Genomic DNA, 144,179 nt, shown 5'->3' on the forward strand with positions numbered 1-144,179 from the left:
CATTTTTAAACGAACCAAGACTCTTCTGAGTGTGGCGGGAAATAAAGTCTTATTAGAAGATGCCATCAGGCAAACAGAGAATTCCTGGTGGGAATTCTCCTGGCCGCGAGTGTCGAGACAGTGTTTAAAGTGCTAAATCACAAAATACAAAATAACTACACAGGGCAGCTAACTGGCCTCTTAGAACTGTAGACCGTCAGCGCTCGGCCTGCTTTCACCTGATAGTATGATCTCTTTCTGTCATCATGTGCTGTTAGACGAGAGGAAGAGACGTTTAGAGAACGAGCGAATAAGAAGAAGAAAAGTCTGGAAGCGAAAAGTTGTGAAATATCAGAAATCTTCATGGTAAACTCTCGACTCTTTAACGCGAACAAACTGACCTGATTCCACGTTTCACTTCTCTCTCGTTCGTTCATTTGTTCTCACAGACGAGTCGCTGTGTTGTTCACTGTTTAGTTATCAGAGAGGTGAAGAGGACTGAGGGCCAGCCAATCGGGTGCTGAGTCTAGGACACTGTTGTCGAATTTTAGCCAATGAGAAACAGGAAAGCATAGCAACCGTTTCCATGAAAAAAACCCATTTAATTTCGTTCATTGCTCATCGTTCTCGTTCAGTCAGTCAGTCAGTCAGTCAGTCACCTTTGGCTTACCTTCAATACATGTCAATTTAATGTCAAGGTGAATATACACATGATCCACTGTTGTGTTGTCTAAAAGTACACAAAATCATGAAGTTGCAGCTATTGAACTACAGTGTTACGTTGACCGTTAGCACGATTGCTTGAGAACGAGGAGCTGAGAGCTGTGCGTTACATGATGCATCGCTGAACCTCGTTGTACCGGAGACGTGACTGAACGAATGAACGATTCTTCCTGCTGAACTGACCGACAGGAGCTGAATCTCGACATCGAACGATGAAATCCACCTCTGTGTCGTGAGCAGGGAGGAAAAAAAGTCATGGGGGGGGACCGTCCTCAGCATTTCATATTGGCTGAGATGGTTGTGAAACAAACTTAATCGAAAGATATGTCACTGGCATAAACAGAAATATTGTGATAATGTAACAAAAAGGATTCCTGGCTGGATTTATTATCCGAGTCGGCTCCTGGATGGCTGAAGACGACTGAAGACGCACGTGAACTTCTGTACCTCAGTTTTAAATGTCTTCTGTAATGAGGCTCTTTGGGTGAAATGCTTTTCGCTGCAGCTGATTGATTTATTGAAGTGATGAAGCTGACAACCTTGAGATGTTGGCACACGGCTGATTGGGTTGTCACGTCCAGCCCTTTTAATACATTATATCCAGCAGCGGATCTGAGAGGGGGACGATGGAGACGCCGTCCTGCTTGTTAACCTGTCGTCCCCTCTCTCTCCTCGTCCTGCAGCGGCAGTAAGAGTGCAGGGAAAAGCTTTCGCCTTGTTGATTATGTTCATCTAGCCCTCCTGACTCATTGATCCTCCCTCTGACTGACGTTTGTACAAAGAAGAATCGACCACGGCTCTGAAACCCAAAGGCTCGCTGCAGTCAGTTTGCCCCTCACATGTATATCCAGTGAACCTGGTTCTGTTCTCCCTGAGGATGTCAGATACAGAGAACACACCGCCGCAGGTGAGGCTGGTGAACACAAGCTAGAATCAATCAATCAATCAATCAATCAAACTTTATTTATAGAGCACTTTTCATACATCGTAATGTAGCATAAAGCCCATACATACACACACACACTCCCACATACACACACATGTATCCAGCTACTTAAACACAGTAAGTGAAATAAAAGAGTGAGTAATAATAAATAAATAAATGGTAATAAATAAAACAGTGCACTAACAACTAGGGCTGGGTATCACCAGGTACCTCGCGATACGATACTATCCCGATATTTTGCCCACGATAACGATAATATCACGATACAGTGATTCTGCGATAATCGATATATTGCAAGAAATTTCATCCACGATACATCACGATATCTGTATCAATGAAGAAATTCAGAATTTATTGACTGCACTGAATCCATTTCACAGGAATTACAAAACATTGTCAATCAGTTTCACATGAATGACGGCCGAGTAAACAGAGAGTATATTGCACAGTGTCTCTTCTTAACACACACACTGACTACAACTATCATTAAATATCGATATGTGTGGGTTTCAAAACTACTTAAACCATTTTTTTTATTTTATTTGGTTGTATACCTATGTTTGAATAAAGATAAAGCTGTCCTCCGAAGAGATATTTTGGCACACCCCTACTAACAACAGGTATTGCGGAAACGGAGGAAACGCTATCATTGATGTATTTCACTGAGGAGACACTAGAGGCAGTAAAACAAAATAAGATGAAATAATAAAACACTAAAACTAAGACTGATAAAATACTAAAGGAGGTTAAAAAGTCTAAAACTGCTGTGAAATCAGTAAAATAAATAAGTAAATTGTGAATAAAGTAAAACAAGATGAAACAAAATAATTAAAGTAAATAGACGAGTGGTGAGTGAACAGATGAATAGAATAAAACCAGGTTTAAGCAGAATAAGAACCAATAAATAAATAGAAAGGTCTTAAGGTGGCTCTTAAAAGTATTAATACGCCTTTAAAAATGAAAGTCTTTTATTTCTTTTAGCATTGCAATGTGACATCTGTGCATCAAAAGAAAAACAGTCATTTGAATAAAGTTGCGCGCCGACGTACAGCTCGTGAACTCACACTTGTCTCCGTCTTTACTTGCAGTGTGTGTATTTATCTCCAGAGAGATTCTGTAATTATTCCACATGACTGACAAACACATAAAAACACAAGCAGCAGGTCGCAGCTCCGTCTCGCTGCCTCTCTGACTTTTACAGTCTGTATTTCATGTCATGCTGTTAAACCATCTGTCTGCTCGCTGCCTGCAACAGTCGACTCGGGTTCAACACAAACTACCTCCCCCCTCTCCGTCTCCCCCTCTCCGTCTCCCCCCTCTCTTCACTGTTCCCTCTTTCACCCCTTTTTCTTCCACATCTTCCTCCTCTATCCGTCTCTGTTCTCCAGCCTACATGTAACAATTCACCAACGACACATACAAACACATAAACAACCCCACCTCTACCTCCACCTCTCACTGAGGCTGCACATTACTGCCCCCTGTGGCCGGTACAGGAGAACACCAGCAGGCTCTGTGCACGTCCTTCCTCCTCTTCATCTTCTTCCTCCCAACCCACCAAGACTACCACAGCCGGTAGAGTGTTGCTGCATGAATCCAACACCAGCTTTTATAGCGTACACGTGCATTTTTAAAGTGTGCACTTAAAACCTTCCTCCCGTTTTCAAAGGTCCTGTCAAGCACTCAGCGTGCCGGCGCTTTGAAAAGTGCTCCACAAATAAAGACTATCATTATATTCTTACGGCTCCAAAGTTGAAGATTTTTTTTCACAGCGTTAACACGAGCATACAAAATCTATTCAGTCATTTCTGCGAATAAGTAAATGTCATCTGTATAAAGTCTGTCGCTCTCTCGAAGAAGAAGTTGCCGGAAAAAATAAAAACTCCTGAAACGGAAATGTAGACGACTCTGTAACTGAAGCTTCGCAGACGTTGCTGGAAATTGTCTGAAGGTCTCATATAAAACAAACACAGCTGGAGATTTCCAAACTTCCCATCAAAAATATTCTTTTTCTGTCGCTTCAAATGCAGTCTTGGCTTACGACTGGTCCTTCAAGTCCACGTCAGATCTCCATCAGGTTTTTTTATCAGCTCAGACAAACTCAGCAGGGTTGTGTTTGCCACCAATGTACTAATATGACCATCATCTACAGCCACTGTTCCATACTTAAGAGTCCAGGTTCTGTCAAGCACTCAGCGTGCCGGCGCTTTGAAAAGCGCTCCACAAATAAAGACTATCATTATATTCTTACGGCTCCAAAGTTGAAGATTTTCTATGGCAGCGTTAACACGAGCAAACGAAATCCATTCAGTCATTTCCGCGAATAAGTAAACGTCTGTCGCTCTCTCAGGAAACTTGCCAGAAAACAAACTCCTGACGACTCCGTCGCTAAAGCCTCACAGGCTGGAGCTAAAGTTCAGCTGAAGCCTTCAGAAACCAACAGATTGTCGTGATAAACGCAGAGCGGAGGCTGAACACGACGCCTGCTCGTGGTGCGAGGGTGCTTAAGGTGCCTAAGAAATGTTTTATCGCGGCTTCATCAAATGAGAGCTGATGCATGAGACTCCTCGAGGGCACGAAAACAAATATCGCTGGCAAACACAAGGGTTATTGCACCATTTCTTTTATTTAAAATTCTGAGCAACGCATAAATCTTTAATGCAATCCAAATACATCAAAATAAACAAAGCGAGATAATATCAGCGTGGTGTTATTGTAAATTGCAATTTCGGCTTAAATGTGATTTGTTTTATTCAGAGGATGAAGCGGAGGTCCTGAGGGGGAACACAGGGCAAACACAACAGCACGAACGACACTTTGTATAGATGTCACTTATTCTGGTATGACAAATTAAAAAAAAAAGATTCTTACCCTTTACATGGAGCCCCGTCAGGTCCCTCGTTGGTAAAGTTGTGTTCTCGCACTTTGGGGTCAAATTGGCGGGTTGTTTTGCAGATATTTTGGAGAGACGTTCTACCAAGAATTACATCCATCCAACTGAGAATCTTTGTTTTTATGTATTTATAAAACGTACAGGGCACAGAGGACTGAATGATTCATCGTGTCGAGTCGAACTCACAATCTGAAAGTGTTATAAAAATTGCATAACAAACTCACCGAGCGGTAGCAAGCGAACTTTTAAGCAGGTCTTTTTTTTTTGACGTCACCGGCTGTAATCGCAGCTGTGGTCGGCAGGTTAACTCAGCTGGTGTTGATCAGCGTTAATGCTGCGAGCTGAAACAGATTCATCTTGGCTGTTGCCTGGTTCGAGCGTGTTTTCCCCCTCCAGGCCTGCACCTGTGCAAAGACGGCTTCTGTAAAGCTTTATGTTCGGACCACAAATACAGGACTGCACTTTTAATTCCGAATTCAAATCACAAAACCGGTCGGATTCCCTGATGATCAATGTTCTGCCTTGGCGGGCGACCAGGACCACTTCCCCCCCCAAAATCCTGACGTAACGTATTCCCGCTCCAGCCAATAGACTGTAATGAATACATTATTCATACTGACGACGACACGGAGGAGACTCTCGGGGGAGACGCTGGGATGAGGTTTGAGCTCAGGTCAGCAGAGGTCCATCTGCTACAGAGCGAGTGTGTTTAATGAGTCCTCTGTGGTCTCCAGGTTCCTCCAGCCGTCGGAGCCTTTAGACAGCATCAATAAATAAACGACACCGCAGAGCGCGAAAACAGTTCCCACCGGCGTTACCGCTACTTCTGTATCTTCTTTAACCGGGGATGGTTCACTGAGTCTATATGCTCTTTTCCTTTTCCAGACACTTACTTCCTAATCATAGAGAAGCAGTCGCTCTTCTCTCCTCTGCAGCAGCAGTTGGGAGTGGAGAGATTTCGCTCAAGGCCGGCTGATTTTTTTGCCGAATGATCACATGTCAGCCACAGATCAGAAGAGTGATTACGGGCAGTAATTTACAACAGAACTGTAACATCAAGGTTTTATTATATTGGACAAAAACATAGTGGAAAAAGCTTCTGCAGTGTTTTGGTTCGTACCTTTTGCTTTAATGTGCTGCTTTGGATTTTACAGCCCCATGCCGACGTTCCCTCAGCATGGGGCTGAGTGGATAATGACTGATTATCATTTGTGGGTGAACTTGTTCTTTAATTCTTACCTGTTAAAGATTCTATTCAACCTCCTTCTTGCTGCCACCATCTCATATGAATGTGACTATGTTCCGGTGGCAGATTATCATTTTTTTGGATGTCCGTTTCTCCTCCAGGTCAGTCGAACACAACATGGACTCACTGGGTGGATCCCTGCAGAGAGAACTTTGCGTCCACCTTTGAATGTCTATAATCTGCAGGCCAGCAGTTGAAACGTTGTCATGATTACCTGTGATTACACATCATATCCCACCTGTTGTCACGTGATCCGCGGAGCTGCTCCTGCAGAGTTTCAGCGATCATTAGACAGAGAAAAATGTTTGATCGCAGATTCTTGGCAGTCTGCAGTTGCAACCAAAAACACCAAATTAAATTATGGCAATGAACGTTTCTGCAACCACTGATATGTTGAAAAATTGGGTTTCTTTAGGTTCAACTTTCAGTTTGATCTTGTGACAATGCTGCACTTTTGATCTGGTTATACTGGGACCAAAAACCAATCGTTTAGTTTGGGGAGAAGATCATTATTTTGGTCAACACAAACATGGCTGGAAATTGTCTGAAGGTCTCATTTTAATGGAGTTATTATAACTAAGATTCAGGAACTGGACCACGCCAATCCTCTCGTTGACTTGCCGCCCAGGTCCAGCCAATCAAAGCTCCTGCATCTCATCAACTCAACCACCTCCACCGCCCTGATCCTATCACCTGTGCAGCCTACATAGGTGAGCCAAACCATCTCTCTCCCTTTCGTCTCAAGTTCTTACAACCCTCCCCGTCCAGAACCTCTCTTTCTCCACCATCCTTTCTCACAGGACCTTCGACATCACCATCCTACGGCAAGAAGATGCCACAGAGCAGGTACCCGGGCCATCCAGCTCAGGAACCACGGGGGTGGAGATGAAGCCACGCCTCTTAGGATGCGCGCCCATCAAGACGTACCCCCAGTCTGAGTCTCGACCATCCCTCCTGATTTCTTCCAAACCCGCAGCCCCTCTAAAAGCCCCCTCTTCATCCACCGACCTCGACCCCTCTTTTCTATCCTCTACAAATTTTCCCAACATTTAAATAAACTACTTCAAACAGTAAAACTTGGCGTGGTCTTGTTAGTGAAACCACAAATACAGATGGAAATTTCCCAACTTTCCATCACAAATCTCCTTTTTTTTTTGTCCCTTCAGATTCTTTCTTGAACTGCGGTCACTGACTTGTCTTGTGACCGGTTCTTAAAGTCCACATCAGAACTCAATCAGCTCTTTCACCATCTCAGACAAACTCAGCAGGGCTGTGTTTTGCCACCAAACAGATTAACATGACCTTCATCTCACACTCAAGAGTCCAGGTACCTACAGTCGTAATGTGTGTCTCAACGTGGTTGTTTTCGTGAGAGGCAGCGCTCAAAGAAATGAATCTGATGCCAGCAAGTGAGTGAACCTTGCGGAAACACCCGAGGAGGCCAGACGTTGCTGCTCGACCGGGAATCAAACTGACACGGTTACAGCCAGACGATCACTAATCACTAAGACTCAGCCGGCACACATGAGAGTTCATTACCAGCAATTTGGCTGACTGGATCAGCTGATGTCACAAAAAACAACATGTCATGGGTTCACTCTCTTACGCCCACAGTGGCGTTTTATATAGAAATGTTTCAGCCAATAATTCTATTTGTGTACGTGCGCGCCATGACAACTGAAAAAGATCTCAGGTTTTCTCATGCTGTCGAGTTCCTGCAGTCAAATTCTGATTCACTTTGTGCAGGTCTTGTCCTTGTCGTGTTTGTTACATCAGCAGAAACCCTCGAGGTGAATCGTCTTGTTTTCAAGAGTGCAGAAGGTCGAGCTCGGCTCACATCGGCGCGCTATGCTATTTCCATCATGTCAGAGATGCGGACGTGTCCAGACAGATCTGTCTGTATTATGGGAAATGTCAAACAATCTGGAATATGAAGAGGTTAGAGAGGCCAACATATGTAACTGTATACGCTACCTGATGCCATTTTGCAGCCAGTAACAGTCCTCCTTTCCTCGCCATGTTACAGCTTTTATCAGAAGTTTGGGAATGTTGCTCACCGTGATCTGTAACAGGTTAAGTTTGTGCTTTTTGATCCAGTTTTTTATACGTTTCCTTGTGGAGTTTGTAGTCATGGTAACCAGATCTCCAGAATACATTTTTGCAAACCACAGATATGTTGAACGCTTCACTGATGGTCTTGTTAGGATAAGGCGCAGAAAACACTTGTTGAGGAGAGGAAAATATCTTGTTTTTGGCTAAAACACCTGGTTATGTCGCCACAAACAACACGTCTCCTCAGAAATAGTCATTTTGCAAATGTTGATGTGCTGTGGTCATTTCTCAAAAACTACTCAGAGGTGTCACAGTTACAAATGTTGAAACCGTACTGCTCAGTGCAGCGGCTGAAACCCTCACTTTTAGCTCCTGTCTCTTTAAGGCCCCTCCTCCTGAATACCCAGGCTGCTCTCATTGGTCAGCTAAAACACGCCTGAGCTAGCGCTGCTCACAACAACAGAGCAGCTGTGCTAAATCAATTATCATGCGCCAAACTCGCCTCCAGGAGTAAATTATGCAAACGTTTGACACAGTGATGTAATGTGATGTCACACTGACGAGGCGTTCAGGAGCAGTGTTTTCTGTGGGAGAGAGGAGCGTCCATTGATATGGATTTGACAACAATTAAATTCTGTATTTTTTTTATTTAAAAACACCTGCAGACAAAGTACCTGATATTTACACAGGAAATTAAAGATGCAGTATGATTTTTAATTTTTTCTCCAAAACGACATAGCGTGCCTTTAAATTAAGAGCCAAAGTAACAACATTTTAGCTCCTGCTCACTTTTAACACTGTTTATTCGATAGTTTAATTCCTGTTACAGTGACGTTGATTTGGCTCTGATGCAGCGTCCTCTCACCCCTTAAGTCCTCCAGGTCCGTGTCCAGTCCGTCTCCGATCCCCCACCAGTGGAGCTGAAGCCTAGCTGTGTACTTCACTGGCTCCGCCTGTGTGGTGTGTCTACTCCGTTGCAGCTCCAGCTTCTGTAGCCGATACACAGGGCTTCTATGTCTGGTGGATGCCGAAACACAGCTCAATAATTCAGCTGTATTAAGCACAGAGCAGACAGGAAGCCGCGTACCGAACGCTCTGTGTTGATGGAAGCACACAAATCTAAAAAGAAATTGACAAATCCAAGTATTTCTTCCAGTCCTTCAGTTGGGAACGCTAACCTTTTGTCTGTTTGTTGTTGTGTTTATAATAAATACGTGTAACTGAGGTGACTCTGTAATTATCGTGGGAGCTCCTCGGTCTCTCAACTCCAGCCGCTACGCCGTGTTGCACTCAAAACGAGGCCGGTGGGGGTGGACGGATGACGGATGACGGAGCAAAACTGTTGAGGAGCCGTTCCGCAACGTACATGCAACCAGTGGAATTCCAGGGTCACACGGTGTCTCTCCTACAACACTACCTGATTAATTAATTAACTGATTAAACGTGGCAGAAAAAAGGAAATACTCAAGTAAAGCAGTTAAGTTTATTTCACTGCTGGTTGTGGGAGATTTTTGATAAAAATCGTTAAATTTGAACTATAATAAACATCAGCTTTCAGTCTCGTTGATCTCTGAGAGTCGTGGTCTGTATCGGCCCTGCAAAAGCCACATGGGTCGACCCGTAACTGGAACCCTGAGCCGGTTTCCATCAGAATCCGAGTTATAACAAGAAGTAAAGAAGTCGTTCTTCCACTTACGCGAGGCGACACGATCAGACAGCAGCGTCGCTTCGTTTACAAGCTGCCTGTTTATTCACCTGATCGATGACATCACCTTTCTGTGGCCCGAGTGCTCCACCGGACAGAAATCTAATCTGAGCTGCACCTCACTGAGGGGGGGAAAGGTAATCAGATTACAGTAACGTAATGCATGAGCTCCACTTCAGATGTTTAGCTGCAGGGTTTTGTTTTTTTTTGTTTTTTTGCTCCATCATCTCTCAGGAGCAACCAGGCAAAACACAGATGACACACAGTTTAAACACACACACACACACACACACACACACACACATACTGTATATGGAAGTGCTGCACACACACACACACACACACACACACACACACACACATACAGAGTAGTTCGCCTTCCCGATCCAAATGCGCATACAAGATGGGTTACTAGCGTGGAGGAGGGGGGGGGGTGTTGAGCAAGCCCTCATCGATCTGTCCAGAGAGAGAGAGGAGGGAGAGACAGAGGGAGGAGGGAGAGAGAGAGAGAGAGAGAGGAGGGAGAGAGAGAGAGAGAGAGGAGGGAGGGAGAGAGAGAGAGAGAGAGAGGAGGGAGAGAGAGAATTGTAGAAAGCTGAGCGCCTCCTGCATCTTTATCCCAGCAGACCCCTCCTCTCTCTCTCTCTCTTCTCTCTCTCCTATCTCTCTTCCCCCTCCTCTCTCTCTCTCTCTCTCTCTCTCTCTTCTCTCTCTCCTATCTCTCTTCCCCCTCCTCTCTCTCTCTCTCTCTCTCTTTTCTCTCTCTCTCTCCCTCCCTCTCCTCTCCTCCCCCCCTCTCTCTGTCTGCCTGCCAGCTGATGCTGACTGGAGGTGAAGCGGTTTTTTCCTCTCCCCCTCGCCATCCCGGTGAAACCTGGACGGACGGACGGGACGAGCTTGTTGGATTTGGACACAGCTCCTCGGCGATGACAGCGGGAGGAAACTGCTGACAACAACAACAACAACAACAACAACAACACGGAGACAGAAAGCGGACAGAGAAGGAAAGAAGGTGCTCAGTAACGCGGGAGAGAGGAGGGGACGACAACAACTTCCAGCGGTTGAGTCCTGCGGGGAGGTCTGGAGCTGTCGCCACCGCACAGGTAGGATGTTGCTTCCCGCAGCCCGCAGCAACAGTGCGGGAACATTCCCGCAGTGTGTTTACATGAACGTATGTGTGGATGTAAATGTGGAGACGCGTCCCGGACCACCGCGGTGCGCACTGGCTGCGAAAACGCGCCCGCGTCCGTCTGCAGTGTGTCACAGTGTTGATGTCGGGCTGCTCCAGCTGATCTGCGGTCAGTACGCGCCGTATAGACACCGAGGGCGCGTGGCCCGGCGCGTGCGTGACGTACTTCTTAATAACAAAGTGTACCTTAGTGCGCGTGGTGCGTTCAGGTGTGTGAGTGCGTTTCTTAGTCGTTGCTAATGTTGTGCTTCATGTTGTGGTGCGTTTGTGTGACATGTTGCACAGCAAAGTTTGGTGCATTGAGGTGTGTGTGTGTTTTGTTTATGTGCTCTCATGCAACACTTTCTCCTGCTGTCTGTGTTGTAACAGTGTGTCTGTGTGTGTGTGTGTGTGTGACTGGTTGTTACTACTGTGATACTTTTCTTGCCCAGTTGTGTCATTTACTCACCGATCTGCAGCAACCACACCAGATTCTGCTCACATGAATCAGTGAAGTCTCACTTTTTTTTTTGACACATTCTAAAAATATCAGTCTGCGTTTGGTCACAAATTTAGATTCATGTTTTGACCAGACGTGCTCTTATCTTTGTCATCAGTTTGTTAAACAGTACGCATGAATGATGTGAACAGCGTTGCGATGGTTATCGTTCAGGATAAACACGGCGGGCTTTTCGCTGTCAGGTGAGCTTCGAACATGTGAGAGGTGATAAATGCAGAGCGGCAGATTTGGAGGTTTGGAGGAAGAAGCTGCTCGCAAATATTTATGAAACAATTCCTCTTCTGTCCTCCAAACATCTGCTGTGTTCAGGATCAAGTCCTGACTCTTTCTCTTGGTTTAGAGCTTTTTTCCACAGTTTTTTCATCAACGTTCACTCTCAAAGATCTGGAACATCTTTATTTTACTGATACCAAACTCTTCATGACAGAAATCTATTAGGTCTGCCTCATTACAGCCGACTTAAAGTCACTTCTCATCACTAAGTTTCTTCAACTTATGTCTCTAATGTAGATGAACATCTGGACTCTAAGTTTACCATCATCAGGAGGGAAGTTTGCACAGTTGTCATGACTCTGGATATTCAAACTTTCCTTCATTATGAGCATCTCGCAAAATATCTACAATGAAACACGCACTATGATTAATTTGTTTGTGCAGAATCTGGACATTTTTATTAACTTATTGATTTGTCAAACATTGGATTGTATCATTTCTTTCTGAGGGTATTTTGCATCATGAGTCGATTGTCCCGCAGTGTATCGATTATCACATCACCGCTGTATCGTGATACTATCGTTATCGCGTGCAACGTATCGTGATTCATACTGTATCGTGAGAATAGATACTCAACTATTCTCCTGTGATGTTTTCCCACTGCAGCTGATTGAAGTTATGCAGAAATAACTCTTAACTATTAATCACAAATAACTAAACTCAGATAAACACTGAGCCTGGAAGCAGTGAACAGATATGATGCAGAACATACGGTTATATGTATTTAATAAACCGGTTTCCAATGAGGATCATTTTTAAATCATTGAACATGCAGTGACCTCATCGCCGCGAGGAGGACGACTTGGCTCACGTTTGGAGGTTTGTTGTCGTGACTCATGGAACAGACCTGTCGGGAGGCCGGTGGATCCATCATGTCCTCGTTAAACTGTATTTGAACGAAAGTCCATAAAAAGCACGGCGCACGTTCTACTGTCCACTTTACGAGTGGTTAGTCATGTTTCTGTGTTTTTTGTGTTTTCCTTTTCTTTCTCTACTTTTTCCAGACTTGTATTGAAGTTCGTACATGTGTCAGGCCGGTATGTTGCTGTGTTGAGGAAGCTAACCAGTGTGTTGATATGCTAATCCATATGTCACGCTGAGCTGGCATCGGTGCACAACAGGTTCGATTTGCACCAGTACTCACAGAGGCCAGTCCAACAACAGGCGAAACACAAGCCAGGATTGAACTCTGACTGTTGGACAACTGTGTGCAAAGCTTGAAGTGTTGACAATAAGCAGAGGCTCCATCTCCTCCCACAGTTTACCTGAACTGTATGGACTTATTAACAACTGTTTGTATAATGTGTTTCCTCTGCGGAGGCCATTTTTTCGAGCTTGCACGAACAGAACAGAGGAATGTTCTGATCTCCAGGCCACTCCTCACAGTCGGTCCCTCTCTTTTCACAGGATCCCGTCATCTTTCTGCTCATTATTGTAGGAATTCGTTACTCGTTTGAATTAGAGGCCTTTGAGGAAAAATGTGACATCGTCCGACAAGGTGAATACATGTCGCCTTTTACCCCAAACATGGGAAATAATTGAAAACTTCCAACTGTTACGACATGTTTGAATGCAAAGTTTAGAGTCTATAGGAGCAGACAGAGCAGCTGGTGGAAGAAGTTTTGCAAAATTGTTCAATTTTGTTTTGTTTAAGCAGCATAAATGACTAAATCTCACTATAATAAAAACACAAAACTGAACTAAAGCCATTTGAAATCTGTTAAACTACATTTATACTTGAGGTAAAACTCATTTACTCACATTCACTGAGGATAAAGCTTTCCTGCTGTGTGTCATGACTCAGCAGAAAGAGCCCAAAATGACAGATTATGAAACAACTGCATATCAGCGCCAGGTGACATCAGCGTAGCAGTTGAGGGAAACACTGCATGATGTGTATGAATCAGACACCACTAATTAATTTACTAAAATAACTCAAATGCCATCTGAGGGTGGGAACAGTAATGAATTAATGAGTTACTGCTGCTTGATTAATCGTCATCTTTAAGTAAGATCACATGACTGTAATGATCACGCAGTTTATTCTGAAGACTTTTTAGGAAATCAGAAAATTTAAAGCAACTTATTAACCAGCACAGTCAGAGAATAAACTGTTGGCATTTTACATGTATACGTTCAAATCTGTATTTACACCATAATGTTAGTGTTGTACCTGAAGGTGCTCAGCCAGTGGCCGCTGTAGGAAGACCGCATTTCAATCACTAGCCCTTTTTAGATAGAAAAGGCGGCACATTTGCTCCAAGGTAAGGGCGGAAATGTGCCGGCCTGTCTTTCTAAAACGGAGACGTTATAATTTCTCCTTTGCCAAAAGCCGCCTCTGAGGTAGGCGTAAACATGTGACGTGACGTGAAGCTCGAAGTTGGGCTGTGAACGGTGACAAAGAATTTGTCTTCAAAATAAGAGCTTTACATTGCACCCCATTGGAGTTTAGAACTGGGTTCTTAGCGGGAGGCTTTTAATTTGAAAGTAGCGACAGGTCTTAGCTTTCCGACACAACAACAAGCTAACACAACCGAACAGCTACAGAGACCGAGGAGATGTTAGCATCTCCTGGATCTCAGCAGCTGTCCAGTTGCTCATCTTGACGTCCGTGAATGAAGTGATGGACTGACTGCTGTGATCAGCTGTTTCTTGGTTTTAACAACAGTGCAGGTCATCGACACCTCCGCCCATCTCACGCAGAGGCCGGCACATTTCCGCCTTGTTTTTAGATAGCAGGCGAGGCGGAAATAAGTGTACCCTCCGAGGCGGAAAATTGGGCACAAAACAGACCCCTAATTTGCCGGCATCTATCTAAAATTGCGGGCCAAGCTGCCAAAAGGACGGGCAAATTGGCAGCTTGGTGCCCTGTCTAAAAATGGCTACAGTCATCATCAAACCACTGGATGTCAGGACATTTTCCAGCTGTGCTTACAAATACATTGGCTCTTGTCATGATGCCAGGAGGACATTTATGTTGACGGGACTTCTGGACATCTCCAGCCGTGTTTGTGGCGACAAAAGAGGGTATTGGAAACCAGAATGTGCTCTTTTTCCAACCCTAACCAAGTGGTTTTTATCCCTAAACCTAACCAAACCCAACTCAGAGTGTTGTCAAAATATATGTGAGCATTTCGTCTAGTTTTCATAACCTGAACACACTGAGCAAACAGCATTCAGTGTGTAAAAAGCAGCTGCTGAAGCCTTACTTACCTACTTACTTGCAAGCATCAGGCTCTGTTGCATGCAGCAACAGTATTAAAATATCTCTCATTAGTGCTTCCTCGTCCTTTCGCACATTGTAGAAGTGGCACAGCGGCCCACCCAGAGTGGCACTGCAGCCTTACATGGACACACACTTCAGCCTCCAAGTTTAACTGCTTATTCATCAGAGCTCAGGCAGCCAAAGTACACACAGCGACACACACACACACACACACACACACACACACACTCACTGCTGCTGCAGCAGAGATCGAACCTGGAAAAAACCAAACAGTGTGTTTGGACGAGGACGGCGGATGTGAGGAGAGAAAGGGAGAAAATGTAAAAAGAGATGTCAACAGAGCGGCAGGGAGGGAAGGAAGGAAGAAAGAGGCAGATATCAGAAGATGTATCACCCATGTGTATTGAGCCTGGCAGTAACCACGGGGAAATTCAGCAGCACAGCAGAGTTACTTCACTGTTTTGATTTGATGAATATTCATGATCAGGCGGAGAGGGAGGGAGGGAGCCTGCTTCATGGCAGCAGTTTGACGTGTTGCTGCCGCAGCTCACATGAAGGAGTGTTGCAGAGAAAACAGAGATTTGCCTTTGTAGCCGACGCCAGATACAGATGTGTATATATCAGCGCCATGGACCTCCGCTGTTGTCATAAACTGGTACAAACACATTTAATATGCACATGCTTTGATTATGTAGAACAGCAGAACTGTAGTTTGTTTGGAGTCAGTCTCACAGCAACCTCCATACATTTCCAGATGCATATTCAGCTCTGGTTCAGTGGAAACAGACTAAGCAAGGTCGCCTTGGACTCCATCTACATCTTCCAACTCTACGCTAAGGGATCTTGAGGTGTACCCTGCGAGATATGACATAACCCCCTACATCTTTATTGAGGTCTCCTCCCAACTGGATGGTCCTGAAACACCTCTAAAGGAAGGTGTGTGTAGGATGAGCCCATGATGGTAGATAAGGGATGGGAAGTAGATTGATCAATCCCAACCTTGATTGAGCAACCCTCCATTTTTTGTTAGCTTGACCATCAGTTGTGTTGGAAAGTCTCCTCATCTCAGGAGTCTTTGTAAGGACGAGGAATAATTTGATGAAGATGGGCAGTGCTTGAAGTGGAAAAACAACAAGTTCACATGTTGGCGTTGCTCACAGTGATACGGACGGCCACAGAGCTTCCGGTCGGGACTATCGGAAGGGCAATGATTGATGACTGCCAAGAGAAATCCAACCCAGTTGCAGAAAACACCTCAACTGGCTCCGTTTCAACGTGAAGGAGCAGTAGTACAAAGTCTGTTAGGCTGAGCCCAGACACCCTGCGAAGCAAACTAGACAAGATAAGTGAAGGGAAGTAGACCGATCAGGCCAATTCAAGTTCAGCTCCCCCTTTCACTATGACTGCCCTCAACACCAATCTAGACGTTGATCTTATGTTCCATCTTATCCCCACTTGGTAAGAAGATCCCAAGAAGCTTCAGCTCCTTCATGTGAGGCCGAGACTCGTTCCAGCAACCCTTCCATTTTCGACAATACCGTGGTCTTGACGTGGAGGTGCCAAGTCCAGTGCCTGCCTCTTCACACCTGGATGAAAACTGCCTAAGTGCTAGATGGATGTTTCCCCAGTCGACCAATCACAGCTCGACGGGGCAGCACGTGCGAAGTTGCAATGTGCTTATGTCATATTGCAGGAAGTGCAACGGCGGCAAATGGTTTCTAACACGTCTTGGAACAGCTTTTTTGCTGCCTGATACAAAACGAAAAAAGGAAAATGTGCTGTTCTCATTTCCCATGACAAGATCTGACTAATGTGATAATATTTCAGAAAAATGCTGAATACAAGCACAACACAAAATGTAGAATAAAAAAACAAGTATATGACCAACATCCATTAGTATTCATATTGATTTATTTCTCACGTGACGGAGCATTAATAGTAATTTGAGTCTGTTTGTTCCTCTCCTCATTTCACTTGCTTCAGTTTCTTCCTTTCAGTGCTCTCAATCCCTCAACTTCTCTTCTTCCTCCCCATCTTCTCAGCTTTCTCTCCTCCTTTCTCCCATTTCCCTGCTCCTCAAGCATCTTCCTCCTTCCTCGCTCCCTGTCTTCTTTTAGATCCTCCTCTTTCTGTACTTCCTCACCCTCCCCTGTTTATTCCTTTGCGTCACCCTCCCTTCTTAACCCCCTCCCTTTTCCCATCTGTCCTTTCTGCTTTATTTATCAACCCTAGCACTGCTTAAAGCAAGCTTTGTTTGCGTTCAGCATAGCAGGAAGCAAAGTGACAGTCGTGTATATATTACTGCCATGAAAAGGTGTTGGTGCAGGGTCCTCGAGGTTGGATTGGGTATAGAAAGAGTGACTTTTGCGCTGAAAATCAAGAGTATGCATCACGATTAGCTGTAAGCTTTACCTATATCAAAACCTTCCAACGTTCCAAAGGAAGTCAAGAGGTGGTTGAAATACTTTTTGACCTATACTTTATGTAAACGAGACAAAACAACAAAACATTACAAACATTGTTGGGACATGGGAAGGTTGTTGAAAGCTCAAAAACACCTTTGGTCACGATGGGACAAGGTTCCGTCTCCTCTACAGTGGTAAATGGATGCAGAAACGACAAAGAAAAGTGGCCGCCATAGTCATGATCATACACTCAACAGCGTTTTGAATTAAAATAGGTTGACTACCTTGTCTAACAAGACTTCTATCTTCTTTCAGGTGGGCGTAAACCCCCTCCCACTACCCCCACCTTAACCCCCACTCCCAGTCAAAGATGGAGTACACGGACGACTTCCTGCTGGCTGAGATCGACCACCTGCAGCTCTACGATAGGAGCAACTTCAGCGGCGACTACAACGAGACCGACGCCTTGCTGCCAACGGGAGTGAAGGCCACCATCGTGGTCGTCTACATGATCGTCTGCGTCATCGGCCTGGTGGGAAACTTCCTGGTTATGTACGTCATCATAAGGTAAGCTGGATCCTGCACACATATTATTTTGTTTCAAGACATTTCTAGGACAAAGGCAACCTGCCGCACTAGATTAAAAAACTTGTTTTTAGAAAACAATCACTCAAGGGGATCTTTGGCAGCACGCAAAACACTCGGCACGTGTCTACACATGTTTGGAAACGTGTGTCACCCTACACATGTATGATTGTGTAGATGTTATATGCGATTTCTGTCTTTTCAGTATCTGTATCTGTTGTTTACCACATGGTTTAGATTGAGACATGCGTAGGTGAACACATGGTGCAGTCATGGTTGGCCCCCAAGTTTTATACGATTGTCGGAGCCACTGTGGGTTCAACATTAGGTGCATCTTTTATTTTGTACTTCTCATGAGATATACGTACTTCAGATATTTCATGCAGATTCCCCGTCCGGTACAACAGACTGAGCAGCCAACAAGTGACTGTGAAATTACACCTTTTACTCGTAACTCCCTTTCCTGCTCACCCTTTCGCCTCAGTAAAGATGGCCGCCCGTGACTACTCGCCCTCATCAGTAGTGTCAGAGAGCAGTAGCCTCCATCCTTGAACTGCATCGGGTCGGATGAAAGGGCGGCTGATTAGACGAGACGGCCAACCACAATGCCTGCCGTCACCAAACGAGGCAGAGCGGGGCACCGGTGTTTGCTCTCATTAGCCTCTAATCTTCTGCAAAGATCCAGTGGTGAATTTTCTCTGATTGTATCAGGTACTTTTTACTCACACGGCTCCAGCTCCATGGATACTATCACGACACTGATTTATTCTACACGACACTTGATCCTGTCTCCATGCACCTGGTACATAAAAGCTGTGCTACACTGCATACATGTGTGGTGAGATGTTTTGTATATGTAGGTGAAGAAAATAAGAGGTATAAATAAGATTTATTTTTTCATTCGTTGTCTTGTGGACTCAGAGTTGCAGTCTGTGAGCTGTGTGCAGTGTGTGAACCTGATTTACCAGCAAGTAAAAAAAAAAAGGTTTTAACCGCGGTGTCACAATTTTTCCAAATCCACAGATCGATTTGACTTTTGATTGTACGATTGTGGTTCGACTTGATTTTCCATTCTTTCTCAACGTTCTTCTTCAGCCATTGTGCAGGAGATTATTGGTTTTACACCCTGAGGACTTTCATTTATATGTGTAATGTTGTAGATACAACTTGGAAAACTCCTTATTATCTCCAGTTCTCCTCTTGTGCTATTGGAATACTGAATTTTCTGCCTTAGCTTGTAACTTGTGTTGTTTCACATGTTTGATATTGTTGAATTTGTCTAGTAAGATACTACGGGGAACATGAAAGATCCAAAGTACCTCAGCCCAGTAATAAACCATGCAGTAGATATGGCACGATATCGAAATAGAGCTCTCTATCAAAAACTCTGAAATCTGAGATGATATGTATATTATCACTCTATGACTAAATTATTCTGGTTGTCAGAGACACCTAAAGAGTTTGAAAGCATGAAAGAATAATCTCAGAGTCGATGCAGGTCAGAGAACCCGCAGATCGCTTTGAATTTAAAACTGTCCAATTATCTAAAGAATGTCTGAGTCTGTTAGGCTCAATATAAAGATGATGGATTGTGGGTAATTACCTGGAATGGACCCGTATCTAATCCAGGAGCAGGTTCAGGAGCACTAGTGTCATCACAGTGGAGCCGGCTGACCAACTGACTGCCGAGAGAGAGAGAGAGAGAAAAAAAAAGGAAAATCAGAAAGAAAAATGCAGTTTGTTTCTTGTCACACCAGATGTGACATTTTTCATGCAGTTTTTAAGAAATACTCACGGCTAATAAAAAAAAGTCTGAGTCATTCTTTTGAAGCAGATGGGAAGCGGTGACATTTAACCTACACAAACACAAACCCACACACAGCGGCACACACATTTCACTACGGCGTGTTTTCTGAATTGAACAATGATTTTTTTATCCTTGAACCCTCTTTTTTAAGGGGCTTATAAAGCCAGCCGGTTCTACACATCAAGTCTTGTCGGGGAGTGTTACGACATATAAAGGAAATAAATGTCTAAAGCTGTTTGTGGCTCCTGAGGGAGCTGCACAAAGTCTGATGAATTGCCCTGGGTCATTCCATTTGAGGCAGTCTTGGTTGGGATATTGTATGAAAATGTGAAAAATGGCTCGATATTCATTTCATCTTAAGGCAAGAGAGAAGTCTTTGGTACTGTGTTTGAGTCCGGAACAGTTGCCAGAATAAAATGTTGGTAGATAATGTCGATGCGAACGATGGATACGTACAGACTTGTATGTTACACAACATAATATATTGACATTTGTACAGGGTTCTATATGTGTATGAGCTCAGTTTGAGACTGTGTTCCAACAAAGAAAATGAAAATTGACCCTAAAAAAACGTCAAGTAGAAGCATAAAGAAATGTGAAGTTTCAACAGTTTGATCCGGCTGATGTTATTCACTGCCGGAGAGCTGATGTAGCTCTGAACGCTCTTTTAACTCAGTAAAGAAGCAGCTTTGGAAATGCGGCCAATCAATGCACTTTCCTACAGTCGTATCAAAGTTGTATTGTAATAATATAATTTACAGACGTCACTCGGCCCTTCACACTGCGCTGCTTCTGCAGCTCTCTCTACAGTTACAGCCAAGAAGATTTAGTCACTTTTTTAAGCCAGATGGAAAGATGTGACATTCAACCAACAAACACACACTTCAATTACTAATTAATCAAAAAGTGTTTTCCCACATGGTGAAGCGACATGTGATGGAGGACTCAGGCTTGTGTTGCTCACGTGTAAGATGTGATGGACGGAGGCGGGAACAGTGGGAGGCTGGCATCGGGAGAAAACAACAGACAAGACTGACAAAGACACAGAGGAATTCTTGGATTATCAGATGAGAGGTTGACTCGGCTGTGAAACCCCAAATGGAGATGAGGTCGAAATGAACACAAGGATTATGTCAAATGGACTCGACCCTGTTAAAGACAAAGGGAACCAAAAATTCAAAAGGGGGGAAACGAGAGCAGGAGGGAAACATCAGACACAGAACAGTTACAGTGTTTCCCCTAGAATTCTTTTCAGGCCCGGTGGTACCCACCGAAAAAACCCTAAACAGACGAGACGCGAAAAAATGATTAAAAATCATTGTAGGCCTATATTGCTGAATGATATCACTTAAATGAAATCATTAGGCTTTAATCAAAGTTGCATGGGCCTGAAAGGCTGCAGCGTGGTGGTCTGAACCCATCTGAGCATCAAGCACATCTTTTCAATGAAAACCCTCTGGGATGGTCCTCTTTTAACGGGCGACAAAACATCCCGACACATAATTGAGATTCTATCAGTTATACATATTTTTTTTAACAAACACACAAGTTTTTTATTCATTTTATTATAACAGAGTTACATTCTTTTGACAGTGCCTGGGAAAACTAGCCTGTTGTCTGTGTTATTTTCATCATTATTGCTTACCAAAAAAAAAGAAGCTCCTCAATCAGAACAAAAGTATAAGCTAAACAACAAATTGTAAACTCACCATGGGGAGTGTGGTACAACCAAGGGCTGTATGGTTATTAAGCCATTCGGGATCCCAGCCAGATGTTCTGTGTTTAGCTGTTTTTTTTTTTTTTTGCTGGGTCAACGTTACCAGTCGGTCCGGGCCCGCGGTCACCCTTCAGACAGGGGTCAGCAGTCGGCCCGGTGTCAGGGGCAGTAACGGTCCTCGAGCAGCCCCCCTCTCCACTGCAGTCTGCCCCCCTTTCTTCCGTCTCACCTGCACCTGTCATTTTTTCTGGAGTTGCCTCTGTTACTCTCCCTTCATCTATTTTCCTCGGCTCCGGAGTCTGGCAGAAGAATTTCTTTATATTAAGTTGTCTGTCACCTGCGATATTTGTTCTTTTCTTCTGCGGCGCCATAGCTGGGTTGCTGCACAGAGGCGCTCCTAATGGAAATGATTCTTGATTTATGAATGAATTGATAGGTGGCTTATTTTTGGCTTATTGATTTTTTTTTTGGCCTGGCGGCAGGTCTCCTTGGCCTGGCGCCAGGCCAGGCCTGTACAATGGTAGGGGGAAACACTGAGTTAGAATCGAGAACTGACAGTGAACCTTCATACGAATACCAGGACAGAGATCCATCTGATGTGTCAGAGCGACTGCTAAAGCCTCGATTCAAATGAACATCTATATGTTCTGTTTCTCCTCAAGGACCCAAGGAGTCAAAGTAGCAGTAGCAGTATCTATTAAACATTTATTGCTGTTGTGTCGAGGGGTTCTAGCTCATGTGTACAGTAGAGCATCGTCAGCATCTGTTTGACATCTCGGTTTCTCTCTCCACCTTCTCTTAGTGAAAATGATATGTTGTCCTCCGTGACTCCAGAAGTTTACTGTAGAATGAGCTGAACGCTTTAGGACGCTAGAGAGAAGAAGATCTGGTACCAAGTGTACGAACGCGGTCACCAAGTCAACATTTTGGTACGATGAAAATCAGGAAGGTAACAAAAACAATAAGAAACATAAATGTACATTTTAAACTATCGATTTGTTTTGTTTTGTCCACAACAAAACTTTTTAAAAGTTGACTTTTTGAGGGAAGGAGAAGTATTGTTCTTGACTTCACCCATAAAATCATCATTTTAAATGACTTAACAGCAGATGGAAGGCACACAGCAGCTGTCCAACACACCTCTTTCTTGCAAACAAAAACAATACAAGTCAGAGGAAAAAGCCATCAAGCAGCGTTAATTGAGGTTTTTGCGCGTCTGCTGGGAAAAATCTTTTCTTTTTGCTCCCTGTTTTGCCAGACATGTTTTAGCACTTTGTCCTGACAGCGCTGCAAGCTTAGCGTGTTTTCACTCTCAGTGCTGTCAGAGAACGGTAGAGAAAATAAAAAGAGTGTAGCTTGTTGCTGGCTCATAGCGTAGACAAGAGCCACGAGCAGAGATTCCTACGAGCATCTGTTTAGTGCTACAGGCCTAAAAAAAAAAAACACACACACACAAAAAGAGAGAAGAAGAAGAAGAAGATGAAGAAGAAGGTGGACCACAGGGAGGAACATCATACTGACAGCCTGGAGACACAGAGGCAGAGGATGGCACAGTGAAGCTGTGTTCACAGGGAGCAGGTTTTATTTTTTTTGGGAGGGAGAAAGTGCTGCCTGGAGAGATTTTTGTAAAGAAAAGGGGATCTGTTTCCATAACAACGGACCAATCCACATCGTGCATTTTAGGACTTAATCAGCCCTTAGCATTTGTTCAAAGACATCAAGATGCCATCATGCCTTGGAGCAAAAAAAACACTGAAAGAAAAGGAAAAAAAAAACCCCACACGTTGTCAAATCAAGGTGTCATACGACTACGAGAGGCACCAGGAGGGTTCAGGTGAATCTCACATCTCTCCAGGTGAAGCTGTAGTGCGTCCAGGTGCAGGAAATAAAAAAAATATGATTAATGTTTGTGCAGATCCAAGGCCTGGGTGAGGATGACACACTCACTCAGCCTCTGGATGTATAAGCACTGGACTACAGCGTGGTGTGAAAGTATTCTGTTTACAGCTCTGATCTATTCTGCTTCTCCTCCACAGCGGCGGCTGCTTCAGACCTGACGTCAGTACATTAATATATAGTGCTGCTAAATGATTGAGCAGATTCAGGTGTTCTCCTCCTAGTGTAGCGTAATTGCATCAATATTAGACAACTCTGCATCTGATGATTTTAATCTCACAGCAACATCCAGTGCAGATGCAGATAGTTTGCAAAGCACAAAATAAGGATGTTGATGAAATTACACTCATCAAATATATATACTGCTGTATCTATTTCTGTATATAGATATGCATTTATGAATATTATAACACTTCTTGTTTGAGCCATGGACTAACTTTTATATTTTAAACATTATTTTCCCTGTGATTGATGTTTCGTGCCTGCGGTGTTGACTTTCACACACGTCCCTGTTTAATATTGTTTAATCTTCTTGTGTTTAAATGTCAGCGTGCCTCTTCAGCGCCGCTCCGGAGGAGTGTTTTGACACGTATCTTGTGCTTTTACAAATAAGAATGACATGTACAGTGTCTTAACTATGACAGCGCGCCGACTGGTTTTATTTTTCGTGTGCAAAGTGACATGTCGAAGCATTCTTTCAAGAGTTTTTATCAGTGGGTTGTGAAGACAAAATAAAATTGAAGGAGACACAAGGGAGATGTTTAACACCATGTGAATGAATAAAAAGCCCGTGAAAAGTAAAGAAACGGAAGATTTAAGACAGAATAAAACAATTCAAGGCAGAGGGTGAGAGCTGATACAGCTCAGTTGCGCAATTGCAGTTCATGCTGCTTCTTGACCGACTGACCGTTTTTTTTTTTTTGTGTTTCGTGAAGGAGGATTGGAGGGAAAATCCTCAGAGAGACGGAAGGGCAACATGCACAAAAGAGGATGTCAAGTAAATCTTTCCCCGTCCCTGAGGAGTGGTGTAGAACACACCTGAGCAATTAGGAGCTGTGTACTGCTCGGCTCAGTAGTCAAAACAAAACTGGATGTAGCTGTTTCTCCTGTGAATCCCCAGGTGGAAAAATGTAGAACAAAGTGGAATCTGCTGTGGAGGACGGGGTTTGTTTTCTGTTATCCTCTGTACCGGGGGAATAGTGGAGGAAGAGGAGAAGGAAAGGGAAATGATCTTCTGTTAGTGTCCACCTGGTGTTTCTCCTTCGTCTTCCTTCCATTATCTTCATTTCACTTTCCGTAGTTTTTTTTTAGAAAATACCTGTTAATTCCTGTTGTGTTGTGTGAGTGAGGTGTTTTTAGCGTGCGCTCTTCATACATGCATCTGCTGCTCTACGGTGCGTTTGAAGACCCAGCCGGTAAACATTTTATCTCAGCACGAGAACACTTGCAACACGAAAATGACCTAAATTTCATTAACAAAGCAGCGGGTCAGTTTGTGTCCATCTGCTGTGGAGCAAATCTGGCATTTGAACTGAGTTTTTTTTGGTACCACAGAGTCTAATTAGGTTGTGTGTGAGCCCTCAGCTGCACTGGCCGCTCACTTATCTGAATCTCTGATGGTAAACAAGGCTGCTGGTGAGTGAGCTGGTGAACTGTGTCCGTGGTTCATTTTTATTGTGAGGGGAAAAATACACTCTGGAAGCATTACAACAGTTCTGACCACTTTTCCTCAAATGTTAGATAGATAGAGACAAACCATAATGTATGAAATAATCATTTCACCTTGGAGGAATTGGTAACCACACGATGTAAACATCTTGGCCAAATGGTTTGAAAGAATCCATCTACGTCAAGCTGGAACGAGCGTCTTCCAACAGAGGAGGTGGTCTTTGCATTAACTATCACCCACCTACAGCGCTGTACTGTGTTCTCTCCCCAGACAGCTTAACAACCACTCTCACCTGGGCTCACCTAGCCCTAGCAACCCACATGTTCACACGTCTCCTTAACGACACTGTAAGGACACTCCCACACAGGGTTAAAAAGCCTGCAACCCCCCCCCGAGTTAGTTAGAACTGAAGAAGCCTCTTGGACGAGAGGTGAAACGTCTTTGAGAAACTGAAACAAGTCCAGTTGTCTACGATACAGTACTTGAGCCATCCACACGCCGCCCAGACTCAAACCAACAGCCAACTCTCTGTATCCGACCACTCCGTTGCCTCTCGTCTGACCCGTTTGGCAGAAAAGTTGCATTGAAACAAACCGCCTCGACTACTGCCAACTACACAACAGCGTGTACGTTCTGCAATAAGTCTCCTTAACATCGGTTGGCGCTAGTCTCGTGCCAGTAATCCAAAACATGAAAACAGGGGAAGACGGAACGGAGTGCAGACCATCGTCACTTCTGCCCCTCTCACACATCGCACTGATTCGCTAACACACCGCCAATCAGAATGTTCAATGAACAGCTAGCACACAAACAATCAGAGTATCCAATGGCGCCCAATCCTCAGACCGCCGACACTCTCAGACTTTGCAAGTTGAATCTTACCAGACACTGTCAGATTTGTTCCCGAACTCGTCCGAGTCTCCCCAAACGTTTTAGACGTCCAACGTTTGGGCCGATGCGTTCCTGCCTTTAGAGTTACTATGACCTGGATGACGGAGAACCTTCATCAACATCAACCGATCTAGCCAGCGGTTGGCCCAACAACTGAGTTTCCGGGGTTGAAATTCCTGTATTTGTCTGTAAAGTACACAATTGGAACAGCAAACGACATGAAACTGTCACCAGGGATTTGATTTCTGTCTAATCACACACGGGAAATGTCATGGTGTGTTGTTTTGACGCTCCGGGCCACCGTACTAGGACACGGTGCTCGACAGTATGTGATTTATTTGCACACTCTGTTTGGATGTTTAGATGAAACCAGAAGCTGAGCATCATCGCTAAGCATTCCGGCTTATAGTTGCAATGATAGACGTTGACGCAGTGTCTTGCTCAGCAGACGTGGCAGCTGGTGGTCATTACATTGTGCAAATCAAACCCTACCGTGTGATGGTCCACATGATAACAATCTGTCAGTCCGTTCTGTTGTTATTGTGGTGACGTCACCCAACGTAGTGAGCCAAGACTGTCCTCCTGAATAGACAGAAACATTAAACATTCATGCTTTGGCTGGGTGACATGACGCTGGCTCAATAGATAATCATGCACAGATGGTCTGTGAGAGTGGAGTCACAAAAAACCAAAACCACACACACACGCAGATTTGATTTTGACCTCTCATTAGTCAGCTCTTCAGAGGACTTCAGACTCATTACATTTATTGTGTGCATGTCCCCGTCATTCACAGGCGTCACAGAGGTCAAAACCCGCTTTGTTTCTGTTTTCATTCACAACTGTAACCTCGGGAAAGATGTCAGTCGGGCCAATAAGGTTGGAGTGTGTTGTGTGGAGGTGTGTGTTGAGCTCGGAGGTGTTACTCTGAGTTTTTTTTTTTGGTGGAAATAGATTGAAGCAGAGATGGGAACAAAAGCGAAAATAGAAAGAGGTCAGTAAGCAGGGAGAGCGATACAGCGCGAGGCAAATAGAGGGCAAAGTGAAAGAGATATGAAATGAAAGAAAATGAGGGCAAAAGAGAAGCGGCGTCCGATGTCACATTATCTGATATCCTCCCATTTGTTATCTCCATGTTATCATACCCTGCATTATCGTCTGTTTTACTCAAAGTGGGATCATAACTGGCAGAATAAACATCGAAGAAGACTTGAAACTAGAGATTGAGACCCTAAACTCACGAGGAAACTGTTTCCTGAGGTCATAAATCAAGAGATAAGTTGGGTCATTTTCACATAAGCTTACTTGCAATCTGATTTCTTTTTGAAACCAGTGGAGTGGCCCCCCTGCTGGCCAAGTAGAAAGATTGCAAGACACTCTTACCCAATCCCAAGACCAAGACCAATCAGAGTATCCAATGGCGTCCAATCCTCAGACCGCCAACAAACTCCGACTTTGCAAGTTGAATCTGACCAGAAACCGTCCGTGCGGTTCCAAAAGCCTCAAACACAGCTAAACACACCAAACAGATTTGTTCCCGAGCTCGTCCACTGACATATGGACGTGACTTGAGGCGGTTCGTCAGATTTCACACAGCTCCCTCTGGAGCCAAAAAAGCCTTTTTTACAAAAATTCTTTACACCTCCCGGAAAGTTCCTCCAAAGAAAATCCCCCGTAATGTCGAGTCTGTGATACTTCTCCCTGATAGCAGCAGTCGCAAGAGGATGAGTGAAATATTAAAAAGCACTGAGACTCTCCAGATATCGGGGACAGTACGCAGAGTATTTATCACACACCAACATCAGAGTGATCACAGCCAGCCCGGCATTTTTTGGACCGTTGCGGACAGAAGAACGCGTCCCGTCAAGGCTTTTAGAAGCCTATCCAACGACTAAGGCTCTTATAAACTGAGCCTAGAGCCAAGTAGCAGACGGACAACATCTACCGGCTTCACTTCTCCTTTCTGCTTCTAGTGTTTCTGCTGCTGAGTGGCTGAAAGACGTCGGTAGAGGACTGCCGGTCGTGTGTCTGTGTGTTAAAGAGACGTATGAAAATGAGACCAAGAGACGCCGTCATGCAGCCGAGGGCGAGAGGGCTGTCATGTCATATCTACCAGTCCTTGACCCTGTGACCTGAATACTCTACAGATGGATTGATGTGTGTGTATGTGTGTGTGTGTGTGTTTATGAACTAAAAGTATTTGTCGAGTAAAAACACATTGACCACATTTTCATGACTCTTGATACAGATCGTATCAAAACCAAACCCGTGAAAGGACTCTTACCTCTCTCTGCAAGTGGTTCGGTCTGTACCTGCTGTGTGTGTGTGTGTGTGTGTGTGTGTGTGTGTGTGTGTGTGTGTGTGCGTGTGTGTGCCGCAGACTAATGACTGTGCCTTCCTCCTTCCTAATGACCACGGTGAAATATGAGGCCATTGACTCTGTGCTGCAAATGAATCCCACGCACTGAGAGCAGCGTGTGTGTGTGTGTGTGTGCGCGCAACAGACACCAAATATAGCTGGTGGTCACATGACTTCTCTCTCTATGACACAGACACACTGATTTGCATATTTTCAGGATGTGCTCTCTACATGTCCTTGCTGTCGCTCCTCTTTCTGTCGTGCTCCCTTTCAAGTCCAATTTTTACACCTACCTCTTTTTTTCGAGTCGCCCAGCAGGACAGAGTTACACGGGGGGGGGAAGTGGTTGTGAGCTCCCCCTATGAAATGGGGAAAAACCTTTAAGACCCTCACACGTCAACACTGATCGTCAACGGCGTTTGTGTCGGCAGGCGCAACCAGACATTTCCATGACTTGTGCTATTTGACATCTGTCTGATGGAGGTAGAAAAGAACAGACACTCAGAATTTGTTCTCAACTTCAAGCTATCAATCAAGTCATCGAAAAGAACGTACACTGTGTCATTACCTGGCCACCAGCGAGCGGTGCTTTATGGGCTAACATTAGCAACCCGCGCTCCAACCCTGCCAGTCTGCACTGATATTAGAGGAGCGGTACCAGGTGCAGGACGAGCGACTGATAGGCTATTACTTGAAACAGAATGCATCAGAGCCAAAGTACCACGTTTTATTTTATTTGAGATTTTATTGGAAATCAGGCACAAAAGACACAGATTGCAATAATCGTAAAAAATGCTGAATACAACCCCGATAACCGATCAGACTGATAATTGTTCTACTCCTACTTTAGGCGTCATATATCACCAGAAGTGGTAAAGCTGCACTGACGGCTGTGCACGCACTGAATGTGGGAACAAAACTTTTTTTGAACCACAAAGTGAAATCACAGCCTCTCGTCTGGTCCAACTGCTCCCGAAACTCAAAAGAACAACATCTTCTGTTCCGAACAATGGATGTTGAGGCAGCTGTCATACCTGCGAGGTTGTGTTGTGACGAGCGGCAGCAGTCTGAGCTGATGTGAAACCCTCTCACTGTCGAAAGAGCCTTGAAAAGTTGAATAGGGTTTGACGGTTTTGAAAGGGACAATGTCTCTGTCTGTTTTCTGCAGGCTCGTTCTGACTGCCAGCACGAATTGTTCTTTTGGCAGTCCAGATTTTTGCTCAGATTGATTTGAGGAAGTTCGGACGTGGTTTTGAAATGCAGCACCAATTCGGATTTCTACAGATGCGTCTCCGGCTTCAATCGTATCGTATTTCAGGGTCTGCTTCCTTCGGAGGAAAATTTGAAGGCCAGTTATGTCACAACGGCGTGCAAAGGCTGTCCCAGTCTGAAGGCTCCTCCAGATGCTCCTTCTTTTCCCTGTTTTTGGAGGATGCACCGCTACTATCCTTCGTGGCCTCACATATCCCAAGAGTCTTTGCGTGCCCGAAAAAGAAGAAAGAAAGAGAGAAAATGGCGACATTGCGTGGAGTAGATCCTCACTGTCGCGGGTCTGGGCGGCAGAAATCGTGACGTAAGGGTAAAACATCTGGTGACGCAACCAGGAAATGCTCCAAAGGCTAGACCGTCCCATTTAACAACGGCTGACGAGGTTAACAAGGTCTCTCTGAAGGACAGACCACAAAGGCCGAGTCCTTCAGAGGACCCTGACCCTGAATTGAGACACAGCAACTGTCCAGTCACAGTGCAGAACTCCTCCGTTGGACCAGGCACACAAAGCGACGGAGGGTTTCTGCCTCTGACTCGACAGGGATGTTGTTTGTAAGGTGAGATGATGGAGAACTGAAAGCTGCTTCACCACCGTACGTAGTTCAGTTCACAGCTGATGCCTACATTGTTACCACAGCAACCCATAAAGATAGGATGGTGGTTTCTTAAGGAGCTGTTGTGAGAAACGAAAATGATTGGACTGCAGTCTGGACGAAGCCCGGCTGTCTCTCTCTTGTTTCACAGGTGCTTTGGACGCTGCTGCAGGATGACTAAGCACCCGGAGAGACAGTTAACTGTGTAGCTGTCCCGGCATGTAGAGCAGTTCTTGGTATCGTTCTAATTTGGGCTGAATTGTAAAATCCCTCCGGACTGACTGCGGTGGATTCAGATCACCTGTTGCAGGTGTGCAGACTGGCTCCTAATTAATGAGTGAGAGCAGCTCGGGGCATTCATCTCCCAGCCAATCAGGGTGCGATGACACCCTTAAGAGAGTTGGCACCGGGGTCCGTCTGATCCTCATTCTCTACAGACCTCATCCACACAGTTCATCAGTCAGACGCTCTGCTGAGGTTTCTCCCCGCTAGTTGTTTTTTTTCTAGCACTGCAGATTTGTGAGCATTTTGTAACCATCAAAACTCACCGTGCGAGTGTTGCTTTCCTTTAATATCCCGATGCAGGTTTCTTTTGCTGTTTGTCTTAACTGAACCTCTTGATACCCGATCACCTTTCTACACCTTCAGTTTTGTCCTATTCATTTCATTGGGGAGGTAAGAGGTGCTGTAAGAAGTATATTTCAGTTTCATGATCCCCTGAAGAGCCATTTTTTTACGAGCAAGGTGGTGACTGTCGGCATTTTCCCTAAATTTATGTTTTGCAACATTTTCCAACTGCACTCAGTTTGGCTCGATATCTTTGCAGACAAGTACTAACAGATTTAGCTTCTTCCACTTCATAATGAAATGCCTTGTTCTTAATTATCTGGCTTTGTTGGTGAGGGTTTTACTGCATTTCATGCATATTTTATGTCGAAGGTTATGTTCATTTTGTGTTGCACGTGGCTGTTGGTCAACATTCGGAGGGTTGAACGGCTAATTTAAAATCATGGAGGTTTTCCATTTCTCACTCTCTTTTGCCTCCTCGGTCTGATTACTCCAAATGCTCCGTCTTTCAAAAACTAATTTGGACGTCGTTTATAATGTAAATGTAGAATATTTGTATTTGAATTCTCATCAACATGATTTGATTCGCAGCTCATGCATCAGTGCTTGCACTTGATATCTTACGAGTATTATTTCGCATATTTTGATAATAATAACTAAAGAATGGACACATCCAATGGTATGAATTTGGTCTCAGAATGTCATGATTAGTTTCCTTAATTAAAGACGTGATACTTAAAGGGATATTCCGGTGTAAGTTTAATCCATGGTCTAAATCACCGTGAAACTGTGTTGGACTCCCTCTCGAGAGATCAAGTTAGCAGACCGCTAATTTACGGAGTTTTATCAACCTCAGAAACGACCGCACGACAACAATACACTGCAGTAAATGGATCCAAATATAAACCGCCACCAAAAAGCCACAAATAATGCTCAGAACAGCACCAAACTTCAGCAACAGTACAAATAGGGTCTCAGCACATAGTCCGGGGCATCTAACCTCCGCTAGCTTAGCTGGATTTCTACTGAAAAGCTGACTAAATTTACCACTCTTCTGCAGCAGCTTCCTGTTGACGGGAAGTCCCGACGAGTCGATTACCGAGTGCAGTAGAGTTCCGTGGCTCAAGGATGAAAATGTATGATTATGACTCCATGGAAAAGCAATCAAAGTTCATATGTGTCTTACTTGCCAGTTTATAACAGTTATTATCGAGAGCGGACAGGGAAAAGAACGGAATTGAGCATTTCTAACCGCACTCGGTAATCGTCGCGTCGGGACTTCCCCGACCCGGAAGCTGATGGAGGAGAGTTGAACTCTGTTTTTAGCTTCACAGTAGAAATCCAGCTAAGCTAGCGGAGGTTAGATGCCCCGGACTATGTGCTGAGACCCTATTTGTACTGTTGCTGAAGTTTGGTGCTGTTCTGAGCATTATTTGTGGCTTTTTGGTGGCGGTTTATATTTGGATCCATTTACTGCAGTGTATTGTTGTCGTGCGGCCGTTTCTGAGGATGCTAATGCTACGTGAGCTAGCGCTCTGCAAACTTTATCTCTCCTACTCGGTGTCACAGTGTGTTAGAACATGGACTAAACTTACACCGGAATATCCCTTTAAATTGAGTTACTATTTGATAGATACCGTTGTTTCTTATTTTCTGTAAATAAAAACAAGGAAAAACCTTGTTAGCCAAAACATATGGAAATTTTAAGCTTGATAGAGACCGGGTTTCTCCTCTAAGGATCAACCTGAAGGCACTTCCTGAATGTTTCAGTCCCTCAATCTGAAATCTGCCGTTCTCCAGGGACAGTCGGGAGATATTTCCTCAGAACGTTTCTGTCGGCCGGTGATGTGATTAAACCAGCCACGTAGACACGTGACTGAACTTCGCGTCCGCCTCTCGCTCGTCCTCCATCCTCGTCCGTCACTCATGTTTCACTTGCTCTGCCTGATGCACAATCTCTTTGCATTTACAGAGAAACCTCATGCATATCTGCCCAAAGCAAGACAGTTCCAGATCAAAGGACGGAGTCAGCTTCTGTGTCCATACGGCATCTGAGCTCTCCTGATAACGTTTATCCTCACCTGCCACGTGAGGATTAACGCCTCTGAAATGAGATTGACTTTGACACCCAGTTGCTGGAAGAAAAAAAAAACAAAAAACACCTAATAAGCAACGAAAATGACAATCTGTCACCGTCTGCTCATCAAAACCAGCAGGATCGATGACACCTGTGTCATGGAGTGAACCTTCCTCCAGCTCACCTGCCAAAAGCACCATTTTAAAGCGACGCTCCGCCGAAATTGTCTATAAACCGCTGACGCGAGCAGAGAGAGAGCTGCAGGTCGAGCTTTCCCTTCGCCACTTTACGATGAGATAAGACACTTTGTTTGTCACTGAAGGCGTACGACGAGAAATAATGTTTGGCAAACTCAGACGCCTGCAGCAATAGACGACAAGATAACAGCGAGATAAAGCAACAAGATAGATATAATAAGGAAGCGTCTATCTCTGTGATAAATAAAAGGCACTTGGACGAGGCAGGTAAACAGTGACGGTGCAAACACTCGCACGATAAACTCACCGTGTCGTTCAAACGCTTCAAACTTCTCCTGGTGTAAAATCCTGAAGCTCTGCCTGCTGGAACCTGTTTTTTTAAAGGTCATTTTACTCCCTCTGTTCCTGTATGGAGACGTGATAACACCTCCACTAAGCGAGACATTTGGGTGCAGTTAATGAGAATTAAAGCACCACTCTGATGCTAATGAGGAGCCGTATGTGACAAGAAGTTCAGGCAGGGGCTTTATCTTATTTCGCTCTTCTCCTCAGTTAAAGTTTGAGTTTTATAACGGACATATGGACTGAAATCAAGTCATTTAACTGAATTCAAAGTGAAACCATTTGCTTCAGCCAACACCTTCCTTTCTCTTTCATTGCCTGTTGCTTTCATCCGTCTCCTCGCTCTCCCTCTCCGACGTGTCTTCAGCGAGGAGTAGTTAGCGGCAGTAATTTGCCAAAATTGGCTCGATCTCATTTGCTTTTTTTTTTTTTTTTTGCTTTTTCTTTGCTTCATTCTTTGATTCTATTCCCGATCCTCTCTCTCTCTCTCTCTGCGACTCTCTCACCATATGTTTATCTCTGGCAGGTTTTAACTGTGTAGTAAAATGAGATTGGGTTCATTATCTTTTTTAAACTGAGTTGAAGTGAATTTTGACTGACTGAAGTGGTTTAGTGGTTGTAAGAGGTCTCGTTTTATTCCAGGATCAGTTTTCTCTCGTTTATTCGAAGTGTGTGCTGAATCTGGACCTGTCCAAGCTGCAAGATGTATATTTAGAACATATTTAAAATGACAAATAACTTTCAGGTTCTCCGAGCAGGGTAAGCTAGCAGAGCTTCACTCGTAGTTACGATATCAAGGAAACTCCTTTTTTAAATCACAGTATTGAGTCAAAGCAGCCAATTAAACACCATCCAGATCTACTGAAATCACTGATCGATGCTGCGTCCTGTTATTTTAAGGTGAGATCGTTACATGTCTGCTTTAATCTCTCCGTTCTACTCGACCGTCAGCGTGTTTTTCTACAAAGGTTTGAGAGCGAGAGAGAAAAACTAACAGCGTCACGTACGCGCCGCTTTGATGACTGAAACATATCGCGGGTGAATTCAGCCGTCCAGCTGTGTGAACAGTTAAAACATTATCAAAAATTCGTAATAATATATAATTAAAGAGAGTGTGCGCCGCTCTGGTTTAAATCTAAAAGCATTTATTAAAGACCAGCCGGCACTAATTCTCCTCATGAGGAGAGATCTCCTTTTGTAAAGTTACATTTCAGAGTAAAAGGCGTATTTTTTTCTATTTTGAAAAAAATCAATTCAGACTTGACATGAAGTATGTATTTATTTTTTAGGGAACATTGCCCGTCTCTAACTTTTAATTCAGTCAGAATAAAACAGAATCAGGCTTCAGAACAAAATAACAAAGAACAATTGCCTCGATTTCCAACAGAACAGCACAAACGGATACTCTCACGACAAAAAGTTGAGGTTATTTCTGGACTCCTGCACTCAGTTCATACTGCGTGAACATCTCCTTCACTCTTTAACATCTTGCGAGTGCGGACTTGACATCTGGAGCGTGTGCTCTGCATCCTCGTGTATTTCCTTCTCTGTCAAATCAATGTGAAGCTGATTGGCTGTTAAAACTGGACCGGAGGAGCCGTGACACATCGGATTGCTGAGGAGGAAAAGAAAAAGAGGGTAAAAGAGAAGCTAGTCTTGTTCATTATCCATTTTTTTACGCTTTGATCTTCATTGTCATCTTCATTTTCCATCGCCGCTCCCCGACTCCTCTCTTTGGTTTTTTCTGTCCTCTCTCTTCTTCGCTGCGGGTGTTACGTTAATGAGAACTGTGGACTTCATGAGCCCACAAAGGACGAAAGGAGGGCGCTCTTCTTATTTATGTTCATGTTCGTCCTCCGTTACACAGTTTGTGTACATGTGTAACACATAACAGCGTGAATGTGAGTCCAGAACACTCAGTCTGTGTCACTGTGAGGACACTTCTCTGGCGTAAGTGAGACATTAGTCACAAGACACAGTTTTAAACTTGCTTTTCCTATATAACTGCTCCTGTTGTTCAACTGTCTGACATCCAGACTGTTGGTTTCCTGGAGAACTGAACGTCTTCATGATGTGTTATTGGTTTCCAGGCCGCGTCTAAAGTAAATATGATTCCACGTTCCACTTCTCTGTCGTTCGTTCTTTCGTTCATTCGTTCTCACAGACGAGTCGCTGTGTTGTTCACTGTTCAGTTGTCAGAGTGGTGAAGAGGACTTAGAGCCAGCCAATCAGATGCTGAGTCTAGGACACTGTCATCGAATTTTAGCCAATGAGAAACAGGAAAGCATGGCAACCGTTTCCATGAAAAAGAAACAAAAACATTTCATTTCGTTCGTAGCTCATTGTTCTCATTCAGTCAGTCAGTCACGCTTGGCTTACCTTCAATACATACAATTTAATGTCAAGGTGAATATACACATGATCTGTTATATTATACACGTTGTACCAGAAACGCGACTGAACCAACGAACGATATGAACAATTCTTGTTGCCGAACTGACTGACAGGAACTGAATCTCGACATCCAACAATGAAATCCACCTCTGGTCTTAAGAATCTTTGGAGATTGGAGTAATTTGTAATTGCTGTGTTTTGTCTGATATTTATTTTATACGTATGGTTACCATGTCTCAACACTGTGCTCGGTCTGCTTAAGTTAAGGCACAAAAATCTCTTCCTTAGGATCAGGGAAAGATGGTGTTTTGCTTTCAGATATTTGGAGATGTCCCCAGATATCTCACAGTCAACAGTCACTGGTTTTGACGGCTTCCTCACCTAAAAACCAGCTGTAGCTCCCCCACAACCCCCTGATAAAATAGCTTGGCTGCTAACCCTTAAAACAAACCTAAATGTAAATGCATCCGAACAGTCTTACAGAATCATTCAAGCAGATGTTGAAGATCATCATCAATGAAGTGTGGCGTCTAACATCTGCACGGCTGAAGTCACCTCGAATAGTGGGTTAACTGTTTGCGTCAAACTGTATTACATAAGATCATAGTTTCTTTTTCACGATCTGCTCTGATGCACGAGGTGAGCAGGCGTCAGCAGTCGGCCAAAGAACAAGTGTTTCACCTGCTGAATATGGCGGAGCAACATGTGGTTTGGCAGAGATGCATCATTACTTCTCACCAGCAACAGATTGGATTCGCCTGGGAGGCAGATTCTTCACACACACACACACACACACACACACACACACACTGACGCAGAGTCTTGGTGGGGTTAACGGCGTGTGCAATCATCCCCGCCCTGGGCCTCCGCGAGCCATTTCCCTTAATGAGGGCCTCAGATGGTGAAACAGAGCCAGACCATTTACCATCAGCACGGCTAATTTCTGCTCCGCGCGGCTCGAACATGGCGCCGTTTCTTCCCCCCCGATCGCGCCTTTTACCAGCAGGCTTCTGGACTTTCTCTTGATTTTTTTTACAATGGAAAGCCGGCTGATTTGTGACATGGGAGTGCTTGATTTGCATTACAGTACGGGCCGGTGATTGAATGGAATGTATTGAATGTAGAAATACGGTTGTGATTTATGCTGGTTTATGTTTTATGAGCAGGGCTGACGTCAGCGTGTAAATGTGTGACGTCAGCAACGTCAAATCATGTGTTCGTTAAAGGAAATGTGACCAAATCATTTAGATAACGGCGAAAAACAGTTGAGCGAGAACGAAAGACTCGCGTATCTGACTCATACATCTGCCGGCTGCTGTGTGGCGCCTCTTGGCGAACCACCGACCAGCCTGATGCCTGCAGACAGCTGGCCGGCCTGCATTAGTCACCCAGCAGGTAGAGACAAACTGAGCCGAGCCGGATCCACACGCTGTTCTGTTCGACTCCGGTGGCTTCACCTCTCGGAACCGGAGATGACAGCATGTCAACAAAAACACAAACCGAGCCAAGATCAGTTTGCGGATTCGAAACTGACGCCTAAACTTTTTAAGGTCAGATGATGATGTTGGCATTTTTGAAATTAATCTGGCAATAAACAACTTTTTTGCTCGAGCGTAACATTCTGAAGAAAACTATGGTTGTAGGAAAATGAAGCTCAAATTACGGCAGAAAGGAACTAACAGGAGGAAAACTGTACACTGCAAAACAAAAAGAAACCCAGCTGACGGAAGAGGGAAAGAAGTAAAGGAGGGAGAGTGAAACGGAGGTAAAACAAGAGTGAACAGACGATGGAGAGCGCTTCAAAACCATTATTCTACGGATCAGTGAGTAACAACCAGGTGTTTTACTCTACTACAGCCCTGAGGTGACGGTCTCCAGCTCAAATTGGGATTCTGATGGTTGTTTTTTTCCAATCAAAAACACGACTACAAAACCTCTTATGGAGCCAAATCGGTGGACGTTGTCCGATGGCGCCAGAGAACGACCGTCGCGTCCTGTCGTCGACCAACAGTCAACCTAGTTTCCTGGTTTTAGTTTCCTGAACATCGCCGACCAACACACCAAATCCTCAGTAGGAGCTCTGCAGTCATGTTTTTTCCACTGAGACGTCGTGTTGGAGCAGCGGCTCGGTGTGGGGGTGTATTTTCAGCGGCACAGATGCCACCGAATGATCATTGTAAGGTTGTATGAATACCACCGGCAGCAGCGCGTCTGTTATTCTCTCGCTCTCTCTCGACTACACGGTGCAACTTGTCATTTTTTCGATCATGAAGGTGACACTACGCCAGAGTGCTACGGAGAGAATATAGAACACAATATAGCATGCAAGCATCACCCGGTTATTAAAACAGGAACTGACGGACAATTTCTGCCAGCAAGAAAATGCTCCTCATGAATACGTGTTGTTGTTGTTGTGTGTCTATGAAAACGCGGCGGTAAGTCTCAGTTTACATAAAGGATGTTGTTATGTCACCCTAAGCCTCTCGGTGACGTCGCTCTAACACCCACCCGAGAGTCTAATTTTGAAAAAAAATATTGGAATTCATTAAAATCCAATCAGTGGTGTTTGTGTGGCTGCGCGTCATTAGCGGGCGGACAAACAAACGAATAGATGAAACCGCAAACGGCCTGCAGCTTCATCCCGGAGGACACAAAGAGGGGACGGAAAATGAAAAGACGAGCGAGGGGACGGAGAGAGACGGCGAAGTTAATGAGAGAAAAAGGTCTGGACTTGTAGAAGACGGAGAGGAGGGAGGAGAGAGAGAGACGGACGAGTGGGTTCGCGGTCGTGCTAATTGGGTACTTGTCGGTGTAAGCAGGTGAGCTTAAGAGCCGGCTGACACGCAACAGCGCCTTCTTTACTGTTGACAGTGAGAAAGAAAGCGGCCGAGAGAGAGAGAACGAGGTCTCCTGCGGAGACGAGAGGCAGAATTAAACAGAAGATAATTAAAAAGACGGCGCGGGTGTGAGTGGAACGAGGAGGTTAATGAGACGAGAGGTGCTTAAACAAGAGAGGAACGCAGGAGAGAGGAGACGCGGGCTAACTAAGAAAGTTCATGATTGTGACCTGTAGAAATGTGAGATGAAACGTGTTTGCAGACGTCTGCGGCTGGAATTATGTCGCCTGTGTTTTGCCCACGCGGCTGCAAATAGCACCGCTGAAGAGACGTGATGTAAAGAGCGAGCGCGTGGAACCGTGACGCTGTTGTCAACGAGATGAAATGCGTCTCATTACATAAACAAGTTGCTTTTATCCTGTGAATTCCTGAGACGTAGGCGGGGAAATGTCTCCGGTGTGGGGATGGCGGACTCCGCCACCACCCGTGTAAATAACCACGCGGAGGGATAATCACTCTGTGTTCGTGGGAAATCTTTAAGAGTTGCGACGTTAAAGGGATATTCCGGTGTAAGTTTATTCCATGGTCTAAATCACCGTGAAACTGTGTTAGACTCCCTCTCGAGAGATCAAGTTAGCAGACCGCTAATTTACGGAGTTTTATCAACCTCAGAAACGACCGCACGACAACAATACACTGCAGTAAATGGATCCAAATATAAACCGCCACCAAAAAGCCACAAATAATGCTCAGAACAGCACCAAACTTCAGCAACAGTACAAATAGGGTCTCAGCACATAGTCCGGGGCATCTAACCTCCGCTAGCTTAGCTGGATTTCTATTGTGAAGCTAAAAACAGACTTCAACTCTCCTCTATCAGCTTCCGGGTCGGGGAAGTCCAGACGCGACGATTACCGAGTGCGGTTAGAAATGCTCAATTCCGCTCTTTTCCCTGTCCGCTCTCGATAATAACTGTTATAAACTGGCAGGTAAGACACATATGAACTTTGATTGCTTTTCCATGGAGTCATAATCATACATTTTCATCCATGAGCCGCGGAACTCTACTGCACTCGGTAATCGACTCGTCGGGACTTCCCGTCAACAGGAAGCTGCTGCAGAAGAGTGGTAAATTTAGTCAGCTTTTCAGCGAGAAAACAGTGGTCTTTGTAGAGATTGGGAATCAGGTTCAAAGGACTTTATTACAGGACAGAGTTCTTGAGGAAGCAGTGAGCGAGACGGGCAGGCTAGGTTGTCCGGCGGCAGCGTGGAGGTGGAGGGAGCTCAGGTGAGTTCAGAACTGAGAGGCACTGGATGTTCTGAACATGAGCATAGCGAGACGTGAGAGAGCTAAACACAACAGCAAGCGGCGCTGATATGATCGCCATACGTGACGGAACAATCTGGCACCGGAGTGGAGATGATACCAGGGTTTGACAGCAGAGGTAGATGGGAAGAGAACAGGTGAGGGAGGAGGGAAAAAGACAAGACAACAAAAAACACAAAACCCGTCTGCCACAGAGGAACCGTGACAAGTCCATCATATATTTAGTAAGCTGCAGGGAAAGTCAACAAGAAAAGTGATTCTTGGTGACCATAATCATGAACGAGCTCGATATCTGAACATCCTCGTGCTCCATCGCCGCTCGCGTGTCTTTATTAGACCGAATTTAATTCTCCCCGTCTGAGATCAGTCATCTTTCTTTTTTGAATTTCTTTTTAGACTATGTATAAAATCTCATATTTCAAAATCTGGTTATCATTCCACTTGTAATAGACACTTTTCTCTAAGGTGGAGCTGAATTTTTCATCAGTGCTTCTGCACCTTCACTACATCATTTATTATCGGATACGCGATGAGCTCCGTCTCTCCCAGAATGCATCTGTGAGACGCTGGATGGAAGACAAGCTGCACATCAGGTGGCTCTGATATCTGGACACTCTTTTAAGAATCAACACCTCTCCGCGTGTTAACGACGACAAATTAGATCAGAAGACAAAAAAACATCGTGGAGGGGAGGAGAAGAGAGGGCAGAGACGAGGGAGAGGACTGTAACCGTGCTGCATGTTGGGTAATTGAATTGCAGATATTGGAAGGCTGGAGGAGGAGGAGGAGGAGGAGGAGGAGGAGAGGGAAACCAGCGAGGGAGGAAACAAAAAGACGAGATGGAGTGAGAGCAGGAGAGGGGCTGATGGGTAAAGGGTCGAGGCCTTTAACTGGGTAATTGTTGGTGTGGAGTGGTGGCGGTCGGCAGAGAGAGAAGAGGAGAGGAGGAAGGAGGGCAGGATAATGGAAATATTGAGATGAGGAGGCAGGACAGAGCATCAGGAGAGCAGAGGTGACGGAGGGAAACCAAAACATTAAAGGTTAACATGATGATTTGTCTGTGGATGGACAAAGAGACGGAGGGAGGGGAAGAAAACAATCAGCGAGGAAGGCGGTTTTTAAGAAGAGAAGAAGAACTGAGGCGGGAAGTTGAGCGTGCAGACACAGAGAGAGGGATCAGATGTGAGGAGACAGGAGGCAGAGGAGGGGAAACAAAACGAGGAAGGAAAAAGATGTGAGAGGACGCCGAGGTGATAAATGGAGGCGAGCGAGGCTTCTCCTCCTGCGTGATCCCCTCAGGACGGCGGAGAGATGATTCACGGCCTCGCAGGGAAACTCTGCCGCAGGACTTTGTGGAAGACGAGGAGAGATGAGGTGGGAACAGGCGGACTTCTGTTAATGGAGCTGCGACGGAGACAAATGTCCACACTGTGTGTCCAGATGCTTAAATGAACGGATGATGACGAAGAGAAGCTGAAGCTAATCTGATGTTTGTCCTGCAGCTGCTGTTGATGCTGCGATTAAAGAAATCCACCAGTTACGATTGTTTTATTACTTTTTGTGTGCTCACTGCTGCAAGAACAGGAGGTCAAAGTTTCCACCTGACAGTTTGGGTATCATTTTATTTATTGTTCACCTCTTACAAATAATTCTGGCTGACTTTTGTCTGGAGGCTTGTATTTTTTTTTTGCCTTTTTTCTCTTACATATTTTGCTAGATGGCCATGTTCCCAAATCTTCCCTGTAATAGATTAGGACAGTTTTAATCATAAAACCTGCAAAAATAAGATTAAAGTACATATGAATCGAAGCTAATGAAGGCTTGGTTCTTTGCAAATAAATGATAATTAGTATTATTATCGGAGAGAACCACAAACGAAGGTTTATGCAGAAGAACCTCTTGGTGGTGGTTTGGAAAAGATCATGTTTGGGTCAAAATATACTTTATACTTTCAGTTGTTTTACAAAAATACAGATTTAAAGACATTTAGCTGGATGATGACGTGTCATGAAACAGGTAGAGGGCGCTCTTCTTCTGCAGTTTGAGCGTCAACTTCCTCTTGCTTGCGATAAGAAAAGAAACGCCAGTTGTGAGTTAAACCGAATTAATTCATTTTTTTATGCTAATGTCCAACAATGGTCTCAGCTGGACCGGCAGCAGGTTAGACTGACCGTCATATTATGTTAATGTTTGCATGCAGAACCTTTCAAAGCCTCCATTATTATATAATATACCACAGAGATGACGTGATATAAAAAGCTGGACAGTTACGACTATCTCCTCCTCTCGGATGATCCTGATTAGCTGCAGATAAACAGGCCACAGGTCATTGGTCTCCTCCTCTTCTGCTCCAGTATGTAATTAGACAGGCTTTGAATTTATCCATTGAGACACGGGAGCGCCATCAAACCACATCCAAACCAATTTCACACATGATTACACCCGTGCCCTCGGAACAATAGTGGGATGATAGGTATGGTGACGTCTTAAGAGGGGATGTGGACTCAGACAGGAGACGGTCATGAACAGCAGAGTCTGGATTGAACGCACGGCGGCCTTCTTTAGTAGATCTGTGGTAAAAAAAATAAAAAAAAAACCCAAAAGCGATCTCAGAAGAATCAGCTTCATTTTGTGCATTGTGCAGTACTTTGTCCATGTTCAGTAGGATGTGCATCTCTTCCTCAGAAGACGAGGGAACGACTGAGGAACGATACATTTTCAATATGGAACGATCTGGTGCAATTCGATACGATATGATACAATACGATACGATACAATACGATACGATACAATACAATTCGATACGATACAATACGATACGATACAATACGATACAATACGATAAGATACAATACAGTGCGATTCGATACGATACGATACGATACGATACGATACAATACAGTGCGATTCGATACGATACGATACGATTCGATACGATACAATACGATTCAATATGATACAATACGATACGATACAATACGATACAATACGATACGATTCGTTACGATACGATACAGTGCGATTCGATACGATACGATACGATACAATACGATTCGATACGATACAATGCAGTCTGTTACAGTTCTTAACATTTGTTTTACGTAGACATTCATTTTCTATTATAAACTAAAATAAGCAATTCTATAAAAGTGGCATTGCTTACCTCACCATGTCTCTAAAGCCATCACTCTCAGCCACACTGTAAGGTCGTAAGTCCTTCACAATAAAACGAGCTATAGATGCCGTGATTACCTCGGACCTCACCGAGTTGTGGCTGGAAAAAGTCTTTAATATCCATGTTGTTGTCGTGTGTGTTCTTGCTTGTGCTAGCTGTAACGTTACTAACGTTAGCCTCGCGTAGTTTTCACCATGCCGTCTCATCATCTGAGTTTTCAGATTTGTCGTGCTACCGCTGTACTTGTAGCCAGACTTCTGTCCAAATGTTCCTCCTTCTTATAAAATCCAAATCTCTTCCAAACTTTAGATTTCAGATAAGCTGGTGCGTTGTAAGCAGTGTCGGAGTTGTCGCACATGTTGTTTTTGTTGTTGTTCTTCTTCTTGTGGTTTTTCCTTCGGATCATTTACGTTACTCTCGCAAGAATCTCACGTTGCCCTTTAACCTTTTACGAGAATTGAGAGACGCTCTGCAAGTAGCAGCAAAGCTTCCGTCAACCGGTACGTTACTTTAAAAACAGGCCATCGACCAGTTAATGGTACATTTAAATCGATGCAGGGGTCCACGTATCGATGTAGTCACATCTTTAACATTAAAAACGGTTACCGATTCATATCTGTGAATCTTTACACCCCTAATGTTCAGCCAATAAAGCACATAATAAATGAGGCTTTACTATCTGAAACATAGCCGTGTCTTCTCTCAAAACGCACAGAATGATGAGTTGATAATAAGGGAGAATATGTCAGAAAAGAAGACGATGCATATGGTGAATCTCAGTGAGCAGCAGGTTTATTAACCTACTTCAAAAAGACTATCATGCCTCATTATTGCACAGCTTCATTCCAGTATTAACCAAGACTTTTGATGTAAATGGGAACAGCTGCAGCTGAGTTCATTTGAACGCACTGCTGCTAATTGACCTGATGCAGAGATAAAGATGCACGTCGTGAACGACTGGAACAGGACGAAAAGAGAGCTTAAAGAAAACATTTCACATGTTTCAGGTCTTCAGTCACAAACTGAGAAGAAAAGTTGAAGTGGTAACCTTAAAGATTTCACTCCTTGTTGATTTAGAGACACCTGTTGCTACTGTTTGTGGTCTCATAGCACAGGTCACAGCAAACGATCGATGCTCTCATGAAGGAGTCAGACAGTCACCGGCCTTCTTTTTCTGTGAGCAACCTGATTTCATGCTGCACATGTCTCGAGTCTTTGAACAGCAGGACACAGCGAACAGAGTCGCTCGCCACGCTGAGAAGTTGCAGCCTGTCGCCTGCAGCTCCTCATCTAACAGCTGACTGTGGCTGCTCCGTCCTGCATTAAGTTTCAAACTGACCGGCTGTCAGAAAAACGAAGAACATGGGAGTAGTTTGTGTTTTTATAAGTGCATATTTGCAGAAGTATAGCAGTAAGTTCTTATCTTGTTCTGTTTTGCTGCTGTTCTCTGAGGGCGACCGAACAAAATGTTGTTGAATTTAGAGATGTTTTATATCTTAATCTTGATCATTATTTTCATCTTTACCCCGCTGACGACGTCTGCTCCAGCTGACATTAGCTGCTCTGCTGTCAGCGAATGCAAATGTTTCTTTCCTGCTTCTCTCAGATCCTCAAATACTGACACTAAACTATCTGCTGTTAGTCTCAGTAGGAGATGACAATCATTAGTGGGTCTCATTTGTGTAAATCTACATTCACTCCCTCAGATACATTATAACCCTACGTGTCATTTCAGCAGCTGTAAATGTCAGTGACGTCCAGGAGTAAATAATCACAAATGCTTTCCGGCTTGTTTGACTCGTCTAACCTGGTAAATCAACACCTGCTGTGTCAAATCAGGAGCATCAAGCCAAGCTTGGCAGTTATCACAGCCAATGCACTCAACCTTACCTGCTGCCATCATGAATAAATGTATAAATAAATAAAATGGCTGCCGTCAAAGTCTCCTGAAAGTGCCTGAAGAAAAAACTTTTAAATCTCTGCTGGCTGTTTTCCAGACTATGACATCACTGAAAAGACACTTTACAAAACCTGGAACAACATCACTTCACCTCCGAGTCCTTACCACACACACACACACACACACACACTGCTATCATTGCTGGGTCGGGACAAGCAAAGGACGTCGTCTGCAGCTAACACAGCTAGCATGGAAACAGTAGCGTGCCAGTGTCGATGGTCTCATCTGTGCTACTGCATAAAAAACCCAATTTGAAAACCCTGAATTGTGAATATGTTCATTTGTGCTGCTCTAAGTATTATTCCAGCTGACGGAGCAGCCACTGAATCACCATCTTACAAAATTGAAAATGTGGGTGGCAATTCCAAGGTACTCACACATGAAGGGTTAACGTGTTTTTTAAAAAGCTGAACAGATAAAGTCGGTAACAGGGAAACTTCATCTCGCATCTCTTCGAAGAGTGTTTTAAACAAAAGGTGAGAGAAAGGAAGATGTAGCTGCACGTGTGGCTGAACACAACCATGGTGGATTGATTGGTGATTAGCTTAGCATGTTAACCAGCTACACCCTAATTAAAAAGACTGTCATGGAGCAGTTTAAGGTATTTTTTCCCCCGTTTGGTTTAGATTGTAGTTTCCCCATCTCAATTTTCCAGCCCACTTAATGCACAAGGATGAAACCGATCAACCTTTCTTTAACGAAGTCCAAGACAACAAACAATATTCTGAGATATCCAAAAACATCATAGTGCCAGGAAGACGAGGAAAGTTCAAATATGTTGGATTTGTGACACTTCTGTGTTGACAACTGACAATGTTTGACATGCCTGAAAGCGTCAGGAGACTCAGTCATATTCTCTGATGTTGATGCATCCAACATCCAGACACATACAGTGTGTGTGTTCATGTGCACCGGCTGACAAATGATACAATGCTCCATGACATCATAATACACACGAAAAGAAAAACATTTGCTCCACCCAAATGCTGGAAAAATATACAAGTAGCTGCTAGATTTGCACACATCAGCCCATTAAAAAAGAAAAAGCGAGTCAAAACATTTGGCTGATGGGTAAAAGTTACTTCGTGTTGTTTATGGCTTTAATTTGTTTCAAGAATTTTTAGAGACGAATTCATCTTCGAAAATGTGAGATCCATAAAGAATTAAACGGATGGTTAAGACAGTCAATCACCTCCACTTGCAGATTAAAAAACAAAAATCTTAGAAAATAAAGCCTTCAGCACTCAGTAAGGAACTAATTTACTAAACTGCTTAAACAGGCTTTTAGTGTAATTACGCTGTTTTTTTTTTTTTTTACTCTTTTAAAACACGTTTAATTGCAGAAAAGGAGCAGACTCACTCAGCTGAACCACAGAAAGACCTGAGAGAACACAGATGGGAGAGAGAGGGAGGGAGGGAGGGAGGCGGAGAGATATATGTGCCCGGCTGAAAGAGGAGGTTGAGGCGAGAGGGTGCGCTAATAGCTCCAGATACTGTCCTGTAATCCAAAGGGTACAGGTTTGTCCCCATGCAGGTCTTCATCGACAACCTTTACGAGGACACCCGGCACTTTGCCTGCCCGCGGCTGTCAGAAGCCTCGGCTGTTATGTCCACAGGAGTTGAAAGGTTTCGTGATAATGCACAGTATTTGCCAGGAGACAGCAGTCAGCAATCACGAGGCCGGCACTGTAATGCTTTTGGCAGAGCGTTGAGTAAAGGCTGGCCGGCTAGCAGCAGCAGCAGCAGCAGCAGCAGCAATGAAAAGGCTGTCAAATGAAGAGAAGCCGGCTGGCCAAGCACGCTCAGCGCTTCCACAGCCACGCACCTGGATTTATAGAAAAATCATTCATTATTTACAATCTGCTGAGGGCCGCTGCTGCACGCAGACTGCACCGCTGTGTTGGAGGGAGGTGTTGCATGACTCTTAAAGTGTGTGTGTGTTGCTGACGGTGGCATAGTGTGTGACAGAATGGCAGGTGAGGCTCTAATGAACATCTCATCCCAGGGTACAGTCCTCTCCTCTCTCATATCCTCAGATCTTGACTCTCTTTTCAAGATAATGAGGCCAGCGTCACACCTTCTGAACGCATGCCGGCGTGTCAACCTGTAGGCAAGAACGTCTTCACGGTCCGTGTGGAGATCTTTATATTTTTAGTAAGTAAGGGTCCAAGGTATAATCAGGCTTTCTGCAGGTCTTTGTGTGTCAATATGCACAGATCTTTATTTATTATTTTGTATTGGAAACATTAAAATTGTAGTGTGACTGACCTGTTCACACACTCACGGTATGGGGACCCATTTTCCTTCTGGGGACGCACGTCCAGCGCTCACGCTCGAGCCTTTATTTGAGGGTTACGGTTTGTTTATTTCAGGATGGGATCAAACTGAGCTACAGGGATGGAAGTCATGGGCACAAGTGAAATGATATAAAACTGAAAAAAATCATGAATTAAAGATTAAAAAGCTACCTGTCAGGCCTTTGGGCAGTAAAACAATAATACTTCTGTACATATATATATTTTTTTGGTGCAGTCTCCCCTCCAGTGTTGTTTGTATTGATTGTGAGCTCCTGGTAAGATGGGATGGAAAGTATTATGGGTTTCTTTTAACTTTAATTAACTCGATGGGTTTCTAGCTTTCATTAGTGGATCTGTATTGAGATGTGTCTCCATTTCAAACAGTGAAAATTGAATGTTATTTTCTCAATCAATAATAATTACACCTGTTACTCAACCATCCACAGACGACGCTGTGATTTGTTTCCACTGGAACGACCGTCGACTGAAGAAATGAATTATGAATTATGTGTCCAACAAACTGTTTGAAAACACGTCCTCAACCATTCAGTTTGATTAGGATGATGCAAGAAAGCTCCTTGGGTTTAGGAAAATATTGTGGTTTTCGGTTAAGATAACTATGTTTTAGTTACAAACATACCTACGTAGGTAAATGTACGTAATTAAGACCTGGAGCCATCCAATAACATCGATGTGTACTCTTCTTGGCTTTTCATAACCATAATAACACTAAAAATACTATATAGTCTCACTATAAAACTACAAAACGTATCAAGACTCTGTAGCTGACACACAGATGATCATGAATGGCAGCCTGATTATATTCAGTTCAGTACAGTTGTCCCCTCAACACACAAGCCGCCAGTAGATTTGTCGCCGTCTTCATACGTTATAAACCTCGATGATTAAATGGTGATTAAAACTGACTCATTATACGCAGCGAGAAGTCTGCTTTACTACGAAGAGGACCTTGAGAGGAGTTGCTCACACTTGGAGTCGGCGAACTCCCGACAGTCCATTTGTAGAGGGCACACTTATTGATTGCCTTTTTCCCCATTTTATATTGTGAGCATCTAAATGCATCCTTAATCAAAACGCCGCCATTAAACATAGTTATAAATTTGCCGCAGGCCTCATTAGAAAACAGTGAGATACGGTCTGTGCTCGGAATAAATCAATGCTGCCGGCGTAATGCTGATATCATCGCCATAAATTAAGATTTAGATTATGTTTTCCAATTTTTTCCCAGGACAGTTTGTTCCTTCCCACTTTCTCACAAAATGTGGAGAATTTATGTTATCGGTGAAATTTGCTGGATGACCTTTCTGTTCCACAGCTTCTTCAAATGTTTTCAGATAAACTGTTGTCCATCCAAACGAAGTTGAGCTCACGTTCCCCTCCTGAGAGGCTCTTTGCGTTGAGCCAACCTGCTCCTTGTTTGCAGAAATTCTTTCCTCAGTTTGAAGGTGAAATGAAGATGATTTGACAGCGGAGGCTTTTGTTGTGCATCAGTCATCGAAAAGCAGTCTGGGCCTTTTGAAAGAGGCACTTTTGAAGCCTCCAGCACATCTATTTGGCTTTATTGTACTTTTCAGACCACTTGTGCTCCAAAGCAAGTCTGTAACAAGAAACTAGTAAATGGAGCCGTGTTGTCTCTTTGAAGAGAAACTCTCTCTCTGTATTGATAATGTTTTTATGTCTCTTGGAAAGAAAATGAACTTCAGTGTTATTTTCTCAGTTTCCAATAGGTCTGTTTCATCCTCTTGTCCTGCAGTTTTACCGCATAGAAAGAGATTTACTGGCGAGCAAAGACAGGAACAGACGAGGCGGTGTTTGTGTGATTGTTTTGTGAAAGTCAAAGAAAGGGTGAAGTCGGAGATACAAATGCCTCGAATAAACATACTGAGATGGAAAGATGAAAGTCGCAGCTGCGATCATTTTGAAGGTTAACAAGCGTGAGACTGAATCTAATTGTCACCTTCGTGTTTTACCAGATGGTCAGATAATTTCACACTGGCGAAAAAAAATCTCTCTCTCAAAGACTCATTTAAAACTACGGCTGAGCGATCAACCGCTCTTGAATCAAATTGCAATCTTAAGAGTGCAACAGACGTTTCTCTCACGATGTCTCAACACAGTGATTCCACAACTTTTTTTGATTGTGATGCTTCGAAATGAAGGAAGATACACATGCGACCTGTTGGTGAGTTTTTATCTGTTTTCCAGTGAATGAGCCTTCCAACCACCTGTGAAATCCCTTCTCTCTGACTTTTCTAGCTCTTTATACTACTGCACTACACGGGTGCTTAAAGATGTGGCACCTACAGCGTCAAAATTAAAAGCATATCTGATGCATCGGGAGTGCGAACGGGCTGCCGATGATGCCAGAAGGAAGCGAGGGGAAACTCTGTGACTCTTGGATAACTATGCAGTAATGTTGGTGTGTTTTAGCCTGGCCAGTCTGTGATGTTTTACACCACAGAGACAAGAGAGGAGAAAGATATTAGACCGGTGAGTCCAGCCCCGTAATCTGTCGATTTCTCACCTCCTGCTTGGAGGGAAGATGTCCCATCTGTGTCCTTTATCCACATCAACATTTCAGTGCAGCCAGCAGGACCACTCTGTCACATCTCAGCTAGCGATGATGAGAGCGAGCTCCTCTCTTCACAGATGTCCTCTGTGAATTAAACTGATACGATCAAAAAATCTGGCTTTGTGCAGCTGCGGCTCCCTCTTGAGCAACAGTTCATTTCTAAACATGAGGCTGAAAGTGATCATCTCCAAATGAAAGACATGGTGAAACCACTTTGATTATGCACATAGTCATGGTTTAAAGCAGCTGGAGTTTGCGCTCTGGAGGAAGTCAATGATGGACTCCAAATGCTGGTGGAAAGGGATTTACAGAAGCTCAGCCGCTGAGAGGCGATCAGAGTATCTGAGTGTAAACTGCTTCTCACGACTGTTTGCTGAGCTCAATAGACCAATAGATCTGTTTGAGAATTTCACCAAAAAGAATAAGTTCAAGTCTGAAAACAAGGGAGATTTACAGTCATTTGAAACTTTAACAACCAACATTTTATCCTGGATGAGTCCTGAGTGGACTGAACATTAGTGGAAGCACTATTTAGTCATATTAAGGTGGATTTTATGAATGTACCTTCTTTAATAAATGGCGTATCCATTCCTCATTTGTCATGTTTTAGTGTATGTCCAGTGTGCATGTGCAAGACTGAGTGTTTGCCACATGGCCGGACTCAAGACTGAGAGTGTTCACAGTTCTCAGGAATGAAAAGGAAGTGTTTAATTTACAGTCTTTGCATAAACGCCTGGGTTGTTTCGCCCGAGTAGAAAGTAGAAAGGACAACTTAGGATTCTGTTTTCTCCCTCGTCTCCCATTTGCTTTCACAGCGTTAGCTAACAGCATCTGGGGAAATTACCTTCAGCCATTGTTTTCCAAGAATGCACTCGGAGGAAGAGTCTCTCCCGCTGACAATTTATTATCTTTACCAGTTGGGATGTTGATATTTGATGTGCCCGTGTTAAAAGACAGGAAATCAGTATGTAGGAGGCGGATGTTCGAGCTGAAATTGCCCCACAGACAATTACCTGAAGATTGATATCAGATTTTCTTGTACACAAAAGGCCTCTTTTCTTTTTCTTTGCGGTGAAATGGGGCACTTTCATCAAGCAGGGAAAGCACATACAGTACACAGAAAGAAAACAACCAATAAACCCATGTTGGAGGAATGATGTTGCTGCTGGTTTGATGTTATTTCCAGTACCAGCACTCCACTTAAAGGGATATTCTGTTGTAAGTTTAATCCATGGTCTAACACACTGTGAAACTGTGTTAGACTCCCTCTCGAGAGATCAAGTTAGCAGACCGCTAATTTACGGAGTTTTATCAACCTCAGAAAAGACCGCACGACAACAATACACTGCAGTAAATGGATCCAAATATAAACCGCCACCAAAAAGCCACAAATAATGCTCAGAACAGCACCAAACTTCAGCAACAGTACAAATAGGGTCTCAGCACATAGTCCGGGGCATCTAACCTCCGCTAGCTTAGCTGGATTTCTACTGAAAAGCTGACTAAATTTACCACTCTTCTGCAGCAGCTTCCTGTCGACGGGAAGTCCCGACGAGTCGATTACCGAGTGCAGTAGAGTTCCGCGGCTCATGGATGAAAATGTATGATTATGACTCCATGGAAAAAGCAATCAAAGTTCATATGTGTCTTACCTGCCAGTTTATAACAGTTATTATCGAGAGCGGACAGGGAAAAGAACGGAATTGAGCATTTCTAACCGCACTCGGTAATCGTCGCGTCGGGACTTCCCCGACCCGGAAGCTGATGGAGGAGAGTAGAAATCTGTTTTTAGCTTCACAATAGAAATCCAGCTAAGCTAGCGGAGGTTAGATGCCCCGGACTATGTGCTGAGACCCTATTTGTACTGTTGCTGAAGTTTGGTGCTGTTCTGAGCATTATTTGTGGCTTTTTGGTGGCGGTTTAGAATTTGGATCCATTTACTGCAGTGTATTGTTGTCGTGCGGTCGTTTCTGAGGTTGATAAAACTCCGCAAATTAGCGGTCTGCTAACTTGACCTCTCGAGAGGGAGTCTAACACAGTTTCATGGTGTGTTAGATCATGGATTAAACTTACACCGGAATATCCCTTTAAGTGAACAAATACAAAAGTGGTGCATACAGCTAAAGACATGTACCGATGTATGTAACTACTACACATCAACAATGCACTGTTTTCTATTTAATGTGACTTCTTTTATTGTGTACAGAAGGTACAGAAGTTGTGGAAGCCATTCAGTCAGCCAGTCAATTAATCAGAGTAACGGCAAACTGCGGGAAAAAGTGATTTGAGGTCCAACAGCGAGGTGAGGCCACATCTCATCTTCTACAGAGGTAGAAGCTCTGTCAGTACCGCTGAGTTCAACTCAATGCCGGTATGATTCTATAAAGTCTGTTCCTGCAGAGAAATGATGTGGCAGTGAAGCAGAGAAGGACGAAGAAGAATGACGCTGTTATAGCATTAAAAAAAACCACTCTTGTGGAGGTGAAGGTCCGGGTGAGAAGGTGGACGGGTCAGAAATGGGACACATCTGTTTGCATTCATACTCCTACCAACTACCTGAACAAACTGTAGCAGGAGATAGAAGATATGAATCATTCACGGTTGAGTGACAAACTATGTTCTGTTGATCTGGGTGTCGGATCAGAAAACGCTCACATGATGAGTCACAAAGTAAAGCGATGACAAATTAAGTAGTCTTTTATTAATAATAATAACTAATAAACACAATAAACTAATGACCTGCAGCTACACCGTTACTAATGTGTGACAAAGCAGATTACTGTGATATTTAAGCTTCTCTCACTGTGTCCAGATTGAATTTTTAAGTTGGAGACAAACTGGGTTTAATGTTTAATAATTTAAACACCAGTTAGAGTTGAAGATGACGTGCAATAATAAAAAGAGAACCTCTAACGACTCTTAACGCCATGTGAGGACTTACTGCAGAGCCGGTTTACAGCAAGAAAGTCTTATTGATGGATTTTAGTGATGGCAGAGTGGTTAGTCATTTCCTGTTTTATTTTGTAGCATTATGTCCTCGTGTGTCTTTGTCTTTTTTCCCTCCTTCTTCTGTGAACGCCTGTTTTTCATTCTCTGTTTTTTGTCATCGTTACGCCTGTTTTCTGTGCTTCCACGTTGGTTCCCTGATCCTGTTTTCTGAATATGTTTTAGCCTGCATGCCTCATGTCGCCCTGGTTTGGACTTTGTTAAAATTCTTCTCCTGCTTTTGGTTCCCAGACTTTGTTATTTGGACTTCACCTTTTTGTTCGTTTCCCGCCTGCCTCTGTGTCTTTCATTTGCAAACCTACAGAATGTTGGTTATGAAGACGATGACATACATTTCGTACATTTTATTGTTTGATACTAAACTAGGGGTGAGAAATGCACGACTGTGACACTGAAAAGAAACCTTTTTGATATGACAGAGGAAGAGGTACATAAGCAGTCCACCAGATGTATTTTGTGCCTCATCAAAACGGAGGAAAAAAATGAGAAACACTGCAGAGGAGACGATGGGTGGATAGAACGGGCTGCTGAGAGAAGGAATCCAATCGTCAAGTGAATCCTGCTGGTGTTAGTGGTTAATGGCGTCTGATGTGTGTGTCGGTGTGTGTCCATCAGATGGGTTGTGTTGAAGTTAACTGAATAGCGCTCTCTCTGAGGTGTGTGTTTGTGTGTTTGCAGTGTCCACTCAATGCGCTAATCTGCGCTGCTCGAGTCCTTTGCTTGTGGATTGGATTCTGATTGGCTTAATAAAGTGGGCTTGTGATTCTGGGCGTGAGTGAAAAGCGCGTGTTTGAGTCTCACTCTCCATTATCAGTGTGACCGGTGGGACTGCAAGTGGACGAGGGTTGGACGGGAGGGAAATGATGGCGCTCAGCACTGATTGGACGTCGTTACCTTATTGGCCGTTAAAAGGATGTCTCGATGGTTTATAGCCAGTTAGACCATTAAGAAATGAGGCTCGCTGGGATTAAACTGGACATTAAATGGTTTGCATGAATCTTCAGCTGCATTTTCATGGGATTTGATGAAATCTAATTATCCTGATTGTTGTTCCTGAAGTTAAAGCCAAGCAGGAGGGATTTATTAAATAAAAAATGCAGATTAAAATATCGTAAACATCATATTGGACTTCCACTAATCAATTTATCCCATAAAAGTAGAAAAAATGACAAATTATCAAAGGGGGGAATTGACGATCTGGCTATAATTCAGGAGGAGAATGAGAGATTATGACCATATTTAACATTTTGTAAGAGTTACTGGATTGGTGAAAATATCGTGGGTGGCCATCTTGAAACTGTAGTGAATGTGGAGATGTTGAATTTGTAGCTTCTTCGCAGCAACGTCGTCATCTGAAGTATCGTAGTTCACCACAGGTAGCACGCAGGTGCCATCGAGTAACGTCATGAATGTAAAAATGTAGTAAACAGAAGTTAGTTCATGTTTTGAATCTGCTTTTTATTAAACAGGAAATAAAAGGGCAACTGTTTTCGAGCTATTTTGACACAGCAGAACTTCTGAGTCTTTGTTTGGATTCCCAGAGTGCCTCCACGACCCGCCTGGATCGGCACTTTAAGTGTTGTGTCAGGAGTGAATAGCTGGGACGGTCTGAAGTCTCATCTCTCTGACAGCCTGCTCGCTATCAAGCTCCTCCACTTGCTCTCTTGCGTTCTTGTCTCAAGATGAAAAGGCCTTTTTCTCCTCGGTCCGTTCTCTTAGTTCACTGCCGCTTCTTCTGGTATTTCTCAGTCGTGAACCGCAGAGGCATTTATTTTTTACTGTCTTTATGATAATATGCTTGTGACACAGATATAAAGGGAATAAAAGGCGAGGGACTGTTGCACAGCTGTTGTGTGTTGCTCATGATGACCGTTATAGAGTCTGATCCTTGAATAGAAAATGCTGTATCTGCCGCCTTGTCTATGTGAAAGGGAGGTGTAATATTCCTTCTTTTCAAAAAAGCCGCCACTGGGGAAGGCGTAAACGTGACGTGACGTGAAGCATGAAGTTGGGCGTTAACAGTGACGTACAACATATGCATTGGAAGAATATTTAGCCCTGTGATACCGGTGTCAGTCAGGATTGCTACGCCGCTGCCCGCTCAAGGCGGGCGGGATGCGTGAATGGCCGCTGCCTCTTCATGGGTGCGGCGCCTCGCCCCCTCCGTTAGCTGCCTCGAGCACCAGACAGCTAACAGGAAGCAGGTCGAATTTGTCTTCAAAATAAGAGCTTTACATTGCACCCCATTGGAGTTTAGAACCGGGTTCTTAGCGGGGGGCTTTTAATTTGAAAGTAGCGACAACAAGCAGAGAACGAAGACAGCTACAGAGACCGAGGAGACGCTAGCATCTCCTGGATCTCAGCGGCTGTCCAGTTGCTCATCTTGACGTCCGCGGATGAAGTGATGGACTGACTGCTGTGATCAGCTGTTTCCTGGTTTTAAAACTCCCCGGCTGTGGGTCGCACAACAGTGCACGTCATCGACACCTCTGCCCAACTCACGCAATTGCCGGCACATTGACGACTTGGATTTACAGCAATGGAGGTGGAAAAATGTGTACCCTCCGAGGCGTCAAATTGGCGGACCGAAACAGAGCCCCAATTTACCGCCTACTGTCTAAATCCAAGGACCAAGCTGCAAAAAGGACGGTCAGATTGCTGCCCAGTATAAAAACGACTAGTGACATCACTGCGCTCAAGGAAATGTTTAAAATAACCGAAAGCAGCCTCTAAAATCATAAAATCACAGTGTATAAAAGAGGTGTGAACCCGCCTGTGTAGGAGTATCTAATGCCTCCTTTAGATAGCAGCAGACCAGCTTTTTGTTGGACGATGACGCCGTAAAGAAATGTACTGGCACGCTTTGAAAAGGATTTAATTTGATGTTGTGATCTTGGCTGCTAAGAGGCAAAGAGCAGCTCTGTGGTCCTGACGTGCTCGTATTAAAAGGAACATTGTACTCCTCACAATGCATGCCGGCACTCTCAATCTGCCGTATGACATCAGTTATCTCTCTCTCTCTCTTTCTGCTCAAAGAGAAATAATTCAAGTGTTGGACTGCTTTCAGAGACACTGAAGAAAGTGGGCTGATGATGTCACCGGAGGAGAGCTGTGGTAATGACACGGGGCCGGCGCCTCCTCAGCAGCTGGTGGCCGTGAATTGGACTGGTGTGATTGTCATCGAGAAAGGCTTTTCCTTCAAGAGCGCTTACCTCTGAAGACACACAGGGATAAAGAAGGGCTTATGCTGTGGCAGTGTACAGATAAATAGCTCTGTATGAATCTGTGTCATTAAACACAGAGGGAGGGAGAGGATGAGATACAAAGAGACCCAGGAGAAAGAAAGGGATTTCTTTATGGAGGATTTACAGGATGTTTATCCAGCAGATTTAAAAGAACTGAAGTGTTCTTCTCTGTAATGACGCTGTTTTGGGAGGCTGTTGGTAGCTGCTGACATCTCAGGAGGTTGACGCATGCGGTTTATTTCAAGGCAAGCAAACGTAATGTGTCAGTCAGTGCGTTTACATGCACAGCTTAGTCAGATTACAGCCATAGTTCGACTCTGCTACTCAATCAGACAACTGCAATTATCCGAGTATACATGCCAGTGAGAAAATCAAATTACTGGCCGGAGCATGTCATACCCCGGTACGATAGGTGGCGCTGTACCCATTTCAACTAGTGGTAACAGAAACACCTCCAGCTGACCTCTTTACGTCACCAGCAACAACAAACTGCCTCGGCATTCCAGAAAGATGGCGTACGAAGAGCGAGACGAAGCTACATCTTTGTACATTTCGTATATGGTGTACATGATAATTACACAAACCAGATGCACAATGCCGCTCTTTCTTGCGGTGATATCGGAGGAAAGACGACGCCGCCGTCCGTCTACTTCCGGCTCACGGCCCCGGGAAGAAAATCTCGCGCCTGCGCAGAACGCAAAATCCGATCCGATCCGCTGGAACGTATACATGCAGGAGTAATGCGACTATCAATCGAATAATCTAGGTGCTTTAATTCAACTATGAGAAATCCGATCCGGTCCGATTTTGGTCAGACTAAGGTGTATAAATGCATCTTAAAGATCCGATCATAGTCGGACTAACACAGTAATTCAGTTTTCTTGAGTGTCATGTAAACACACTGAGTATTGCTGTGGTTACTCCCGTTTTAGGATTAATTAAAAAAAAATAAAATACTGACACAACCCAATCGAAACCGACTGAAACCTCTGCAACAGAAGGGTAACGGAAAAACAGATCAGATCAGAACGAACTGAACCGGACTGCTGGTTTCTTGGGATGTGTCACACATTTGTTGAGCTATCATGGAACCCGCACTGTAGATTCGACTTTGTCTGATTTAGCTTAAAGATTCATCTTGAGAGTTCATTCTTAACCTTGGAGCCAGCAGTCTGCAGCTGAAAGCTGAAAGATGAGTGTGGGCAAACTCTCTTTTCACTCCGATCGCACTCTTATCTTCGTAATAATCCGAGTGTAGGTTTTATACTCCAGTTTCCAGCTGTATTCAGGCGGGTTGAATCATTCCACCGCAGAAGCAGAGGTGTTATCTGATGAATGCTTCATCACAGAATGAATCAGTGATGGGGATGAAGCTCTGAAGGGCATGTTCCCTGTTCTGATGTGTCTCTATGTGACATATTTTCATTCAGAGTGACGCACAGTGAACTTCTTTGTTTTTGGATCAACAAGCTTACCATCAGCGAAGGGTCACAGCCCCGCAGAGCTCCGAGAGTGGACGGCATGAAGCATTCCTCTGACCCTGGAAACATTTTGTGCAGAGAGTGAAGAGAGAGAAGCCCGAGGAGGGATTTCGTCTCCGTCAAAGACACACAGCCTGATGGATGAAACAATACCCTCCCTCCTGTGAGGCTGCAAGATGTCACGCTGGGAACATTTTTTAAAGGAGCCGCCTGTGATAAGTGGTGTGTTTGACAGGAAATACTCACCCAACTCCATTTTGCAGAAAGTTCAAACGATCAGACTTCATCTCAATTTAAAGGGATATTCCGGTGTAAGTTTAATCCATGGTCTACCACACCGTGAAACTGTGTTACACTCCCTCTCGAGAGATCAAGTTAGCAGACCGCTAATTTACGGAGTTTTATCAACCTCAGAAACGACCGCACGACAACAATACACTGCAGTAAATGGATCCAACTATAAACCGCCACCAAAAAGCCACAAATAATGCTCAGAACAGCACCAAACTTCAGCAACAGTACAAATAGGGTCTCAGCACATAGTCCGGGGCATCTAACCTCCGCTAGCTTAGCTGGATTTCTACTGAAAAGCTGACTAAATTTACCACTCTTCTGCAGCAGCTTCCTGTTGACGGGAAGTCCCGACGAGTCGATTACCGAGTGCAGTAGAGTTCCGCGGCTCATGGATGAAAATGTCTGATTATGACTCCATGGAAAAGCAATCAAAGTTCATATGTGTCTTACCTGCCAGTTTATAACAGTTATTATCGAGAGCGGACAGGGAAAAGAACGGAATTGAGCATTTCTAACCGCACTCGGTAATCGTCGCGTCGGGACTTTCCCGACCCGGAAGCTGATGGAGGAGAGTTGAAATCTGTTTTTAGCTTCACAGTAGAAATCCAGCTAAGCTAGCGGAGGTTAGATGCCCCGGACTATGTGCTGAGACCCTATTTGTACTGTTGCTGAAGTTTGGTGCTGTTCTGAGCATTATTTGTGGCTTTTTGGTGGCGGTTTATATTTGGATCCATTTACTGCAGTGTATTGTTGTCGTGTGGTCGTTTATGAGGTTGATAAAACTCCGTAAATTAGCGGTCTGCTAACTTGATCTCTCGAGAGGGAGTCTAACACAGTTTCCCGGTGTGTTAGACCATGGATTAAATTAACACCGGAATATCCCTTTAAGCTGGTAAGCTGGACTTTCATATTCAAGATGCACACAGGAATTAATGTATTCTGTTTCCTGTCACAGTTCGGTCCAACCTGTCACAATGTTGACCAAATTTTAGCAGGGATAACTTCTCCCATGGGTGTATTTCATCTGAGTTGCAGGGCGATGACAGAAGAAAAACACGAGTGATAAGTTGCAACAGGGGTCCTTGAAGATAACACCGACACAGCGATATCAGATCGTGCTGCTTTTAGATCTTCAAGAAAAGAAGATCAAGACAAAAAATGGATGAAAAGACTGTCAGAGGATGTGAAATATAAGTGCTTGAAGTAGTACACCTCCAGCTCTGTGGCACTCATCCCCGTCCTGATGAAGTGCTTCAAGGAGCTGCTTCTACAGCACATCAAAGAAAACATCCCCTCCAGCCTCAACCCTCAACAATGTGCTTTCAGGGCCAACAGAAGATGCCATATCCACTGTCCTCCACTTAGTCTTCACACACCTAGAGAATAACAACAGCTTCATTAGAATGCTGTTTGTCGGGCTGTGAGACTCCTCAATTCATCCTCCACACGCTATTGCAAAAAAAGCGTTATTTGTCTTAATTGAAAGGACTTAAAGTGAAACTCTGGCCAAAATGCAACCTAGGCTTTTTTTCAAACCTTCATGTAAAAGCATAATTACAACAAAAGAGGCACGTTTAAGATTTACCGTATTTTCGTTTTCGGGTCAAACTCATTTTCAATGGGAGTGCTACGGGCACTTTTACAATAGCTTCAAAATCTCTATTGTTAAAACAGTAACAGCAGTAGCTTGTTCCGCTCGCCGCCGTCCTGCCAGTGGAGAAGTGTCGATCTCAGAATGTGACGTAACCTGGAGGACAGTTAAGGTGGAACGCTCCTAAAGCTTAGTTCCATATAAATGCAGGATAATTTGTTGTTTTGTCGTTAGCGAAAAACAATATTGACTTTGAAGTTGAAAAAGGAGCCTCATATAAGAAACAATACTAAAATCAAAAGCCGGAAAAGTCACGTGAGATCTCGCGTGGATAGTTGTTGCTGGAAGACAGTAGTTCCACCTTAACTGTCCTCCAGGTTACGTCACATTCTGAGATCGACACTTCTCCACTGGCAGGACGGCGGCGAGCGGAACAAGCTACTGCTAACGTGAGTTGTTCAAAAACCTTCTTTTTAGTAAACTCTGTGTACACAAACAATGTTCTCAATGCTCGTGTTCATGTGTAGAGACCCTGGTGATACTACCAGCAAAGTTTCATGTTGTGTCGAGACTTCTTACTGTTTTAAAAATAGAGATTTTGATGCTATCGTAAAAGTGCCCGTAGCACTCCCATTGAAAATGAGTTTGACCCGAAAACGAGAATACGGTAAATCTTAAAAGTGCCTCTTTCATCGTAATTATGCTTTTACATGAAGGTTTGACTCGGGTACATTCGAGAGAGTTTCACTTTAAAAGGACTTAACTCCACAACCGGTGTTTTAAAATGACAATAATTGAACCTTTACATTTCATGCATGCCTGATCTTAGAATAAAATGACTGACAGTGTATTTTCTTCTCTCTCCTCTTAGTTATCATGCCGTCCATGAAGCAAAAGTAATAAGCACATAGTTCATTTTCTCCGACTCGAAGCGAATCTTTAATGAGGAAGTAGACGAGCTGTGGCTTCTGGGTATAACACAGGTTAATGTGTTCGAGTCAAACAGAAAATATTAAGTAGGTCTCAGGAAGCAGCGTTAGGAAAACCAAGAGAATAATTCATAAATATGGTTTGGAGCGGTTTGGAAAAAAATGGAGAACAATTTCGTCGCTATAATGAGTTTTCTCAGCCAGGTGCTCTGTCCTGTCAGGTGATCCCTGCTCTGTATGGCCTGGTGGACACAGCATGAGCCACCAAAGTCAATAACACGTGCACGCGCATACATACATTTGTGCCAGCGTGTGACAGCTCATTCAAGCCGACGCAGTGCAGACCGGCAGTTTGTGAATAATTCAAAGTGATTATTAATATTTGAAGCTGAACAGCACGGCGGATGAAAGAGTCATCAGATGGACTCCTTTCATCCTCCTTCCTCCTTCCTCCTCCTCCCCCCTCCCGTTAATGGAGAGGAGAAGCAGAGTGAGATATGAAGAGAAAGAAGAGTCGAGAGGAAGGGGGGGGGGAGTGCTCTCGAGGAAAGTGAGGACAGAAATATGAGCGTGCGATGGCGCTGGTGTCGTGACGTGACGCGAAGAAGGACGACATCATCGGCAAAGAAATTGTCTCACACGGCTCAGCGTTGTGTCACGTTCTGAGCGTTTAACGTTAAAGTCGGCTCTACTTGTGTGCGACCACACGGCACTCATCGGCGTAAAAGCACTGTCGCGCTAATGTCGACCATAATTTGCTTTAGACGCCCAGCTTGTGATCCTTCTCCTTGTCGATGTGCGATTTTAATCTCCCTCCTGTGATGAAAAAAATGGAACCATTGCTATTAATTGCAGAATCTTGACCTCACAGCCCTCAATTATTCACCATCCACTATCGAATTCAGCTCATTTCATTGCTGAATACAAATGCGTTTCCTGAAGGGTTCACAGGGCTAATCCCTTAAATTGCATTTATTAATTACAAGATCAAAGTCACATGCAAATAGAGGCAAACAGGTGATAGAATAAAAACAAAGATGGATGGAAAGAGAGGGAATAAACGACGATGAAATGATGTGAGGCAAAAAGGAGCTGCTGTAACAATACAGACAGAAGGAATTCAATTATTTGCTTTAACTCACTGAACATGACAATATTAACACAGCAATCTGAGCCAGCTGCTCAGTGCAACTGTGTGAAAGACAGAAAGAAAACCTGGTTTGAAGGAAGTGATTTTTACTGTAAACGAGAGCGGAAATAAGTGAGCTGAGTATTTCCTTTTTCCACTGGTTTGTTGGCCTGATTGATGTTATCTGTCTCAGGTGGCACCAGAGACGAAACATAATTTGCCTGACAATGACTCTCCTCGTCTCCTTTGTTAAAGGCTAAAGAGTGAAATTTCATAAAAAGGCAGGAACTGCGTGGGAAGCAACCGAAGCATCTGCCACCAACGTTCAGCTCAATCAGGTGTTTCTCAGTACGAGGACGACAACAAACTGGGGCAAACTGATTGATTTGCTGCATTTCTGTTTGCACTAAAGGTTGCAAATTAATCAGTGAGCTCCAGTCTTTTCTGTCCACATGCAGCAGATTTTTTCCTGTCGAGGTTTTTTCCCTTGTGTTCCTGAAACGGGGGAATCGTGGTGAAGAGAAAACTATATATACCAGCTGGACTACCATGTAATGATGTAGCATTAGCTTGAATCTAATGCAATTCAGACGTAGTTTTCTGCTTCATTCAATAGAAGACCATTACTAGTTGTTAACGCTCTTTGAAGCAAACCAATTGCCAGAATAGATGTTGGAATGGACGTGAACCATCCTATTCTTTATATTCAGTTTTCTATTTTGCTGTGACAATGTTATGCTTATACTGGGTTTGGTTTGGCACAAAAACCACTTGGTTAGGGTTCAGAAAATGTTCATGTTTTGGCTTAAAAAACCTGCTAACATGGGTAGAAAACTGTTTTCCGAGGTCTGCTTAGAAATATCTTGCAGTGTCACCTTTACATTTATTGAAATACTGTTGGACCACGTCAAATAATAGTCATGGGGTATCTCACGATTCGATTAGATTTCGATTTCGATTATGGGAGCTTTGATTCTTCGATCTTAACAATTGTTGATTCGATTCGATTATTGGTGCCACGATTCTTCGATTGTTGTGATTTTTAATGCTTTTTTTCCACATGAGATCGTTTTTGTCTTCATCTGTCGCTACATTTGTAAATAAATAGCCTATCAATTAACTCAGTTCCTCTAAAACTACACTCATTAAGTAAATAACAAGGTTTTTTGAGCAGTTGACTTGCATTTTTCAAAGACACAAAACATTTTATTTTATGACTATGTAAACATTTGCACTTTGACCTACTTAACTTTGAGCAGGGAAAGCTCCACTTGCTTGAGAGCCCCCTCTATTGGCGGAAAACACTGAAAACAGCAAATCGCGTAGGTCTCGTCAGTCGTCTTGTTTGCTCTCTCATAAAATCCAAAGTGCTTCCACGCGATTGCGGTGAACCCCGGTAGCGAGAGAATCGGCCGCTCTTTGGGGGGCTGCTAAAGCTGTTACCATTTTGCAAAGAAACTAACGTTACTGCTCCGTTTGTTGTGGTCCCACTCACTAAACAGTCCGGCGGTGCGCACGCTAAGGTTCCGGTTACGTGTTTTTTGTTCCGGTCTTGCGGCAAAGCATCAACGTTTATTAATCGATGCCAAATCGTCACGTGACGCATCGCGATGCATCGCCACATTGATGAATTGCACCCACCTCTAGTCGTGACATCGCTGAGCGAGCTTTGTTTGTTCTCAGCGTTTGGAGGTAGACAGTTCTGTTGACGGCCTTGAAGTCCAGCACCATCGTCTTGAATCAATCGTCGTCAATAGTCAAAACATTGACAAAGTGCTGGATGAGGCATGTATTGGATGGGAAACTTTTATGACATCAACAGTTAAAGTTTGCTTTGCTCTAAGCCTGAGAATATTTTTTGTTACCTAACCTTTAAAGTTTATTTCTTTATAAGAATCTTACAATTGGAACTTGGTGTCTGTCGATCGGGTTGGGAGCTGTTGCGTGCCGGTATCAGCTTGCAAATTGGGTTTTCTTCAGAGGACAAACCCGGCTTCGGTGTTTATATGAGGACGCTGGAGAAGCCAAAAGTAGTCAAAAAAGAATTAGTGAGCGAGCTGAGGAATGAGCTGGCAGCCGAGAGGAAACAGAGTGAGGGAGGCATAAAGCAGTAAAGCGTCTTTAACGGATGGTTAAATATTTCATGCTTATTTTGGAGGCTGTGGAATTCCTTAAGTGCAGACGCAGAGAGTGACTGCAAACAGAGCCGAGGCTGAGAGATCAGTGCGTCTCAGCTGCATTTCAGGAATGTAATATGCACCGAGGGAGAAACATTAGACCGCTGCTCAGCTCACACAGCTGTGATTAGGAGTTTGAATCCCGACGGAAGCTTTGATCCCATGTCAGAATCACTGGTTGATCCCTGATGTGGGTGAATGGTATAGCATCAATTAGTTGATCAATTTACCAACTTTCAACCGTTGGCCACCAGTTAAAAGTGTTGAATCTCCCAACAACATCTTGTCAGACTAACTGCTAACTGCTGCTAACGGTATTCTCTTTATTCAGCCATGATTGTGGCTAATGTTAGCTTGTTTTCACCTGAAGCACAGGACCTTTGGATTGCAGGGGAACAAAAGCCAGCATACACCAGCACCAAAACACAACGTACGCTGGTCTTGCTGGACCAGAAAGACCAGCATATGTTGTGTTTTAATGCTGAGTTTTCAGGCACGGCCTAGCTGGTTAGCACGCTAACTTCAGTGGATCGCTTCAACAAAACGTCGACACTGTTTTTTTTCTTCATGTCCTGTTAATAATGATGATAATAATAATAAATTTAGTTCCCAGCTACACACTAACTGAATTGATTATGATGGTTTTTTGGTGGGTCAACGGATACGAATGGGTCAGAACATCAACATGACGGGAGCCGCGGCTGGTGTGATCCCATTGCAAGATTTTTTTTCTGCCTTCTGCGAGATTGTCTTGATTTTTGAACAATGAAAGCAAGATGATTTAAGTGACATGTTGGTCCTCATCAGACGCTTCCTGTTAATAAACAGTGGCGTGCACAGACTTTTTGAAGGGCAGGGGCGAAAAGAAGGGCACTTTAGCGCACGTTTTGGCTCCCAAGAGGGCACTTAAGCGCGTGATTTGGCTCCCAAGAGGACAGGTTATCATGTTTTAACCAGCCAAGGGGGCAGTTTAGTGTGTTTTGCCAACCAAGAGGGCACTTTGGCATGCTTTTTTGGCTCCCAAGAGGGCACTTTAGCGCATGTTTTGGCTCCCAGGAGGGCACTTTAGCGCACGTTTTTCAACAATTGGGCTACGAGGGGGGGCGACTGATTTTGACGGTTGATATTGATTTTTCCTCTGGTTTGTGTTACCGTTGTGTTCGTCGTGTTGACTTGTCTTTTGAAGCACATTAATCATCTTGTGCAACAATGCGTCATTTTTTCCTTTATTTGACGACTTCTTTGTCCGCGCCTTTATCAATGTGCATGTGAAGAAAACAAGATTTTCCTTTTTTTGTCAGTGCAACATCGGTGATTCTATGTCGCACATCGGAGGAACAAACGTAGAGCTGCCTGAAAGTTGTCCTCTTTGAAACTTAATTGAAAAGATATAGTCAACACACGTGTACATCTGCCAGGATTACTGTATGTTACTGACTGTAGCTTCTCTTTGCTCAGGGCTCGTCTCTCCGTCCTTTCTTCTCTCGCCCTCTTTATTTTCCTTTCTCTTCTCTGTCGCTGCCACCGCTGCAAGGAGCCTTGAACTCATAATTATAATGCAATTATAGTTTCAGTGAATGACACATAGGGAGGACGGGAGGAAGCGAGGAAAAGAAAATGTGGTAGTGTTGGGAACAGGGCTGCATATCGGGAGACTGCTGCTATAGAGAGAGAGAGAGAGGGGGATTGTTTTTGAGGCAGAAACCACAGAAGGACAGAAGACAAGAGAGACCAAAAGAGACCCGTGGAGAGAGAAGACAAGATGTTCTGGAGAAGAGAGGGAGGCAGAGTTACAGAGTTTGGCGGGGAAGACTCGGTCCCTGATGTAAAGAGGGGAGGAAAGCTGAACAGATATAAAATATTCCCTCTGAAGACTCTCCTGCCTACAAGTCTTCAATACGCAGAGAGAAGGGGGGGGGTGTAAAAGAGAGTAAGAGGTGGAAGAGGACAAGAAGGCAGAAGGAGGATCAGAGGAGCAAGATGTCGAGGAGATGAGGGAGGAGAATGAGAGGGGAGAAGCTGAAGGGAAAGCGAAGAAGGGTATGACAGGATGAAGAGATCTTTACAGTGTTGCTCTCCATCACATACAGCAGCTATTGTCTTAATGTGCTTTAAGTTAGACGAGGAAACCAGCTGGATTCAGAAAAGAGGTTTGAAACAGTTGAAGTGACAAACATTCGGGGATCCTCAAAACGTCTCAAAAAGCCTTGAAAAGGTTGTAAAATGCTCCAGATATGAGTGTTAGGACTTAGAGTCTGAACTTATTCTTCCATTATACAGTTCTAGTCAAACAACATATGTACGCTGAAAGACAAATGAAGACTGTCATCACTCCTCCTGCACAGAACGAGGACTGTAGCTTTCATGATGCATTTCTACTGAGGGGATCACTTCACGTCCGCGTGGACAGAAAGTGTCTCACAAAGTTCATCTTAGATTAATGAGGCCAATTGAAATTAAGATGCATGTTTTTTCTTTTTTATGCTACAGCATCTGCTCTCCAAATGAAACGCCATGTGTTCTCAGAAACCCAAAGGGAGGACGGTGCCGTCTATCTCAGCTTTTGAACGGTTACAGTTGGTTCTGATGAAACATTTGTGCAAACCAGTATTGTAGGCAGATGGTTGGAATCAGGGGTTAAATTGAAATGTGTGGCGGGCTCATCGGCACCTAATCCTCCAACATACGGCAGTGGAAGTGCGACAGATTAGGCTTCGCTCCAAGAAGGGAAAACGCACAAAAATACTTCCACTAGATTTCTGAGTTATGCACTTGGAAGCACCATGAAGTCCCTGTTGGCACGCAGGTGCTTTGCTGTATAAAAGGATGGAGATTTCAGAGATTCCATAATTTTCCAGGTGCATCTGGATGTACAATGAGGATCCCTGCGTTTATGTGGGAGTGTGTCAAACTTCCTGACTGCAGGGGACACCAGAACACAAAACAGATTATCAGCATGTTCTTACAAACACACTCCAACACTTGTGGAGGATAGCCTTCCAAGATTCACTGTTTAATTTCAGTGCATAATCAAAGAGGGACGACATCTTGTTCAGTGTCTTTCCTGAGCTGCTGGACTGTCTTGGCCCAAATTAACCCCCGACCGCAATGACAGCTAGCTGTCAGATAGCAGCCCGCTACAACAGAGCTGCAGACTTTAAGCTAAACTACCCGAGCTGTCCTGCAAAAGATCCAACATACACACATTCTGTTGTGCACCAAACCAAATTAGCATATACAACAGCATGTTAACCTACCTACACATGTTGTTTTGGTCATTTTAGATGCTGGTTCTGGTTCTCACTCTTCAGTAGCATTTGCAAGACATTTGTTTTCTTTGTTTCTCGCTGGAGCTCCTACACGTTCACTTTTGTTTGCTGATTTGAGCTGGTAACTTCCAGATTTATTTTTGGTAAGAAAAAAAGTAAGTACATAAGTAAGATACTACAAATGACTTTATCGCAACAACAAAACACCAGCCTGCACGCTGCTACCAGGATGTAGCAGTCTGACTTAGCGACTTGATTTGGCTAACTCTGCCTGCTGCAACCTCAGATGAACTTTTAGCTGAATTCAGGACACTTTGTGTTTTTATTTGTTGTATTTTATCATCTGTCTCTCACAGTGTTGTCCCTGCAATAACTGTATCCAGATAAAGATAAGACATTCTACGATTATCTACCCCTCGTGTTTCAGGTCAACACTCTTAAAAGCGCCGCGGTGCATTCACACACTCCAACACTTAAAACACTGACTGTTGTGAAGCGTCTTTGCTTTGGTTCCGCTAATGCACTATCAGGGACACTTCTCTGCATGGGCAACGAAAAGAACAAAACTCTTTCGAGGTGACAAAATCATAAAAAAAAAAAATAATAATAATCTACATAGTAAAGGCCCTTCTCTATACAGCTTGATTTTCAGAGTGAAAGTCCACAAACTTTAACTGCAAAACAGAATGATTGTCTGCTCACAAATAAAGATTTAGATTTATCTGGATTATTATGAAAAGCATTATTTGGTTTGACAGTCGAACACGACGTCCTTCAGCAACTCTTCTTCCTCTTCTTTGCCGCTCCTTTCAGAACGTTTCATTTCTTGTGTTCATTTTGCAGCTGTCAAGTCTTAAAATTAAAATTTAGGCACGAAAAATGTTATAAAAGTATTGAGAACATCTTCAATTCGGCTTCCTGAGACCTGCAGATGCAATGCAGAGGGATGGAAATAAAGTCAGAAAGAGCTGAGGGCACGGAGACAGATAACAAAGTGAAGAGGAGGAAAGATACAAAGAACTAAACAAAAAAAAAAAGTCGGAGGAAGGTAATGAGGAGGATGAAAGGATAAAAGACTGAAAGACACAGATGTTGAGATGCAAGGGAATAGATGAGTGATAGGCCTTAGAAAGAGAAAGAGAGAGAGAGAGAGAGATGTTGAGTACGATGAGCGTCATCTCAAACTGTAGAAAAAAGAGGACATGAGAAGAGAAAAAAGAGTCAGAGAAAGGAAGGAGGAAAGAAAGAAGAGGATGTGTTGAGGAAAAAAAAAAAAGGGAGAGTGCCAAAGAGCCCGAGGCCAAACTGAATGAAGGGGGGAGGAGAGGGGGGAAGCGGAAATATCCGACTGCAATGCGTATTTTTTTGTAAAGTTTTATCCAGGGCAGCTGAAGCAGAGAAGACCTCAGAGTGCTTTCCAGTCAGAAGATGTGCAGTTGCATAATGGACACACCCGACACACGTTCATACATTAGTCAACGATTCGGTGCGATTCGATACGATACGATGCAGTCTGATACAGTTCTTAACATTTGTTTAATGTACACATTCATTTTCCATTATAAATTAAGATAAGCGATTCTATAAAAGTTGCATTGCTTACCATGTCTCTAAAGCCATCACTCTCAGCCACACTGTAAGGTCGTAAGTCCTTCAAAATAAAACGGGCTATAGATGCCGTGATTACCTTGGACCTCGCCGAGTTGTGGCTTGAAAAAGGCTTTAATATCCATGTCGTTGTCGTGCGTGTTCTTGCTTGTGCTAGCTGTAACGTTACTAACGTTAGCATCGCGTAGTTTTCTCCATGCCGTCTCACCAGGTGAGTTTTCACATTTGTCGTGCTACCGCTGCACTTAATAGCTGTTCTACAGACATTACATGTAGCCAGACTTCTGTCCAAATGTCCCTCCTTCTTATAAAATCCAAATCTCTTCCAAACTTTAGATTTCAGATTAGCTGGTGCATTGTAAACACTGTTGGAGTTATTGTTGTGGTTTTTCCCTCGGATACGCTAACGTTTCTCTCGCGAGAATCTCGCGTTGACCTTTAACTTTTTATGAGAGTTGAGAGAGACGCTCCGCAGAATTAGCAGCAAAGCTTCAGTCAACCGGTACGTAACGTAAAATCGGGCCATTGACCGGTTAATGGTAAATTTAAATCAATGCAGGGGTCTAGTCGCATCTTTAACTTTAAAAACGGTCACTGATTAGTATCGGTGAATCTTTACACGCCTATTAGTCACTAATTCATGACTTTTAACATTGTTTAAAAGAGTCCCGCAACATCGGCTGTGGATTTTCATTGAGTCCTCGTATTTCACCGTTTCTACCTCAAACCGTCTTCTGTTCACAAAGAGGTCCGTCTGTTTTAAACTCTCATCATAAATCACTTTTTTTCCAACTGTGCACTCAAATGAACATCAATCAAACTGACCTCGGTTTCGACCTCTTAAGAATAATGTTTATCTGTTCCTGCAAATGAACTCTTCACATGTCAAAAAGAAATCAAAGGATGAAGAGTCAACAACATAAAGAAAAAAGAGGCAGCCGAAAGATGAAATAAAAGTAAATAGGCAGAACCCTCGAGGCAAACCAGACAACAAACGATCAGAAAAGTCAATACGCTCTCCAGTTTATCCAGAGATGACTGAGACTAAATCTGATGGGAACAAAACCACAGGAACAGGAATACCAAACGAAGAAGCTGCAGAAACCGCAGGGCCGCCACAGACCGCTGCTCAGAGCGAGTCCACCTCGCCTCAGGGGAAAAGACAGAGCAAGACATCAGCAACAAAGCTCCGGCAGAGGAGGAGGCGGCTTATCCAACCGAGCACACACATCTTTTAATCTTTTTGGTTATTCACAGTTTAGTATTCGAAGTTTTCTTAATGTTCACACAATCCCCTTTGTTGAAAGTTTCCCTGTGGAGGTTTTATTCAGTTTTGGTAACCGTGATGCACCTGCAGCCACACAGCGTGTCTCTGCTGGTTCTGCAGACTGGATTAAACCCTGAACAGGCTGCAGACCCGGCAGATGTTTGTTTGCTGATTTTAAGGTGTTTAAAATGTGTGTGACCGACAATAAAATGAGCTGCCCGTCTCAGATATTGAACTCTCTGCATTTCCTGTGTTTTCGACTCTCTTCAGATACACCAAGATGAAAACGGCCACTAACATCTACATCTTTAACCTGGCTCTGGCTGACTCCTTGTTCCTGGCTACTTTACCTTTCCAGGTATGAAGTTTCCAACCACCTACCCATGTGCAACAGATTACAAACGTTTCCGGAACTAGACATACCATTAATTAAGAATTAATTGAAAGGCTGAATATCATAATCCGACTATCTGTAGCAGGTCGCTGTTGCTGCCTGACTTGGTTTGAGAAACAGGTTTTGTTGTTGATGGTTGGAAAGTTGGAAAACAGTCTCACCTTTATGGTTTTCAGGCACATTATTTATTTTGCAAGGCTTTCTAGTTTACCCCTTTTTAAAATGATAGGATAAGTGTAGCCTCACCATGGATGGAAAGCCGGCTGAAGGTCACTTTCCTTAAATAAGAAAAGGCATTTTTGTTTTATCAAAGATCAACGGCGAACGTAAAGCAAGGAAACTGATGAAACATGCCACCACCTCACGTCTGGTCTACGCTTTAAATTCTCCCCACTCCATTTTTCATTTCACACACATTTTTACCTCTGTTTTTAATTCACATGCGTCTTCATCTAGTGCTTTGAACGTTTAATAAAGTCCCCTGAAAGACTGTGGTGGTTCAAGCGATCTCTGCTAGCATCTGGATGTTATAAGGACTTTCATCAGTCACTGGCTGGTTGTCAGGTGTTATGGTTTCATGCTTCGCTGCCCTGATTTGTTTCCACCTCATTGAATAACTAACTGTCCAAAGTCATATTTCAGAGGAGATGGAGTTCTCTGTTCTGCCCCCGGCTGTGTTTCCATGTTCATTCTCTGATTTCTGGATGTTTCTCAGGGCACAGACGTGTTTCTCGGCTTCTGGCCATTTGGGAACGCTCTGTGCAAGGCAGTGGTGTCTATCGACTACTACAACATGTTCACCAGCACCTTCACCCTGACAGTGATGAGTATGGACAGGTACGTGGCCGTCTGCCACCCTGTCAAAGCGCTGGACATGAGGACTCCTCACAAAGCCAAGGTAAAAAAAAAAAGAGGAAACTTTCATTTCAAAGTGAGATATGCACCTTTTCAAAACCCTTCACACCTCCTTTATTCTCCCTGAAGTGACCGCTGGCATCAGATAAGACGTCAACAATCTCTTCAGCTCACTTCAGGCGTTGTCAGGTCATGAAATGTGGCTGCCGACAAGCTGGGAAGCATTAAGCATGAAAATAAGATGACACCTGCACTGTCATATTCCAGCAGCGATGTAAACATACAAAGGCTGATGTGGGGACGTGCATCGGGCCTATGTTCTGTAGGCTGCTTAGTGTCGACACCTCTGATTATGATGGTATGTGAAAGCAAAGCTATTCGAGCGATATCTTGACCAGACTTTGACATGTCAACCTTTTGTGCTGTGGTGGCATCTTAAGAAAACACCTTTTAAGGTGCTGATGAAACGCTGAAACCCAGCAGCTGATTTGAATGGTTCTGACAGTTTCTCTGCCCAGTCCCTCCATCACAGTGATCCGATCAGATTGCTGTTCTGTAAAAATATGAAGGAATCTTACTTCAAAGGGGAACTCATCAAGGTCTGTGAAGTTTCTTGGTGAGTAACTAAATAATCCCCAGTGATTTTCACTTGTAGCCGAGTGAGAAGGGACTCATGACTGGAAAAAATTTAAATAAATCTGCCGGTGTGGAGGAGGACCAGACCTCTAAAGTCCACCACACACCGCCCAGACTCAAACCAACAGCCAACCACCTTTATCCAACCACTCCGTTGCCTCTCGTCTGACCCGTTTGGCAGAAAAGTTGCATTGAATGTACCGCTTCGATGGCTTCCAACTCCACAGCAGCGTGTACATTCTGCGCTTGTGCAAGATGCAATAAGCCTCCTTAACATCGGGTGGCACTAGTCTTACGCCAGTAATCCAAAAGATGAAAACAGGAAATGACGGAACAGAACAGAAAAACAAAGCACACACCGTAGAGTTTAGTGGCATACATAGTATTGCGCCCCTCCCACACACACTGTGCTGAATCGCTAGCACACCCCCAATCAGAATGGTCATACAGCTAGCATACAACCAATCGGAGAATCCAATGCCCAACGTTCTTAGATTTTGCAAGTTGAATCGGAGCAGACGCTTCCAACGCAGCTGAACACACCAAACAGATTTGTTCCTGAGCTCGTCCGAGTCTTTCCAAACGCTTCAGACGGCCAACGGTTGGCCCGGTGTGTTTCATCTGTGCTTGAAGCTAGAAGCTCTAAACCACATTAGCCTAGCACCTCCAAACTGTATGCTGCGTTCCAAACAAAGTTTGAGGTCAGAATTTGCATGACGCTAAAGGTGATGACAAACGCGGCATGTGTACAGCGATTCCTAATGGGTGCTGCCATTGTTGTTTGACTGGCGTTGAGTAGATGGATTGGCCTCGAGTCTACAAGAAGAATGTGGACCAAGTCAACTCACTGCACCAATACAAACCCTTGGTTGCAGATCCATGGACATGAAGGAAATTATGCTTCTTATTGTGTAACCAGTCCATCTTTACAAGTGATTCACCTTCATGCGATCTTGTCCTCAGGTGGTGAATATCTGTGTGTGGGTGTTGGCTTCAGCCTTTGGCGTCCCGGCCATGGTCCTGGGGAACGTAGAGGAGGAACAGGAACATAACAGTGAGTAAATGTTCACACATACACGCACAAAGAACCTTACAGCATACGTACTGTACCGTAACATGCATTTTACTTGTGGCTGTGATTTTATGAATTTTTTATTCGAATACGTGAAATTCAGCAGCCTGCTCGGTGGTCTAGTGCAGAAGTATAGAGAGCAAGAAAGTTCAAATCAAACCTATTCAATCTGCAACCATTTGACAACTTTAAGGGTCCCAATTTTGGAAGAAAATTGATTCAAGATTGTAGGACGGGTCGACTGCCACTCCGAAGCGTCGTGTTTGATTTGACAGCGGAGGCCTTCACATCAAATCTGATTCGGTGGTAGGTAACGTGCCACAGTTTGAAGCTTGAGGCTGCTGACCGAGCTGCCAAAGTCGAGGAGTTGGAAGTGTAGAACATGTTGAACAGCAACCGAGTCTTTACAGGAATATTTCACTGTCTGTGGGAGAAGAAATAGATTCAAACTGTGTTTGAAGAGAGTGCTGACGGAGGTGTGACGTGAATTAACCTATTTACAAAAGTTGTCCCAGTTTTTATTGCTTTTATTGCACAGCATCAGACTAATAGGCTCTGTGCATGTTGTTGTTCGATACACCTTTCTCTCTTTATTTCTATTGCCAGTCAGACTCCGTATGATGCCGGATGAACTCTCACACAGCAGGTGCACATTTATACCTCCCAAAATAGAAACAATTCCAGCTCTTGATCTCTTCTGGTTTAATGTGAACCAGTTAACAGAGGTTGTGTTGATCGACCAAAGAGATAACAGCGCGCGTCATGTTTGAAATCATTAACAGCTTGATGAGGGAGGTTCTATTCAAGAGTCAACGCAACAAAGTCCGTGTAGTCTTACTGAATAATGGCAGCTCAGATGGCGGAATGTTTTTAAAAGAAACTACTAGAAAAACAACATAATTTACATTGTATAAATATACACGACTGAGATTAATGAGGAGAATACAACTGAATCCAATGACGCTGGATTCAATCAGCAGACAGCTAATTACTCAGTTTCGAAGGAAATACAAATAAAGCAGAACTGTAATCCATTAAACAAGCAGGAAAAATAAGGAACAAAGAAATAAACATTTCTGTGCACACGTCAGACTCACCGAACACAATCTCATCTTACTGGTGTCGATCATTAATGATGCACAGCTACAGTTACTGCGACGCACTTCTGCCGCCAAGAAAAGCGGTCACATTTTTCCATCAGGTGCTTCCAAACTCAAACCAATCCACTTCCCCAAACCAGCCGTGAGCAGCAATCCCACCATTTCTATTCATTGCTTTTTCCCAGTATTATACATGAGCTGGGTAATTTTCTCAGCAGACTCTCCCTCACTGATGTGACCATGAAAGTTTCAATTTCTTTCACTTTGAGCTCAGCTGCAGGATCCAGGAATCCGAGACGAGACATAATAGCCCGTGGTTCTGGTCCTCAAATTGATTCCTGTCACTGGGGCTTTACGATTAGTCGATTAATTGATTTGTCAATCAAAAGAAGATTAATCAGCTCCTGAAATATAACAATTGCTGATTTTCGTGTTTGAGTTTTGGACGATCAGTTGGACAAAAGATGAAATCTGAAGATGTAATTTTTTTCTGACATTTTTGACAGTTTCGACTAAATGATCCACTAATAAGTAGTGAAAATATTTGGCAGATTAGTTATTAAAATGATCTTCAGTTGCAGCACATTTATTGATCAATGATATATCAGACTTCAGATGCAGCTTTCGGAAACACTACTTCATGCAATGTTCCCATTCTATCTATGAGAGCATGGGATCTAGTATTAAACTGACAAATAACTAGTTATACCATTCTATTAGTTTTTAATTATCCTACACTTTAATTATGTTGCTTTCACTGCCCTCCAGCTTTATAAGTTTGAATAATGCATGTCTTTGTCTCCGCCTCTTGTGAGCAGAAGGAAGTGTGTGATAAGTTTATTAATAACTCCCAAAGACGACACAGTTGTAATTTTACTGCTCCGGTCTAAACGCCCACCTGTACTTTTTCAGTCCAAACTTTGAGTTGGTTTTATGTGACTGAATAATAAAAATCAGCCTTTTCACCCCCCTGCCACCTTACAATCAAACCTTCACGACAAGGCTATAACTTTCTATGCCTGACAACTTTATATACTTTGCCGTTGCTGCTTCTGCTCAGCTGGCAGCAAGATCCGACCGTACTACAGGAATAACGCGTCATTTCAAGTCCATATTAAATAGAGCATCACCTGGAGTTGGATAATTAAGTGTAGTCTGGCTTCAGGATCCACAGCTTAACCCTTTTTCCTTTAATGAGATGTCAGTCAGCCGCTCATGAAGGTTTAACCACTTCTGTGGCGGGGCGGAGGTATTATGTTTTCAGGTTGACCATCCGTCTAATTCTTGTAAACACAGTAGGCCATTTTTACGGCAGACGTATTGACTTGTCAAAGCAGGAAAAGCACAGGTTGGAATTTATAACATTAATGATGGCTGCATTCCATTTAGGTGAGCTAGGTCCAGAGCTCTGGTACTGTGCGTGCTTGCTTGTTACTGGCATGGATACAGGGACACTTAACAGAACGGTGCCATCGTTGGTCACAGCTGTGTTTGTCTTGCTTTGACAAGTCAAAATGTCTGCTGTGAAAAGGGTCCATATCTCAAGAGTGCCTTGTGGGAATTTCTTCAGATTTGGTACAACTGGTCGCCTCGTCTCCAGGATGAACCTTGTCGATTTTGGTAGCCAAGGGTCAAGGTCATTGTTACGTCATGGCACCCCATTCCCATAAATCCGATATTTCAGAATCACATCGAGAAACTTTGTTCAACTAGTATGCCCTAAACAAAGAATTAATATGATTACAATATGATTTTAGACAAACTTCTAATAGCATCATCATAATGATCATCATAATGTTTAGTTAAAAATGTTCACACAGCCCAGGAACAGCAGCTTTACTCGTGCCTAACCATGTTCTTTTCCTAACCCTAACCAAGGAGGTTAGGGTTGGTACCTAAATCTATCCAAACTATCATTTCACATGGTTTATATGTCAACTACGACGATAAAGGTCCCCTGACTTCATCCTTTCCTGCATGTCTATAACTCATAAAATGTGGATGGCATGGAATGAAACACGTAAAGTTTTAAATGTGTAGACATGGACAAAGGAAACGTCCTTAAGAGTAGCATGCTATTTATGCGCCATCACACCAGATATTAATGGTCTCAATGACAAACAGCCATGACTCTTATTGAGAGAATATGAGTAAATATGAAAAAAAGGCAAAATATATCTTTGAACTGCTTCGACTCTTCATCACAGGCTCTCTCTCTCTCTCTGATCTCTGATAACACCTGATGAATGACAGCAGCTTTACTCCCAGTATGAAATAGACTTGTTTCATTTCTCTTCTTATAGCTGCTTATCAGTTTCTGCCGAGTGGATCCAGCTGGGTCCTTCCTCTTCTTCTTCTTCCTCTTCAAACACATGTATATTTATAGTTTAATATTAATGGAAACTCATGCAGTGAAAAAAAAGATTATACTCTACATGTGCTAAGATTTGTATTTGGCCTCAAAGCAGTGCATTTGCCTTATAGGGCTGTGTGAGATGATGATGAGCTGTCGGTGATACGATCGTGCTGGCAGCCATCGGATATCATGACAAACTTGCTGTTGGAGTTTAGAGCTCACAGATGGCAGCTCTACTCCTAAAAAGGCAAAAAGTGTCAGAGAATCCTGCCCAGTTTTTACGGTAACAAGTGCACAATAACCTTCAAGAGGCAGTACGTGAAGTTTATACAAACCCAAAGCAGAAAATCACCAAAATATGTCATCAGTCCATAAACAGGGTCGATCGTTAACACTGGTGGCTCGACATTCCTGAAGCAGCTGCTGAGATTTCTGCCTCATAAAACACAATTCTGGACTTTATTGTTTTAGAGCAAAGAAACAATCCTGACCACCGCAGCGCTAACACACGGACTGTTTAGCTAGCTTACACATTTAGGTCATGCCAGAGTGACTCTACTGTTTATGACACGTTCAGCTAAAGCGAGAAAGGAGAGGAAAAGTTTATTGTTGTAATTTATATTGCTGATATAAGCAGTCGTAATGTAATCATCTTATATGAAAACAAAATTGTTATTTTTCCCCCAAAGATGGTGATTTTCATCACTACAGAGCAAGATCACAAGAACAGAGAGTTTTAATCAACTCAGTTTTAAAATTCGGTTGATTTTAAAGTTTTGAGAAATATATATTTTATGTTATATACAAACACAAACATCAAACAAAGATTAAGGAGGAAAAAAATATCTTTTTATCTCTTTTATCTTTTCAACCCACTTTGATCTTTGCGTTTCACAGTCAAACAAGAAAACTATCAGAAAAGTAAATTATTAGTTTTACTAATAATAAGAATGATTTGTCAGGGTCATATGTGCCGACAGGAATCAGCTTTAAATGTCACATTCATATTATAATTGATCTGCTGTAGAACGTTTTTAATTAACTCTAATGATGAAGGATTAAAACATGTTGGTCTGTGAGGTTTTGAGTTTATCAGAGTGAGTAAAGCTTTCAGTCTGCAGTGTTTTAGACCGCTTGCCTTCTTCTGAACGTTGAATTTCTTTCTTTTTCTGTGGATTTGCACCTTTTTAAAGTTTCATCATCCACTGTTACTGGTCTTTTCTTGGTCTGTTCAGCCAAGACCGCTAAAAGTGACGTTGACTGTTTAATCTCACTTTTATGTTGCATGTGAACCACCTTCTCTCTCTGGCCGACCGACCACTGCTGGGTGAACGTGTCACTTACATGCACGTTTGCACGCAAGTGATGCAAAACACATCTTTGCTAATCTGTATCTTACAAGTGTTTCCACTTATCAACAGTTGATGTGCCCTCAAAAATCAGCTTTGCAAATATTCTTAAAGTAAGGAAATGTATGCAAAATGATTTTGCGTAATGTTTCTTATTAATGAGAACTTCAGACCAGAGTAGATGAAGTTAACAAATATGTCATTCCAGACTGAATAACGAAGAATTAAAAAAACGGCCTTTCAGTCTGAATATCAGACAAAATCTACAGACGGTCAAACATCAGTGAAGTTGGAAACAGTGTCTGTGTCCTCAGATGCAGCTCTGCCCTCCGCTGCTCTCTCCCCTGTGTGCAGACCTGCGTTAAGCTGCTATGAGTCAGTTCACCTGAACCTCTCCAGGTGTGCCAGCTGGCGTGCTGGGTGACATCAGGTCGTCTGTCAGCCTGCAGCCACGCTCGCCGCTCCCCTGAATGCTCTCGTCATCTCTCACCACAGATTCACATTCACAATTCTGAGCGCTCGTAAACAGATTCTTTAGATTCATAGAGAGAGGGGGATTTTTTTTTAATAAGCAGAAATAAAACCTGCTGACTGTGACATTTTACTTTCACTCTGAATATATCAAACATGCGTGATTTCATTTGACATTATTCCGCCCCCACGAAGCTAATGTACTCATTGTGAAACTAGCAGAACAAGTGTGGTTAACAAGTTCACGACAGGCAAAAGGATGAAGGAAAAGGTCATGTGATCACATCATGTGATGTGGATTCAGACGTCTGCAGAGGAAGAAGACAAGGAAGAGAGGATTGAAAGTGTCTGCCGGCCCTCCGCTGCGTCATCATCGGTGATGCTGCTTCAACAGGAACACAACCTGGCCTGCTGTTTCCATCTGTTACCGAGACAAATGTTGATGCAACACTCAAACACTCTAAACCGACTGGACCACAGTGTCGTCTCCATCCGTTATGAACACTACATTTTGTCGTCAGGGTCCTATCTTTGGCCCCCCAATCTTCAAAGTGATCCATCTGTCATTATAAAACAATGAAATGAAGGTTTGTAAATTCCTTCATGCTGCACAAAAAATAAAACCTTTATGTAGTCCTGTCTCTTCGCGCTGTAGTCCTGTACTTCGGAGATCCAGGATGTTGTGGTGGAGACGGCAACAGCGGTCTCTGATTTCCTGTTTCTTGGCCAAGGGTTCGATGAAACCCTAAAGAAAAACAGTTGAATATAAAAGATGAAGAACATTTTGAAGGAGCTGCATCTCTAAAACCTGAAGTTGGAGGAGCTCACATCTATCATTTGATTCCTAATTCATCGCTGCTCAATAATGCACACACCTGGAGAAGGTCATCTGTGCTTTTTATTTCACTCAGGCTTGATTATGCGCCTCGTTTCCCGCCTCACCCTGGCAGCTACATGCCTTCGCCCTGCGGCTGGTGCAGGACGCGGCTGCCAACACGCTCCAGGAGAGGACATCTTGTTATTCCAATCCTTTCTGCCCTGCGCTCGCCGCCTGTCAATTTCAGAATTGATTCTGCTACAGGTTTTTTTTTTTAAAAGTTTTGCATGGTCAGGGTCTCGCCTGCCTGTGAATTGATTTTTTTCCCCTCTCTAAGCTCCGATCGAGCCCGGAGAACCTCTGGCAGCTCGTTCTGCTGCTCCCAGATCTGTCAGTGACCTCTTAAAATCCATCATTTTCCCCCCCCAAATCCTTATTTGTTGCCGTGTTTCTGTCGACAATTTGTAACCTCGTTAGGGTGAATTACTGCACATAAATAAGTCAGCACTAAAGATCTGGAAGAGGAGCCAGTGGGGCAGAAAAGAGGGAAAACAACTATTATGCTTTTTCATATTGATGTTGATGCTAAACAGAGAGAAGATCGCTGAGTGAAACGCCCACACGTACAGCAGCACACCGCTCTGCAGTTAAAACGGAGTGATGGGTGGGAGCGAGCAGGGGAATGGGAGGTCTGGTGGTTCGGTATCGATCCAGTCTCAGCCTGTAGCTACGGCCTAATCCTCTAATTATTTTTATTAGTCCACTCTGCAGCCGAGCTCCGTCTGCAGCCAGACTCCTCTCTGCGCTCTATTTATCTCCTGTTGCATGAACTCGCTGTTCTCTGGCTTTCTGTCTTCTTCCGTGTTTCTTTCACCCTCCATCTCCTCCTATTTCTGCTTCATCTCTCATTTTTCACCCCTCCTGTTACTTTCCGCCCTATAGTAACCTCGCCCGTTTCATTTTTCTCATTTCACCGCAACCTCGTCATTCTAACCGCGTTAGTTTTCTGCTGATTTCGTTCTCATCCCCTTTATTTCTTCATTTAATTCTCATTTTCGTCTCCATCCGTGTCTCACTCTGATCCTCCCCTTTTCAGTTATTCACATTCTCATTCATTGTCCGTTTCATTCCCATTTTCGTGACACTCTGTTCATTCACAATTCCTTCATTTAATTGTCATTTAATCTCATTTACACCTCGATTTCCTTCTCACTGCCAGTTGTCCTCCTCTGTATCATCCTCTGTATCTCATTTTCTTCTCATTCCTTAATTTCTCAACTCATTCGTTCTCCTCTGATTGTCGTCCTCTTACTTTCATTGTCCATTTATTTGTCATCTCACTTGTGTCAGTTCCAATCTAATATTCTCACATTCTGTTTTTTTCTCTAGTCTTTGACCTCTCTCTTATCTTTTTCTCTCCATTCATGTTTCACTCCTGTATAATACTTTAATATCTATACACGATTCGTTGGCCGCTGGTTGTTTATCGTCTGTGTGTTTTTTTACGTGCAGCATATCGACGTTCAGGGATCATAAAGGTTTTACTGCACTCCACTTCTGCTCCTCTCGTTCTCTCATCTCCTCTAAACAAACTGAGAGGAGGACGGAGTGGCTTCATAACCCGACAGCTGCAGGGAAAGTCACGGCGCGCCGCTCTCAGTAATTGGGGTCAAAAGCCTTGCCCAAGGGCACAGTGGCAGGAAGGGAGGCTATAATCAGCAGCCACCCTGCTGTCACCGATAGGAGCGCTGACTAATCCATCTAAAGGACTCGCAGCAAATGTGTCGAGTTGTGTTTTCTGGCCGCGAGTCCGTCAGGGTTTCAGTTTTCAGGCTTGTTACAGAGACTTGCTTCTGCTCCGACACACATCGGATGTTTCTTTATAACAACCGGAGCTTTTTGAAGCCCTCGACTGTCACTGCTTTTTGTAAGAAGTAGTGTGATGTTGGTATTTGCTCTGCACTCGTAGACGTGTGAAGCATGCGTTGTTTTCTCCTGCTGATAGTCAGCTTCTGCTGCAGTCTTTGACCCTGAACCCAGGAAAACCTTAACCAAAGAGGTAGCAGAGCAGAAAACATATCAAACAGTCACATTAATGTTTGACCAGCACATTAATATCCTTGCGACTGAAGTCTATCTTGGATGTATGATTCACTGGGATTCAAAATAGGAGCATCAGTCTTACAGGCTGGAAATTGAGTAATTAGAGACAAGGATCACACACTGTGAAGCTTGATATCAAAGGAAGAAATGGATGAAAAGTCAAAGAAAGCAAAAAAATTAATAGAAAAACTAGATAAATAGATAAATACTTCCTACAGTGAGGTGTAGTAGAGTTTAACAAATCGAAACCCAATTGGCAGAATATACAATGGCAACGTACATTTCTGCAAAACTTTCTATTGAAACTTTAAATTATTTATGTTATAAGTGAACAATCAAAGACACCAAGGTGGAAATTGTCCCCAGGTCTCCTCAGTAACTCCACCACCATCCTCTCCTCCTCCGCACATGGAAGTAAACTAATGTGCATGTAACGTGAACATGGAATGACACGTATGTCGTTTCACAGAACCAACATTTTATCCTGCCGTCCGATGAATCAATGCTTCTGGTTGGATTCGGAGCAAAACGTCCGTATTACAAATGCACAAAACGAAGGTGGTGGTTGACTGGACGACGAGTGTCGGCGGCTGGAACGAGACCGGGCCAGGAGTTATTGGACGAGAGGAAATGAGCAGAGGGAATAAACAAAGAAAGACGCAGGGTGATGGAGGAGGATCACAGCTCGGTCGTGCAAACAACTCGTATTTATTCATGCAAAGTCGGGATTAGGATGAAATTTTGCTCTTTCGATGATAAAGTGGAATGACGTTATTGGAGATGACGTGTCAGAGTTGATCCCCTCGTGTTACAGACTTTGCTGTTATTCTCGCACCGTCGAAAGCTGCAGCACGTATACTTTAATGAAGCAGTGATTACAAACACAAATAGATTATGCTAATACAACGCTATTACAGTAACAATGCATAATTAATGCTCTTGGTCGTCTGTGATGGTGCTGGTTATTTTAAGCTATACGTCCAATATAATGAGGTTATGTGTCGCGCGTTATTACTTCGGCTTAATGAGACGTGAGCGTTGGCACTTTACATTCAGATTTAATCAGACAAAGATCACGCTGAGAAAGTGCGCTTGTATTTGTAGTCGTCGTTATGATTTATACACACTCACACGACATCATCATCAGCGCCGACGACGTCCGCTGCTGGACTCTCAGGGCAGCTGAAGATGTTTATCTAGAAAAAAAAATCCAAGGTCAGTCTTTTCCAGTGTTCGCTTGGATTGTCTCATAAGAGCACGTACAGTACTCTCACCCATGCTACGTGATAAATCACTCCCGTTTCTATATTTAACTCCTATTTTTACTCTCCCCAGCACAATATTATCATTCTGTGGAGGCAATATTGTGACTTTATATCAGGTCTGCCGCTGCTGTTTTTATTGCAGTGCCTCCTGGGTCAGATACTTGTTTGGAATTTAGTGTTTCTGTATTTCATCTTGGGTACATTGTGGAAACAAATGTGAATTTCTTTTTCCCTATTACGTGAATAAATAGCCCGTGTTGATTTGAGTTCATGCCGAGCGACCACGCAAGGCCGATAAAGTCGCGGAAGACGACGATGTACGTCGTTTAGTGTTTCCACTGGCATCGTCTGAGCCTCTCCTTCGACCTCGTTAAATCTCTGCAGCCGTCTGAAGGCAGCAGAACACATATGTTGATGAAGCCGAAGCATCTGATTGGACATGTGCCACACCGGTGCAATTACGACCGGCCTCCCGCTGCGTTCCCATCAGTTTAATCACGTGCAAAATGACACTAATAAACTGCACACCTCTGCACGCGTCAGGCAGGTCGGTTATATCTCTGACCGTCTGTGCAGGAGAGAATTCACTGCAGTCACAGCCTCCTTTCAGATTTGAAGTTGAATTCAGTGGTTCATGTTTTGCGCTGCTGTGTCAAATTTAAGACCCGATGCCGGCCTGTGCGGCATGAGAGACGGTGTAGTAATGACTGGATGAAATAGAGGCAGATTGACGAGATCGTATGAGCATCTTCACTAAAGATGGAGGAAACAAAGGAGCCGTTTATACTGAGAAATACATTTAACTCTGTGTATTTGTGTGTGTGCGTGTGTGTGTGTGTCCTGGAGTTTCGTGCCCTCTCACCTCTCTGACACGACCAGATAAAACTTTTATGACAAGAGCTGTATCGCCTGAGGACAGACACACACACACACACACACACACACACACACACACACATGCACGCAAGGTAACTCAGAATACACACACAGAAAAGGCAGACCAGGTTATATAAACCCAGAGCTGGTGACTTTCACCCTTTTGAACCCTCCGAAGCCAAACAGCTCCCAGCGCGAGCTCTGTGACCGGAGGGTGAACACCAAGACGGATGAACTGTGGCTACCGATCAGGACTTTTATTTTCAGGACTTTGCAGGATGTTTACCCTCAATTAGTAGAAAAACAGCCTGAAGGCACAAACACATTCCTGAACCCACAAGAGACACAGGCATCAACCTCAAAGGATGAAATCATCACGACGTCGTGACCTGCACAAAACGATCGCGACCCTCGACGCGCGGAAAAGGCCAGATTACATCACATCAGCTTTTATTTTGAAATGTGCTCTTGTTGGCGTCTCGTTGTCTGGGATCTGTTTTGAACCGTCAAGTGTCGATTTGTCACTGATTGTCAATGCCAGAGCGATCAGGAACTTCCAACCCCAATCTCAATCTGTCGTCTAGAAAATCAGTTAATACAGATTTATGCACAGGCTGCATGAAAAAGCGTTAAATGTGCCTCTGTGAAACCTCTGGCTGACTGTAAAGACGTGGTTTTACTGATGATCTCCGAGTCGGACCACTGTGCAGGACGCTGCCTGTAAAGATCCATCGAGGGCTGCGAGGTTTTTCATGCTAGAGCAGGTAAACAAGGACGAACGCGGCTCACGTATAAGCCGAGCTCAGCTACTGTCAGAGCCATTTATCAGCCGGGAGCTAAAGAAGCTAACGCAGCCAGAAGCTTCAAAGACACGCTTTATATGTTAGTAAGTTCACGTACAACAACAACCGGCTTCAAGGTTACTGTGGACAAGTCTAACGTCCATGAATGAAAAAAAAAAAAGTCTCTCTCTAGTTCCTGTTAATGTCTTTCCTTTTATCACAGAAAACTTTAACTTCGCCTGAAGAACAACTTCAGCTATAAACCAAGACATGACACTATAATATGCCCCTTCTCTCTCTCAGGAAATAAGGCAGAGATAAGAGGAGAAAATTATACGAGAGAGACGGAGAGCAGACAGTTTAAAAACCTGTTTGAGAGAAGAGCTACAGTCCCATAACCCAGAATGTGCTGCACAAAATGCAGTTTGATGGTGGAGTAGCCGACGGTGGTTGTACTCAGCAGTGATCCCACCAGGAAAAATCATAATCACGTTTATTTTGATTCATATTGTAATCACGATTACTAAAGACAATTATTCGTTGATTTGAGAACAAGCACTTATTGAACTTTGGTATTTCTTCTAACACGATAAGTTTGACCTGAAAAAAACAAAAAAAATGCAAATAAATAAGAGAAAAATATATCATTCATTCATTTTCTTTTCCGCTTTTCCGTGACATTGCCGCTTTTTATCCCCCTGGGGGGTTGCGGGGCTTACTGGGGCCAAATCCAGTTCTACTCGTGGGCGAAGGCCAGGGAACACCCTGAATGAGTCGCCAGCTCATTGCAGGACCCTTACTGATGGCAGTGGCTGCCCCACAGGGTGCCAACTGCACATCAGGAGCAATTCTGGGGTTCAGTATCTTGCTCAAGGATACTTCGGCATGTAGCTCAGTCCCGCCCAGGGGAGCCGGGGATTCGAACCAGCGACCTTCCGATCACTGGTCCACCAGCTCTACCCACTGAGCTACAGCCGCCCCCCCCGCCAAAAAAAATATCAATAAAATGAATTAAATAATATCTACAAATAAAAAATAAACACTATAATGCTGTTGACACTTCTCTTGCAACTTTTCTGCGACATTCGTCATAAAGGGCCGGCAGCGCAATTCTGCTGATATGGTGACGTGATGGTAACACATAGTGTGTCCTTAATTGAGGACTGCGTGGCGGTAGCAGGAGTCGAGGAGCTTTTCATTTTTTTTATTTTTTTTATCATGGTCATGTATTACTCTGTGTGTGGACTTTAAATGGTTAAATTAATTGGTCGTGTTCCCTTGAGGCGCAGACACGGTCGCGTGACATATTTTGCACAATATCTTCGTTTGTTCCGAGTCAGACTCCTCGACACCGAAGTGTTTCCACACCGCAGAATTCGCTTTACCTTTCTTCCCGACCTGAGGCTGCATTCTGCCATCTTCTACCGTCTTCTTCTACACGTTTTTTCCAAACCCGCACTGGCCAATATGCACCGGCGTGGCTGAGAGCAAAAATCTTCGGGCGGAGCGGAGTGCACAGGTGGAGATGGACACGGTGTGCGGCAGAATGATGGTTTTGTAACGATTATCTTGTTTTCATGATCGGGGGAAGCCAAAATCGAAATCAAAATTGAAATTCAATTAATCGCCCAGCCCCAGATCCCACACCTCTGCTCCGGCTCATGCACGTCTCCTTCAGGATTCATGAAGCATTTCAAGCATAACAAATATCCCGCAGATCATCTGCTTTCTCACGGCCAAAGCGGGGGAACGTATCAGCCAATCGTTTCATTGCACCGATGTGAGCGCATGGATGAGATTCAAGATAGTTTCGTCCGATTCGATGCGGCTGCAGATGAATTTCTGCATTTACCTCCAGTTTGTTTTTTTCTTCAGTCGAGGATTCAAATGCTTCAAAGCTGCCCTGTGCTTTAAAGATTGATCCGTGTTATCGCCACCAAAGCAATGCAACGGAAAATTGTATTCTATAATCGCTTTATCAGGAGCCCATTTAATTAAAGATATCAGCAACATGCTGATGCTGATGGAAAATCACTTAAGCTGTTTAGCAGTGAGATCATATCGTTATTTTCTTCATCTTTTCTCGTACACAAAGTCTGTTTACTGCTGGAGAACTCAGGTGTTTAATCCCTGAAGCGTCCTGCCGGTAAAATATCAAAAGTGGCGTGGGGATATTGGGACTCAGCAGCGACTGAGGCCGCTGTTTGACTGAGGTAACAAGCTTTCATGTGTTCAGGTGGGAGGGCAGCAGGATCCAATCACTGCAAGACCACAGCCTTTGTCCTCGCAGAAAATGGAAGGTATAAGGGGGGAAAGGAGAGGAATGAAAAGGAGGAAATGATGGCGGAGAAAATGAGAAAGGGAGGCAAGGTGAAAGGATGGATAGACATAAGAGAGGAGAGTGCTGTTTTTGGTCTGATTGAAAAAGAAAGAGGGAAAGGGCAGAAAGGAGATTAGCACCGAGAGAGAGACGAAAACAAGACATAAAAAGTCCAGACAGGCCGGTTGCAGAAAATCATTTTCCGAGGAGGATAATGGTAATGGAAGAAAGAGAAAATCATAAAGAGGAGGAGTGACCGGGAGAGAACGTGAGTAAAAACGAAGGCATTTCCAGAGGTGAGGAAAGAGAGGCAAAGTCGAGCAATTGGAGGGAAATAGATGAGGAGAGCGGAAAGAGAGTGGGATAAATACAGATGATGCAAGCGGGAGGAAAATAAAAAAATAAGGGGGTAGGCAAAACGCAATGGAGGGGAAAGAAGTGATAAATGAGAAGCACGAAGGTAGAGAGGAGGAGAATCATCAAGTGTGAAATAGAACGTGGGACGAGACACAGATTCATGGTTACATAAGAGAAAGAAAGAAAGGAAGAAAGAACGAAAGAAAGGGAGGTGAAAAGACAGGTTCCTTTGTAACAAACATCCTTATTTGAATCAAACCGTGATCTTTTCTTGAACTGAAATCAGTCGTTACTGGATGTAACTCCAGTTCCATGAGTGTATGCACCTGCTGGTACGATCAAACCTTGAGGATGCGTCGATGTCTTTGAATGAAGTCGAGTCATGGTGGATGTATGAGCAGCTGGTCAGTAGTTTCAACAGAAGAGTCTTGGGAAAATATCTACAATGCACGAGGTACGTCTAGTGCCGAAATTCAGTTAGTAGTTTGTCTTTATTGCGTCATGTATGTGGACTTCAAGGTATGATGTCCTTGTTTTTTCTGCATGTGCTTCCAACCGTGGCTCAGGTGGTAGAGTGGGTCGGCCTATGTTCGGAGGGACGGCAGTTTCGATCCTGCGCCTTGGTCGTTGTGTCCTTGGGCAAGACACTTCACCCACCTTGCCTCGTTTGAATGTGTATGACTGCTGTATGTTTGAGGTGGTGGTTGGAGGGGCCGTAGGCGCTGAATGGCAGCCACGCATCCGTCAGTCTGCCCCAGGGCAGCTGTGGCTACTATTGTAGTTTACCACCACCAGTACGACTGTGTGTGTGCCTTCGCCCATAGAGCCAACTGGAATTGGCCCCAGTAACCCCCGCAACCACCATGGAACAGCGGAAGAAAATGGAATGGAACCGAAAGTGTGAATGAATGGAACCTGGAACCCTGTGAGGCGCTTTGAGTGTCTAGAAAAGCGCCATATAAATCCAATCCTTCATTATTATTATATTTATTGGCTGCAAAAGATGCAACTGGAGATATCGAACTTCACCGCAGTACAATGTGTTGTAGAAGGATTTGGAGAAAAATTACAACTTGATCAAATTTATATATATGAAATAAAAGATAAATCCACTGGAGAACGTGGTGAGAGCCACTCGATTCTCTGATGTTATGGGAAGTATAAGTTAAACAATTATTTCACTTAGTACACTTTGCTTCTCCACACATGATGATTTTGAACTTTTTTTGACATTTAACATTATATTAATGAAGGTTAATCCGGGCAAATTACGGATAGTATTTCATTGCACGGTTTTAAAAAGTACGACAACAACCGGTTTATGGAGAAACAGCGGGAAGTAAAAGTCATCCACTGACATTTCAGAATGTGAGATAGCCATTGAGTGATTGCCGCTAACAGCTATCTCGTGATGGCGGCTTGACCTTTCTGCATGCGGCGTCCATCGCTTGCAGAGGAGCTTTAATGGAGCAGCAATAACTCCCGTCTCTGAGATTTCCTCCAGACATCGACTCCTCTGAGAGATGAGAGCGGAGGAATTTAATGCCCTTTTATCAAAATACTGAGAAGTGTGCGCACATCAACATACATCAAGAGCCATTTATGAGAAGAGACAACATCCAAAGAATCGGATCAAGTGTTGAATTATTCTATTTCGTGTGGAGATAATGCTCACGGGGAGTGTGTGCAGGTGTGTGCATCCATGGAAATGCAGTATTGAAATGAATATTTAACAAGTGGAAGATGATTAAATGTAAAATGTGCGTGCTGCAGTGGATCCTGATCACGTAACGAAGCAACAGTGAAGACTAAACATCGATTGCTTCAGTGCTGTCACGTTTTTTATCAAGATCATTCAACATGTGTCATATTCTGTGACACAGTCTTCCAAAAGTTACCCCGGTGAATAACGTACGTGAAGGTGAAATGGTTTGTCTGACAGTTGTATATATCGACCTCATGCGGCCTCCCTCGATTTCTTCCATTTCTATCATTTTCTCTCACCTTCTGATTGCTTTTATTCTAGTTCTTGTGCTCCTCACCAGCCTGATCTTCCCTCCACACTTGCCCTGTATCTCCTTCGTTAGCTCTTCCCTCTTCAGCGTCATTCCAGCCTATCAGCACCTTTTCCCTGGTGTTTTTCCAATCATTACCCTCTCCTGTGTTTCTCCGCCTCCCTCCGCCTTCACCTCGTCCCCTCATTGATTTAGTTTGCATTTAAGTCAAGGCTTTTGTTCAGTAATCTGTTGAGTGTCCGAGCCTTTCTTTGTGTTCCCCTAATTGTTGTGGGTTGCCATGACTGAGCGTAAAACTACCATTGCACTCCCCGCCTGCTGTCTTGCACATTTGTTATTGTCTGAAAAAGTTCAATGTCCATCATAGTAGACAACCTGGTGTCCTGAGAGACATAAGGCAGGATTGTTGGAGGTAAATCTTCAGCTCAACCTGAGCGCCCAACCTCCATATGACATGTAGATGGTCCTTATAAAGTGCTTAATGATGGTCTCAAGATAAATGAAGTCCTGCTGGAGTTCTCACTTCTTCAGACACTTTCTCATCATATGTATTCAAATAAGTTGGCCAGAAATCCCTTCTCTCCAACTGATCTCCACGTTCATCAATGACATGTATACTTCCTTTATATCGTGTTATTAATTTTTAAACGGGATGTCCGTTTGAGAGACTGGAGCCAGAAAAGTTATGAAATGAACTTTGGAGAGGCAGAAAATGTCAAAGCTCTTTCGTTGTCTCGCTTCATGACTAGCAGGAATGCAGTGGACAGCAGAGTGTGGATTTGAAGCTAAACTTCAATTGAATGTGGCATTTTTTTTTACTATTCTATGTTGTACGATGGCATGAAGACACACTAACCTTCACGTATATGTTGACACGTGTCCATATGGAGCTGTTTAGAAGCTGCAGTCTTTGAGGTCTTAATGTTGCGCCGTATATCAGTGAACAGCCGAGCTGTCGGCCTGTCTCCGAGCTGAATAAAATGAAATTCTCGATAATAAATCAAACTGTCTGCGCTGTGAGAAATGTCAGCACTGTCTGAAAAACAGAGGGGAAGAGACGGAGAGGGAGCGGTTTTCTCCGTGTGAAGACGGGTTCGCAGAGGAACATCCACAGTGACCTTATGGTGCTACCTCAGATTGGCTCGGCACATCAGCCCACTACAGCAGGGCCAATCACTGAAGGTCTTAAACTAATGACGCACCTGTCTTGAGTTGTGATCATGAGCGTGGATGTAAATAGTCTTTCACTCCTCGATATAAACACGTTTCATTTTGTTATGTACTTATTTAACAGCTTTTATTATGAAGCAGTACTATCAGGGAATGTTGCCAGCAGCGCTAACTTTTGTCCCGAAACAGCTAAAAGCCGAGTCGCCCAGGATAAAATGTTTTTTTGCAAACTACAGATACATCCAAGGTCAACATTTGTACCAAATCAGGCACATCCCGTTCACGTTATATGATTATTAGCCACATTCCACATCAGGAGGTTGAGGAGTGGATGGTGGTAACGTCATTACAACCAACAAGGTTCTAACACTGGACATTTTTAATGACACCCGCGGTCAATCGCAGCTGTGTTTGTGGTGATTTTTCCACAGGAAGTCAGACCGTCTCCATCCTTGATCACGACAACCAGAGCGGTCATCCTAAGCAGGTGGCTTTTGTGCCTAAACCTAACCAGTGCAGATGCACGTCGCTGTGATGAGAGAGAAATGGAAACTACGACCTAAACACATTTAAAGTCGCAACATACTGAAACGCTTGGGTATGTTGAGTCTGGAGACCGTCCATCTTGGGCCGGGTGTAGCGCAACTTGCTATGTGGAAATGGGAATGCACATCAGCGCAGCGTGGTGGGCGTGCCAATGGAAAAGCCCCATTAGTGGCTGCTGGTCCCGTTGCCCTCTGACCCTCCATGAGGAGGGATCGACACCATTGTCAGATCTGATGCTGTTGTTTTCCATTAGGCTCTAAACCTGCCTGGTCTTTCATTTCCACCACTATCTCCCACCAGAAACAGAGAGCCATTTACAGAAAATTTTATAAAGCACGTAAACTTCACAGCCCCATCACGCAGGTTATTACTATTCCTGTCCTTTTACAAAGACTTTTACTGTGTTTTTGATCAATGGTTGGAGCATGGCAGTAATGGAGCCGCCGTTACAGCTCCCATTTTTACAGGGGAAGCCCACACACTATAAATAATGTGCACTCGTGGCCCCTGCAAGCTTCAGCAGATAAAAGCACCCACCAAATGGAATAATAGATCAACTTTTTCTTTCAACAGTTCCCATTCCTATTTGTTTGATCCGGCTTTATCGCCACTATTTATGCAGTCTACTCTGCAGTGTGTGCCCCACCTCATCTCCCAGGTGGGAAGACAGTCTAAGGATGTAATACAACAAAAACACTGCATTTACGTTTCTTTTATAGCAAGAACTGCAACATCATAAGCATGCAAAGTTACTTGTAAGTTTGGTGGAGGAAAGATAAGAAAAAAATACCCATAGAAGTGTAGAATGTAGAAGATAGATGTTTATAGGGGTGTTCTCTTTCTTAAAACTGGCAAAATTAGGCAATTATTAATTTGAAGAGATGCTCTCGAGGGAGTACATTTCCCTAATTCATTAAAAATACACTTGTTCATGCAGGATAATTACTGCAATCAGAGTAACTAAAAGGCCCAGGGAGTGCAGACCTCCTCCACCACCCTGCTTCGCTTTAAAGCCTCACTGCTATCACTTAGATTTTAAGTCAGATTGATTTCTTGGCCTTACAAACAGCCTCAGGATTAAAAGAAAAAAATGAGAACTTTAATCTCCGCTCACTTTAGAGTCATGATTAAAACATATACTTATCTAATGGCAGAAAGCCCAGAGCCCGCTCACTTCAAAACTATAATCAATGGTTGTTTGGAGCTTCTCTGACAAATGGATCGTTAAAAAATAAGTATGCGCGGGAGATTTTCCTTCTACTCTTTCCTCGTTGTGCTCAGCCAGGCTCACAGCGTGCTGTCATTCCACAAGGCTGACTAAGCAAGAAAGTATTAAACTGCTGCTGTAGGCAGTTCAACAGTTTACACCTCTTAAGTTTAAAATGGCAGGTTTTTCGAAGAAGTGTAAAAATAACTGTGGATTTGATTCAGTGTTTTTTACCGCAGTTTCAAAATTTTACATGAAGCAGATTTCACTCTTGATGGAACTCTTGATCTTGTTGTTGTTGATTTAAGCAGTGTTAATGACCGGCTTTAAAAAACAGCAATGTCTGTTTGCTGGTGGGTCGGTCCATGTGTCCCCTACTTTGGTCCAGACTGGACCATCTCAACTATTAGAGCATGAAACCCACTAACTTTGGTGATTTCTGATATTGCCATTCGTGAAACCAACAGGTGGACATGTTTTACCTGTAGTCAGTAAGTTGAAAACAGTACACAGACAATATAATTAGTCTTTAAACAACAGACATGGGATAAACACCCCAACTTTTTTGGAATCAGGGTTGTGTGTTTTAACAGACTTGGCCAGTAAAGCTGATTCTGATTCAGGTCCTAAATTCTGTACAGGCATCCATATTGGCTAGAGGATGAAGACTTTTCCTACAAATCTTTCCAGTCAAATATTTCAACATCTACTGAATGTATTGGAACAAAATTTGGTACAACCATTCATGGTTCCAGGAGGATGAATCTGAATTACTTTTATGGTCCTCTGACTTTTCCTCTAGGCACACCATGAGGTTTACATGTGTGGTTTTCACTGGACAACATGTAGATGGACTGCAATCGAATCAGGCCTCCTTCAAAATAAATTTAGTGATTCCTTACCTTTCTTCTTGCTTCATGGTTTGTAAAATACTGCAGTGTACAGGATACACGTGTTTTTTTAGGGTTAATCTTTTCCCAGAAATCTCCTGAGCTAATCAGTAATTGCACCCCTCGGATCAGCAGCAGATTTCCTCTTATCGGCTGGGGAAGAAATGCGGCTCACCGCTGTTTAGCAGTCAGTTTCGTATTCTCTCTTCAATTTGTGATTAATTGCCTCCTGCCTGTGAAGAGGATTTTTCTTCCTCCGGTGTCCAAGTTTCATTTAAACAATGGGAATTTATTCAGTCCGATAAGGAGGACTGGGATTCTGTTCTCAGTTGTGATTTTGGGCTGAAAACGCAGGTGTGTTCTTGTATAAATACTGTAAAATGTATTCCGCTGTCATCATTCATTGCAACTGTTCCTCCTGATCATAACTCGGTGTGACATTGAGTAGGTAGAGACACATTTTAGTTTTTCACCTCATTTCTCTCTTAGAACATTTTTGAAGTTTTTAATCTGAATGTATCTCTGCACGCATATATTACTGTGCGCTACATGTTCTCATACATTATTAAAGAACATTATTTCACCGTTTTTAATGCAAAATCTGACAAGCCTGAAAGCTTCTTCTAAAAATCTGCCATCATCCTTCATTTTGTTCTTATCTCTCTATAGGTCCAGACACATTTATCTTCCTGTCTTCTTCCTCCCACCCCGTCCTCATCCTCCTTTAGCTGCAGACTGTATTATGATTAAACTGATTAAACCAACCCTCCTGTGAAATCTGACTCCTCTGTCTTCTTTATTTATCCTTTAAAACTTAATCTCCTTTATACCTTTAGCGCCATGTCGAACGATAGATGCAGATGTCAGTCTTCTATTTTAATTATCATCATTATATCATTATTATCACTGCCTAGTCTGTTAGGAATTAACATTTTTAACAAACATTTCATATTCAGATCACCGACATTGTTCCCTGTAATATACAAAGAAGGTTTTATCCAGAAAATTCCACAATATGTAAAAAAGATGTATTTTTTGGATATAATCTTTAACTACATTGGCAAACTGGCATCAGTTTCATCCAGACTTATTGAGCCTAGCTGAGCTAAAAGATCAGAAGATTTAGAAACTGAGAATTGGACTGTTGAGCAAGTGTAAAGCTGTCATGATATAACCTGATATCTAGCAGGATTCGCAGTTTCTTCCTGCTTCCAGTCTGTATGCTAACACACCCTGTAAAGGCTGTACCCAACTTATTCAGTCTGTTTTTTTGCATGTACAGAACTTAACTTTGTTTTCTTTCCTCTGTCTTCCTCTCTTCCGCATCTCCACCTCATCTAGGCTTTGAGTGCATCGTGGTCTTACCTGAACCAAGGAGCCACTGGGACCCAGTCTTCGGCACCTGCATCTTCCTCTTCTCCTTCCTCATCCCTGTGGCTATCATCAGCATCTGCTACAGCTTGATGGTCAAGCGCCTGCGCAGCGTTCGCATCCTGTCCGGCTCCAAGGAAAAGGACCGCAACCTGCGCCGCATAACCAGGATGGTCCTGGTGGTGGTGGCAGCGTTCGTCGTGTGTTGGACCCCCATCCAGATCATGGTCCTGGCTCAGTCCCTGGGCTTCAACCTGAGCAGCTTGTTCACTCTGGTTCTGATGCACTTCTGCATCGCGCTGGGCTACGTGAACAGCAGCTTGAATCCTGTGCTCTACGCCTTCCTGGATGAGAACTTCAAGCGCTGCTTCCGCGAGTTCTGCCACCCATCGCCGTTCCGCCTTGACACACAGCAGTCTGGTAGGATGAGGAGCATCGCCAGGGAGGTGGCTGCGGCCTACAGCTGCAAAGCCGGTGATGGCGGGGGGCCCGGGGGAGGGACTCCTAATCCAGCATGACTAGGCGTGGAACTCCCTTTGGTGGGGGTAGACCCCCAACAGAGGAGAGAGCAACAGGGAACAGGGAATTCCAATACAGAATTGACTCAGATTACAGCTCTCTAGCGGCACGAGCCCCCCCGCCCCCCAATGAGAAGACTAGCCTGGGGTGGGGGGGAGGGAGATGAGGAGGATGGGGTGGAAAGGAAAAGAATTTAGGAATAAGGATGGCGATGACAAACTTAGGACCCAAAATGGATGGATGGAAATGGGATGCACTGGGTAGGATGATGGTGCCAGACATTGGAAAAGCTGAAACCATTGTGGATCCTGGGTTCTGTAATGATTATGGCCCCAACTCCACTGAGGCAGTTAGGTATGGAGCTACAGATGTTGGGAAACTCAGTAAGACTTGCTGAAAGATCATCAGTCTTGAAGTGGATGTCCGAGTCTCTACTTGAGTGCGAGGGACAGGGGTTGGAGCTAGACATTTCGAGAGGGCATATAAACAGCACAGGATTAATAGAAGGAGCTGTAGATACCAAAATCTCCTAAACCACCAAGACTTGCCAAGGAGTAAAGCTTTCTGGAAGTGTGTGATTGAGAACACTTCCACTACAGAGTCTTGTATCTTTATCTGTTGATGTTTCAGACTGAGAAACTAATTGGGATGTGGTGGACCTAACACCCTGTGTCCCACACTGATCTCAGTATGAGGTCTTCTTTGTGATGGCTTCTCTCAAAATGGGTCTACAGAATGATGATATGCTGCTGAGCCCTTATCAGGACTTTAAATGGGCACACACACAGTATATTGCGATATCTCGGACAATAGACGTTGGATGTTGGATGTACAGTAATATCTGCAAACCATAGCTGGTATAAGGAAAAGAACAACAATCTACTCTTGATCAATATTTCTTAAACTTTGTCTATGGACCCAGAATGGGTTACATGAATGTTATTTCTCAACATGTCCAGAAACAACATAAGTCTGAGAAATCCCATCCGAAAACAAATTTCTTAGAGTTTTTGTGATTTTTGAAGACTTTCTATGATCACCTGTGGGGCGTTGGACATTTGGAGTTTGGGGGAGGGGTGGAGGGGTGGGTGCATTAGCCTGAATCAAAGGGTGGATGATTCCAAAAACAAAAAGCAGCAAAGACTTTAAAATATTGCCATAAATATAATTAACAGACCTGGGCAAAAACAATAAATTCAGATATTTGTTTCAAGCACTAACGGAACTACGATGCCACACAAGACATGTGAAGTAAGTGATGAATGATACTGAATTTGCTCCTTATAATTGGAAGAAATTATGAAAAACAATCTTCATATTTTGAAAAAATATACCCTAAATATGATAGCAGATTCACACAGCCTGCCTTGTCTCGTGCCAACAGCTATTTGAAAAAAGAAATGAGAAAAATACAAATGCTTGTTCATAATGATGATGATAGTGCTGCTAATCATTTGGATGTTATGAAAACCTATTCTGCTCACTGATTTGAACTCAAATTAAATCCCAGTTTTGATTGTATTGTATTGTTTGAATACAAACAAAAACTAAAGTGTACTTAAATAGAAGTTATTTTCATGAATCAGGAGGAATTTTGTGATCTAGCTCAACATCAGCTGATTCTGGGGCCTTATAATCAAGAATAAGGCCATCAGAAACAGCTGCAGGAAAAACAGCTTGTGAAATTACCTCCCTGCAGTGATTCTATTTTTATCACCACTGTATACTGCAAAGCTGCGTCACACTTTTTAGCAGCGCCTCCTGCCCTCTTCACTAGATAAACAATATCCACGAGCACTGATGCAGGTTGAAGTTTGCCAACATGTCACATATTGTGACTGACCGTGTAAAAAGCAGTAGTATTATAATGACAGAGATAAATAAGAAGGACGGACAGTATCATCTGCATACGTTTAACTCTTGTTTGAATTTCCTGTAACACCTACCAAACTATGTAGGCCTTTTGAATAAACATAACGAGAGGTAATATCACAGGTGTTTTGAATATGACACATCTGGATGTTTTGTTTTTTCCCAGGTCTGTGCTGCTGTCAGGTTCAGGGAATCAGAGGTTAATCTGATGGGGTTTGGGGTTGATGTTGGTTTTGAGACTGTTGGTGGTGACCTCTGGGTGGGGTCGGGTTCGGGGTGTTACCAGTGAGTCATTTGGACTCCCAGCACCACAGTGGCGAAGCAGGAGGACGGGGTCACAGTGTTCTGACCCCACTCCAAGGGACAAAGGGGCTCTCTCTCTTCTTAGTGTCTTTAAAGAGGAAATTAACCCTGAAACAGAAACCACATCAGGTGTTCTTACGTTAACAGACGGTTTGGGAAATTAATGCCGACTGCATGATACAGAATTTCATTTTTGGACATCTTTAGGGCACTTATTTGGCACTTTAACTAACAAAACAGACAAATATCAAAAGCTTGAGCCAAAATGGGGAAATTATTTACTTCCATTTTTAATTCGAAATTTGTCTATAATATAAATCAAAAATCTTTACCTGTAAAAAAGAAGGACTTTAATCAGTGTCCTTGGGGAAAAAGCATTATGTCAGGAAACACAATACACAGAATATTTTCTAAAAACCTACTTACACATTTTTGTCTGGCACTTCTGATACAGATGACAAAAGAAGCTTACCTTTTCACTTTTGTATAGAAATAAAATGATTGAACAACAGGTAGTTTTACAAGCAGATGTTATAATTTTCTTTTTATTATTATGAAGTCCCTGAAGCAGAATGAGTCATTAAACATCTGATTCATAGCTTCATGTTTATAATTCAGTTCCTCTCATCAGTACTAAAAGAAAATCAGCTTTCTAACTTTAAGAGAATGGCTGACACAGTAATATTTGATGTGTTTTCTGTGAGAAATGACAATTTAATTTCACATTTCACAAGTTGCTGACTTTAACATCGTAGATTTTCTGCCACAAGCAGTTAACAGTTAAACTGTTGAGGCTTTAGGAATCAAAATGTGGATTCTGTTTTAGGGTTGGTGTCCCCTTTAATTTTATATTTGTGTCTCTTCATAGAATTTGTATTCTTTTGATTGGTTAAGATGTCTTGAAATTGAAATTAAACCATATGTGATTTTCTTTTAAAAATGAGTTTCAAAAAAGAAAGTTGGCAGCACCTGCTGTCACGAAGGGTTGTGGTTGATGTACGTTTATTTTGTTGTCCGGTGAAGTTACTGTATGTCTTTACAAACCATCTTTGTTTGCTGCAGCTACTCTTGGCAGCGCGTATCAACGTGTCCATTTCCCCAATTTTGTCTTCTTTTTGTTTGAGAGGAACAATTCTATGAACTTACATTGCCTTAAATATCAAGTGAAGTCTGTTACTGAAGCTCGCTCTCTGGCTGGATAAAATGTGTTCTAGTTTCACTGGTGCTTCGCTGTTAGTTTATACTCGTCCAGATCTGTATTCATAAAGCCTCCGAGGACAGGAGTCATCAGCAAACCAGAGTACGATTCAAGGTTTAGTTTGCATTTCTTAAAAAAAAGCTGTTTTTAGCCTTACGTTGGGGGTTTATCTACTTTATCAATGGCACGGGTCAAACTGAATAAATGGACACTTTAAAAAATGGGAAAATGATTTCAACAAAGCTTCTCCATGGTTTCAGCCATCGTATAAATCCAATAACACACTCTGCAGCGTCCTCAGAGAACATTATCCCGTTCTTAGTGTCGTACATTTGGGAGCCCTTCAGAGGAATATGATGGTGACCACTTGTAACACGGGAATTATCTTCTGACTGCTGACAGCAAATACCTTTACGAAGCTAATATAGGTCATGCGGCTGGGGAAACACTGGCTCCAGCTTTGAATGTCACAGGTGTTCCAGATGTTGTATCCTACCATTGATTACCTGCGACTGGTTCTCATAGTATTGAAGTTCATCATGTATCAAGTATTCAGTTTACCTGGTCATGGTCCTGGAGATCACAGCAGACAACAGTTTGCTTGGAGATCAGATCAAGGTAGCTGCACAGAAGTCAACTGACAATATTCTTATTCGCATCGCCAAACATCAATCTGATGTCGGGTTCTGTTGTCCGACTTGATCCAAAAGTCTTTCAAGATCCTTCACATGCACAAGAAAATACAAACGGGATAACGGAAAAGGAAAAAATGAATATCTCTCATTTATACACAGCTCCTTTTACTTTGTTTACCATTACTTACTATTGATATACAGCACAGCATCATCAGTAAAGTGTCGAGTAGTTTAAGCAAATCCACAAATTCGACTTCAGGTCACCGTCGACTGAAAGTGCAACGCAAAAGGGAATTCAGTTGCTAATCATCAGCTGTCATCTGGGAATGTACCAGCTGGTTTTTTGGAGGATGAGTGCAGAATAAAGCATCAAGAAGTGAAGCTTTATTACATAAAGGTTTTTCAATATGAAGTCTGGCTTTGTGAGGCTTATCGAGCAGATCCAATGCCATCAATTCTTTTAAAGTTTTAATGTTCGACAGATTTTTTGCCACGACTCTGGTATCCTTGATGATCAAGTCTGCTCTTCTGTTCTGCGATAGCTTTATGAATACCGGTCGTCTTTTGTACAACCTAGCAGACTTTGTGTAGGATAAATGGCCGGAGCGTCGAGGACACTGGCTTCGTCATGACTCGCCTTTTATGAAGATGTGCTAAAACGCAGCTGTGAGGCTCTTTGTGCTTAACTGTCACTGTTAAATTTGAAGAGGCAACGACATTTTGTATTACTGTTTGGTGTTTTTGTAGCTCAGAACTACATAAAAAGGACTCCAAGAGGGCGAACAATGCAGATCGAGCATAATTATACCGTCCGTTTGCTCTGTATAAACATTCTGTTTGAATATTACACTTACGTAAAAGTATAAAACATGGTTCTGATCATCACTTCACGACCTCTTTCTCTTGTCATTCTTGGTGTACAAACAAAAACAATTTCTCGCCAGCTGTAACAGTACGTATTGTTACCTCCGTGCATCCGAACGCAGGGAGATTCCTCTCATTCGTTTACATTTTACAGACCACATGAATGTCAAATAAAGAAAAACCTGTTGAAAATCCAAATCGAGGAAGAAAAAAACAAAACGATGTTGATGTTGTTGTTATTACTATTATCGCTATCAAAAGAGAAAAGCGGTGTCGCATTAGTGTTTATTTTGCCGTGCGGGAGACTGTCTGGTATGTGTCTATGTATTACTTGTGGACTGCATTTTGCTCACTGCCTGAGTCATTGACAAACAGTTCTCAACAGGCTCACAAATTAAAAAGATCTCCATCAACGAGACTCGTCCCCATCTCTTATACCTCATACCACCTTTTTTTCTCAGCCACAAACCCGCCCGCACTGTGCGGCTGTGATCACAGAACCTTCTTTAAACCATTTTTTTTCCATTTCATTTTCCCAAAACAAACTGATCTGATCATCGGCTGTGATTGGTTGCTGACGGAGCTGTTTGTATCACATGACTCTGGCTGTAGCTACATAAACGTACTTGTTGCCGTTCTGCAGACGGCAGACTGAACCATGCTAGCTGGCTTGTTGTCAATGCATAGAGACTTTTTTGCTGAGCTTGAATTTTAAATTGTATATTTTTCTCTGCATATGAAATGAATAAATAAACGATGGCCATGTACGACTCATTGTGTTGTTTCACTGTTTTTGTCAGGTGGATCCTACATGGGATCAATCTTATATTATTTGGTCTGAATCCCAATGCAGGGTTCACAGTGAACGCATTAAAGTTACAAATTAGGACATTAAATAAATCCTAAAATATTCCTCCTTTGTTATTAACAAAACCATTGACTGCTATTAGTTTTTTTTTAAAAAAACCTTCAGGCTATGACACTTAAGACATGTTTAAACTACTTAACTAGGGGCGTTTTCACACCTATAGTTTGTTTGCTCTTGTCCGAATCAGGGACCAACTTGTTACAATGACACATGTTGCCTCGAGTTTGGTTTGTGTTCACATGGCAGCATTTACAAGCGGACCAAAATGTGTGATTCGCAAGGAAACTGCTCTGTAATTGGTCCGAATTTCGAAAACGACGCAGCAATTCAGCTGAATTTAGAACCGAGCGGACAGGAAGTCAAGCACCGAAACAACAACAATATCACATCCGGTTACTTTTCAAAATAAAACACTCCATGTTGACAACCAGCACACAAATCTCAAAAAAGAGACAAACACAAGCTCTTCTACTAATCCTTCTGTCAGGAACACTTCCTGCTGTTGTTTTTATGACACAACTTTATAACTGCGGTCACGAGTGATCATGTGATTACCGCAGAAACTCATCGGCCTCGCGACGCCAGCTGTCTACCGTACTGCGCAGTGGCGGACTCAAAATGCAACCGATGGGGGTTACCGGACGGCGGACAGCGGAGCAACGCAGCAGACACATATCCAGTGGAAATTCGGGGTTAAGCACTGATGCTTCCTGCAGTTGGGTCGTATCAAGGTTGGATCATGTTCTCACCACAAACGAACCGTACCAGAGTTTGTTTTGAACTAGACCGAGACCACCTCTTCAACAAGGTCTCGGTCCGGTTTTGGTCTGTACCCGAGTGCGATTGATGTGTTCACACCTTCCTAAACAAACTGTACCGAGGGGGTAAACGCTCCAGGGTTTGATTCAACCGAACTAAACAAGGCAGGTGTGAAAACGCACTAAGACTGTTAGTTAGTTGCAGAATTTAAGGAAGCATTTTACTCAAGATATGTTCTTAAATACTTGTACTCTTTGTTCTTTCCATTTTGTACATCTTTATATGCCTACTTTTTACTTCACTACATTATCGAACAGCTTTAGTTACTAGTTCGTTTTCAGATCACACATTTCCACACTTTCCTCTCCAGGGATGATAATGCATCTCCAAATGATGCGTGATTGTATATTTGTGGTAAACTGAAGGAGGAAGCTATATAAATTCTTTAAAAACTCTCTTGGATTAGCTGGAAAATGCCTCGTCTCAAAGATGAAAACAGACGTTTTTTCTTTTTCTGACAATGAAAAGTAGACTTTTTTAGAGGTACGTGGTTCTCAACAGACAATCATGCTACTGCTAATTTTGATACTTGTAGAGTGCAGGACTTCACATTGTGATCTTAACTGAAGGAGTCATCACACCACTGTTCTCGACATTAAACAAATTAAAGTCTGTAAGAAACTTCTACCATTTTATTGTTGAGTTACTCAATCAAGTATTTTCACTGAACATAACCTCGTAGAAAAGTGTGTCAGAGTGTTCTCCTTGTGTTCTTCGTCTATTCTGTTGTATTAATTGTTGAGACAGTCAGCTTTCAACATGTATCCAAGTGAACTGACAACTACAGAGGATGGCAGCTAACAGGAGGAGGAGGAGGAGGATCCACGTCAATCAAACCTGCTCATAGTGACAGTTACGGACTGCCATCACGGAAACACATCGGACGTCAATCACAATCACAAAAAGATGTCCCTTTATTCAAAATGAGTCATAGTCTTTCTACAGAACTGTCAGGATGTTTTGAATAGTCTGTGGCAGGAAACTTTTTTTTTCCCCGGCACACACGCAGATCCATGGCAGCATTGTGTTTAACGACTGTTGTGTCCTCTGATATATTGTTGACGCATCGTTTAAAGATTAATTCACAGTCAACAACTAAACTTTATCTCTTTTCAGAATATGTGTCAGCGCAAACAAGAGAGTTTATGTAAACATTCAAAGTATCTGACAATATCATTTTGCAAACGAGCAGCGGAGTGTCATCTGCGTCTGTATTCTACAGTGAAGCTGTCCACAGCTGAACAGTTACATCCCTTTGGAACGATTATTATCATTATTATTATTATTATTATTATTATTATTATTAATGAAAAGTCCTTGAGTCCTATTGGCATCAAAAGCACCACTGTAAAAACTACCATACAGTGACAAAGTAAAGACCCTTGAATAATCCCACACTAGTTTTGGTTTTCCACGATGGAAGAATTTAAAGGGATATTCCGGTGTAAATTTAATCCATGGTCTAACACACCGTGAAACTGTGTTAGACTCCCTCTCGAGAGATCGAGAGAGAGTTTTAGGATTATACGGTTTATTACATTACATACCAGATCATATTTACACATTAAAACAGACAGACTAACATAACAACGTTAGCACTGCTTTAAAGGGATATTCTGGTGTAAATTTAATCCATGGTCTAAATCACCGTGAAACTGTGTTAGACTCCCTCTCCAGAGATCAAGTTAGCAGACCGCTAATTTACGGAGTTTTATCAACCTCAGAAACGACCGCACGACAACAATACACTGCAGTAAATGGATCCAAATATAAACCGCCACCAAAAAGCCACAAACAATGCTCAGAACAGCACCAAACTTCAGCAACAGTACAAATAGGGTCTCAGCACATAGTCCGGGGCATCTAACCTCCGCTAGCTTAGCTGGATTTCTACTGAAAAGCTGACTAAATTTACCACTCTTCTGCAGCAGCTTCCTGTTGACGGGAAGTCCCGACGAGTCGATTACCGAGTGCAGTAGAGTTCGGCGGCTCATGGATGAAAATGTATGATTATGACTCCATGGAAAAGCAATCAAAGTTCATATGTGTCTTACCTGCCAGTTTATAACAGTTATTATCGAGAGCGGACAGGGAAAAGAACGGAATTGAGCATTTCTAACCGCACTCGGTAATCGTCGCGTCGGGACTTCCCCGACCCGGAAGCTGATGGAGGAGAGTTGAAATCTGTTTTTAGCTTCACAATAGAAATCCAGCTAAGCTAGCGGAGGTTAGATGCCCCGGACTATGTGCTGAGACCATATTTGTACTGTTGCTGAAGTTTGGTGCTGTTCTGAGCATTATTTGTGGCTTTTTGGTGGCGGTTTATATTTGGATCCATTTACTGCAGTGTATTGTTGTCGTGCGGTCGTTTCTGAGGTTGATAAAACTCTGTAAATTAGCGGTCTGCTAACTTGATCTCTCAAGGAGGGGTCTAACTCAGTTTCATGGTGTGTTAGACCATGGATTAAACTTACACCAGAATATCCCTTTAAACTCACTCAGCGACATGGTTGTGTTCATCCTGAAATATTCTTGAAAGTGCACTCTGGAGGCCAAAACCTGCTGATAAGGAACTTGGGGAAATATTGAATGCCATAGTATGAAAAAGTTATTGTGAATCAAAGCCGTAACGGTGCTCATACCACGTATTCCCAACCCTGAGAGGGCAGATTCACTGCACACGTACCTAAATATAGCTGCGTATCAGTGCACATCTTGCAGGACAATACCGCAGGCAATCATTTTTCAGTCATCTCTAGCTTTTTACTACTCAGTGGAGTCTTTTCATCCCTGACTTTAGTCATTAAGGAACTGCCTCCTTCCAGGCAACAAAAGTTACCCCATTAAATGGCACCAAGCCTGAAGAAAATTGCTTTCTAAAGGACGAAGTCATGAAGTGTCCCTGCACTTACTGTCATCCAATGATCCACGAGCTTCATAGGGGAGTCGATGGAGGGAGAAGCATCGTGATGAGCTGGACGTGATGTTAGTTAAGTGAGCAATCAGAACACAGCTCCTGTTCCACTGAAACACCATTGAGACAAACTAAATACTCCATTACAAGTTGGAGGCTACAGTACCCTCCTCCAGAGACAGCTCTGCAGCACCACGCTGAGTTATTATGCGTAGAACAACGAACATGTTTCTCTGGTGGACAACGTGGAAAAAATGATCGACTGAGAGTTTTTCATAAGGAACGATTTGACCTTTTCAGATAGTTTTTCAGGTCCTCGTAATGGGTTTCAGAGTAATTGTGAGAGGAAAAAAAAGGTTAAAGCAATTTCCCCCGATGTTGGCCTTTCAGCACTGAAGGTTAGCTGTTTTCAACCTTCAGTAGTTGAACAGTGGCTACTGTAAACAGCTGCTTCCTGTGTGATGAGTGTCTCCTGTCGACCGGCTGTTTTAAAAATGGCATCGTCGGTCAATCTCTGTCGATCAATGAAACAAGATATTTCAACAACCCCTCAACAGTAAACCTCTTTTACTGTGGAGATTCATGATGATCACTTCGGTCCTTTAAAATATCTTGACAACACTTCAGATTTCCATGATGTTTTTGGATGCTCGTGCTCCCCATGGGATGATCCCAGCTATCTCCCCTCCGCCATCACCAACAGGCCAAATTTCCCAAACGTACCATAAAAATATCAAACCGAAATGGGCGTATTGCGCTGAAATGACTTACTGTGAGTACTCCCATGCTCTCAGACGATCATCTCTTCAGATTTTAATATTTAATGAGCTTCCCTCTGACAACAGCACAACTATAAAATATTATCTACATGCAAATCATCTCATAAACGAGTAAGCGTGCAGGTTTGAAATTGATTTGGTGCGTTAATGCCTCCCGGAGGCAGTTGAGTTTGCAAGACGACCCTGAAGACTTTTTTTTTTGTTTTTCTCTCAGCTGGCTTCCGTGACAATTTGTTTTACCAGCTGGCTGTCCTGCTTTTCTTCTGACTGGTTGAAGTTAGCCCGTGATGGACAGGTGGTTCATCCAATCACCTTCAATTGTTTGTTTTTTGTTTTTTTTTGCCTGCCCTTTTCCAAACAGTCTCTACTGGCTCCTTTCCAGACGGATTTAAACAAGCTGCAGTGACAAAATAATTACTTTATATGTCATTAATTACCTTATATGTCATTACTTTGTTTTTATGTCAAATTTTACTCAAACACTAAAAGTTGTGCTGTTGTCAGGACCTATTTTCAAGCAGTGGATTTCATCCCCCAGTGAGTATTTACAGTGTATTTGTAGTAAACTACAGTGGCCTTGTTCTATGTAACAACTAAATGTCAACCCAGTGAAGCGATGCAGCTCATTGGAGTGTTTTTAATAGTTTGGGACCACAATGGAGCTCTAAGGCAGAGTGAATACACAAAAACATGAGCCTGAGGCGCGCCAAAGTCTGCACATAACCTCGGACGCCACTGAACCACTGACCTTACATCACATGTTTCCTCGCTGTCCTGTTAAGTTTAAGGACATCCATCACTGTCCAACGTACCCAGAGCGGATGAAGTCCGTGTGGCAGACGTCCCTCGTCCCCACAGCTCGGTAGAGTCGCTGGCTTGCAAAGCTCATGTGTTAACCTCATGTGTTAACCAAAAATGCTGGAAAAAACAGACACACAGAACTTTCTATGAACTCTGTGAGACATAAGTTAGAAGTATGTTCCTGGCAAATGTGCAGACAGGTGATATTTCAAGGCAAGATGATGGAACGGGGTTTTGGGGAACATGCTTGCAGAAAAGAAGTGTCCAAATTTGGTCATGTGTAGGTCCAATGTCCAAAGCTTTAATGCATCACATTAAATGTACTTGTTAATAGACTTATAAAGCGCTCTTTTAGTCTCCCAGCTCCTGATGAGCAGGTTGGCACCGTGCATGGTGCCAACCTGCTCATCAGGAGCAATTAGCGCCTCTTTTCCAAAGAGCCACACGATGTAACTGTGCTCAACACAAACTCACACACCGACGCCATCTGGAGCTGTATGGATTCTGGTGTCTCACCCAAAGATACTTCAGCAGGCAGCAGCAGAGGGATCCTGGGATCCAACCAACGACCTTCCAATTAGTGGATGACCCGCTCTCCCTCCTGAGAGCAGCAGATCCATGAACCGCCAATCAGCGCTGCATTACAACACCTATAAATCACTTGTTTGCTGCGTTTGAGGACAGTCTGGACAATGTCCTTCTGATTATTGGTGTCTTCCGTGATATAGTGACTGTTTCTTTTATCATATTTACGCCTTTTGTTGTATTTTAAGCAGTTTTAGTGTCCTGGCTTTTCGATTGACTGTCTCTCATTGATTAATCGACTGGCTGCTGCTAATTACTTGACCTTGCTGGTGATCCAGGTGATGGTTATGAAAACAACTGAAAACTGTTTCGGCATCGGTTCGTATGCTTCTTCTGTCTTTTTCATGGGATTGTTTTGTGTTTGGACTTTATTTAACCCTCCACTTCCTGTCTTTGTCTGTTTTCCCAGACGTCTCTGTGCACACCTGTGTTTCCTTCATTCACTCGTGTATTTAAGTCTGTGTTTTTTGACTTTATCCTACACTCTTGTGTTTCCGTGTCCTCCGTGTCACCCCGCTTTGTTCTCTGAAGCTTCGTGTTCGTCCCCAGTTTTATATTTATCTTTCCTTGTCCTTTCTCTTACTTTGGATTTTGGATTTTGAACTTTGGACATCATCTTATCGAAGCTCACTTTTTGTTATTCAACCTGCCTACCTGCATCTGTGTCTGCGTTAGTGACAGGATTTATTGCCAGTAATAAAAGAATATCACTCCTTTAAATTCCTTTGCTTACCTGAACTGCAGAAAAAAACAAGTCTTTGCTTAAACTTGGCAAAGAGACAAAGACGCTGTCCTCACAGCAGAAATGACGACGTCGTTTGTTTCAGAAAATTCCCCCAAAACAGCAAATGTTTTATGCCCTTACAGCAGCCACAGAGATCTATAACAGTTTTGGGAGGCACAGACGAAATATGTTCTCCCGCTCAAGCATCAGATCAACAAATTGGTTTTTAAATGTCGTTCTGGAGGTTAAAAACGATCCTTGTATTTAAAATGTCATTGGTAGAAACCCCCTTTTAAAAGCATTTCCAGCAGCTATTTATGCAAACATACGTCTCTCGTGTCCTTCTGCCCTTTGTCTCCGTCCTTTTCAAGCGAGCTTGGATGACAAATGAACACAAATTGCGGACGAGGGCTCGTTCTTATCCGCGCTTTATGAGGAAAAAGTCCTTGCATCTGTTCATCCGCCTCCCTCCTTTCATCATCCTCCACCATCTATCTCCTGCACCGTCTCCGCCCCTCCCGTTACGTAACGGCACAGCTCTGTCCTTTTATAACTTCTCTCCAACTTTCCCTCCATAACTTTTCACACAACTCTACCTCCGCGCTGCTGACAAACTGTCTTCTCCTCCCATTTTTTTTTTTTCATTCCTTTTGATTGTTTTTTCCCGGCGTCTTCTCCTCCTGTAAGAGCCTTTGTCTCCTTCCATTTATCACACAGCCATCTCCTCTCTCCGCACTCTTGGCTCTCTCCAGGCCTCTTTTACCTCCCACTCTCCCTTTTCATTTACCTGCACCTGTCCATTTAGTTGACGCTTTTATCCAAAGTGCCTGCTTTGAGCTTACGCTTTATGAATATTGTAACCGTTCCGAAAATAGACCGTATATGTACTATTCCTTTTTTTTTGTTGTTGTTGTTGCAGATTTTTCACTCAAACGTCACCAATCTGCGCGGCGGAAGTATTTTTTTTCTTCCTCTCAGTGAACCTGTTACTATTTCAAAAGGTGCCGATCTGTCAATGCACAGTGAGAAAGCTGCATGACTGAATTTTAATGGCCTCTGTTTTGGAGAAGGTGAGAATGAAAAGACAAAACCCGGATATCTTCACACATACTTTAACTTTTCAAATGTTATGCAAATGCAACATTATTTCCAACATGTGAAAACAAAACAAAAAGTTAAATCAGTTCAATCAATAAGCATGATAAGGTGAAAATTAACAAGCATTGACATGCCTGAAAAGAAATATACACTTATTTATCCTTATTCAATCTCAACAACTTAGTAATTAATCATAATCAACTATAAACAATTCGATAAACTCTTTGTACAATAAGTAAATCACATTTTATATATAAACATATTTACACACACAACCACATATGCATATATACATTCACATACACAGCTACATGTGCACATATCTATGTATTAGATGGATAGATGGATAACTTAATTAATCCCTGAAGGGAAAAAATGCTTGTGTCGCTATAAGATAAAATAAGAAGAATTAGCTAAAAACACAATAAAAACTCAATAAAACTACAAATGTATGATATGCTAGGCTGCCACTAGCACGGCGCCATCTTGAAAAGGACCTATACACACTATACATGCTATATTATCATCCTGCTGAAGTGTTGGTAACCCTGACACAACAGTCCACTAATCAGCCTTTTAGCACGTCCACCAAAAGAGGATAATGTCTGACTCTCTGGCTGATAAATGCTCCACTGTGTTCACCAGTTAGCTGCTAATTGTCTGTCTGTCACCATCACAGTACTGGGCAGGTAGCACAGAGGCGTTACCAGAGCTGATGTGCAGAGAACAGTCTCTCTGCCAGCAGCAGCTGAGACAGAACTGTCCAGTAAATGTGCCATAAAACCAAAAACAATATGCTTAGAGACAAGAGGCAATTTGATGCTATATAAATGTAAAAGTGATCGATAAGTAGCACTCAAATCCTCAGCTGTGAGGCGGACTCGCAGCGTCACAGTCTGTAGCTCCATTATAATTCCTCTCACATAAAGGCGCGTCGGACGTCTCTCCAGAGGGTCGATGTGACGGTTAAACTCATAAATATCTCGTATCAATCTGCTGATCTGATGGAAGGAAGCTATTTCCATATAGTGACATCTTGACCTCTGACCTCCAGAGGAGGTGGGGGTCATGAACTCGCAAATTATTTCCTTTTCAACACCCACGGTTGATAAGTGTGGACGAATGCTGCCGGATCGATCCGCCGTGATTTGTATTCAAGCCATGCGAGCTGCTGCCGCGGTGCTCCGACTGACCTTTGACCTGTTGAGTTTGCAAATGAACTGCTGCTGAAAACAACAACACGTGTGGAGGCTTGTGTGAAGAAAAGGACTGCGTGTAAAAGAAACTGAGCAGAGATAAATCAGTTGCCTTTAAATGTTAAAGTCGTGTAGAAACTATGAAACTGAAACCCTTTAAAAACACAGGATGTTATTTCTGCAAAAAGTGGTTTATAAATCCGAAACGATGAGGGAGTCTTTGTCTTTATGTTGCGACTTTACGTTTCTTTAGGTTAAGTTTTTTTATTTGTGACAATGCTGTTGTCATGTTCCGGTTTAGGCACAAAAAATCACTTTGTTAGGGTTCGAAATATATATTGCTTTGGCTTAAAATTCCCAATTTTTGTTGCCGCAAACACGACAGGAAATTGTCTGAAAGTTTCCTTAAAATTACCAGCTGAGAAGTCATCGTCCACTTGTCAAAAACGTCCGTCGGTACGCTGGCAGTGGGGTTTTCCTGAACAGCCCAACTAGTTTCTATGGACACAGAAAGGAACTGGGTACCGGTGCATTGTGGGAATTGTCAGTGTGTGTGTGTGTGTGTCGCTTCAAGCACTGGTTGCCACCGACAGCACAGATGTCGAAACAGCCTTGAGCTGCAGGGACTTGACTTGACAGCCTCCGTCAGCATCTCCTCCGCCTCCCTGAAAGAAAAACATCAGCTCACGTGACTCCAGATGCCCGCAGTGTAGAAACGCCGATGAGGTTCAAACGACGGAGGCGGCTGCTTGTTTCTGGTGAGATCATCGCCATGGTAACACCGATGACACGGGCTGAAAAGTCGGCTCCAAAGATCAGACGTCGCGCTGCGAGAAGACAGCGACGCTTCATCCGTGTGTGAGTCACACAAGTTCACTCTTCACTCCATCAAAGCGGTTTGTATCAGCCGAGAGAGTGAGCAGGGCAGTCCACTGGATATATTACATCAGAGGCCTCTTCATGATGCTCTCGTTGTATCAGTGCAGCAGCAGGACGACTCTGTGGGCAGGAGAGCTCTTCACAGCCACAGTGTGACAGCGCGATACAGCATCGAGGAAGACGTTAGCCCACTGAGTCTTTATGACAGGTCAGAGATGAAAACCTCCCTCATCCTCACCGCGTTCTCACTACAGTCACCGTTGTTCCGCCTCAGCAGGAGAGGTTATTATATTTGCTTTCAGCCGTCCCCGGACACGTTGGCTTCCCGCGGAGCAAACACAAAAAAGGGTCGAGCATATAAGTCAGCCTGCGACGTCACACGACCTCTGCTCTGTTTGAGGACGATAATGGGAAAGCCAAGTTGACGCCATGAGCCAATTATGGCAATAGAATTAGACTGAAATCATTTCCAGGCAGCGGAGGAGGAGGAGGAGGAGGAGGAGGAGGTGGTCACTCATTCATCCATCCCTGCACACACACACACACAGAGTCATCATCATTGTCATCACACACACATTTACATTCGAACAGGAATTATAAACGGACATTTGCACAGCTGCGACTGATCCGAACCTGCGTCTGCGTCCGCGCAAAACGCTTGATTTGACCACCCTTCAGTCACACGCGTAAACATCTCCTCGTGTGTGTTAGTAACTAATCAGTGACCACGCAATTAGCAGGTCTAGGAATAGAAGCAGCTATGACTAATTAATAATAATTAGTGTCAGAGGGGAGGAGAGATGATTAATGAAGAGCGACAAAACGGAGGAGGCAGAGAGACGGATGGACGGAGAGGGAGACAGTTTGACGGGAGGATTCAGCAGCAGTGTCGTGCTGTCGTTGTGTAACTGTTCTTATATTGAAGATGTCACTCAAGGTGTGAAATGGAAGGTATAGCTGCAGAACTGCATGAGGCAGCATGTCTGATACAACCGCACACTCTCTGTGCTGCAGGTATCTTCCGCTGCTGTTGGCATGTAGCTCAGTTAGCCGCGGAGCTAAGTGGCCCTATCAGCCGCCGAGGAGTCGGCCTGGACCTCGGATGACTCGCCGTAGTCAACGAGGGTCGGCCGCCTCCCACTGAAGACGACAGATTCCAGTTTGAAGACGGGGGGACGTAGTATGGAGGCGATTTACAGCAGCTGTGATCAGGACTATGACTCCAGAGCGACAGAGAGTATCTACGAAATGTCTTCCCGCCCTGGTTGGATGGTACAGGAAGGACTGGACCTCCTCAGGCTGGCCGAGAGGAGTTGAAGAAACCACACTGCAAATAATTCTGCAATTGCCAAGATATAAAATCTTAGATTTAGACATGTTAGATGGATTATCTTGTTTTAAAAGTTATTTACTTGCATTAATACTTTAATTAATGGTATAATCTTAAATTGATCTTTGTCTTTTTTGTCTCAACTAGTCCAGGAATCTTAAAATTGAGTGAATAAATGTTAAAATAAGTTATTTTAGTTCCAGCTCTCTCCAAAAAACTCACCAAAATAAAACTTGTTTTAAGATTCAGTAGTAACCTCAATTTACTGTTGAAAATATCATCTGTTAAATAGTATGCCACAGACTTCTTTGCTGTTAATAAATGTTGATGGTACTCAAACTTGCCATCCTGGTTGTGATTCAGTTAAGATCTATATTCTAAGAACAAGAACTCGTTTTAAGGTTTTGGTTTTAGTTTTAATATGGATTTAGGTTTATTTCAAGATGAGCCAACTTGTATCAAGAAACAGCTTAATAATTTTTCACTAATACTGAGTAATTTTTTACCTAGATTAGTGATTTTCGTCTTGTTCCAAAGCCTTAATATGCTAAAATTTGGAAAACATTTTAACAAGAATTATCTGCTTATATTCAGTATATTTCACTTATTATTGTGCTGTAGGAAGTTTGATTTCAAGTTATTTGATTTAATAATCTGCCATTTCTGATTTTTTAAACCTTCAGAATACTTATCAAGGCCTTCTTATTTTTAGATTTAACAATCTTATTTCAAGATTTCTTGTTAAATAAATTTAACTTGTTGCAAGGACAGATAATTTCTCTTGTTTTAAGAATTTTCTCCTCAAATGTAGTGTTTTTTTTCCTTATATTTTAGCTACCCTTATTTGCAGTGCAGTGTCTAAATGTGCTGATGTGGTGAAGTTATATTCCTGTCCACGACCTCAGCTGTATTGAGACTTTTGCTCAGATAGTATGCGAACTGTCCTGACATGTTTTTTAGTGTCGGAGCATCACCAAGTCCAGAGGACGTCCGCTTCAGAGCCGTGCAAGATAAGATTTTCCTCCATCAGAGAGACGACGTTAAGAGAAAGAGAGACACTGAGTGACAGGTATATTAGACAGGTAACGCAGAGAGAGTCGCAGGTCAGCTGCTGAGGTCTGACTAAGAGCCTCGGAGACGGTTGTTGATGCCCTGAAGCGGTGACACTCGGCCAGCGATGACATTGTCATTTTTCCTTTCGTGGTGAGAGCTGCACAAGGGAAAATGTCTGCTGACCTTTTTCAATCACATTTTATGCTGCCTGGTGATTATAGTGTATATCTGGGGCGTGTGTGTTTCTATGTGTAGGTGAAATACAGTGAAAGGATTTCTACTTTTGAATACTGGACCCAATCACCTTAATCAACCCCCCAAATCAACACTGCCTGTAGACAGATGAATGATAGATCAGGGTTTGAAGTTCCCTCTCAACATCTCTTTGTTCATCTAATTTCTGTCCGAGTTCAACACTGTGACTTCCTTCGAGGAGTGACTGTCTGAATGTTGTGCCATTATTCACCTATTTAAATGATTGTTGCTTCCTGCCCCTCTTCATGACTACTGGCGCCATCGCAAGAAGCACAAACCAGTAATTTTCTAACATAATTCAGCTCTTTGAGACACTCTGAGCAGAGAAGAGGCTCCTCAGTGAGCTTTGAGTCGAAGCCAGAGGTGAATACTATGTGGAAGTCTTTGCTCCTTTGATCGAGCGTCTTTTATTGATTGGATTTTGGATTTGTCCCCTTCACCCGGGCGAGTCCTTGTTAGCTACATTTCAGGATAGGTCCCTGCTCTTTGAGCTCCTTCATTGGGTCGGTTTGCTCACTGACCTTTGCTGCAGTCTTGCTTCGGCTTATTTTGGTTTGAGAAGAATCCAGTTGGACAAATTCACTCGGCTTTTTGCCTCAAGTGAGATGCAGGTTGGATGTCTGAACGTCTCTGGATGAAATAAAGCAAAAATGTCTCTGGTGCAAATTATTTCTGGTTTAATTCTTCTGTTGTTTGTGAACTCTTCGGTCGAAACTTTTAAGAAACACTTAATAACTATGATTAATATTCAAGCTGCTGCGTCAGTGAACAGAGCAATTTGCAAACATTAACAGAAACATGAATAACAGCTTGGTCTTTCAGAATCTAATAATCATCTGGCTTTTGGGAGCACTCCATTAAACACAAACAAGAAGTTTGTTTCCCATGAAATTTTAATAAAGTCTAAGGTATTTGTTTTTACTGTTTACTCAGGGTCGGGTGGTGATGATACTTCATCAGGTTTGTAAAAGAAATGCTCCAATTAAGACCAGCGTCCACTGAAGATGGAGCATAGTGAGAAAACAACAAACCCTGATACATTAGTCAGTTATTTCTTACTACAGCATTTAAATTCTACTAAAGTCTCGACCTTATTTTAAAGATATTACATCTTTATGCTTATATCCGGTTTGTGTTTTAATTACATGCTCCAATTTAGCTACAGAGTGAGACATCTTGCCTCTGTTCGATCTTTGATGAGAGGTCCACATGGCTACGAGCTGTAGCTGCGTTATTTTTGATCACACTACCATGAGCCGAGTAAGGTAGTGCGATCAAAAATAACGCTGCCGTACCACCAGACGACGGATGGAGAAGCGTCTACCTCAGGCTTTGAGACTCCTCAAAACATCCTCCACTCTATAAAACAGTTCAACCATCACCTGCTACACATGCAGCGCTCTCCATGATAAGTTAAGTTACCATTATGTGTGAAATTATTGAATTGGATTGCACTTTTCTAGCAAGCATCACATAAATCATAAAACCTTTCATCTCCAGTCATTCGTTGCATTGTTTCTCGTGCTGAAGTGTTTAATCAATAGCTGATCAATAAGTGAGATTTGACAAATACATCTTATGAGCGGGCAATAAAGACAGAAAACTAGCATTATTACATTTTTCCGAGGCTGTGTGTGTTTATGAATCATTATAATAAAGCTGAGGTTAATGAAAGCGTTTCCGTGTGCTCGTCTTCGCTCCACCGACACGTTTCTGTTTTCTATTAAGCCGTAACATTCAGGTCCCCATCAGATTTAATGGCCGTACATCGAGGCTTCATCCCCAGCAAAGCTTCTCAGCCAGCTGATAATATTCCCCCACCACATTCCCGTCCTCCATTAACGGTGCGGTGCCGCGGTGGAAATGAACAGGACTTTTTCTGATTAAACCGTAAAGCTCTGTGTGCTCTGCAGCATGAACACAAACACACACACAGCTCCTGCCTTTATTTGTCCAGGGATGATTTACTGAGAACTGTTCTTCCTCTCAGTCAGGAGCTTCCCAGCAGAACCACAGTGTCGGGTACTGCTGCACAGGTCCATTAGTGCTCCAGCTGAATGATTTCCCAGGCATGCTTTTCGTTGATGGCAAATTTTTTTATTTTTTTTTAGGTACGATGGATGAAATAAATTGCAAATGCAGATGAAAATACTAAAGCTGCAAGATTTCCAGACGTCCCAGAGGAAACTTTCCACGCTCCTCATCTGCTCAGATTATATCCGGTGCACTTCATCCAGCTGGTAATCTTTACTTTTCCCATCCGGAGGTCATTTACTTCCGTACATTAATCAAGTCTAATATGTGTGTTTCATTCTGTTTGGTACCGACCAAATGGATTATTCCCCCGCTCTCCAAATGGCCTCTTGTGATCTGTCTGTTTTATCATCTGGCTCCAAAATGTCCCATGTGTTCTGTTGGAAGGCCACAGAGAAGATTCACATCATTTTCAATCTCATCAAACCCGTGACCTCCTGCGCCCTGCGGGGGAAAATCTGCTTTAGTTATTTAATTTCTGTAGTTTACAGTCCCAAATAAACCCAAACATTTATTTATAATGTAGACATGGTTATCAATAACAATCAAACTGTTTGTCGTCTGTGGTGCGTGGATGTAATCATCAAATCGAGCAAAATATTATGGTAATCTGCTCATCGAATGAAAGCTCATCCAACATGAAAATAGATTTACCATCTGGCAATTATGAAGTCCTCAAAGTTCTCAATTTCATGGCAATCTGCTCGTTCAGTTTTGGCCTGATGGCGGCTGTTACATCACTGACAACCGTAAATATCCACATTTCACCGAAGAGTCACGATCAGGCTCTGAGTCAATATTCTCGCCCAGACGGATGAACTGAGCCACAGACCTCAGTGTCCTCTGGCCCGGCTCGCAGTGAAACTAAATCTCCATGAGGAGCGGGCTTCACGGGACCAGCTGGGAAATGCTGAGTGTGAAGAATGAATGTGTAACACCTCCTCCTCCTCCTCCTCCTCCTCCCCTCAACAGCTCCTCTTCACCGGCCTTTGATCGAAGCGGCTCAACTGCCAACTGCTCGAGTGGAGCGGCGCGCTGGCCGACAGCGGAGGGCTGTGTTTGGACCTGGGCGGCGTGTGAGAAGTCCAACTAGTGTGAATGTGAAGGAGGATGTTGTTGAAAGGAGTGTGTGTCATCTGCGGGCATTCAGTGGACTGAGGGAGGCTGATAACTAATAAAATACTCTGGTTACATGCAGACAGGAGATCGCTGGAGGTGCAAAACTAACACCGCGATTCCACCAGATATGTCTCAGCTCTGTTACGTCTCCACCACGCCAGCCGCGCTGATGGTTTCACTCCAGTCTCTGTGTTAAAGGGATATTCCGGTGTAAATTTAATCCATGGTCTAACCCACCATGAAACTGTGTTAGACTCCCTCTCGAGAAATCAAGTTTGCAGACCGCTAGCTTACGTAGTTTTAGCATTCTCAGAAACGACCGCACGTCAACAATACACTGCAGTAAATGGATCCAAATATAAAACCGCCATCAAAAAGCCGCAAATAATGCTCAGAACAGCACCAAACTTCAGAAAAATTAGAAACAGGGTCTCAGCACATATTTCGAGGCATCAAACATTTGATATCATTGCCGGATTTGTCGGAAAAGATAAACAAAACTCACCACCCGAGAAGCCTTCCTTGTTGTGGGGAAGCCCTGTGAGTCGATCACCGAGTGCAGTAGAGTCCCGCAGTAATGATCAGCATTGAGCTGCCGAGCTGAGGATGCTAAAACTACGTTAGCAAGCGGTCTGCAAACTCTCGAGAGGGAGTCTAACACAGTTTCACGGCGTGTTAGACCATGGATTAAATTTACACCGGAATATCCCTTTAACGTTCCAGCAGGTCCGCTGGCTCCGTCCAGCTCTGGCAGTCCGAAGCCTTCAGAACAAATACGCAGGACTTATGTTTCTGGCGGATGTCGGAGAACGACGCAACAATTCAGCTGAATTTAGCACCGAGCAGACAGGAAGTCACGCACCGAAACAACTATATAACATCCAGTTCCTTTTCAAAATAAAACCAGCACACAAATGTCAAAATAGAAACAAACACAAGTTCTTCTACTAATCCTTCAATCGGGAACACTTCGTTTTGTTGTTTTTATAACACAGACCTATAACTGCGGTTGCCAGTGATTATGTGAATATCGCGGGAACTCCTCGGTCGTGGCGGACTCAAAACGCAACCGGTGGGGGTTGCCAGACGGCGGAGAAAAGCGGTGAAATCTCGGGGGAAGGGGTCTATCTGGACTGACGATGCTAGAAGACAGTTGTAATGACCCTTTACAAATTCACGTTATCTGTGTTTTTGCATGCAGATCAGACGTCCTGCATCCAAACCCAACGCCAGCGTTTACATCCACCATCAGTGAGGCTGTCTAAGAACACCTGATTGCATCTAGCGCGTCCTGTCGGAGCACTCCAGACTCCGCTCGCTGAATCTTAAAGAACAGCTGGAGGTAATAAATAAAAGGCAGAGGGAGGAACGATCGATATATAAAGTCTGGTGGTCCCACACACACACACACACACACACACACAGACACGTGAGTGTGTCTGAGCAAAACATCCATGAATAAAACATGCAGACAGAAGAAAGTTCGAGGTACAGAACAACTGAGGAGAGCTTTGAAAGTTTTAATCGACCGGGAGGGAAAATGACAGGCGGTTTGTTTCGTGATTTTTTTTAGAGAGAAGTTTTATTTTTCCTCCCATAGACGACACTAGAACAGTTCTACCGATGCTGAAATTCTGAAATGATAATATTCTGCCTTCAGTGCAGCAGTGACAATCAACAAAAGTCAAGAAACCTTTCAACCAACAATCACATGACTGTATGGATTTAACTTTAACAATAGAGTAAATATCAGGTCTATAAACTCATCTGTAGGAGGTCGGAGGATTTTGCAATCAGGCTGAAATGCTGCTGTAGGTGTAGTCTGATGGGGGCAAGAAGAAGAGAACGCTTGGAGGAAGATAAATATAGGAAGCAGAAGAGGAAGACGAGCGGCGAAGGAGTGAAATGCATTTGATGCTTCAGTGAATGCTGTGATTTCATGGATGAGGTGACGGGGGGGGGGGGTGACTGAAGGAGGGAGGAGGTGGAGGCGCAGTTTGTTGGTTCAGAAATGTCAAAATGTTTCGGTACCCGAGATGACCAGGAGGATGTTCGGGTGACGCCGAGCATTTAATGGAAGCTTTCATGAGAGGAGGAGGAGGAGAGATAATGACAGGGGATAAACTGTGGTGGTGGTGGTCAACATCCAGCCTCAGAGTGGATGCTATTAGATACGTCGATAAGTGGAGGTGGAGGAGGTGGAGGAGGAGGAGGAGCTGGAGGCAGGGACAGACGATGAAAACGATGAAGAAAAGGTTGTGTGTTGAAAATACCGGAGCTAAATCGGCGGGCTGGATGTGCCGTTTGGACAGAGCGGAGGATTTATTTAACGTGATGTTGCGATGAGACGTAAAGGTTGTCGTACGCGTCGCCTCAGCGTGGAACGTACGTGATGCTTCAGCACTCCAAGTGACATTTCTTGAAAGTGGGAACATTTTGTCCCCATTTCTCCAAAGACTTGTTAGAGGCATTAACACTGGGGTTTATCCTCTCCAGGGCATTTGTGTAAATCAATCCACTTTCCTCAGAGGAGACACAAACTACTTCATGGTTACAGGGAAAGAAAAAAGTCCTAATAACAGCTGAAAGACGCGCGTCCTGTTTTGAGTGCTGCGGTAATCATGCACAAAATACACCAACAACAACAAGTCTTTTGTTTGCCAAAGTAGGCAGGAAATATATAAAAAAAAAATGATTAAACTGTTTCAAGAACGAGGATAAAACAAATGTCACTTCTTTGAAATCTGTGAAAAACAGGAGCTGCCTTGTTCTCTTCCGCAGGACAAACAGTCGATGCAAGATTACGTTTAAATGTGTTTACGAATTCAGAGTGGTTGAGGACAGAAGCAGTTTTATAAAATACCAATAAGTAAATATGAGACATTTGAGAGAAAGTGTTTTATGGTTACACGTTCGTTCTCCGTCAACACAACCGGCAGAATGCACGGACGACGCTGTTCTTATGGTCCGGTCAGGTTTAGGCAGCAAAACCACTCAGTTAGGATCAGGAGAAGATTACGAGTTTTGCTGTTTTGCTCACTCAAATGTCTGTAAATTGTCCCGAGGTCTTTTTTAAAAATGTCGAGAGGTGTCACAGTCTCAAAGTAAGCTCACCGTCTCGGCGGCCTGCTCACCTGTAGGTGACCACGTAATGTGAACACGATGTGCCACGTTTCATAGAAATGTCCACATGGCACGAAGCATGTGACTGATAAACATGTGAAGTTAGCAGACCGCTAATTTACGGAGTTTTATCAACCTCAGTACAATACAAATATGGTCTCAGCACATAGTCCGGGGCATCCAACCTCCGCTAGCTTAGCTGGATTTCTATTGTGAAGCTAAAAACAGATTTCAACTCTCCTCCATCAGCTTCTGGGTCGGGGAAGTCCCGACGCGACGATTACCGAGTGCGGTTAGAAATGCTCAATTCTGTTCTTTTCCCTGTCCGCTCTCGATAATAACTGTTATAAACTGGCAGGTAAGACACATATGAAATTTGATTGCTTTTCCATGGAGTCATAATCATACATTTTCATCCATGAGCCGCGGAACTCTACTGCACTCGGTAATCGACTCGTCAGGACTTCCCGTCAACAGGAAGCTGCTGCAGAAGAGTGGTAAATTAGTCAGCTTTTCAGTAGAAATCCAGCTAAGCTAGCGGAGGTTAGATGCCCCGGACTATGTGCTGAGACCCTATTTGTACTGTTGCTGAAGTTTGGTGCTGTTCTGAGCATTATTTGTGGCTTTTTGGTGGCGGTTTATATTTGGATCCATTTACTGCAGTGTATTGTTGTCGTGCGGTCGTTTCTGAGGTTGATAAAACTCTGTTAATTAGCGGTCTGCTAACTTGATCTCTCGAGGGGGAGTCTAACACAGTTTCACGGTGTGTTAGACCATGGATTAAATTTACACCGGAATATCCCTTTAATGTGTTTTGGTGTTGTGATGCAAACACAGGATTATGTGCAATAACACAACATACAGGCAGCGTCAGGTGAATATCAGTTATCTTAACAAGGATATTACAGAGAGGTTGCCACAACACAGCCGAACCGTGATGTTTTCCCAACCTGAGAGCAGATTATAAGCACTCTGACAGGAGAGAAATAAAAAATACAACCTAAACAAACAGAGTTTCAACATAAAGACATTTTGTGAAGGTATAAGAAGCATTGGCTCGTCAAAAACCAGACAGGTCCGACTCAGTTCCTATAATGCAGCTGGCCTTGTCGTTCTTGTTCTCTACGATGAAACGTGTTGTTTTAAACATGAGCTAAACTCCATGTTGTTAATGGAAAACAGCGATGTGTCATCTGAAGTGTTTACCCCTCTGAACACAGTTAGTCATCCTGATGTCCTGACACCGTCTGTATTGTTCCCAAAACCAACCCTGAAACTACTCTACCACACACACACACACACACACACACACACACTCGGCTGCCAGCTTACATCATCCGAGTCTTGTCTTTATGTCTCCGGGCGGTGAAGATGGTCAGTGGCGTGTCGGCGTTCAGTCGTCCTGCCGGAGGCCCGGTGACACACGGACCTGCAGCTCAGCAGGGAGTCGCATCATTGCACTCATTTATTTCTACTTTACAATATTACAGCAACGAGCGCCCGCAGCAGCGCTGTGACGAGGTGCAGGATGAATTAAGTGTACGACGCGCTTGCTCACCTCGCACCAACGAACCCTGAGGCGTGGATAATGAAGCTGTGTGCGGCTCCTCGTCGCTGCAACCGCACTTTTTTTTTTTTCCTGAGGAAGATATTTCTCTACGGCGATGCAGCAGGTTTAGTGTGCTGCAGTGGAGAAGGATGTTGTTGGTGATGATGCTGTCAGGATTTCACACACTTGTGTCTAACGGCCAGTACAGACTTGTGTCTGTCCTGTTGCAGCCATGGTCAGACTGAGACATCTGCACTGACGAGACAAGGAGCGTCACAAGAGTTTCCTCTGACTGTTTTAGTTCTCTTCTTACACGATTCAGTTTGAATGACCTGCACCTAAATATCTATGTGCTGTGCATGGTGAGCTGCTCTGGGTAAGCTTGCCTCAAACTAAACACTATCATGAGCATGTCAGTGTGACAGCGATGTACAGCAGGTGTGATTTTCATCTTCTCTGGGATGTTGGTATGGAAAATGATATTGTCCTCTAATTAGTGCCCATCTGTAGGAAGATGCTGAGATGATAACATTTCAGAAGATAAGTGAAACTGCCGGCGGCGCCAGAGAAAGGTTCACAGGATCCCCAAAGATTTTCACACTACACCACGTCTTCATCCTGTAGAGATATGTCAGTGTAAGATACAACTGTAGGACCAATCAGAGTTAAAACACGTGTACTTCTGTCCAGGAGGTCTGAAAAAAAAGCTGCACCTTTTCTAATAAAGCCTGATTCATGGCTGTAATATCTCGTATGATCGGACAGAAACTAATGACGACAGCAAGGGTTACATTTTATTTTGAAATATGGCTGCCGGAACGTCGAGCAAAGGTGCATGTTGTTACCATAGCAACCCCAGTTTGTGTGTGTGTGTATTTACAAAATAAACAGCACAACGCGATTTAAAAACTGCTGGAGGACGTGTTGGAGGAGGTAAAGGGCGTTAAACTTTACCCAGACGAAGGAAGGAAGATAGAACCGAGTCCTCCAAACACGCGAGGTACCAAATAAACACATAAACAAGAGCAAGAGCAAAAAATGTTTGTGTTGACGACAGAAGACGGGTCCTCGGTGAGCTCGTCAGATTCCATCAAACCTGTTGTGTTTTGAAAGTAAGTTTCATTCTTCAGATGTGAAATGAGCCAGAGCGACGTGCACAAATATCTAACTGAAGTTGTGACTTTTACAGAAGATGTGTAATTCCTCTTTCACCCTCCTCGTCCTCCTCGTCCTGCTCGTCCTGCGCCCTGAGGTGTGGAGTTACGAGGCTCCGGAGTTTAGGCAGGATGTGTTTGCTCTGACAGCCTGTCCGGCCTTCCTGACCTTCACTAACGCTGCCTACTTGGCTGGAGTCACTTTGGAGCTGCCCTGTCACTGCAAACCTCATCAGGTAACAGCACCAACATAAAGCTGTTTCATGGATCTGTGTCTGTGTTGATCGTGGATGGAGACGATCCCGGCTGTCCTTCAGAGTATCCAGCGGTGTGACTTGAACTGCAGTCTGCAAAGTCAGCTAATAATCACATAATGTGAACGTTATGTGCTACATTTGGTACAAATGTCGACCTCTGACGTATCTGTGGTTCAGTTTGGGCACAAAAACCACTTTGTGAGGATCAGGAGAAGATTAATATTTTACTTTAAATACCTGGTTTGCTCACACAAACATGTCTGGAAATTGTTCCAAGGTCTTTTTAGACCATGTCCACACGTACCAAAACTATCTTTTTCCCCCGTCTTCCTCGGCATCGTTACAAGAATATATGCGTCCAGACGGATCCACTGTAAACGACTCAACATGCTGTAACTCATATTCCAGCCTGTAGGTGGCGCTTGAAATTTACCAAAAACGGAGTAGAAGAGACGGAGCATGAGCATAAAGCTTGCACACTGTATACAAACAAACAGTAGAAGGAGAAACCAAACACAACAACAAGATGAAGATGTCTAGTCGGTTGTCCATAATCCTTTTTTGCTCAGCGTCGTGTCAGAGGAGCAGAATATTTTGCCCTAGTAACCCTGATAGGCTCAATATCTTCTGCAGCACGAACACAAGCATGTAGTCCGCCATTGCTGTAGTTGTTGTAATGAGACGTCGCGGGGTTAAGAGGTCGAGGCTAGAGGTCGAGGGGTGGGGCGATGGCGTCATCGAAGCGCTACACAGGAGAACGCAAGAGCGGCGTTTTTCAAATGTTTCCACCCTGAGACCAGGTTTTAAAAAAGTGCGTTTACAGGATCCATGTGGACGATCGGCCAAAATGATGCGAAACATGTGCGTTTACACACAAAAGCGTTTCCTCGCTCTGGATATCCAGAGGTGTCGTTGTTTACAGATGTTGAATCAGAGTCTCAAACTGAGCTCGCTGGCTCGGCAGCCTTCTCACCTGTAACCTCTGACACCTGTCAGAAACTAATATTTGTGCAGTTAACAGTGCAAGGAAACACATCTGCTCCTCTTTCCTTTGTGTGTAAACGGCTGAAGGTTATTATCGAGCTGCAATCTTCAGCCTCTGGTATGGAAAAGTAGGAACTGTAGCAGACAGAGGAAGAAATCAAGCAGAGTTACAGGCTGCTGTTGGACACAGCGGCGAAGAGAGAGAATCTCTTGTGTATTTGGCCTCCGAGACACAATGAGAGACTTTAATCTTCAGCATCTGCTGAAGTCATTTGAGTCTGTGGTGTTTATCAGCCCAACAGCATTATCGACTCGCGGCAGATATATTTTGGTCATTAAGTTCCCTGTGCGTCTCAGGTCCAATCAGTGGTGTGGTTCTTTCGGAAACATCTGGGCGGCTCCGGGGAGACCAGAGCCCTGACCGATCACCATGGCAACAAGCTCCTGGACCCCAGGCGTGTCCCTCACAGCGCCGGCCTGCAGAGTCGATTCGCCATCCGCCTCTTCAGCCTGCTGATCTTCAGGGCCGGCACCGACGACTCCGGCGTCTACATCTGCGGCTCCGCCCACAAAGACTTCTTCTACAGTTACGACCTGGACATCCAGGAGGCGCGCACGCTCAGCTTCACTCCGAGGTGACGAGTAAAGACGAGCCGGACGTTACAGCCGGCAGGTTTTGTCACCGATATTGATGATAGTCACTTCTGTGTTAGCGTGTTTGTGCAGGTCTGATGGAGACGTCCCATCAACACTGAGACATTTTTAATAATTAGAATTTTGTTCACAGTTGAATGAGTCACATGTAACCTCCCACATGTTCACACTGGTGGGTGAAAGCCAGAGATAATAAAGGCTTATTATCTTTTAGATGAACATTTAACTGAAATGGAAGGAATCCGTCAGTTTGTCTGTATTGATGTATTTATGTACGTCTTTGGATTTTTACTTCACACTCGGCAGCTTTATGAGTGAAGTGCAGCGGTGAGTGTGAAGTCATTAAGCCGCATGATGACAACCTTACAGTGAGAGAGGTTCTTCATATTTTTATCTCAGAAAATGCAGATCCAAGAACCTGCAGAACCTGTTGCGTCAGTGAGGCATGTGAGGCTGAACGTGATGTGAAACTAGATCGTCGTCTTCCTGTGGCTGAATGTTTGTTCCTGAGTCACGTCAGCTAGATTTCCATCAACAAGCGCGTTTGACCGGTCGTTCCTCCCCGAGCAGCCGCATTACTTTACTGTACATTTGCATTAAGCAGACGAGCACTGGCACTCACGGAGAGAGAGAGTGACTCATGCTCTGATTTTGTGCCTCCAGGCTCGCTCCAGAAACCACGAGCGAGAAAAGGAGTGAAGGAAGACTCGGCTCTGCTCGGCCGCTGTACCGGGTCTTCACCAGCTTCCGGCCCTGGTCGGTCTGCGATCGCTGTGGAGTCCCCGGAGAGCAGGTTCGCGTCGGCCTCTGCTACGTCCACTCCCACTTCCTGCATGTACGCTACAGACGGGCCAATCAGACTGTGGCTTCGTGCGGCTCGGGGGCGGTGCCACGGGCGTTCGGGAAACTGAAGCGGAGCAGAGTTGGAGCCAAGCTGGAGGTCAGAAGCTGTCGAGTGATCTGTCCGCCTCCAGCTGAGCGGCCCTCCAGCATCCTTTCTCTGATGGCATTTCTTGGGTACAAGTAAGTGCTGGGATGAGGTAGCTACAGGTGCACTGATAGGACAGACAGGTAAGTGCCTGTATCCATGGAGACGTGGTATATAAAAGGTTGTCTCTGTGTTGTAGTTCTGCCTCCCTGCCAGTAGAGGTACCAGTGTTTTACCTGAGCCACCCTGCGGACCGCGTCCTGACCCTGGGCTGTCCTGGAGCTCGAGCCAACATGGCCGTGGCCTGGGACCGCGGATCTGAACCCATCTACCGATACGAACACGCGTCGGGCCGGACCCTCGGCGCCGCGCCCCCCCGGCTGCTGATAGACACCGGACACCACCTGCTGTTTAATCCTGCAAAGATTCAGGACTCAGGTACCAAAAACTGTTTACTGTAATGCAATCAGCCGGGACGAGCCTCCTGAAAAACGCATGTTTATCGATCTCTGTTCATATTTCATGATGCTGCCGGCCTTTACAGTGTGTTTACACCTCCCGTTTTTTTGCGACTAAAAGTTGTTTATTGTGATTTAAATATCGTTTTTTGTTAATCAGGCATCTACTACTGCTGGCTGCAGGGACGACAGGCCGCTGAGATACGCCTGCTGGTCTACCTCCGTCTGGGCCGAGGACAGCCGGTGACGTCGCATCCCGACTTCCCCGTAGCCGTCAAGACCGTGCTGACGTGGTACGCCGTCATGACAGCCGTGTTCTGCATCCTGGTGTTCGGCAGAGCCGGAGTCAGACACCTCAGAGACACGCACGTGGATTAAACACTCGCTTTCTGACGCGGCGCCGAGAAGATCTGGCTACGCATGATGAGTGTTTCATGTGAGAAACAAAAGCTTCGAGACAATAGTTCATTTGGGAGCGTGAAGGTGCATTAGTGTCTGTGTTTGATGGAGTTCCCGCAGTCTTTCACTGGGTATTTGGAAGCACTGTTGATGATGGTGTTTGTGTGCAGAGGCCTGATGGAGCCTCTTCTCCACAGTGTGAAGTGCTCTCAGGTGCGTCGCTCCTCCTGATAAGAGCCGCGGGAGCGAGAGGAGAGACGACGACGAAACAAAGGAACCCTCTGAGAGAGAACGTGGAATGGTTGATGACACTCACATAAAAGGGAAACAGTCGGAGAGACGAGAAAAAAACAAAACAAAAAAAAAGTCAAGCTTGAGTGGTTGTTAAAAATAAATGAGAGCTGATGAATGGGATGAGAGACAGATGAGCTTTTTCATCCAATTATTTTTGTGCAGATTAGATCAGCAGCAAATACGCACGGAACATGCAAATACGGAGGCATCGGGGTGATTTATCTGTCTTTAATCAACACGGAGTTACGTAACGAAATGAAAGTTTGTTTCCCTCGTGCTTCACAGCATACGTAGATAAAGTTATTCATTTCACGCTTCCTCTCTGCAGTGTTATTAAAGAATCCCCGCTCACAAAGCTGTGCTGAATCCACGACGAACACGAAGCGTTTACTATTTAAAGGCTTTTATTATGAAGCAGGAAGCAGCAAAATCACCAGCAGAAACTGAACGTGACTCCTGAAACAGCCGGAAGTGACGGAACCTTAAAGTAAACCATGTGCAGATGTGTCCTGGCCCACTTCGAGCACCGGTCCAGCAGCAGTGAGCATAAAATGTTTTTCATCGTCACATTAAAAGTTGGAAATCTGCAAACATTTTCTATCCACTTTGAATACGATGGATGTGAACACAGAGGAGTGTCGCGGGTCGGGCTTGTCGAGCGCTCGTTATCTGCGTCCAATTCTATTTTCCTACAACCAGCATCAGCCAGGAGCAACCTTAGAAATCCAAGCTGGATCTTGGCCTCTCCTCCTCTCCTTCCTGAGGCCGATGGTGGGAAGATGCTGTGGGCGGTGATCGCCTCAAAGTACGCTGCTCTCGAATCCGAAACCTTCACTTTGGAGAAGCTGTCGGACGCTGAAGCCTCGCGGGCCACCGTGAGCTTTGAATTATTAATATTTCCCCTCATGTTATGAACTGAATGCAGCTGCCTGTGTGTGTTGGTACCGACGTGTCCCACCTGGACCTCTGCAGCACCTGCAGGTGTTGAAGTGTCTCTTGTGAACCTGAAGAGCAGCACAGAGATATCTGGTCTCCTCCCGTTCAGACGGAGGTGGACGTCACCAGCGTCCTCCTCATTAAGACTCCTCTCCACCCTGAGAGCCAGGAGGAGGAACTCCACAGACACTTGTTCCTCCACAGCTGTGGCCTCCTCTTCAGTCTTTCCCCGTTCCTTTCTTTTTCTTTCTCTTCACACCGTCACCTCTCGATCGTTCAGCAAACACACTATTCCGGCTTTATTCATCCGAGGAGATCTATCGACACCTGCGATGTCCCGTATCTATTCTCTATTTCATTTACTCACTAAAACTGAAACTGAAGTCAACGTTATACTGTACAAATGAAACAGCCACACCGTCTTTGAACAGCAGAGTAGGCCCAAGACATTATTCATCACCCACCTATAATGCTGTACTGAGTTCCCTCCCCAAACAGCCGAGCAACCATCACACCGGGGCTCAGATACACTTAGCAGCCCACCGCTGTCCTTAACGACTCTGTAAGGACACTCCCACACAGAGTTTAAAAGCCTGCAGCTCCCGTCCGGTTTGTTCGAGCTGAAGAAGCCTCTTGGGTGAGAGGTGAAACGTCTTCAAATAACTGAAACGGGTCCAGGACCAAGACCAGTGGTGTGCACAGGTGGGGTGGGGGGGGGGGTTGCCCCCCGTCGTGGCCCAGTTGTTGAAAAACGCATGCTAAAGTGCCCTCTTGGTTAGCAAAACAAACTAAACTGCCCCCTTGGCTGGTTAAAACATGATAAACAACCCTCTTGGGTGGCAAAAATGCGCACTAAGATGCCCTCTTGGGAGCCAAAACGTGCGCTAAAGTGCCCTCTTGGGAGCCAAAACGCGCGCTTAAGTGCCCTCTTGGGAGCCAAAACGCATGCTTAAGTGCCCTCTTGGGTGGCAAAAACGTGTGCTAAAGTGCCCTCTTGGTTGGCAAAACAAACTAAACTGCCCCCTTAGCTGGTTAAAACATGATAAACAGCCCTCTTGGGTGGCAAAAACCCGCACTAAAGTGCCCTCTTGCGAGCCAAAACGCGCGCTTAAGTGCCCTCTTGGTTGGCAAAACAAACTAAACTGCCCCCTTGGCTGGTTAAAACACGATAAACTGCCCTCTTGGGTGGTAAAAATGCGCACTAAGGTGCCCTCTTGGGAGACAAACGCGCGCTAAAGTGCCCTTCTTTTCGCCCCTGCCCTTCAAAAAGTCTGTGCACGCCACTGACCAAGACAAAGTGCCTTTAAAGTGTTCAGAGCCGCTCAGCTCTGGAGGAGAGTCGGTTGCAGAGCCGGATCTTCTGAGGGAATAAACACCTGCAGCATCGCTCTGATCTGGACCCGATGGGAGGAGTTGCACCGCCATGTTTCTGCAGAACAGTCAAACCAAACACCGCCTAGAAACGTATTTATGTTGTTGTTTTCAGCGGCCACCACAGGCGAGGATCATACGAAGGGTATCAGGTGAGCCTTTACTCTGATCCACGGCTCTGTAAGGCAACAAAAAAAACTATGTTGAAACAAGAAACTAGCAGTAAAACAAATTCCAGTCACGGCCCGCTCGTTTTTGATTCATTCAGAGTTTTCAGCTGCATCACTCGTTTGTTTAAACGCCGTGTTAATCTGTGACGGACGTGTTTATGAATTATTAACTGGGGAAACCCAGCAAAAGTCAGTTTAGAGCACCAATTAGTTCGAGTGTGGATGAAGCACTTCAGACGGCAGCCTCCATTGATGCCGACGCTACTTTACTGTACTCTGCATAATTATATGAATTAAATTACTTAAAGAGACATAATCCAATTTAACACGACGCTCTGACTGAAGATTAACGGTATAATTAACATTAACATTGAATTCACACATAAAGAGCTGATTTGGTTTGATTTCTATCTTCCACTGAAGCTGAGTGGAAACTGGATGGATACCTTTTACAGATGATCGTAGTTGAACATCAGAAACGTGAGCAATCGTCTCTCCGCTGTGAGCTCTTATCTTTAAATTGCTCCCCGGTTCTATTCTCACCTTCGATTCTGCCCCTGCTCCTCCGTCTCTCTGCCCATTAATCCTCCTCACCCCTCGTCTTCGGGACCCGGAGCCCCGCTGCTTTCCACTGTAGCTTCTGAATCAATCGGGAGCTGATTTACAGCCGGGATGAAAGGGAAACATGGTTATCAGGCGCTGAGGAGAGAAAGACGGCCGGGCTCTTTCTATTTCTAGATCTTTCTATTCCACTCGACGTGTAGATGTGGACTCACAAAGCGTGAACCGGGCCAGGTTGGGAAGTGTAAAGTCACAGTTCACCCAAAAATTAAAATTCAGTCAGTATCTGCTCACCACCATGTCGGTGGAAAGTTTTGAAACCACAGGGAGTCGTCCAGGAGACACGCTGAACTGTAATGTGTCTTTCGATCAGTTTTCAATTTTATCTTGTATCTTGGAAGGTTTTTTTTATAAATGAAAGTTATCTGTAGTTGTGGATTTCTAGCTAGCAGGTCGCCTATATGCCAAAAAACAACTATAATCCTCCAAAATGCACTTTGAGAGCTGTACAGAAAGTACTTTGCATAGCTGCTCCTGGAAAATGAGAAAATATCCTTGGGCAAGGTAGCAGCGCATATAAACCAGTTCTGCAGAGCGAGCTGCCCAACAGACGGGAAAGTACAGCATGTGAGGAGAGGCTGTACTTCAGAATAAGAGCGGAGAGGAAGGTCGTCTTGCACGTGAACTGAAAATGTAAATGAGCCGCTCATAGATGTCTTTCTGGGAACATGAAGTGTAATTGTTCAGAGATTCTTTGAGGTTTAAGGTTCAGGGAGATTCTTGTCGTGTTTTTCTGCTTTTCTGGTCGTCTATAAGAAACTCTTTTATGAATCGAAGGTTGAGGAGAACACAGAAAGAGTGAGGGGATTTCAAAAGATTCGAACAGATTCTCTGAATGCTTTTCATGTGCTCGAGCCACCTCTTGGCAAAATTTGAACTTTGAGGTCGCTCACCTCATCCTTGATGATCCTGCTCGCTGTGGACTGAAGGTATCTCAACATCTGCAAGCAAGATTGTCATTGGAACAAAAAAACCTAGAGCCAAATGTATCCAGATGTTATGACTTTTAATTCTTATTGCATGTTCAAAGATGTTTTATTGCTATTGCTTCAAAATTGTGTTTATTGACAGTGTTTCCAAAGGTAAAATCAGGACTCAGGATAAAAAGACGAGGTCCTCGATCGCCAACAAAGTGAAAAGAAAAGTAACAAAACTTGTTTGTGTGACACTGAAAAGAAGCAGAAGGTTGATTCAGGACGCAGCTCGCAATGTGTCCGTTACTCGACGCAGGTCCTTGAGCAACAAAGTACATTGCGACCATCCCCTGTACGACCTGGTGTAAAGATCTGTCGCTGCCCTTTTGTGTTGCCGCTGAATGCAGCAGCACGCCGCCTTGTTTGCCACCGCTAGATAACTTTCCTTCATAGAGAGTCGATCGTCGCTGGCAGATGGAGGATGGAGAAGAAGGCCGGGGAGAGAAAGATTTGGACCCCCACACCACAGCCATTAATCAACCTGTTAGTGCATCCAGGCCAGCGACGTAGCATTGCCGGCTGTCTGCTGGAAGATAAATGAACAGAGGCTCGTTTCTTAACCTTGTTTCGCCTCGGGAATAAAGACAGAATATTTAAAAACGTTCTGCAGCGACTCTACCTGCCCCTCTGCTCCACACAGATCAGATGGAAACACTTCCAGTTATTTCTCATTTCCGCCGTGTTGATTGAAGTGATTGGCAGAAAGATGCAGCACTCCGTGTTCCTCTCAGTTAACATGCCAGAGCTCCCAATTTGGCCTCGGGAAATACACAACGCTCCATGTGGGGAGTCTGGATGAAATTGGGGAAGCTTCATACATTATTTATTTCCTGCAACATTTAGTTTATTCATCTTTTACCAGGTGGATTTTTTTTAACACGTCATACGTATCCAAGATATGATCTGAAGCCGTTATCGACAGGCAACAGACAGCCTCAGGTGCAAAAAACATTTGGTTTGGTTTAAAGGTGCCATGTGTAAGAATTGGCATCCTTCAATTCATGCTCCCAACAAAAAGGAATATCACTGGGCTAACAGCTAACTGCTGCTAACTGCAATATTTGTATACATCCATTATTGTAGCTACTATAAGCTTGTTAGCTCAGTTGGCCGTGCAGCTAGCTAGTCTACCAGTGGAGCGTTATCATTTAGACAGCTAACACGGGAGCTTTGGGGTGCTAGCAGAAAGAGGTTTTGAAGCCTGGGGCTAGCTGGTTAGCATGCTAACGTCAACACAAAACATTGGTGCCCTTGACAAAATATCAAAAAGGTTGTTTCTTCACATTCTGTTGATATTTTTAGTCATTTTTTGAACATTTTGAACAAAGATTCTCATGTGCGACACCTTTAAAATAGCCGACCTGTTTTGTTCACCAGGAAAACGGCAAATGCAACCGATGTCTCCAGAAGTGAAAGTCAGCTGACTAGCATATAATATCAATGTAAGATGCCGTGTTTGGTAGAATTGTTAACTACTGACATCATATCAAAGCCACGTTACGTCAAGTACGTTGTGTAAAACGCATTCATAAAGTTGTAGGTACATTTGTTCCTGAAGTTTTAGGAATCACCGGCAATCGTCCTACTCAGTCGCTTAGTTGTGAGGACGTGTTAAAACGTACAACACCAAAGATTAGTGTTCACATCCCATCAGACTCTCGAACCTCATCCTCTAAAGCAACGTGTCGTCACTGACAGAGAACAGTTTGCACCACTAAGAGGTGGAAAACATAAACAGAGTTCACTTTAAATGTCAGAACAAAAGACTAATGCTGTTTTTTTCTTTTACATTTAACATGTCGAGTAACTTTTATTTATACAGCCCAAAATCACAAATCATCTTGCCTCAGCGGGCTCTGCAGTGTGTGCAGTGTTCGACTCCTGCTGAGTCCCGATTCAAGTTCAGAATAAAACCTTTACAGAATCCAAGAAGATACAGATAACAACAACAACACGTCTGATACAGGTGTGTGTGTCTGACTGCTTCTACAACAGGAACTATTTCCACGTACTGAGAATCTTTTTGAAGATTTTTTGCATCAAGGTTTCTCCCTCACGACTGAAATATTCAATATAGTATAAAATATTCATATTCCTTACAACAACAGCGGCACTTTGACGGTCTCTGCTAGGGTCGAAAGTCAAAGTCAAAGCCAGCGAAGTATCACTGAGGGCAACTTTCTCTATTTCAGGAATAGGAGGTTCGCGCAGATTCACAACTTGGAAACTGCCCCAGACGACCACGGCCTGATGTGACATGCTTGAACAGCTCCACTGGAACAGTTTGAGGGTTGAAGACCTTGCTCAAGGGGCACCTCAGCAGTGGTGATGATGCTCTTTCACACTTGCCACCCCGATTTGTCCCGCCGTGTCTGGGTGCGATCAGCATTCAGGTCACAAGCCGTCCTCTCTTCCCACCGCTCGTTATCCACACATCACGTCTCTTAAGTAAAGAGGCGATAAAATCTGACCACAAGTCATTTTATCTCTTCACGAGGGCTGGTTCTATAACACGTACGATCGTCGTAGGTACAGTGAGGAAGAAAACAAGCCGATATACTGAACTTTAAAGGGATATTCCGGTGTAAGTTTAATCTTTGGTCTAAATCACCGTGAAACTGTGTTAGACTCCCTCTCGAGAGATCAAGTTAGCAGACCGCTAATTTACGGAGTTTTATCAACCTCAAAAACGACCGCACGACAACAATACACTGCAGTAAATGGATCCAAATATAAACCGCCACCAAAAAGCCACAAATAATGCTCAGAACAGCACCAAACTTCAGCAACAGTACAAATAGGGTCGCAGCACATAGTCCGGGGCATCTAACCTCCGCTAGCTTAGCTGGATTTCTATTGTGAAGCTAAAAACAGATTTCAACTCTCCTCCATCAGCTTCCGGGTCGGGGAAGTCCCGACGCGATGATTACCGAGTGCGGTTAGAAATGCTCAATTTCGTTCTTTTCCCTGTCCGCTCTCGATAATAACTGTTATAAACTGGCAGGTAAGACACATATGAACTTTGATTGCTTTTCCATGGAGTCATAATCATACATTTTCATCCATGAGCCGCGGAACTCTACTGCACTCGGTAATCGACTCGTCGGGACTTCCCGTCAACAGGAAGCTGCTGCAGAAGAGTGGTAAATTTAGTCAGCTTTTCAGTAGAAATCCAGCTAAGCTAGCGGAGGTTAGATGCCCCGGACTATGTGCTGAGACCCTATTTGTACTGTTGCTGAAGTTTGGTGCTGTTCTAAGCATTATTTGTGGATTTTTTTGGTGGCGGTTTATATTTGGATCCATTTACTGCAGTGTATTGTTGTCGTGCGGTCGTTTCTGAGGTTGATAAAACTCCGTAAATTAGCGGTCTGCTAACTTGATCTCTCGAGAGGGAGTCTAACACAGTTTCACGGTGATTTAGACCATGGATTAAACTTACACCGGAATATCCCTTTAAGACAATAACACATGATTATCAACCAAAAGGATTATCTCAATATACACAATTTCAGGAACTCAATAGCGGATCTGACTCTAACACAGAAGCAACACAGAATCTTATTCACATGCCTCCACATCGACTGTGCAGCCCGGCTCGCCACATAATTGTTGACGGAGTTTGAAAGAGCTGCTTAATTGCTGCACAACCATCCTCTTATTCTGTCACATCGATCCAAGGTGTTGTGTTTTCATGCGAAGGCTGTTCATGTTTAGATAGAAAGTACATAAAGACAAGGTCTCAGTAGATCGACATTGAGCGTGAGGAGGAATAAAGTCAGCGGTGACAGCTGGTGCTTTTTAAAGTGAGCTGCAAGAAACTCAAGGATCTCCTGTTGAGAAGATTTCCTCAGGTCTGTAGGAGGGAAAAGAGAACAGGTGAGCAGCGCAGGTTGTTTTTTTTTGCGGTGCTCTTCACTGAATAAAACATTTCCACTCCTGCTGTTATTATAGGTAGAAGTGGAGATGAAGGGTGAGATACGTGCACCTGTTTCATGCAAATGCAAACAGCACTGAGAACGTCGAGGACATTAAATATACTACATTTTTACATGTTCCATTATGATGGCTGTGGTTTTATTTGAGCTTTTGAGAAAGCAAATGTAATTTAGTTTGTAGCTTTTAAAAAAATTCAGCGGCAATGTGTCTTTCCAGATAATCCGTGTACGTGTATTTCTTCAGGAAGTTAATATTAAAAAACTGAGAAAATAACTTTGAGATCCTGCTGCTGAATTTCTGAAGCACATTTTTAGTAGTTTGGCTCAGAGCCCGACAATATCCGTCGGTCAGTCCACCACTCAAATATCTCGACATATTTGCGATTTTCATTGAATTGTGTGCACACATACTTGATTCTCAGAGGGTTGTAACATCATGAAGATTCTGGTGATGCTCTGGCTTTTCATTAAATACCACCGTCAGGTTGAAATGTTAAGTCCACAGTGTCTAATGTCCTATGACATTTTGGTTCCGACACTCATTTTCCTCTTAGAATTAACTTGATCTTGACCTTCCATCTAGCACCATCATCTGTGCAACGTATTGGTTTGTCTAATACTTGAACAAAAACCCATTGTTGGCATGCCAACATACTAAACTGTGAGGGCAAACATGATCTGCAGATTATCAGCATGTTGACTTCACCAAGAGGTTTAAGAGAAGAAATGTTGAGCAGACACTTTAAGGGGCAATTTGTAATGTATGGCCAGATGTTTTTGTTTAAAACGTATAAAAACTGACCTGCCAGTAAATGGATCCAAATATAAACCGCCACCAAAAAGCCACAAATAATGCTCAGAACAGCACCAAACTTCAGCAACAGTACAAATAGGGTCTCAGCACATAGTCCGGGGCATCTAACCTCCGCTAGCTTAGCTGGATTTCTATTGTGAAGCTAAAAACAGACTTCAACTCTCCTCCATCAGCTTCCGGGTCGGGGAAGTCCCGACGCGACGATTACCGAGTGCGGTTAGAAACGCTCAATTCCGTTCTTTTCCCTGTCCGCTCTCGATAATAACTGTTATAAACTGGCAGGTAAGACACATATGAACTTTGATTGCTTTTCCATGGAGTCATAATCATACATTTTCATCCATGAGCCACGGAACTCTACTGCACTCGGTAATCGACTCGTCGGGACTTCCCGTCAACAGGAAGCTGCTGCAGAAGAGCGGTAAATTTAGTCAGCTTTTCAGTAGAAATCCAGCTAAGCTAGCGGAGGTTAGATGCCCCGGACTATGTGCTGAGACCCTATTTGTACTGTTGCTGAAGTTTGGTGCTGTTCTGAGCATTATTTGTGGCTTTTTGGTGGCGGTTTATATTTGGATCCATTTACTGCAGTGTATTGTAGTCGTGCGGTCGTTTCTGAGGTTGATAAAACTCCGTAAATTAGCGGTCTAACACAGTTTCACGGTGATTTAGACCATGGATTAAACTTACACCAGAATATCCCTTTAACTTTGACCTGCAAAAGGTGACAAAAAAATACTCACAAAATGTCAAGAAAGGAAATACTCTTACAGCAATTGCACTTACCAATTTAAATTGAAGTCTCTCTTTTACTGAACAACAGGAGCTTATAACTGTCTGATTAACTCATCGCAAAACCTCGACAGAAACAAAATAAAACTCACCAAAAAGGTCTTGTTTTTAAATAAATCCTCAATTCAACAGGTGAGATGTGAAAATGTTTCAGCACTACGAGCTCCCTACTGGTGCCCGCCTGCCGTGTGCTCTCGTCCCTGCAGTCATGGTCCTGGTCAGCGCCGCTGTAAACCACCTCCCCGGCCTTTAAACTGGCATTTTTGCGGCTGTGTTCAGTCCTAATTCAGTGTCCAGCTGAAATGCTGCACAGCTAACTGAGCCAGGAGCTAATAAGCTAACGGTAGCTCGCGGCAGCTCTGTGACTCTGGTGTTACGCTGCCCCCTGTGTTCAGGGGAGCTGTTGCTCACATTTCGAGGATCTTACCTCAAGTTGCAGGTCAAATCTGCACAATTGGTTAGAGCTGTACATGAGTGCTTTCTATACACACAGAGATAATGGATGAGGAAAGAAAAACAGCATCCTCCCACCGAGCGCTGAGAGCGACAGAGAGAATACATACAGTCCCACGGCTCGTTTGTGATGATGGTTCATAATCTGCTGCGTATGTACATTAGATGCACGTGACCGCGGCGCCCGGGGCTCCGTATCGATCATCAGCCTGCAGCTGCTCTCTGGAGAACACGGTAATGGATTTGCTGGCTGACCAGCTACGAGCCTATTTGTCGTATAAATTCAATATTATGAAGCTCGTCAGCGTGCCAAGAGATACAGCTGTGCATACACACGACACTACACACCTGACTGGCACACTGTGTGCTGCAATATGGAAAAAATAACTCAGATGTTCAGTGTTTGGATGATTTATGTCGAGGTTATGTTGCTGTGGTGTTTTTCTCCAGAGGCTCCAGATGTCTGTGGCCTCTGCTCTGTTTATCAGTAAATATGTAGAATAAAACTTGAAAACATTAATGGTCAGTGATCATGAACATGCTCAACTTAAATTAAGTCAAAATCTCACCGCAGTCAGCACTCACCACCAACAGACTCTGGATCTCTCTTTTCTTTTCCCTCTCTCCTCTCGGTAACGTTACATTAATGAAGTAAATGAAGATGAAGTACATTTCCCCTCCAGCTCCAGGCGGAACTCGGTTAATTGCTCCAGATTGCAGAATTCAATGTGACTCTGGGTGTTTGTTCCTCCAGAAGACATGGCTCTGTCCGGACTCTCTCCCTCCAGAGCTGGGCAGTGACTGCTCTGTCCGGGCCATCTCACACAGCACTCAGCAAATATCTTGTTTTGTTTTGATAGAGACCCCTTCGTCCTCTATCACCCAACATCCCTCTCACCCAGTTCACTGATTTTGTCGCCTTTATCTCCTTTTGTCACAGCTTTATGACATCGTGACATCCTTGGGGGCTCGCATCGTTCTTTGGTTCAGGACTGGACCTCGGACTTGCTGCTGCTCACGTTTTGTGAGTATTTGAACCTGCCTTTTTTCGCCTTGTGTGGCATCAATTGGCTCTTGTTAGCACATTTGTGTCGTCGTAGGCGGCAGCGCTGGATTTCCCAGTTTCCCTGGGGGGGGTTTCCTCTTCCCACAAGAAAAATGACATGCTGTGCGTGTCAATGGACCAGAATGGATTGGACCAAACGGTATGAACTCTTGGTGGGTTTTGCCTGTGTGTTCAAAATCATTACCCCAGACGTCCAACATGGATCCGTTGGAAGTGTCGGAGAAGCTGTGCAACTTGACAGAAAATCTTAATTAGTCGTGTTCAGTTCAGTCCAGCTGATTAATGTAATTGGCTGCATATCTGACAGCAGTGGTCAATTAGCCGAAGCCACTGGCCGACATGTGGTTGGTTAACTCTCCTGCTTCTGAGGCGTTTGGCAACAAAGCCGGCCTCATGTGGAAGCTCGGTGCTCTTTAATGAGGGAGTGAACTGCTGGAAAACACTTGGGTTTAGTATCCAGTCAGCTGCGGCGGCCTGTTGGATGAAAACTGTTGATTCCTGCCTCTGTTGGACTCAATTATTGTGATTATGAAACATGCCGCTGTTCTTTGAAGAGAGCAGCAGGTTCTCGGGACAGTTATCACCAAACCTACGACACCGACAAACCCTTTTCATTTAGTTTTTTCTCGTGTGTGAATTAGAATACGCTCGCAGCTGCTGCCTCCAAGTGTGCTTTCAGCTGCAGGTGTAGTTATAAATGGAGCGGTCCATCATTTCATGGTCAGGTGCAAATTTTCTTGAGATGTCAAGACGTCGAGGAAAAAATACTGAGTAGTCGATGTGCGGATGTGTGTACCTTTACCAGGGTAAAAGGAAGAAACACATACAAACCAGTCGTGTGTGTGTGTGTGTGTGTGTGTGTGTGTGTGTGTACGATCTCAGCACTGACTTCACTGAGCTCGTTGGCTCCTGACAGACCGGCGTAGATCAACGCCCTCAGTGTTTTCTCCGAAGGTGTCAAGCAAGTGATGTAGAGGCCGACGCCTACCTGAACAGTCAGACCACACACACACACACACACCAAAGAGAGACATACAATTTACTGCCATGTACTGCATCAGCAAATCACTGCATGGCATTTGATCTATGGTGTGTGTGTGTGTGTGTGTGTGTAACCCATGGAGACATTGTTGAAGAGTCGTGTTGTTTTAACGAACGCAGCAGCTTCTGTCTTTATTTATTTGAACCTACAGGACAAAGTTTTGTTTTTGTTTTTGCAGGAATGTAACTAAGTATATTTACTCAAGTACTTTACTTGAGTATAACTGGCTTCCTTGTCTGTCGGCCGTCACCGAAACCCCGACATCATTCCTGTTGACGCGATAGACAGACGAGCAGATTTTAATCGGGACCACCTCACTTCACTGATAGACGTTCGCTGCTGTGAATCACGATAATCAATTTCTGCTGAGAAAATGACTCATTTGTTTGGCGACAACAGAGGAGGGCAGGACTGGAAGGTGAAGTCGCCTCGCAGCCCAGACGGTGGTAATTGGATCCTCGCCCGACCGCGTAGCCAGAGCTGCGGATCTGAAATCTTACCAATGATTCGGATATTAGTTACACCTCAAAGACGGAGCGCGTTCTTGATTAATCCCCTGAAATAGAGAAACAAATACGAGCGGGTAATAAAAAGCGTCTTACTGCACGGAGCGTTTAACGATCGGTCGGAGTCGGAGGGGTTGGATGACTCATAAAATTCACAGTCCTCAGTTTCAAAACATCTTCAAGTTCTGGATCGTTTGGACTTTTGTTGGGTCACATAACAGGTTGACATCATGCAGAATCACCCAATACTGATGCTGGAGACTGTGTTATTTTATTCAATGAGTCTAAACCCCTTATTAGAAGGTCGTGGCCCATGAAGGAGTGGCTGGTTGAGCATGAACCTGTCTCCTGTTAAATTAACGTATATGATGATAAAGCAGATTACTTTTATTAATACGATAAAGTCAACTTATAGCCCCAAAACTGTCAGAATGTAAAGATAAGATTTAACAGAAGACAGCGAGTTGTTTGTTTTCTGCTCTTCCTCGTCTTTCACAAGCTTATTCTATTAGTATTTTTGTGTTTAGTCTTGGCATATATTCCTTTTCTCCACAAAATGTCCATTCCTTCTGATACATACATAACGGCACAGGCGTGAAAAATGCATTTCTAAAACTATTGTCATTACTCAGAGATTACTCAGTGCAGGAAGCCGATGTTACGAGAGGACAGCAGCTGTTCGCGTCGCACCATTAAATGAAAATCGTTTGAACTTATTATTTATCTTTGCAAAAAAATAAAAAATAGTAGGAGCCTTCAGTCTCATGTATGACTGGTGATGTGATGCGTGATACATGCGTGTGATACGGAAGCTAAACAAACGAGCCTCTGCGGCGGCGCCGGCGGTTCTGGTCCTTCCTATCTGACTGGAATAAGAATGAGCCCTCCGTCCTGAAATGACCTTCAGGCTTATCTGAAGGAACTTTTCATTAAAATCTCACCGAAGGCTTCACCCCTCCTGTTTCATTAATCCTAATATGATTGTCAACACCTTTAATTTCCTGTCTGTCATTCACTCTCTCTCCCTCCATTTAACCCGTTCTCCGTGTCTCATCGTCTGCACATCCTGTCTTCCTTTTCCGAGTTTATAGGACCAATATTTTCTCTCCTTTCTATCCAAGTCATTTTTTATTTAGTGTGTTTGCATCTCTCTCACGTGATTGTTCTCTGCAGCAGCCCTCCCTGTTTCTCTGTATTCACATTCATCCACTTGCCCTCTTCCCTTTGGGATTCATTCTCTTTCATTGGATTCAGGCGAACTTATCCTTTTTATTACTCTTCGACCTTTCTCTCTTCCGCGCTCACTTCACGTCAATGTTCTAATCTAGGATTTAAGTCCATTTTTATTTTTTACTATGATGTCATCAGGTGTGCGCCTCCATTTCCCAGGATACAACACAGAAGTGATTCATTGAGGGAGTCGGCCAGTCGATCTGCAGCACTGTTAGCCAATCATGTGGTTTCACAACAATACTGTATATTCTGCTGGTTGAATTATGATCAAGTTGGTTGGTGATTGGTTGTGTGAAACGCTACAACACCAAAGACTTTCATGTCGTTGTTTTTTTTTTTACATTACAAACTGTTCAGTATCACAAAAAGAACATTGGTTGAACCACCTGTCTATCACGGACTGATTTCAACCAATCAGGTGCAATCACAATATTATATTGACAAAAGGTTAGTTTTACCAATTGAAAGATCAGACGAACGGTGGACTTCACGTAACGCTGCCGTGGTGGATCAGACACGGACCAGACACGGACCTGGAGGAATTCAGGGGTAACTGAAGTCACTCCATCAGGAAAAGCTTTCCATGCAGCTCTCTACTCTCCTTTCAATGAAATATACTCTCCAGTTCAGATATGACTGATGCTATGACAGCTACGCTAACCTCCTGAGGAGCCGCCATTGTTGTTTTGAAACAAACAGACGCTTCTGGTGCTGGTTGTCACAAATAAACCACAGCAGAACTTTCTCATTGGATGCCCGATTCGCTGTGTGTTCGACTACCACCAACTTCTTAGGGAGTCTTCACACCTGCCTTGTTTAGTTCGGTTGAATCGAACCCTGGAGCGTTTACCTCCTTGGTACAGTTTGTTTGGGAAGGTGTGAACACATCAATCGCACTCGGGTGCGGACCAAAACAACCGGACCAAGACCTTGTTGAAGAGGTGGTGTCGGTCCGGTTCCAAACAAACTCTGGTACGGTTCGTTTGTGGTGAGAACATGATCCAAACTCGATCCGACCCAACTGCAGGAAGCATCAGTGCTTAACCCCGAATTTCCACCGGATACGTGTCCGCTGCGTTACGGCCCGATGTTTTGCTCTGCCGTCCGGTAACCCCCGGTTGCGTTTTGAGTCGGACACGGTGCAGTAGGTAGGCAGCTGGCGTAGCGAGGCCGAGGAGTTCCCGCGATAATCACATGATCACTCACGACCGCAGTTATAGGTATGTGTCATAAAAACAACAACACGAAGTATTCCCGACCGAAGGAGCAGAAGAGCTTGTGTTTGTCTCTTTTTTGAGATTTGTGTCCTGGTGTAAACACGGAGTGTTTTATTTTGAAAAGTAACCGGATGTCAAATTGTTGTTGTTTCAATGCTTGACTTCCTGTCTGCTCGGTGCTAAATTCAGCTGAATTGCTGGCTCGTTTTCGAAATTTAGACCAATTACAGAGCAGTTTCCTCGCGCATCACACATTTTGGTCCACTTGTAAATGCTGCTGTGTGAACACAAACCAAACTCGAGGTAATATGCAACATTGTAACAAGTTGGTCCCTGATTCGGACCAGAGCAAACGAACTATAGGTGTGAAAACGCCCTTAGTCTAGTTTATCAAACCAGGAGATGGAAACAAGACTAACTGGCTTTCTGTTATTTTTTATTTCATACATTTTCTCAAAATTCTCCCGACAGTTCGTAGAAAACACGGCTATTGATTTGACTGTTGAAGAATGACCTGATTTACCAGAAATTCTAATTCATGAATAAAAATCAGTATAATTCAGTCGCTGTGAAATTAAAATATCTTCTCGCCGTCGTTGAATCAATTATCGCTGTGGAATTCCTGACTTACTCAATCAGTCGTGTTTTTTTTTCTCTCGCTCTCTTTCGAGATAATTAATTTAAGGTCGACAGAGTCTCTCGTACTATTATATGATTAATTTCTATTTGCATATTATTCACTGTAACTTGCTGTCTTTTCTCTGGCGCTCGTCTCCCTGCTGAAGTCACATGGTAAAAACAAAAGGGGAAGCTCAGCTGAGCGGCAGCTTGTAACGGAGATAAACGACTGGAAGAGGAAAGCGCTTTGTTTCCTCTCCTCGGTCACACCTGTTGCACCAGCTCAGTCTAATTAAAATACAACACATATTCACGCTCTTTGTTCTCGTGGCGTGCTCGTGTGACCGCCACCTTCCATCTAACCAGCACATTACGTCTGTTCGTCTCATCTCCTTCCATTTATTTTGATTTTCTGCCGTCACATTTCTCTTGACATCGTACTCAATCATTTTCTTTTAAATCAATGTTTCTCTTATTCCCTCGCCCTGTCACTTTATTTCCGCCTCTGTCTGCGCTCGTCTCGGTCCTCGCCCTTTTCTTTCCATCTCCTCGTCGGTATTCTGTCGTCTCTTTTCTTCTTATTCCCTCCGTCTGCCTGCAGACACGCTGCTCTTTGTGTTTCTTCTTACTTGACTCGAGGTCCAGTTTATGAGCAACGATCCATCAAACGTCACTCCTCTTTGGGATCTCCGTCGTTTTTCCCCCGGTTCTTTTTTTTATTTTGTATTATTGTTGCTGTTGTCACCTGTGGGTGTCGTCTCTGTCATACTGAAGTGATCCCCGTGGCATGTACTCCCCTCCCCTTCCTCGTGATTTGCATCTAAATTAACATCCGGATGAGTGATAGAACGCGGGGCGCTCATTGACTTTTGCTGTTATTTGATTTAATTATTGATCAAACATCCAGAGCTGATAATCACATTTTTGTGGATGTGTTTTTTAAAACTGACTATTTATAGGACGTGAATTTGTTTTAATCCTGCTTTTTTTAAGTAATAACGTTTCCTTTGGTTGATACTTACCTGTAGTGATGTTGAGATATGAAAGAAGCGTCATTTGTCTGTATTTCTGACCGTCTCTCCAACACCTGAGGAATAAACCGAAGCATCTTCAGGTCAGATTTCTATTGAACTTAATGATGGATTTCAATGAACTTTAATTTGTCTGACCTCCGCTAACCTCTTCAGTCTTGACCTTTCCAGGTAATCTCCTCGTTTTTTTGACCTCATTAGTTTGATAATCTTCTCGCTTTATGAGCCTGGAGTTGTGTTGTTTAATTCCGGGCTATAGAAACAGATTTGAGTCGAAATGAACGGGGGAGGGGCGACAAAATGCATGCAAGATCCATCTCCTAGTGGTTATTAAGGTTTTATCTGCCTGACTCATTGATCCCATCTGAGTGATGTTTGTGCAACATGGCCCGACCATGGCTCTGCTCCAATCAAACATTCTGATTAAAGCAGACAAAGTAGTAGACTAAGAGTGAGGGGGGGTGTATTTGGTCATTCAGAGACGGTCCGTTGATTACGGAAGCCCTAAACGGCCATGCACTCATACATTTTATTTCCTCCGTTTTCCCGAGATAACGAGATAATTTTCTCGAGATCTCGAGATAACGAAACTTTGTTTTCCCGAGATAGCAATATAATAAGGTGTGTGTGTGTGTGTGTGTGTGTGAATGAGTCAGTTAGTTAGTGTAACGACTCTAAATGACCTTTAATGTGATAATTGTTAATAGGAACATCTTGTGTTCATTTAGTTAACTGATATTCTTTAAAGCCAGGTTATTATTTTTACTATTTTTATTATTATTACTAAATGCGGGACTTTTATTTTGAAAGGGTCTCGCTGTGAACCGAGAACATCTGTGTTCCTGTGAATTGCGTGTGTTTGAAGTGTGCCTGCATGATTTTTGGGAAGACAAAGTTTCGTTATCATGAGATCTCCAGAAAATTATCCCGTTATCTCGGGAAAACGGAGGAAAAAAATATATGAATGCATGGCCGTTTAGGGCTTCCGTAGTTGATATCGATCAGTGACAGACAGACTTTCTGCGCCGATTCTGTTTCCCTGCACCACTGCAGCGATCCACAGACGAGCTTTGTTTGAGCAGCGAGCACCGAGGCGATGTCCAGCAGGCTCCGGGCGCTCTGCTGCACGACCGCCGGAGCAGCATCCTCCCTGAGCTCCAGGACTTCATGATTTACAGATCGGGCACACAAATCTTACAGAGGCCATGACCCAGTCTGCAGGAATGACTTGTTTAAGTATAACCCTCTAACACGGGGGGTATGAATCCATCTTCGTCCTGTATGAGACCCTGGACGAGAGCCTGAATGAACACTGGTGACAGGCTGTTCTGTTTCTGTGACAGAAACTGGCTTATAGCAACAACTGGGAAGGAGTCGAAAGTGGCAGATCGGAGTGAGAACCATTTATATGACACCCTGTTGTCATGTGACCAACGTTTCATACCTACAGCTCCTTTTAGTCCCGTCAGGAACGAGCTGTCACACTCGAGTCCCTCAACGTGAGCGTATCTCTGAGTCGTGGAGAAAGAAAGAGACAACGTAGCGCTCGTTGATGAAATGTGACGAGAGCTGAGACATTGATTTATGTCCACGACACAATGTACAGGAAGTGTATGCTGTTGGAAGCGTGATAGTGTAGAAAGCAAGGAATGTGTGTGTGTGTGTGTGTGTGTTGAGTTCAAATGTCTCCTTCTAGTAAATGTTGGGAGGTAAATGAGCCAATTTAATTGCGTATTGATTGGAGAAACACACCGGAACATTGTGAAACATCGGCGACTCTGTTAAACACGCCGACGCACTTTACAGCCCTCGTTCCCCCGAGCCCATCATCCCCGATAGATCCTGTTTCTCTCTCTCTCTCACACACAAGTAAGACCAGGCTTATTTATTATTTATTGGTTTTTAAAAGGCGCCGGCCTATTGGTCGCTGGTCCTCCATAGATTTATTGGGATTGTTGACGAACGGCTCAATCTCAGCAGAACTCGGGAATAATTGATCTTCTTTATTACATGGCTTAACTGTTACACATGGATGGACTGGCAGATTCCTTGAGCACACTTATTGTATGTATTTTTAATCTCCCTCTCTCAAATCACTGGTCGTTCATCTCAGTCACTGTAG

General features: G+C 43.7%; 2 protein-coding genes across 2 annotated transcripts; both read left to right on the plus strand.

Annotated features, from left to right (window-relative positions):
• Positions 1-10,061: 10,061 nt before the first annotated feature.
• Positions 10,062-99,797, plus strand: oprl1 (opiate receptor-like 1). Its single transcript, XM_030423495.1, has 6 exons — positions 10,062-10,647; positions 17,452-17,703; positions 69,955-70,042; positions 70,794-70,976; positions 72,533-72,623; positions 93,607-99,797. Exons 2-6 carry the CDS (start codon positions 17,507-17,509, stop codon positions 94,152-94,154), a joined length of 1,107 nt encoding a protein of 368 aa, XP_030279355.1. The 5' UTR covers positions 10,062-10,647; positions 17,452-17,506; the 3' UTR covers positions 94,155-99,797.
• A 21,243-nt stretch (positions 99,798-121,040) lies between these two features.
• LOC115584632 (Ig-like V-type domain-containing protein FAM187A) lies at positions 121,041-125,410 on the plus strand. Its single transcript, XM_030422181.1, has 6 exons — positions 121,041-121,265; positions 121,343-121,543; positions 122,906-123,183; positions 123,866-124,225; positions 124,330-124,568; positions 124,749-125,410. Exons 2-6 carry the CDS (start codon positions 121,346-121,348, stop codon positions 124,964-124,966), a joined length of 1,293 nt encoding a protein of 430 aa, XP_030278041.1. The 5' UTR covers positions 121,041-121,265; positions 121,343-121,345; the 3' UTR covers positions 124,967-125,410.
• Positions 125,411-144,179: the final 18,769 nt, after the last annotated feature.

Source organism: Sparus aurata, chromosome 7 (genome assembly GCF_900880675.1).
Source record: "Sparus aurata chromosome 7, fSpaAur1.1, whole genome shotgun sequence".
Lineage (NCBI taxonomy): Eukaryota > Metazoa > Chordata > Actinopteri > Spariformes > Sparidae > Sparus > Sparus aurata.

Bases quoted from the DNA above. Each gene is read 5' to 3' on its own strand.
- oprl1 (XM_030423495.1), top strand. From the start codon at position 17,507: ATGGAGTACACGGACGACTTCCTGCTGGCTGAGATCGACCACCTGCAG. The intron at 70,043-70,793 runs GTATGAAGTTTC...GATGTTTCTCAG, and splicing joins TGGCTACTTTACCTTTCCAG to GGCACAGACGTGTTTCTCGG. The intron at 70,977-72,532 runs GTAAAAAAAAAA...TCTTGTCCTCAG, and splicing joins GGACTCCTCACAAAGCCAAG to GTGGTGAATATCTGTGTGTG.
- LOC115584632 (XM_030422181.1), top strand. From the start codon at position 121,346: ATGTGTAATTCCTCTTTCACCCTCCTCGTCCTCCTCGTCCTGCTCGTC. The intron at 124,226-124,329 runs GTAAGTGCTGGG...TCTGTGTTGTAG, and splicing joins ATGGCATTTCTTGGGTACAA to TTCTGCCTCCCTGCCAGTAG. The intron at 124,569-124,748 runs GTACCAAAAACT...TTTGTTAATCAG, and splicing joins TGCAAAGATTCAGGACTCAG to GCATCTACTACTGCTGGCTG.